This window comes from Trichomycterus rosablanca, chromosome 7, assembly GCF_030014385.1.
Source record: "Trichomycterus rosablanca isolate fTriRos1 chromosome 7, fTriRos1.hap1, whole genome shotgun sequence".
Classification (NCBI taxonomy): domain Eukaryota; kingdom Metazoa; phylum Chordata; class Actinopteri; order Siluriformes; family Trichomycteridae; genus Trichomycterus; species Trichomycterus rosablanca.
In genome coordinates, this window is record NC_085994.1 from 38,679,480 (window position 1) to 38,816,700 (window position 137,221).

Sequence of the window (137,221 nt, forward strand, 5' to 3'; positions counted from 1 at the left end):
TAATTACTTTTAAATGAGTAAAAAAACTGTTGGCCACATTTTCTAATTGGATTGACCAATTTTACCATAATTACTGTTTACAATCTGTCCAGATCTCTCTACGCTGAAAACAATAACATAAAAATCACAAACAACACAAAATAATCTCATGCCCAGGTAATATACATTGGTTACCTGTAACCTGATGACTACAAAGCACAAGTTTCTTATTTTTCAAGTTCAGAGAAGCAAAATGAGCTTAAAGGATTTCAGGTGGGTGTCATGACATCCAGTACAAGCCCCTACATTGGAGAGTCATTTTCAAATAGCACACTGCATTATGGGTACATCATCCAAATGATAGGCATTTTTCTATTTTCTATTAATACAAACACTTAGATCTCAGTAAACAGAGAACGAATGTTTATGGACACATACAAGATCCATTTCTCTTAACAAATGTCTACGTACATTATTCAACCCCCAGCTTCAGTACTTGTGGAAGGTAGAACTTGTGCATTGATAACCTCTAATGAGCAATAATAAGTTAAGTGCTATCAAGCTTCTGCCACCTATTTTGTGAAATCTTTGCCCATTCTACTTATGTAAAAGCCTCCAGCTCATTGAGGTGTTCATGCTGCAACTGCTTTAAGTCCCTCCAAAGACTTTCTATGGCATTTAAATCTGAGATGCTCCACTCCAGGATATTTCAAGACTGATTCCATAACCAAGCTTGGATAACCCGGTTGACCTGGCATTGTGCTTGAGATTATCGTCTTTCTGGAAAGTCAAAGATTCATTTTCAGTACAGAGGGCAGAACATTCCTTGGTATTTCTGTAAATGCCAGTCAAAGAGTCAAGACTGCTTGAAAAAATGCTGATTCATATACTGAAACACTTTCAGTTCTGAGACTCCCAGTGGAGTCTCTAGGATTATTCAAGGTCTTGGAAATCTTTTATACCCGTTGCCCATTCTGTGAAATGAAATGACCTCATCTCATAGCTTTTATGACAGCTTCTTAGTTTTTTACTGTGGCTGCAGCACACCTTGAGCAGTTGAATCTCTGTGTGAATACAAAAATTCATTTATAGATTTTTTTTTTTACATTATTGGTGCACATTTCTCTATAGCTACATACAACACATCATGGATCTGAAATAATACACATAATTAATTTTATAGAATTTGTAAAGAAACATTTTGTTACTGAATGTCACTACAGATTGCATCTAAGTGTAGGGAAGGGCGGCACGGTGGCTCGGTGGGTAGCACTGTCGCCTCACAGCAAGAAGGTCCTGGGTTCAATCCCCAGGTGGGGAGGGCCAAGTCCTTTCTGTGTGGAGTTTGCATGTTCTCCCCATGTCTGTGTGGGTTTCCTCCCACAGTCCAAAAACCTGCAAGTGAGGTGGATTGGAGATACAAAATTGTCCATGACTGTGTTTGACATTAAACTTGAACTGATTAATCTTGTGTAACCAGTAACTACCTGTCCTGTCATTAATGTAACCGAAGTGTTTAAAACACTCATTCACTCACTCACTTTCTTAACCGCTTATCCAATTAGGGTTGCAGGGGGGTGCTGGAGCCTATCCCAGCTTTTCAATGGACGCAAGGCACACAGTAACACCCTGGACGGGGCGCCAGTCCATCGCAGGGCAGACACACACACACACACACACACAAACCCATTCACCTATAGGGCAATTCAGTGTTTCCAATTAACCTGACTGCATGTTTTTGGACTGTGGGAGGAAACCAAAGCTTTTGGAGGAAACCCACGCAGGCACAGGAGAACACGCAAACTCTGTACAGACTGGGGATCGAACTCAGGACCTTCTTGCAGTGAGGCGACAGTGCTACCCACCGAGCCACTGTGCCGCCCACGTTAAAATCCTAATAAATAAATAAATAAATAAATAAATAAATAAGTGTAGGAAAGGCCGCTCAGGTGGCGCAGCGGTAAAGTACGCTAGCTCACCAGAGTTGGGGTTTCGAATACATCGTGTCAAATCTCAGCTCTGCCTCTCCGACTGGGTTGGGCGGCCGCATGAACAACGATCGGCTGTTGTTCAGGGTTAGAGGGTAAAGAAAGTCGGATCATAGGTGCTCATAACTGGTGCGACTGCGGCCCCTGCTGGCTGACTGATGGCGCCTGCACAGGGCTGAGGAATAACGCTGGTGGGGGTGTGGCCCTCCGTACACAGTGCCCGTCAAGTGTATGAACTCGACTCATGCAGGTGAAAAATGCACAATCCGTACTGACTATGCGTGCCGGAGGGGGCGCATGTCAGGGGGGAGGCGTCCTCAGTCAGCGGTGAGGGGTCGAATCAGTATAGAGGACGCAGTCAGGGTAAACTGGACACGACTAGATTAGGGGAGAAAATTGGGGGAAAAAAGTGGGGACAATGGTAAATAAAAAAAATAAAATAAAATAAGTGTAGGAAAAACTAAACTCCACTGTGCATTTTAATTTGCTATAATTAATATATTTAACTTCATTAACAATAAAAAATAAAAACAGACTGTAAATAAAAAGGCAACATAGCCGAGAAAAGATTCATTTCCAATGCACTCGAATCGATTCACTCTGGTCGCGAGTCGATTCACTTTTGAAGAGTCAGTTTGGGAGAAATCCTTCGCTAGTCGCTGAACGCTCGAGCGGAGGAGGTGAGAGATGTTCGCTGCGCGTGCTGGAGGGAAAACCGTCTAGGCTGAGGGAAACGACAAAATGAAGAAGTACAGGGTTTAAAACAAAGCCAAACGTGATAAAATACATTAATAACAACAACAAAATCATAAAGAAAAGAAGATTTGAGCGGACAACTACCAGCGGACGCAATGTTTGTGGATATTCAGCGACTTATTTTTTACCTCAGATTTTCAAATATTGAAAAGTGTCGCGTGCACTAACGGTCATAACGGATTCTAACGGTCGTAACGGTCTTTAATTAAAAGTTATCAGCGAAGCGTCGGACAATCACTGGATAACAGCGAGTTTATTGTGATTAATGGTGTTAACAAATTGCTTTAGTGGTTATAAATTGTACATTTAGCTTTTATTTGGTGTTTGTGAAGGGTTTCAGGATTGAAGGATGGGAACTTTAATGGCGCTATACAGAGTTGAGCTGTGAGGATGCTGTAAGTGAAGCTGAAGCATCACTGGATCGCGTTTCACCCCCGTTTTTTATTTTATTTATTTTATTTATTCTTTCCTTCTTTCTTTTCTTTTTTTTCCTGACTCTGAGGGGAAGTTTTAGCCCGGGTTTTACCCACCATGGTGCGGCGGCTCTGGACTGTGCTTGTCATTCTTGGACTACTTAGAGGTAAGTCATGCTGATTATTGAAAATGTACAAGGTGTCTTCATTATTATGATTATTATTTTTTAGCCAGTTAATGTGTTTACTGATTTATGTGAGTCTCACATTCATGTTCGGAGTGAGTCAAATAATAGTGGAGAAATGACACAAATTAAAAATTAATCCAAAATTAATCTTATTAACATAATTGCACACTGTTTTATATTCTTTGATAGAAACACGTCAGAAGAATAGCTGATGGACACAGTGTTCCGTACACATTAATCAGAAATGCATACACATATAGTTTATGATATATTTTATCGAGTAGATTCGTTGTATAATTGTCACCCAAGCAAATAAAGTTTACATACATCTGTAAAGGACATGTATGCCATGGCCCCAGGCTTTACGGTATAACTGCAACTCGGTTATTAACAGTATATGCTGTTACGGTTACATCTTATTGTGGTTATAACCACCAATAATACATGTACCTTAATGCATAGATGTTGCAGTGTAAGAAGCTCCCACTTCAGCTCTTTACTATGTGATCAACAGCACACTTCAGTCGAGCTTCCAGGAAAGCAGAGGCTTCTTTGCTACATGGCAGCCTTAAATCCACAGGGATGTAAAGCTTTCCTGCTGTAGGCAATGTATTTATGAACACCAGTGATGTACCAGCAGCTTCTAGTTCATATCTGACCTGGTTTTGGTGGTTCAGGGATTCCTAGATTTTTTCTTCCAGGGTTTACTTCCTAGTCTTAGCCAAACGAGCTGTCCTGTGTACCTCAGTTACAGACACTTGTTGTACAGATGATTTTTAGACTTGAACTTGCTTGTAAAAATATATGATCTGCATTCGGAGATCTGTGCAGAGCTTCTAGGCTTTCCCTTGCTAATGCTTGTGGCTCAGTCTTCTAAGTTCAGTCACGCTAGCTATGTTCCTACAGATGAGAAGAGTATCTAAAAGGAGATTAGTTTGCATAATTTTGTGCTTTTTTTTTATCAGTCATATTAAAAATATAGCCCTTTATTTGCAGTGTCTGTCTGTCTGTGTAAAACACCAGCCATGTAACAGTAATCTGTAGCTAGATTCTGTTTCAAATGACCATGGAGTAGAATTTGGCTCAATGGGTAGCACTGTCGCCTCACAGCAAGAAGGTCCTGGGTTCAGATCCCCAGGCTGGGCGGTCCGGGTCCTTTCTGTGCGGGGTTTGCATGTTCTCTCCGTGTCTGCGTGGGTTTCCTCCGGGAGCTCCGGTTTCCTCCCACAGTCCAAAAACATGCAGTCAAGGTTAATTGGAGACACTGAATTGCCTGAAATCCCTGCGATGGACTGTGGTGTTACTGTGTGCCTTGCGCCCACTGAAAAGCTGGGATAGCCCCCCCCGCGACCCTAATTGAATAAGCGGTTAAAACAGTGAGTGAGTGAGTTTAAGTCAGCAGATTTGTTTTCCCTGCAACTAAAGAATCATGACATGCCAGCCATTTAGTAAGGATGCTATGTTTGAGTTTGTGGGCACAACACTATACATGGAAGTGAAGTAAACAGGTGTGTTTATTAGATGACGGACTGAAAGATAGAATATAAATAAGCCAGCTGAGCCCTGTGTTTTGTAAATGTGTAACAGGCTATGATACAACTGCATCCAGAGCATGGGTAGCTCAGCAGTTAATGTGTTGAACTAGTAATCAGAAGATCATTGGGTAAGGCCCCACCACTGTCAGGTCAACATTGTGGGCCTTTGAAGAAGTCCGATAACTGTTAATTGCTTGGAGTGTATTTGGTCATTTTTTTTGATAAAGGTATCTGCTAAATGCAAAAAAATGTCAATTTAAATATGAACAATCTGTGGCTAAGAAAAAAAGCTAGTGTTAGCTCAGTGGTTAAGGTACTAGACCAGTAATCAGAAGGCTGATTTAAGCCCCACCGCTGCCTGGTTGCCACTGTTGAGCCCTTGAGCAAAGCCCTTAATCTTCAGTTGCTTGGATTGTACATGGTCACAAATGTCAGTTGCTTTGGATAAAGGTTTCTGCTAATGCTGTAAATGTAAATTGCTGTAATCCCACAATCACAACAGTACAGCATCAAGGTTCCTGCTAGGTATAAGAACAATAAAATATCAACCACTGCACCATAGACATTTCCCCCATTTTACTCAGAGGTTAAGGTACTGGAACGGTGATCAGAAGCTCGCTGTTTAAGGCCCACCACGGCCAAGCTGTCATTGTTGTCCTTGAGCAAAACCTTCAAATCTCAACTGCTCGGACTGCACTGCCCTTAACAGTTCTTGGTATCTCCACATTTTAACTAGTCTAGCATCAATCAGACGGTCTACTTTCAGAGCTTGTAAAATCAGACCATTTAATTTAAAACATGATGATTCTAATGCTCTACTGTTTGAATGAATATAACATCTAAAAACTCAAACGCCAGCCATAGCATAATGACCACATCTCATCTGCTTGGTGTTTTACAGCCCAATAATTAAATCCATCTGAATTCCTCAGGTTAATGCATAGAAACATACAGAAGATCATCGCGGTTGATTTCCTTACCTCAATTTATCTTCCATCTGGTTTTGGTGAACAAGTCACTGTTATGTGTCATAATGGTGTCATGTTGTAGAATTTAGCCTGGTGTCCTTAATTTGTCTGCCATCTATTGAACATTGGTGTTGTGATTGCACTGCCACAATAGAAGTGTTTATATTTAATCATGTCGGTTCGCCGTACTTTAAACCTCATTTGTGCTGAAAGGTCGTTTATAAGCTCTGGATGTGATGTATGGATTTGTTAAATATTTCTTTATTCAGTGTGTCTGATACAGACTTAGAACTGTCATTCTCACAATATGAACATCTCTCTGGAAATGTATGTGTTTTGGGTTATAGCAGGATTTAGGAGGGTGCTACTGAATTCAAATTTGTTGTTCATTTGGGGGCTGTGTATCTCTTTCTGTTTATTGCTTACTTTCTTGTTTGTTCTGTCTTTGTCCTCGTCCCTCTCTTGTAGGTGGATTTAAAAAAAGGTAGTTTGGGACTATTTTTCTATTTACCTGGATTCATGTTTGGATGCATATAGCACAGACTGAGTGGCGCTGATTAGGAAGATGGGTGTGTTCATTGATGCCCCCATCGGTTCCTCTCATACACTTATTCTTTGGTAAATGTGATTGTGTTCATCACAGTTAGATAAAGTGGTGGTAGGACAGACAATGAATGAAGGAAGGAATGTGTGTGTGTGAGTCTTTCTTTAAGTCTCTTTTTTGTGTGTGTGTGTGTGTGTTTGTGTGTTTCTTTCTTTGTGTGTGTGGAATATCTGAAGTGAATCCTAATTCTCAGCTGCACAGACAGACTCAGCCTGTGTTCCTAATCTCTGCACGCCTCAGGAAATGCTGAGCAATGCTTTGAATTTCTTATTCCATTCACAATGTAAATAAATCAGATGAGTAACCAGTGAATTAAATAGTTATTCAAGTGTATTTCCACAACTGTCCAAAGTTAGTGGATTTTTTATTCCTTTTTCTACTCTCACCAGTAGGGGGACCGTGAGAGTTATAGATTGCTCAGTAGCATAAAACAGAACTGCCGTGTTGTATAGTGAGTGTAGCATGACAGTAAGAAGATTTAAGAAAACCAATCATGCGTAATAACTCTTGGTAAAATTGTGTCTTAAAATTTAATTGGACACAATTTTTTTTATAATTTAATTGGACACGAAATAGCTAAATCTGAAATCCGTAGTTGTTTTTTTATTGTTATAATATTTTGATTCCAAATTAATGTGTTTAATATTGCTGTTGTTCATTAATAGTGACTGTTTGTCACAAACGAAATCTGGCAGCTCTGATCATAAGTTGCCTTAATTTACTAAAAGTCTAAAAGTCTATCGTCAGCTTTTGATTTATTAAAAAAGTAAAAAAAACCTTTTTGGCATCAAAACACTTGATTATTTTTACAATTAATCAAACCATTCTAGAAAATAATTTAAGTACTTCTGTAGCCAACGAATGTAGTGGAGTAAAGTATAGAGCAATATGTAAGCTGTAGAATCAAGGGGGGCATTATGGATTTTGACCCTCTTACAGGTTAATGCAATAGGGCCCTCATCTCAGACATTTTTAAGAACATATTTTGTTCCCTAGAATCTAATTTGACTCTTGACTACACAGGGCCTTGGAATTATTTCCACCCCTGGCCTCTTTATGGCACCCCTGAAAGAAAGCTGAATAAGAAGTAAGCAATAACAGCACTTAATTTGACAGCATGTTTCTCATGCCTCCCTGCAGCAGACTGTTTACTTAGATTTATTTTAAATACATGACCAGGCTGAAATGGTTGTGTGTGCCAACACAATGATTCAATACAGCAAGCAAATCTCAAGCATTTGACTACATGCCATGTTTGTTATTGACTTAATGATTTCAGCTGTGAGCTGTCTGCCTAAAAATCTTCAGCTTGTGTGACAAAAACATTTAGCTAGAAAGAGTTTTGGCCAGCATGGCATGAGTGCTGATAAGATTAAGACTAGATTAGGTACAGTAAACATGTCTGGATGAATAACAATGTTTTTTAACATAGTTCACAAATCACCATGAAGTAGCTTTGCCTTCTGTGTTTTGTATTACAGTGGTGCGGGCCACAGATCTAAATGCTTCTGTTCATAGGCAGAATTTTTGATAGTGATAGCAAGAAGGTAATGGAAGTAATGGAATTAAACTAATAAATATTTTAAAGAATTGTTTTTACTATTCCTCTCACTTAGTTCTTTTCCACTTAGTATATATATATGTATTAGGGATGCATCAATACCATTTTTTCCCAACCGAGTACAAGTACATGTATTTTTGTACTTGCCGATACTGATACCAATACCTATTGGATCAGATATCTGACATGCTAGAAAACTCGATCCGGTCGCCGAGCGCTCGGCGAGCCGGTCGGATCGAGTTGTTGGATACTTCACACTTAGCGATCGAGAGCCGAGTTTTGATCACTGAGCGAACGCTGAGTTGCTCCCAAGCCGGCAAATCTAGCGCCGACCAGCCGCCGAGTGAAAATCAGGGCAAAAATCGTGTAGTGTGAACCAGGCTTAACGCAGCAACGTGCACTAGGCACACGCTATCGGATGTTTAGTATCGGAGCCGCGTTTGCGAGTACGAGTACAAGTTAATGAGCGCGGTATCGGGCAAATACCCGACACCAGTATCGGTACTCATGCATCTCTAATATATATATATATATATATATATGTGGATAGCAAAACTGACAGATGTTAGTCATCACCTGAAGTACAGATTGAGGACCCAGTAGTTGAGGATATTCTGGATATTTTCTCCTTCTTGCTGACCACTGTTGTTATTATATATCTATTGTTAAACACCTTCTTTTGGTTCGTTACCATGACAAACATCAAAACCTGCTTGGAAACCTCAGATGCTACCACAGAATTATTAGGAAAAGAGCTTTAATTTAAAAGGTGTGAAACTGGATGTATAAGGTAAGAGAGGATGTGATTAATCACTGATAAGAGGAGTATGTGTTCTATCTTTAAAAGGATGGTTTTTAAGATTTAAAAGGATTTGATCAATCCTATATATAGCACTAGATCAGCATCAGTAACACAGTGGGCATGAGTAGTATATGTTCTACGTTATATGATCTGCCAATATATTTGGATTATTTTTTATCTTGGCATATGCTCAAAAATGGACAGTGTGACTTGGACCACAACAGTGATTTGTAACCTTCTAACATGAGTCTGACTCGGGCCACATAAGAAAAACTGCCCTGCCACCAATTGCTTCCTCATTATGCTGACTGTGCTCTTGGCCATGGTGTAAGTACTGCAGTCTAATGTAGATCAGTGAACCGTTATTACATCTGCCCCTCAATCCAGGCTCGTTAAGACACCTCCAAAATTTCAACCCCAGCTTTATTGTTAGGAATCAATTCGGTGTGAGCCGGTGGGAGTTCCTGTGTTGGATTTGTGAGTAACTGAAGTGTGTGATGTCTGCAGACCTAAGCAACTGCTGGAACCAATCCTATTACTGTATTACAGCACAATTCTTTTTTTCATTTTATTTTCTGTTGTCCTTCTGACAGCTTAGATGACAAAACCTTTCTATAAGCAGAATAATAAAGTAAAGGGGAGACAAGTAATTAATTTAAATTCTTAATTAAACTTTCCCTAATTTGGGTTGGTACGAGCACATTTAAATAATTTTCTTATTTCATAAAACTATTCTAAACTTACCTGTAAATGTCATTCTGCTCTGTAATTGACCGCACTTAAAGTTTTATGCCTTAAATTCACTTAGCAGTTTGATCTTTAAAATCTTTGTCAAGATTTCTGTCCTCACTGACCCGTCATGCAAACATCAAACCTAGTTTTTGTTAAAGGACAGAATGTCTTGAACATATTAAATAGGCTATTAATAGAATTAATAATTAAGGACACTTCATTATAGAACAGCTCAGTCTGAACTTTCCACACATCTATGAATTTACAGAACCAGACCTGACTTTCAGTCTACTAAATTAACATTGAAATCTGGATTATTTGTGTTGTATAGCATGTGTAATTTAATACCGAGCATACAGAGAAAATAAATGACCAAGTCACAAAATCAATGTGAACGAAGTATGAAGGAAATAAATAGATCAGAATTTTACAGTGCCTCTGTTGTGCTAACACTTTAGAACTACAACACACTTAATCTTTTACACTTTTTACATCTCACTGACTTTCACTGTGAACATATTGACCAAACTCCACAAGGGTTACTGTTCGAGACAAAGCAAGTCTGGGTCATCTGCAGCAACCTATAAAAATAATAAGCTTGTGTGAGTCACTGCTCTGGTGCTGTTTGTGTGTGTGTCTGTGTGTGTGTGTGTGTGTGTGTGTACATATATATGGGTGTCACGGTAGGCAAATTATTCATAATGTATAGGATACAAAATAGGAGGCTTGTTAGTGACTTTATGTTCTGCTTATGTGTGTGTGTTGGTGTGCATGTGTGTGCTTTGGTTGTATTAGCCTTGCTATCATGAGGGAACATTTAATGACTCATTACATGTCCACTTAAGGCTGATTTGACTCTGGGGGTTGTAATCATTTGGAGAGAGTTTTTTAAAGCTTGTATCAGTCCTGTTTTTTCAGTCAAGTATTCCTGTAATAACATCTTCTTAAACTCATTCTTTAGTTATTAAAAAGTGTTTTTGCTAGCTTTAAATAAAAGTACTGCTCAAATTGCTGAGCATCTGTTCCATGAAACAGTGTGGCATAAATATTTTAGTAAAGTAGACTAAAAATAAAATGTCTAAATGAACGAATGAATCAGCGGGTCGAGAACCTTGGCCTAGAGAGACGTTTTTTAAAACACAAAACCTAAGATAAATGTCTGCTGTGTGATTCAGTTATAATATAAGATGCTGATTTTAACGCAAAGGCAAACTCTTTGTTTTGGTTTAGTAAGTCAGACCTGTTGTTTCAGCTAGACCTTATCCTGAAAGTACTAGGCTTATATTCTGGGTGATTCAGTTTCATCTCACCTTTCCAAAACTGTCCCAGTAGGTGGGTTGACTAATCTTCATTGTGTAAGTGAGTGAGTAAATGACCAGGCTGTATTGTTGCTCAGTGCCCACTGTAAGTACTCTAAGTATCTCTAGAGACCCAGATCAGGATAAACCAGTTACTGAAGGTGGAAGATTAAATCAGTGAATGTGTCTTTAAGGACATTACTATCAAATATTACATTGGTCTTTTAGCAGTCAGACAGGACAGCGTGGTCACTGTAAGGATGTCAGTATCAGATCAGTATTGATAGTCAAAGCTTTAATACATTTATAAATGTAAGTATTTAGATCAGGGTGCCTTCAAACTAAAAGAAACATGCAGAGCACCATCAGATAATAAGTATGCTTTCTTTAAGGACTAAGGTGTTTAAGGTTTGTGATTCTGTGTGCGTGACGTTTGAGTAAGGATGTAACGTCAGGAACAGTAATATTAGTAGCCCAGCACCCAGCACCCAGATGTTGTGTTTGTGCGTTCTGCTTTTTATTCATGCTTTACAGATGACTTAGTGTGTTTTGCTCATTGTCAGGTATTTGGCTAAAACTAGTCTGCTAGCATCACCCAGTTTTGACTTGATGTGTGTTCATTTTGATGATGATGGAGTAATATCATATCTGTGTACCTCACAACTTAGACTCTCTTGTACTTTGCATAGTTTCCATGTCAACATAAATCTGAAGCCACAGGGGGTTGATCATCATATGGAGTTTGACAATTGCTTTTGCTGGCTTGGATTTATAGCTTGTTTGTATTATTGCAGTTAGAACTGCAATACAAGAAGCTTAATTTTCAATCCCCACCCTCCTCACATTTCCTTCCTCCATCAAGATTAATTTAACGGTTGCCATTGACAGGTCAGTATAAATGTAAGAGGGCCTGAGCTTCTGGAAATGAGTATAAATCTTAAAAACTGCAACTCTAATTAGGTAACAAATCTATTATAAGTTTGGATAAAATTATCTTGCCTTTTTACTCGTTAATTATGTGGGTAACAAAATCCTTGAACTGGAAAAGCATTAAATGTTTTTCTGTGTCTAGTACCTATTAAAATGTTACTATTCCATTTTATAACCAGCAAAGAGCTAAAAAACCTTCAAGAGTTTTGTAAAGGCTTTCAGAATGATTTTACTGAAGCATTTTCGGGCATCTGATGTGTGTATTTGTACAGGAATAAGGTTGTGGGTTTTTAATCGATTAGTATACAAAATGAAAGTGTGTGAAATTAACTTTGAGTCATGTTTCTTTTTGGCTTCTAATGTTTATGAATTTCTCATATACTTTTAGCAGACGTGAATAAACGTAATGCTTCTTAAAGTCAAAGCAACAAACAAACACCGGGTTGGAATGTCTGAATTCATCTCAGAGAAAATGTAAACATTGAGCTCCGCTGCCTAAACGAGTGGCTATGTACATGTTCACCGAGCGGATTCTAGTAGAACAGATTTATCTGTTAAACTCTGTAAAGCTGTAAACTGCTCTCTCTGGGCTCGTTACACACAGTTTGCTGAAGAGCATCAGAAGCAAATATTGCTGCATTAATTATTTAGTGGGCTGCGTTGGTATAGGCTAATTTAATCAGGTCACAGGTTCAGGTCAGTCTCTGAACTGACCGTTGTTTACACATCATACATTATTAAGAGACTCAGTTGCTTTACAACAGGTGACTTTAAACAAATGTATTTTTTTTCTAACAACTCAGTTTCTTCCAGTTTTTAAACTATTAGGCTGGATGTGGTTGGTCAGTTTAAATTGTCCTCTGCAGATATGAGCCAGAAATAGTTATGTTATATTAGAAGATTTAGATATGTGTTTTAAAAGATTCACTCCACCACCTAGGGGTGTAGAGGTTTGTGTCTAATCTGACTTTTTATTACTGCTTTTAAAGTAAAATAAGCTTCATTCTACCACTAGAACAGCTAATGTACCATCTCAAGAGAATGCAGGTACATGTTTTTTCTCTTCTTTATGGTTTTGTGTTAAATCGAAATCCCCCTTCCATTCATTGTATTTGTATGTTGGAATTTCATGTAGCTGTACTTCAGTAGGAATTAAACTGCCAGAAAAGTGAAGATAAAATAAATTACACAAATAAAGCAGACAGGCCAGTTTGCTCTTGGTCTTACAAAAGCCGACATCTGTCACGGTGACTTGTGTATGTGTGACGGTACCATTGATGCATATGTTAGGATGTTAGAGAGACGTGCTGCCGTCACGGTGACGTTTTTACTGGGAAGTCTGTGGTTATTTCAGCGAAATGATGCCAGGCCTAGTTGAAACCCAGGTGAATTTGTAGTTTTATTGACTAAATTAACATTAATGCAGTCTTAGCAATGTACTGTATGTAATAGTACATTGAAACATTTTAAAATGTTTCATTAAAATTGTGTTTATATGGTGATTATAGGGTGAACTAGCTAAACTGTGTGTGTGTGTGTGTGTGGGGGGGGGGGTGTTTATTTACTAATCATCAAACCATTAAATCACCTGGTAAGGTTATGCTAAGCCTCAGTGTGTGATGTATTTACATGGTCTTGCATGTCTTGTTACAAAAATCAATCCTAATTTTCTAAGCTGTCTGGTCCTTTTTGTCTCTTGTATATTCGCTCGCTGATGATATTGGATGATAATGTTGGATGCGCCTCTGATTTTTCTGATTTCTCTGCTGGTTTGTGCTCACCTGCCAATAATAGTGTTGTACAGATTTTGCTCCCTGAAGTTACAGTGCAAGGCAGTGCACAGTAGATTTCTCAAGTATTGATGCCACTACCAACTATTCACATGAAGGTTTATTTACATATAAACTACTTGCCATTAAAATCTTCTATCTGACCTAAACACAACCCTAAATCAGAAGTTGGGATCATATGGAAAATGCAAATAAAAAATGCAGTGTTTCTTACATTTACTTTGACTTATTTTATTGCCGACAGTATGAACCCAAGATATTTCACTCTGTGCTTTATTTGCACTAGATTGTGTTCATAAAGGAAAGTAAATAGTTTCATAATATTAAATAGAGCAGCTTTTTTTTGCTGTGATGCTGATGCAGTAAATTATGCTAGCTCACTCCTGCTGGTATCCAGAGCTCAAATCCCCATTTGTGCTGTCGGCTGGTCACATTTCTACATACAGGCATTACTGCATTATGCCTAGTGATTCTGGGGAAGCTGGGCAAGCCACATTTCTGACCAGGATAAAGAGGTGGTAAAAGAACTACAGCAATAGTAAATACTACATGCTGATGAATGTATTAATGACCATATTTATTAATATATAGTCTAAAACAGCTATATGCACCTCATAATTAATGGATAAACAGGTTTTTCAAAATGCACCTAGTCCACTCAATTGCTCAGACCTTTAGTGATGTGCATTTCAGTAAATCTAACATGCAGACTAATGTATTGTTGATCTGTTGATTGATTATAAAAGAACTGCACACAGTTTCCAATATTGATCCATCTAAGTGTTCGCTCTCTGATATGCACTGGAGTTGAGCTTGTGTGAGGAAATAAAATGTATACATAATAGAATCATTCTAATAACTTAAAAGTCAACTATAATGTGTACTATATGACAAAAAGTACATGGACACCTATTGCAAAACAATGTGAAGCTACAACAGCCTTTAATTTTACAAAGTTTTGAAGTGTGCCTGCAGGAATCGGCACTGATGTTGGATGAGAAGCCTGCCTTGTAATTGACATTTCAATTAATCCTTAAGGTGTGTAGTGGTGTTGAGGTCAGGACTCCTGACTCCTTCACTTCAAACTCATTAAACCATGTCTTATTAGACACCTTCATGCTGCAAAAGTTTAGGCCCTTCCCCTAACTTTTGGCACAAAACTGAAAGCATATACTTTTATATTTCATATTATTAGGGTGGCACGATGACGCAGTGGAAAGTGCTGTCGCCTTAAAACAAGAGGGTCCTGGGTTCGATTACCCAGCTGGGCAGCCAAGTTCCTTTCTGTGTGGGGTCTGCATGCCCTTCCTGTGTCAGTGTGGGTTTCCAAAAACATGCAGCCAGGCCAATTGGAGCTCCTAAAATTGCTCTAACAGTGTGTGTGTCTGGGGAGTTTCCTGCCTTTCGCCTTATGAATCAGGCCCACTGTGACCCTGACCAGGATAAAGCGGTGGTGAAACAGACATTGAGTAAATGAAAGAATAAATGAATTAATTAATCGCGAGTTATTAATGAATTAATAATTTTACACACCTGTGTGTAGGTGTGTACACACAATAGGTGCAGCTGAAACACCAGAACTAATCATTCAGAGTGGCGTCCACCCACGTTTGGCTGTATTTATTTACAGGAATTAGTGTCGTGTACACATCACAATACAGCCACTGTCTTACAATTTGTAAAACACAAGTGAAGTGAAGAGCTGCACTGTTGGAAGTCCATCCTCACTCTATGTAGTCTAAGTACAAGACTTGTCAAAATGACCAGAATGTCTTAAGCCACAGGTTGAGTATCACTGGCTTTTTGGAAAATGGTCAATTACCATAGTTTCAGAAGTTAGTAATACTTGGACTGATTTGAACCCTTGGTGGTTTTTGCTCTGTGCGCGCAAGTCATAACCCTATCGTCTTTTATATTTTAATATGTGCTGTTGCTAAGAACATTGAAATGTAAATCATGCAGGAATAAATGAATAAATCTATAGAGGCAGAATCCTGACTGACAGCTTAATCGAATATGAAAAGATCCAGCAGACAAGGCCAGCACAGGTCAGCCATCTCTGAAAAGTTCTGATGTTCTCACTGTGTTTTAGCACTTGGTAGTGTAATTATGTGTGCTTTAATTACACACACAACGCGAACACACACACACTCACTCACACACTATGCAACACCCCCGGCGCATTGTTAAAACACCGGCACATCTGTCACTGTTTACGCCCAGCATGGCAATGAGCCGACTGTTTTCTGCCTCCGCTGTTCTGAATGTGATGGAAATGCCAGATGTTATCACTTAAACTAAAGCATATATTTGAACAGGGAAGCGTGGTTGTGTCTTAATTATGACCCTCACTCCGCTCTGCAAATTTGCTTGGGAAATTCAGTTAAAATCTTAAATTTACTTCTGAAGAAATGTTCAAACATTCTTACACTTAAATTGATGAATAATGTGTAACCTGTAAAACATGACATTAAAATCTTAACATACAAACAAATATAAAGGAGCACAAAGCAAAGTAAGACGTAAAGCTTGGTTTAAAGAAATCTGGCCTCAGCCCTACTGAACAACTTTGGAATCAACTGGAACATCAACTGAGGCTTTCTTGACAACAATGCCCAGCCATACAAAATGAATGGGCAAATATTTTGTAGGTGTATCTATGAACATTTGTAGCTGTACAAAGGTAATTGCTGCCAATGACTACAATGTACTAAATAAGGCTCTGAGTACTATAGTGAATTCTAAACAATTAGAATTAAATCCAAACACAGAGTGTGCAAGGGGTTTTACCAGAAGCAAGAATGAAACCCAGGTTTGTTTGTGAGTGTGTTTGTGTGAGTGTGTGTGTGTATTTATGTTTCTGTGAAACAGGGATGCTGCGGTGTGCAGAATTACTGTTTTATTTAGAGTGACAGCCCACAAACTGCATCAGTGCAGAGCGCTGCTGAGTGTGACACTGCTCGTTTGTCAGAGTAACTTTTCTAGCCTGATGGTGGGAGTTGATAATCTGTGTAAGAGGAAAAACATACGTCTGTGAGGAGAAGTGTGTGTCTGTGGGCATGACACCTATAAAAGGTGCATTTAGACCTAAACACACCCACTTTCTTTACTGGCACGTTCTGTTTTTAGAACGTATTTTTTACAATTAAAAATTACTTATATTTTTACATTTCTCTTTTTATGTTGACTTTTTTTAATAAAACAAACCTCAAAAAATTAATAATACGGAAAGATAATTTCTTTAGATATTAACTGACGGTCATAAGTTGGTGGTTCACTGTTAACAGACATGCAATGCAACCCATCGAAGTCGTTGTTTAGCAAATCATTGTTGATGCATGTTTAAGGTAAAGAATGAGTTGTTTTTCATGGACTTTGAATTTGAATTAAGCTGATGCACAGAGACTTTAATGCTAAAGTAAAACTTTAAACTCAGTAATGGAAGTTTCTTTATTTGCTGTGAGGATAAACTGTTGTACAGATTCTGCTCAGACACTTAGGAGAAGCTAAATTAATTCTAAAATATTTTTAGGGTTCAGGTGTCGGGTGACTTTGAGCAAGATAGGTTGGGGTTCCTGTAGCATTAGATCAAAATGAATATACAACAATTGCAATATTAATAAAGAATTGGATCTTTTTAAAATAGGAACTGTGCCCGTATGGTCTGCACTAATGTTAGATAACTAACTCGAGGAGAAATGTGTTAATGTATTAGTTAGTGTTACATAATTGTGTGCATGATCAGAAGACAACGTGGTCAGTCTACTGTCATTTAACAAATTTTGGCCTTTTGTTTCATGTGAATACTTTTCACACCCCTGCACACAATAGAGGTGGGTATTACTGTGTAACCGAATCCTTTATATTATATTAGCACAGATGTTATCACAACTGTGTTTTGTGCTTTTTTATGGTTGGTACCGAGATGTGTTCAGTCAGAATGGCAAATGATCATCGGTTATATTGGTGGCTATTTTTGGAGAGGTGGTTAAATTTTTCTGGTCCTAATATTAGATTTTTTGGCATGTTTAAATTTTCACACAATTATCTGCCGTGCTCATGTCAAGGTTCACAGTGTTCTGCCTTTTTGTGGATTGAATTTTTTAAATGCTTTTAATGTGACTAATGTGACAGTATTTTTTCTAAGTGAGGAATCTTTGTGTGTGTGTGTGTGTGTACACATGCATGGATCGGACCTACACCTATACCTACTTATGTTGGTATATGTTTAGTATTCAGGCTGCTAAACGTTTGTGTTGCAGATGTCAAAACAAGTTTCACTTTTTGAATTTACATAATAATTCCACTTTTATATGTTGAAATGATTGTTTAAAAGTGGCTCACCACAGAGATGAGGAGTTATATGAAATGACATGAGTGTATGTGTGTGTGCCCAGTGTGTGTAGATGTGCAATGTGCTAAGCATTTTTTACTTTGACTTTTTTACACAGTGTCTGAAGTTAGACAGCTTATGTTTGAGTCTTTTGTCCCTAGGTGTGATATGAGTTTTCTTTTTTCACTCCTTTTTCATTTTCATCAACTGTTTTATCCTGGACAGGGTCATGGCGGGCCCAGTTCCACCGGGAAGCCCTCGGCGCAAGGCAGGAATAACCCAGACAGGGTAGTTCATTGATTTTTGAGGAGCTCAGAAAGCTTGTTTTCACATTGTTATTATGAGTGATTCAATATTAAAATGATAATTAGTTTGAGTAGTTTGAATACTTTTTGAATCCACTGTATACATTGGATCACCACAAGCACCATAAGAGCTTTAATGCAACATTGCATGTATTTTAAACTTTAACCCTTTCTGCCTGCTGTTTGGACCCTGCTGTCATTCAACTTTATACTGACCACTAAGGGGGAAAAGAAAAATCGAGGCCACGTCCTGGCTGTGTGCTGGCTATTTGGTTTTGGGTGGGGGGTGCATGGTGGTGTGAAAACACAGAAAGTCTTAGATAATTTATATTATATTAGTTTTGTGCAACATAGTTTGTTTTATTTCCTGGTAAATTGGTTTGGGGACATTTGGAGATGCCAATATGATCTTGAAAATCAGCTTGAAATCTGGTATGGTGATAGTAAACTTGTGCCACAGGAAACCTAACTGCACACACTCCTACCTGTACTGACTGAAATCTACTTTTAAAAGTAATGTTTTTAAAAACGAATCTCTAGTTATTGGTACCATCAAAGCCTGGTGGTTGTTCCTGCAACTTTCAGGTTTTTTCTGTAACATTAAGCTGTAAGATTTTCTTCTTTCTTCTATCGTTTGTACTTAAAAAAAAACCCAAAAGGTAATAATGTTGGAGGGCACATGCCTGTCCATAATCGGATAATTAAAAGCATTACAGACTACCTTACTATGAAGGTGAGGCTTTTAGGCCTTTACCTTTCTCTTGGTGTAAGCCTTGCATCACCCTGTAAAACAGTATTTGTGATTGAATCTCCTGTTTTTGTGCTTGAGTAATGAAACATCTTTCAATAATTTAGATTTAAAAGATTTTATTCATATACTTAAAAATAAAAACTTCAATACTTCACAAGGTCTTATGCACATGTTGCTTTGAGACAATGTCTATTGTAAAAAGCACAATAGCCTGTGTTACCACCAGGCTTTACCTGGAGCAACTATTAAAAAATGATGGTAAATAAAAAAGAAGTTCAGAACGTCTGTTCTCTCTCTGCTTTCCTGGGTCCACTTTCACACGGTCGATACAATTCAACACACCACAATGAGCTTGGCTGCTCTCTTCATCCTCTCTTCATGCCCCTCTTCCTGTTTGAGAGGAGCACAGACAGGAGAAAATGGAGATAAATGTGCTGTCACTGAGAGCGAGGGTTAAACGAGGGAGAAGTTAAAGGGTGGGAGAGGAGCAGCCAGATGAAGGTGTTCACTCTTTACTCAGCTGGATGTGGAGGAGCTGGAGAAGGCTGATATGCACACAGTAACTAGACTGCATTAGTGTGGTACCTTGTTTGTAGGTGGGAATTATGCAGGTTCATGTGTGCAGTATATCAGTACAAACATGATTTACACGACTCGAGCACAGAAAGCCAGGGATGGAGATTAGATGTGGGTGCTATGATGATATATACGATTCCACAATGACTAGCAGTGGAATTTACAGTACTTTATTCCACAGTATAGAAGATATATTGAGATATAAAGATGATATTAGAGATTAGAGAAGAGTGACATTTCCTAAATACAGCACTGAATGTGATTAGTGTTTAACAGATCCATCATGTAACTGTTTTGGTTTAAAAAAAAAAAATGCAAGCAATGCATGTAAGCACTTGACCATGTGTTTCAATGTTGTGTATTCAGTTCCAAAACCGTGACATTAATGCAGAATTCACCCCCCCCCCCTCGCCAAACTACATGACTTGACTCTCTAAGAATTTGTGACCATTCTGTCAAAAAGAAACAATTGTGAAGTCAGGCGAGCAGGTCTGGCTCCCAGGTGGTGTTTGAATTGATCCAAGAGGTGTTCAACAAGGTTCAGGAGTCTATGGAGACCACAGGTGGACCTCCACACCAAATCCATCAAGACATGCCTTCGTGTTTCATGCTGGAACAGAAACGGGCCTTTCGGAACTGTTGCCATGACATTGGAAACATATCTGATTTTCCTGAAACACATTAACTCAATCAATAACGTCGTTAAGGTCATATAGTGTATTTTAGACTGAGTGAGAAGAAAAAAAGTATTGGCACCAATCTTAACCGAAGTATTTTCTTTGAACAGCTGTTGTAAATAAATCAAATTACCCTCACTACACACATTCCAAACTATATTAGCTTACGTGAGATCTTTGCATTGCCTACTTTCCTTTTAACTACGAGATTTCATTTACCTGTGGACGTCTGTTTCCTTGTGTTTGACTGTTTTCTGTTTAATCTGTGTTTTTTTCCATCAGCTTCAATTGAAGCTCTAAAGCGTTGCATGAATGTACTTCTCCATCACTGAAGTGTGCCACTCTCAAAGTACATTAACAATGTGAGCTGCTGTTAAATGAAAGCCGCTTTCTCCATCAGCAGTGTCACACTCGCATTATTAGATCCGCTCTTCATGCAGCATTGCCTCGACTTGCCTGAATATCTGACTGCTGCATCTAATTTGCTATGCTATTAGATGTATAAAAAAAGTCGAGCCCCATACTTATCATTTCCCGCTCTTTCCTGCACCCAGCACAGGTAAAATGGATCATTAACAATTGTGCTTTAATGTGCTTGCAATCTATCTGAAATGTTTGCACAATGTACTAGGGCTAGCAAACATTATAAACGCCTGCTGTGCTCTGCTTAAGAGAAACATTTACAAATCTGTTGCTGGAAGTAAGAACATTTTTGCCAGCTCCTCTGTTGGCAACCTGCTTTTTATTAAAACCGTGATACCAAGCTCAATCAAGTCCAGTTTTCTACTAGCACACTTTGACTTTTTTGAAAACGTAGCCGGTGTGACAACTCTTTTCGAGCATCACGAGTGAACCCCATCACACTTTGGACCCATGCTATGCATGGGCTGCATCAGTGGGTGGGGTGGGGTGCAGCTTCCTCAGCTTGTACTGGCTTTCCTTTCTTTTCTCTTTTTGGGCTCCGGGCAAACAGCAGATTGTGTTGCGGCTGTGGATGTTAATGTGTCTTGTATTTGTTTTTTTGTTTCTCTTGTTTTGGCCACCTCTTTTTTTCCCAATACCCTTGATGTTTTTGGCTTTTTAGCAATAGTATCTTTCTGTCTTGGTTGGGCACTTGGTTTATTTTTAATTCTTGTAGGTATGGATTCAAACCTGAGATCCTCCCTGTTATGCAACATTATTAAATTTTTTATAAATTACCACTTTAAATTTACAACGGCAGAGAGATTGTAGCTGCCCACTATAGTAGGTGATATAGAGCAGGCTGAGTGTAGGAATGAATGTTGTAATCTTATTTTAAATTTTTCCTCGCAGACTTTTAACCCTAGAAGTAGTTTTATTTGTTGGATGTTGAAACATATTTGGAGAAGGCTGAAGGTGCTTGAAACTTGCCCTGATTCCCTTTCTCCCTCACTTTACCTGAAGTACCTGCCATAGATAAGGAATTTGTTTATATAAGGTGAAAGGCAGGCTTAGTTTGTTGAATAATGAATAATCCCACCTGTACTCCCAGAAGACCTGCACTTCCTACAGCTTCTGTTCCTCTATCCTCTGGATGACCTGAGCGCTCCTACATTGTAATTTATCACCGGCTTAATATCAGTATCTCCCAGAGGAGGACTGGCTTCCCCTTCAGTGTCTGATTCCTCACAGGGTTTTTTTCTTCATGCAGTTTCAGAAAGGTGTTCTTGGCAACATAGAAATTTAAGTTAAAGTTCAAAAGTTGGTGTTAAGCACAACAAACTGAACATTGTCTAACCCTTGTCCTGGACCCCATTGTTTTAGATCTGAAAGGAGGGCTTCAGATTTTTTCTTTTCCATTTGATCAGAACAAGCTTCAGTACACAGCATCACTCACTTTCCAGTAGCTTTGTCATTTGTGCCAGACTGACATCACATTTCTGTCCAACACACACTATATGGTCAAAAGTATTTGGACATCAGATCAGGAGCTTGTTGGACGTCTCATTTCAAAAACAAATGGCATTAAACTACAGTAATCTCTAAGTAATATTATCAGCTATGAACAACAGCCACCCTTCTGAAAAGGCCTCTCACAAGGCTTTGAAGTATCTCTTTTATGTCTATGGGAATTTGTGGCCATTTAGTCAAAAAAGCATTTGTATGGCTGGGCACTGATGTTGGTTAAGAAAACTATAATTGATGTTCTGAGTCATTCCAAAGCTGCTGAGTGGCGCTGAGGTCAGGGCTCTGTGCAGGACACTGGAGTTTTCTTAAAACGAGCTTTTCTTCATGTCTTTATAGAGCTCGCTTTGTGCACAGGGGCACAGTCATGCTGGAACAGGAAAGGGCCTTCCCTAAATGCTGTGATGATTAACATCACAACGTGGATTGCATTATCAGGTTCTAGTCTGCCACAAGTGACATGAGACAGAGGTCATTGGAGAAAGCGGATCTATCTGTGCAGCAAACCCTCACAAAGCCATGACACGGCGTGAAACCATCTATTCACATCAGATAGAGCAAAGCTGAACATTTATAAAATATTACATATATTCACTTCCTCCCTAACTCACCTCATCAAACATTTTAAAGCACTTTTGCTTTTATGCATAAAATCAAATGGAATCAAATGGAAACGTGTCTAATGCTGCACCGCGCTCTGTACTGTCCATTATTGATCTACTTGTATCCTCTTATCCCCTCTAAAATGCTGACTGGTGGGTGTTTTCATGATTGTTACTAAAGCTGTTTGAGTACACACTGCCAGCTCTCGGCTCCATAAAGAAGAGAAAGTGAAGCGGCTGATGTGGCTGCTCATTCAAAAGCAGTATCTATCAACCCTGTTCCTGACAGGGAACTTTAAAGATTCAGTTCTAACTCTAATCCCACAAAGCTGATGTGGCTCGAGCAGACTGATGATCTGAATAAATCTGAGTTTAATTAGAGTGGAACTAAAACTCTGCAAGGTGGTAGATCTCAGGAAAGGCGTTAAGCGTTAACTTATTGCTCCTTTAAAGTGAGCTACTGTTATTAGTAACTGTCCATTTAATGAGTACCATAATGTATTCCTGAACTACTGATAATAAAAAATGACTTTAATATGGGTTTGTTCTACGCCAGATCTTTACTCAAATTACTTCTAACCACTAAAATATAATTCATAAAGCACTTTTATTTTATCTTTTAAACATTGTAGATTCTTCTTGCAATGTTATGTGCTTATCTGTAACATTTAATTCATAAGAATTGATTACTTGTGTTTCATATGAAATATAATAATATGTTGGGACTTTGGGAGGTATAAACATTAATGTATTAGGCTTTTAATTGCTCTACAATTAAACAGCACAGCATGGATGGGATTCCAACTAATCATATTCTATCTTGTTCCTCAGCCTTTGTCTTGTTCAGTTACGGGGTCGGCATTTCCGGCTTCTTCCCGTAAGGGGTCGTTGGCGGGATTTTGCACAGTTTTTACGCCGGATGCCCTTTCTGACACGACCCTCCCTATTTATCCGGGCTTGGGACCGGTACTACAATGCACTGGTCTCTGCATCCCAGTGGCTAGGTAACAATGGGACAATTCAGTGTCTCCAATTAGCCTAGCGGCATGTCTTTGGACTGTGGGAGGAAACCGGAGCACCCGGAGGAAACCCACGCAGACACGGGGAGAACATGCACCCGGGGATCGAACCCAGGACCGCAAGGACGGATTAAGGATAGTCTGGGCCCCTGGGCAAAGAGTTGCCCAGGGCCCCCCCCCCGCGCCCCCCTCCAAAAACATAAATAAATTAATACATTAAACAACCTGTCAATAACTAACCCTAACACAAGAATCTATTTTATATAAGTTTCTTTCTACTCTTCTTTCTTGCAAAGTCATCCACTAATTCATCAAAATTAAGCTGTCTGACCAAATCTGATTCAATGGCCAGAAGTGACAGTGAGTTCAGGCGGTCTTGGCGCATCCTAATCCTGAGTTTATTCTTAATACGAGCCAGTTTGGAGAATAAACGCTCCCCTTCACAATTTGTGATAGGCACAGTCAAAAAAAGTCTAAGTGCTATGTAGACATTTGGAAAGGTTGACTGTAAATTCAAATTTATCATGGTTTTGAGCATTTTACTAGGACATTTTTCTTTTTCTGTTATGAATGATTTGTATTGTATCAATTCATCTGCCTGAAGGATATGCTGCAGCGAGTGAGTTAGCCTTTAAAGTGAGCTCACTGTTGGACATATTGTCAGGCATGAAAAGAACATCAAATAGCTCAGTTAAGTGTATGTATGCATTCAAACTGCTTGAAATTGCTTGTCTTAAATTTAATTAATTGCAAAATTGCTAAATTAATTTGTGCCTCTGCGCTTAAAAGAAATTGAACATAATAATTTTGAAACAATACAAATTCAGAAACATTAAGTAAGGGCCTGAATCGCATATTTGCAACAAAACGTCTGTTATGAAATATGGTAGCTTGCCTGGCAATTTGTAGGTCCCTAGAAAGTCAAGGAGCCATGGTAAACGACTTCTATGGAAGTCAAGGGCCCCATAGCAGGGGCCCTCGTGATCAAGGGCCCTCTAATGGTATGCCCTGCTCTTCTCTAGGGCCTCCTGGTAGGGGCTCTCATAACCAGGGCCCTCTAAAAATATGCCCCCCTCTTTCCTAGGACCCCTAATAGCCAGAAGTCGAAGTCAGAGCAGTGCCACAACGCCTCATCCTTTTTCATAAGGGGCCCAAAAGCATGGCTAGGACCCAAAAGCATGGCTAGGGCCCAAAAGCATGGCTAGGGGCCCCAAAAGCATGGCTAGGGCCCCCAAGAGGCCCTGGGGTCAAAGTCCCTAATAGTCAGAGGATCCTTAAAATGGAGGGCCCTCGGAAATAAAAATATATTGTATCATAAATGTTGATAGGCATCGCAAAATGTTTTGGGCCAGGGCCCCCCCGGGGCCCCCTGACCTCAAGGGCCCCTGGGCGCTGGCCCCACTGGCCCGGTCAGTAATCCAGCCATGCAGGACCGTCTCGCTGTGAGGCGACAGTGCTACCCACTAAGCCACTTTGCCACCAACTAATCATATTCTATAAACATGTTAAACCAAAATGCACCATAAACCAAAATGTAACTGAAATGTACACTTGACTGTCTTGTTGGGATGTCAGATAAAAGAGTTTGATAGTGCTGCTGGATTCCAGCAGTAGTGGGCTAGTGTAATTCTCTATTGTGCCACCTAAGCTCCTGGTTGTGTAGATCAGTGATATTATCACATAATTATTATTATATCTTTTATTTAATGGATGTGTAACACTACATGCGTGGTCTTATATCCACTAACACACACACACACACAAGCACACAATTAAATAAAGCTAAATAAAAACTGTTTAGTTTATTGGGTTGAATGAAATCCCAGCAGATGCAGTTGGCTGTGTTTGTTTATTTGTTAGGTGTAGATCGAAGCTTTAATAAACTTCTGGAATGGATGTTGAAACAGAATTAGTTTTTAATTTCGTGTTGTGGCAGTATATTGTTACAGGATATAGATTTGTTCTTACTAGCTTTACTTGTGTGCTGTTAGATTAAGATTCTCTGGGTGTTTGTTTTTGATTAATGGCAGTGGAAGTGCTGTTTGTCGATGAGAAGTTTTTACCCTGTCGATATGGTGTTGTAGCAGATTCAGGCAGTGTTACTCTACATCTTCTGCAGCAAGCAAAAATCTGACAGCCTTTCATTTATTTTCAGTGGCAGGGCATGACTCCGAGCTGGCAATGGTGACAAGTGAAAAATCAAACAGATCTTTCTAATATTATGCAAATGAATCAGGATGCAGTAAAGCGACAAATCTAAATTTTAGATTTTTTTGGACAAATTGATCATATTTCTCAGATTACAGATAGTCTCGGATTCTACTCTCCTTATTTCTAGTTCCAGCCTGTGCTTGATGTGGTGTCGAGGTAGGAGCTACATCTTGAGTGTGTGTGTGTGAGTGTCTGCATACATAGATATACCCACAATGGTTTTGTCTATGACTGGTCGGGCATCTGTGAATGATACACTTCTGTCTCACCAAATGTAAAATATAAACAACACAAAAAAAGATCATAAAAACATAGACATTTGTGGTAATTAAATTTAGGGAAACACTCATCTAATGTTCAGGTCTCCTAAAATTCAATACATGGTCATATCATTTTGGCTATTTTCTTAATTATTTGTCTGCTTAGTAATATAATACTTAAGTTCTGTGCATCTCTGATTTTACTGTCATCATGAGTTACTCCAGCCACTAGGGGCACTGGTAGTTATCAGCTAGTAAGTAGCATGAAGGAAGCAGGATATCAAGGGGGTTATTCCATTGAGAATATTAATGATGTGTGCGTAAAGAGAAACTCCAGTTTCAGGTGGGAGTTCCCAGTTTCTTTACTGTGAAGATTAAACTCAGTTCAACTTTAAAAATATAGAATTGTTACACTGGTTCACAAAAGTGAACCCACTGGTTGGAAGCAGGGTTTGATTATAAGCGTGTTATCTACAATGATATTCTGTCCTGGATGATTCCAGTTTTTGAATCGTAAAACATAAAATTTCACTGATAATCATTTGTGCTACTGATCTGGGTAAAGGAAGTCCTGAGATTCATTGCTTTGACTCTCTGTTCATCTGATTTAACTTAGTGAGCTTTGAAACGTTGGCACGGGTCTGCATTATAGACACCAGGTTTCCTCATTAAGGAATCACTTGTCTTGACTTTGTAGCTCCTCAGTATAATTTAATTTAAACTTGAATAATTGAATATTGGGGATTGTTCTCAGACTTGGCGCTCAGTGGTACAGCCAGCAGAATGCGATTTTGCCAAGTAGTATTTGCCTTTTTTTGTATTGAATGAAGCACAAATCACTTATCATGTGAAAGCCTCCTGATTCTATAGGGAAACATGCTTTTGCCAACATTTTACACTGCTTGACTGCCAGGGTTATTAGGGTACTTTGCAGAAGCAACCAACTTGTTATGAGCGCTGTTTTGGCTGGGTTTTTTAGAACAAATAAAGTGCAACAAGCAATGTTTGTCCAGGGTCTGAATCCCCAGCGGTGCTATTGGCTGGTCGGGCGTCTACATACAGACAGTCTATTTCACCCCACTTTATCCTGGTCAGGGTGGCGATGGGTCTGATTAATTGGGAAAAAGGCAGGAATCACCCGTAACACATCGCCAGTCCATCACAGGGTACACACACACACACACACACACACACACACACAATTTGTAGTAGTTTCATGTCTCATGCAGACACAGGGAGAACATGCAAAGTTCACATGGAAAAGACCCTGGCCACCCAGCTGAAACCCAGGCCCTTCTTGCTGTGAGATGACTTGTTTAATATTGAACATGTTTTTACCACTATAAACAGAAATGTTTGATTGATGGAGAAAGTTAGTATTCACATACTAACAGATCAGGTTTTGAAATGGAATCAGAACATGGCTATTAAAATCTATTATTTAGCTCAACCACTCATTATTTATTTTCTTTGAACATCACACACATGCTTTATTTCTTAGAAATTTGTATGATCACCACAAAGAGAGGTTGAGTTTTGAGTGCAGGATGCAATCTGGCTTTCAGAATCCTTTAAAACTTCCTATCGTTGCTGCTCACAGGTCTTTCTCTGTTCTCACGTCTTGTTCTACCTGACTGTCAGGACTACAGGTACATTTGTCTGTCCGTCCCTTACTCCTGCACTGTTAGTGCACCGGCAGAGAGTGGGAGAGTAAAGAGAAGAGAGAGTTAGCTGGCCTAGCATGGTTCCTGCTGCTGAAACATGAGCTACAGATTTACACAGTGCTACACGGTGTGTGCTCGCATTATTTTTAGGTTCTGTTTTATTTCTGTGAGAGGGGAGGTGTTGGGATGTGTAGGTGTTAACTGCAGCGTACTCAAGGGAGGCATCTGAGAAGAAGAGACAGACAAATTAGAGAATAAGTGAGCAGGTCAGCACTAAACATCATCCAGATTAATGAGGGTTAATCAGCAGGGGGAGGAGAAAATGAGAGGAGAATGAGGATGAGAGAGAGAAAGAAATGAGAAAAGGTGAGACGAGAAACAGTGGCGCAGCGTAAGGAACGAGCTAATAGAGATTTTTTTAATCGTAAGTAATTGAGCTTATAAGCCAAAACTATAAATGACTTGAAGCGACTCTCTGCACAGTAGAATAAAATATATGCAATCATTTATTACCTCTGGGTCGTGGTTTATAAGTCAGTGGTTAAAGTACTGGACTAGTCATCAGAAGGTTGATCGTTCAAACTCCACCAGTACCAAGCTGCTACTGTTGGGCTCCTATACATGGCCCCCAAACCTTCAAGCATTTAAAGATGTGTTTTGGTATTTCACTGATTTCTGCAACTGGTTTATTAGTTTAATTTGACTAAATGATTGGAATGAAGGACAATACAAAAAGTATTAAACAATTAAAGACATAAGTTAATTGTTAAATTTTTAAAAATCTGCTATGTTAAAAAGTTCTCATTGCTCATTAGTTATTATAATAAACTTTAGGTGCTGATTCTTCAGTGTCTATGTAAAAAAAGCTTAGTATTAATGCATATATTAAAAACTACATGGTTAAAGTTAACGAAAGTTAACAAACGTATTTTAACCCCAATCCAGAAACTCTGATCAGTTAAAAAAATAATGTGTATGACTTGTTTAATTACATCTAAGCTCTAAAGCACATTTTTTAAATCTAATATTATATATTACCTTATTAACTGTAATTACCATTTAAGTGTTGTTAAGTCCCCTAAGGTCTCCCTAGGTTTACCTGACATTAATTAGCCTTTTGAATCAGACATCAGGGTGTCTTAAATGCCTTACTTAATTTGACTTTCTTATCCTCACAAAATGATTTAGTCCATTATTAAAATATAACCCATGAAACTGGCAACAGACGTTGTATAAAAAGATAAAATAAAGACCAAGACCCTCTGTTACTGTCAGCGGACAAATGTCATCCTCAAGTGTGCCTTCTGTGGGCGAGGTTTAATTAAGTGCATTGGTAAGAGCCACACTGCTGGTAGCAGTACCTAAGTTCTGAGGGTTCGAGTCCCAGGCTGGGCTCACAAATACATGTCGTTATTAAAACCTTACCATTGGAGGGGCACACACAAAGTGCTGGCCTGGATAACTGGGACGACTGCATCAGGAAGGGCAGCTGCATATAACGGGATTGCGTATTGGGTATCCAAACTGCACCATTAGCCCGGCACCATATCTTGAACTTGAAATGTGGACTTGTAGTGTACAGTTCTGATTGGCACGAGAGTGCAAAAGCTTTGCTCAGGATCAGACCCTCATCACTGCCTGTGAGGTTCAGTAATTGCTCTTTTTTCTGTTGATTAAATGTCAGAATGTGTACTACATGTAAAAACCAGATAACCATCAACAGTCTGTTAGATCACTTGTCCACTGGGCAAATAGGAATAAAAAACTCAAAATCAACTTGTTCCGGTGACCGAGCTAGTGATCTGTTAGTCTTGTTCTTTATCCCTGTATTTGGCCACAGTAAAGTTTGGTAGCATTCTTCTTTACTCTGTCCAGCCAACATGGCTTCTGACACGCTCTATTTTTCTCTCTCAATCTGTTTAGAGTTGCCAGTAAAACAGCCTTTGAGGTTAACCACAGATTTAGAGACTCCATCTGGTGTTTCCATAAAAGCTTATTTAAACCACACACACACACACACACACACACACACACACACACAAAATAAGCTGAAAGCACTTTTCTCTGTAATGATTAAAGGCCGGTGGTCAAATCTCAAACCGGCAGCGCTCTGGCCCTGGCTTTCAGAAGCGTGTGATTTCCACTTGTTTGTGTTTTATAATAACTGTGCCGCTTCAGCAGACTCCAGATGCACCGTGCTTGCAATTTCAGCTTGTAAAGTTAATTTCAGCTTCTGTTGGTTCTGGTTTTTGGTCTTTTTTATAATTCTGAACACATCTGGAGCCTATTCGACAAAAAATATATCAGGCTTACAGTTCTGGTTTTCAGAGGAAATGGGTTTTTGCTCAATGTTCAGGCCACCACTGGGACCTCAATAAGCAATTCTGATCCTTTATTTGAGAGAAGTGAAAAGAAAAAAGAGATTGATTAGCTCTCCTGTAGTAGAAAGGATTTACATTTATGACATTTGTGCATGCATGTGAGCCGTTAAGATTGGGTTTTCTGCTTGTCTTTAAATAAGCAGATGGATGCTGGCTGTGTTTACATGCAAAGATTCCTCCCAGTCAGTTTACGTGCACGCTTCAAGTAATCTAATCCAAAGTGATGCGCATGTGTAGAGTACCGCTTAGTGTACGTTACCATGACATCAAGCATCATGTGAGTCCAGTCAGAGGAGCAGCGGTACGTTTTATTCAGTCGGTGTGTTTGTTTTTTTATTGCTTTTAAATTATGGCAGACTCAGTAAAATGTACCTCACATGCGCAGAACGTACTTAATCTTTTTGATTAGGAATGTAATGGGATACAGGTGTTTACATGGCTATTATTTTTCTATTTCATGGACTGTTTGAAGAAAAACCCACCATGTTCAATAGAATGAAAAGTGTATTCAGTATTGCTTCAATCAAACTAGTCTATTCCAACCGAGGTGCGAAGTAATGGATTACTAGGCTGGTGTAAATGTACCCATTGTTTCATGGATCCATCTGTACAAGAAACTCAAGTAAATTTGGAGCTGTTGTATAAATAAATGTCACTTCTACAGTTGATTAAGTTACAGTGTATGATGTGATTGAAGGCCGTTTGAAACACAATGCCAGAACAAAAGGGTTCTGCTGATTAAATGTGCATAAATAAGTGCCGTGGAGGAATGCAGCTGCTAAGCCAAATCTTTCCAGAATAGAACACAGCATGTCTTTAGGCTCCAGTTCCCTCGGTGCGCAGCTCAGAAACGGGACTGTTGACACAAAGTAAAATTTATTATACCTCCTACCGATGACCTTGAACAAAGTTTACCAATATCTGAAAGCTTGAGAGTTTCGGTGTGTGGACGGGGGGTTCAGAAAATATTAAGACTTCTTTTGACTTTGTGCACACTGCGCTGTCGAAAAATGAATGTAATGGCCTTTTTTGCCAGCAATCTGCCCTTAATCACTGTAATGACAAAATAAAAACATGTTTTTACCATTTTTTTGGTTGAATAAAAAAACAAAACAAAACATTATTTACACCTTTATTCAGTACTTTGTAGAAGCCACTTTGGCAGCAATTGCAGTTGCAAGTCTTTTTGGATACATCTGTACAAACTTTGCACACCTGGATTTGGGCAGTTAATCTCATCTATCATGGCCCATATAGATCCAGCTGTGTGCCTTCCCTTGACCAGTCAGCAGCACTGAGGAACCTTATTGACCGTCCTCCCTCTGGCCCAGCCTGTAGTGCCTGTTGGACTCCAGGTAGATAGCACAGGTCCAGCCTAACACTCCTGTGTGTGTGTATATGTATTTGCAGTAGGATACAGTATTTTAGAGTGGAACATGAGTTTTATTGTGTCTCTCTAAATTAAACAGTGAGGAAGAGAAACAGGAGTTGTTTTTCCTCTCAGCACCAGTGTAGCTCTCAGAGGTAATTACACACCGCTCTCCTACCATCGTCCCTCTCCACTCCTCCAGCTGGACTGTAATTCAGCCAACACATTATTAACCAGGACTCGTTATTTTTAACTTTAACCCCATTCAACGAAGCATCTCCCCCTGGCATTGCAAAAGCAAATCACGATGCTTTCTTAGCAGCCAGAAAATGAATGAATTTAAGTGAGAAGTCCATGAGTTCTTTTCTGTTTATATTAGAAACTTGTGCTATTAGTGGTCTATTTTCTGTGCACAATTTAAAAGTGATTCCCCACACTTATCTGTAGGTCTTTTAGTTGATAACACATAAAGCCTGTACAAACCCCTTATCCGTCCCAAAATGACCTGAAAATATATATTTTACAGCGACATTATATAATGTACAGTGCTTCAGACAGTAATGGCCTCTGCTGTTGCATATTTCTCACAGTTATTTCTAAACATGACATGGCAACCAAAGCAAAACAAATGATATTATTTGTAAAAGTTTTTTTCTCTGCTGCTCGTGTATTTAGGAATCACCACTGTTGATCTTTCTGGTCTGCACACGCGACTTGGGACCCGTACTGATAGCTCACTGACAAGTTCTCCTCCTAATGACTAGGCTGTTTACTCCCACTCCTAGACTAAGCCAATAATGTCTGAGTAATCGGTGTAGCACTACTGAGGTTTGAACCCTGGATCTTAGTGGTAGTTTGCTAGAATATTTACCATAATTTAATAAGGAATACATTTTATTATTCACCATCTTATTATATCATCCTTGTAAAAATGTTATTTACTTATTAATTACTTAATCAACCAGTTCACCAAATTTAATTGGTAGGCCAGTTGATCTAATTAAACACAGCTAAGCTTGCTTTGCTCAGACCTGTCAAGCATAATTATCCAACTTTATTTTTCAACCATTACAGACAAGCAGTCACCCTAAAGATTCTGTAGGGAAACGGTGCCACAATCTAGAGACGATCCTAAAGAACTATGAAAAAAGAACCACCTGAGTGCCAGGTCACATTATGTTAGCTAGTTAAATGCAGTCATGTTTTTGTTACCCATCTGTTGAGTGATCCAGTATTTTATTGTTTATGATAGTCACAATATATCATAGAACGATGATCAGCCCATGCCTGGTAAGCACACAGGTTTCAGGTTGTGTATAAAGATGTGGTTTATGCCACCAAATCATGATATGAAGTTAAAAAAGCAGGCTGATGTGTTTCTGTGTGTATGCCCGGGTGTGTGTGCGTGCATGGTGTGTGTTTGCGGGCGAGTCAGTGCTGTTATCTCGTTGCTTCAGTTGGGTGAACGAGGGGGCCTCGGGAGTGTGTGCAGGTGTTTGAACTGCATAGCGTTTGTATAGAGGTTGCGCCCCAGGGTTCAGTATAGTAAAAGACTTCTGCCACATTCAATCTCTGCCTCTCTGTAACCCGCAGCTAGACACCATTCCACACGGCAATCAGAACACACACGCGCGCACACACACACACACGCAAACACATTGTGTTGTACGCTCTCATTTATTCTTTTCATGCATATATATCAACTCAAGGGTGTATCAGTCCCTCTCCAATTCGGTTTAATACCAGGCAGCGCTGGTAGTGATGTCTGTCTGTCTGACTTTTTGTGTCATTCTGCCTCAGTTTTTCTGTCTTTCTCTATGTCTGTCTCTGTCTTTCTCCCTGTCTTTCTGTCTATCTTTCTCTATGTCTGTCTCTGTCTTTCTCCCTGTCTTTCTGTCTGTCTTTCTCTGCCCATCATTTTGTATTTGTCCCTCTGTCTCTCTGTCTGTAATTCTGTATCTGTGTTTCTGTCTCTCTGTATGTCTGTCTCTTTTTATCTTTCTTTCTGTCTGTCTCTGTCAATCTGTCTTTTTAAATGTGTCTGTCTGTCTTTCAGTCTGTCCATCTTTGTGTATGTCTGTTTCTGTCTCTTAGTCTTTCTGTTTGTCTGTTTTTGTCTCTCTGTATGTCTCTGTTTTTTTCTCTGTATGTAATTATTTCTTTCCCTTAGTATGTCTCTTTGTCAATCTGTCTTTAAATGTCTCTGTCTGTCTTTCAGTCTGTCTATCTTTCTGTATGTCTGTCTCTGTCTCTTAGTCTTTTTGTTTGTCTGTATTTCTCTGTCTTTTTTCTGTATGTAATTATTTGTCTTTTACCTCAGTATGTCTGTCATTGTCATTCCGTCTCTGCCTCTGTATGTCTGTCTCTGCCTGTCTGTATCTCCTACTGTCTGTCTTTCTGGATGTTGCACACACACACACACACACACACACACACACACACACACACACACACACACACACACACACATCAATACCACACGTATAAATGAAGGATTTAAAGCCTGGAACACAAATAGCTGACATTGGTATAAATTAAATACATTATGCAGTATAATTTCCTGCACAGTGAAAAGCTGGGAAAAACAAAACTGCATTATAAAATGAAAGCTGTTTGAGACGATTCTTACATTAAATGTTTCTTATTAATGCATATTTATGTATGGTATAAGGTTTTCGGACACCATGATGTCAAATCCAAATCCATCCATTGTCTGTCTCTGACATTTGTCTCAAAAATGTCTTTAAGGGAAGTATTATAACATTTTCCACTACTAGAAAACTACAACAATAATGGTTCTCTCTTATGCTCAAAAATATTTGTTTAATATTGTATATTACAAAGCCTATTGTGTTATCCCCAGATCTTGGTTTGCATCTCAGTGGTGCGGTCTGCCAGCCAGACGTCTATACAGACATGATTAATTATATCTGAGGGGGTGGCCAAAGCCCTACGATAGATTGGCATCTGGTCCAGGGTGTTCCTGCCCTGCGCCCAGTGTTTTCCTTTGAAATTGGACCCAGCACGACCCTGACCAGGATAAAGCACTGGTGAAAATGAAATGAAGGCAAAAAAAAGCGAGTTGTTTTTAAACTGTGTTTTTAAATGGTTGACAGAATTAGCTTGTAGTCATTTATTCCTTCAGTTGTTCACACTTTATCAGCCTGGCAAAATAGCTTCCTTTTAAATAAGAGGCGATTTGTAATTTATGCTCAGCGAAAATAGCATTTCGCCAACAAAATCTTTATTAATGTGCCCATTTAAACTTTATTAGGCTAAAAGATGTTGTGAGAGAAGAAGAACTGTGGGCACAACACTTCACCACAGAACATTTGTGTGGATTTATACTGCACTCAGCAGGTGTTTGCCAGATTGCTTCTTGTGATAGGAAAGGGTTTTTATTGCATCTGTGGCATTAAGCATCGTTAGCACCAACCCAACTAAAATACTAAATGATTTGTTCTCTGCATTTTTACTACGTCATGTAGGCCAACTGCGTGTAGGCCAACTGCTCTTAAGTTGTTTTGTAAGAGTGTTAGGAAGCTACGCACTGGTTTTCTTAGCACGGGGGGTTCAGACAGAGACAGCATTTTTATTGGTTCACTTAACTAAGAACTATTTCTATTGAACCAAGTCGTTTTGAGATTTATTACAATTTAACTAAACGCTCTTACACTATTAAACTAACAATGTTTGCTTAGACTACATTGCTGGGGTTTGGAAACATTACTGAGGCTTTAAATAAATATTGTATCATTTAATCTACATGTGTTCAGAGTTTATTATAATTTATGCAGTCTGTCTGCAGCTACACGCTGATCCATTATTCTTTCATGATTTAAATGCACAATAGTTTCTCCATTCAATCTGAAGCGTACTCATTTCTGAGGTAATGTATCCTGACACAGCTGCATGACATTGGTGTTACGGTAAATACATTCTGCCAAGGTTTTCTCTACATGGCCCTGATGTGTGTGAAATCCACAGCCTTGCTCATAATACTAACATCAAATTGAAAATAAATGTAAGGAATGTTCATTATACCCAACAGCTTGATCAACATTTTTGGAATTTCCATGTTCTAGAACATTATTCACATTTTATAGAAATGATTAGTTCTCAAAATTGCTCTCTGTGCTAATTTGACATCAGTAGTCATGGGGGAGTGTCGTGTGCTAGTCGGGAATGAGCGCAGGTCTCTGTGTTGGCGCTGATTTATGATGTCATGCGGCCATAAAGGGCAATGACAAGCAGGAAGACATTCATTAGAGGCCTGTGCAGCTTTTTAGTGAAGTCCAGCACAAGCCTGCAGAATACTGATGACCACACAAATCTGCAGTTGTCTGGTCCATACACACTCTCAATTTCTCGCGCTTTCATTCACACACTCGTGCGCTCTCACAGTCGTATCTGCACAAATCTTCACATCCTAAAGTGACTCACGTTATTCATATTTACTTCTTCACTCTCACATGCTGGCTCACTTTCTCACTCACTAACAAAAATCAAAGGTTTTGGGTTTTCTTTGTGGCCTCAGTTGTGTGATGTTCGCCCTCAGATACCCAAACAGCTTGAAGCTCAGTGACTCACCCTCTCAAAGTCCAGCTAACCTCCGTCAGAGCCAATTAACATCTGATAAAAAAAGGCTGTAGTGCTGGCAGCCTCATGTCAGGAATACATTTATAGCATTTTCACCTGTTAGTCTGGATTTCTTCCAGATTCTTTTATTTTAAATCTCTAAAATGTGAGTTTATAAAGAGATAGTGGACTGCACACATCAGCAAATACATGCAGAATTAAATCCCAATACATGATTACTAATTTCAGTGAGAGGCCAAGGCTCTTTCAGGGCTCTAGACTAACTTTTTGCACTGGTTGCACTGGTGCGCCTAACTTTTTTTCTTAGGTGCACCAGCACAAAAGTTAGGTGCACCCAAATTTTCGACCGCATCGCATTTAACACCGCAGTTTTACAGGTTCACTTTTTTTTAAATCGTTGTCCATATAGGCAATATCGACTTGTAAATGATTAACAATTTGGTCAACATGGCCTCATTTGATGATCTGTTTGCTGCTGCCTGCCGCTGAAAGGCAGCAGAGAGAGGGGACACTTGGGCAGTACATTTATCCCGGCATGTAATGGGTTTTATAGATGCATTGTGCTTTTTCAGCATTTCAATTCGAAATGTATTACAACCAGTCACAAATGCACTATTGCTCTTCCTACACTCTTTACAGTCAATGATAGTATTATAGTAGACTATAATACAAATTATAAAAATAATAATAGAGTAAATGTGTGTATGTATGTGTGTATATCTGTTTATATGTGTGTGTATGTGTGTATATCTGTTTATATGTGTGTGTATGTGTGTATATCTGTTTATATGTGTGTATGTGTGTACATCTGTTTATATATATGTGTGTGTATGTGTGTATATCTGTTTATATGTGTGTGTATATTTGTGTGTGTGTGTGTGTATATCTGTTTATATATATGTGTGTGTATATTTGTGTGTGTGTATGGGGCTCTAGAGTGTAATCTTAAATGCAGTGCATTATATTATCGGCTTTACTGTATCGTTTACACAGAGTCCCAAAATCGCTTGCGGTGCACTCACTGTGTGATTACATGTATACTGATATTTCATTGTCTTTTAGTTATTTTTATATTTTACTTAACGAAAATATTGTCGTGTTTTTACTTTCATTATCGCCGCACTTTACCGCTAGCATTAGCCACTTGCTACTGTAGAGGGTCGGCTCACTTAGCCGCTGTGCGGTGGGGATGCTACAGGTCTTTTGCTGTGCGGTGGTGGAGGTGTGGGAATAAAAGCACACGACATAGTAGAGTCACTTTAACTGTTTAGTCAGGACTTCCAAGAGCGTTCCAGCACCCGAACTTCCATCCTGGGGCTATACGGCGAGTCTCATATACGAAACTAAACAAACTGCACATAACCAGGTGCTGCATTCTGATTGGCTGAGCTGAATGTCACATACCGCCGCTACAATATTGTCCCGCCCTTCACTATCTCTGATTGTGTGTTTGTTGTTGAACCACAGGGAGACTTTCAGAGTCGCGGAGACTTTTTTTCCCCCTCGAACGGCTGGTCGCACCGGTGCGACCTAAGATTTTTTTTAGTCACACCATTGAGAAATTAGGTCGCATGTGCGACCAAATTGGTCGCACACTAGAGCCCTGTCTTTCATTTAGACCACCAGACCACAAAGGCCTGTTTCAAAGGAATGGACCGATACAGAGACAATGTGGTGAAAAGCTTCATTTCAAACAAACAGCGGTTTACTGGATCAGTTGATGGTCTGATGGTGGACCTGCCTCAGTCTCAGTCATCCAGCCTCCTGAATAAGAAGAAAGTGTAATAACATTAGAGAACTTTCTACTCGAAATGATTCATCTAAGTTACCTTACAAATTGTAATAATCCACAAAACCTTAGAAAAGGTTAAACAAGTTTGCAAAAGTTAATTTTTTTATTATCTTGACAAAGTTTGTGTTCTAAACAATCATAATAGAAACAGTATTTAAAAATATCAAATATTATATTATAATATATTTAAATTATATATATATATATATATATATATATATATACACACGTAATATAAAAATTCTTTGCTTTTTTTAAATTTGCTTTAATTCAGTTTTTAATTCAGTCTTTCCAACATATTCATAAGTATTAAAGAAACAATGGCAGCTCCATTAAGTCTTTCTGAGTTAAAACACAATGACAGTTTATCTTTGTACAGTGGATTTGGTGAGATGAATGAACAGTAGAAATGAGGAAGGGTTTATTTATTTATTTATTTTATTAGGATTGGGTGTAAATCACACCAAGGCTATGAGCAGTGACAAATGGCCATATAACTTTCTGATTAATGAACAGAACTCATTTCCTAAATGTCAATAAACTTTCACTGCAATATATTTCGCTTGCTGCAGTTCTTGTGTGAGCACATGCACGTGAGTGTGTGTGTTTGCGTGTGGTTGTGGGTGTCGTACTGCCCTTGGACTAATATTATACTAAGGTGATAAAAGGACCATATTTCTAACATGACTTGGTGACTACTGCTATTAGTCGTCTTATTTTAGAGCTAACATTAGTCGGGATGACCTTAGAGTTGAGAACTACCAAATCATAAAGCTTCTCACCGTAAATAAACAATCACAACACTGTGACTCACCAAAAATGACTTCATAAGGTTGGTTTTGGTGTTTTACTGTACAAATAGGAATCAATTTCCATCCACCTGTTTAATATGGCATTGCTAAGTTTAGCCTTTTAACCGACACAAAATTACCCAGGCTCTAATTAAGCTGCATATTAGTACAGCTGGTAGTGTGGACGGCATACAACAACGTGTCCTGCAGACTTGTGTTTAGTCCCTGCTTTCTGTCCCTGTCTAAAGAGATTCCCATGTTTTCACTGTGGTTTTTTTTTCAGGTCTTTTTGTTTCCTCACGTTTCCTAAAATGTGTATTGGCTGCTTATCTAATGTATTTTGAAGTAAGCAAATGAGTGAGTGAGTTGTTCCCAGCAACTGATTGGCCACCTTTCCAATGTGTATTCCTTCCTTCCTCCAAGTGTAGCAAGCTTGACAGGCTTTAAACCTCTTTCCTGGCCAGAGAAGATGGATTGGCTCCTCTAAATATACCCTTACGGGACAGATTGGCTTTGGTCTGCACATCTTACACCCTGCTGGTGAAAGCAGGAATCACAGGTTAACTCGTTACAGAACTCCCACCCCTAGGGAGGGCTCATGACATTCCTATTCCTTCTCCCTGATTAGGTCTGGATTCAGGACATGGCGCGCTCAGGACACAAAATCGCTTCTCAGGACCACATTAATCCCAGTCGACCAGGTACTGGGTATATGGGAACCTAGTTTCATTGACTGACAGCCAAACATGTTGCTCTGGCTGAAAAAGGTTATAAGGGACAGCAAACCCCTGAGGACAGGGAAGCAAATAGGTGGTCAAAAAAGCTTCACCATCGATAAAAGTGACACCATGGGTGGAAGTAACACGCCAGCATCATTCAGAGACTCAGGGGTGAGCTGAACTCTGAGCATACCTGTATAGTGTTGGGTTCAGCTGCAGTTCATTTTATAATGAGAAATAATATATAATAAAAACTATAGTTTGCCAGGAGCGAATGCAGTTCTCACTTAGATGAACGAAGTCGGTCTGTTAGTGGAAGCTGATACTGCAGCTCGACTCATTACAGATTTGATGTTTGACTCGTTACCATCCAGATGTTTTCATAAGCATAGTAACAAAACTAAATGATTAAAAATGATGTGTCGCATCCCTCTTTGGAATTTTGCCCCCTGATTTTCTGTCCTTTTATGTATATTGACAGCTAAAAGAAACCTGCCGTGTAAATCGTTATGGCTGAGATGTCTGTGTCGACGAGCACCCTCATTCTTCAGGACCATTCATTTTCATGAAATGGTCACTGCCATAATGTCGGACTGCGTATTGATCGTCTGCATCTATGTCTAACTGTGTCCAGTGCTGTTGCGTAGGTGAACTCTCATACATCACTGTGCAGATGATGCTCATGAAAGTAAAAAGCTTAATATATTATTTGTGACAGCAGAGCCCCGAGTCAATAAGGCTTATTAATTACACCTGATGTAAAAATATGTCCAGAGTAATGTGATGAGACTGAGAACAATGCCGCAGTCCTCTTTCTGTCATTGGGCTGGGGACCAGGAGCAACTCGTTAGGATAAGCAAAAAGCAGTGTCCTTAGAGGCAAAAAAGCAATGCATTGTGGGATATCTGAATTCTCAAAAATTTATCAAGAGAGCCTTCACTTCTCCTCTTCACTAAACACTGACAGAATGACAGTCCTCTCTCTCTCTCTCTCTCTCTCTCTCTCTCTCTCTCTCTCTCTCGGTCTCTGTCTTTCTTCTTCTCATTGCGTTTATTAATTCATTTATCTTTAACAAACCAATTCATCCCAGTGACGCCTGATGTGTGTTAGTCATCACCAAAAAACACTGGGTGCAGAATTAAACCATGAGCACAATGAATGTCACACTCACCCATTCATTTACTCACTCACATTTAGGTTCAGTTTAGAATTGCTCCACCCTCTGTATGGTTATACTCTTCATTCAGCTGCTTCAAAAGCCAAAAAAGAGGCTCAAACTCAATACACAGACCCCTCCTCTATATCCAAACATGCACAGAACAGGTTCACCACATGAAACACAAAGTAAAACTTGAAAACGGTAACTTGACATAAAAACCAACACAAAATGCCCTATGAACAATTTCAGCTGAAGTCAGTTAGAATGATATTAGTTGATGTAACATGGAGAGCAGAGTCCATTATTTAAATAAATTCCTTCTGATGAGAAATAATGTTTCACACCCACGTGTGCTGTTTTTTTTTAAAATAATTACTACATGCCAGCTGTTTACGCGTAGCGCCATACTGACGCATAATAGATTCTTAGTTTATTATCTAAATAAATCAATTTTCCTCGTTATTGTAAACACCTTTTGTTTCATGTTAAATCGGAGCACTACTACAGCCAAGTATGTGCAAGTTTAAACAAGAGTGTACAAGGAATACGCCAGCTGATACGATCTAATACTGACATCCTCACGTCCTCTGTTTGTAAGCAGGTTATGTGCATGGTGGTGTGATTTAGAAGAACCTGTGACCTGTGTTTGCATCAATGATCTATATAGTTTTAGTTACCACCACACTAATCAATGCTATAAAATGGTGCATTGAACAGAAATGTCAAATGAGGCCCCGATATCATATTCATTAACAAATTGATGCCTTCCTTTTATGCACCGACAATAATTGACATGGCATTTGCAATATTTACCCATACATATGTTGCATTCTGCACAATGACATGCATAATGCAATGAGTTTCCAATCATCAGTCAATAAAAACAAATATGAGCGATAATAACAGACTGTGATGTTTTTTTTTTACACCGTTCCATCACAGTGACAGGTAATGATTTATTGTAGCTCAACCCTTGTTTAAAATGTGCTTTAGACAGGTTGTCTTCATACATATCACTTCACATATCAGTAAGAGCCGCTCAGCTCGTCCTTCATATACACAAAGAAGAAAATCTTCCAAGAGTAACTAGAAGTGTTTTTATCAAAATTACAGCATGTGTGAACAAATTATGAGGACGGTTCTTCAGAAATATGTAACTGCAAAACATACATTCAACAAATCCTTGCTATATTTACTCAGTGAACGTGTAGGTCAGTCAGAAGTGCTTCACACTTATTGCAAAGATGATACCAAGTGCCCAATCATGGATATCACAGATAGTTTATTGTTTACAGGTAATTTAATTATATAATGTTTAAATTCTTTTCAATTGTATCACAAACATGCAGGGCTACATTAAATTACTGAAATATTCTCAGCCTACCATAAATCCCTTATTTTCTATTGTTGTTCTATTTATGCATATTTTCCTTTTTCTCCCAATCTTGTCCTATCCAATCCCCCAGTTCTATCTCCTCCACTACAGCAGACCCTGACCGAGGAGGGTCGTACCTAACACACGCCTCCTTAGACATGTGTGTAGTAGCCAACTGCTTCCTTTCACCAGCATGAGGCGGGTTCACAATATGGGGGATCAGTATCAGCATCACGATCTCTGTGCAGAAGCTGCAACTGTAGCAGCAAAGAGGAATCCCTTCAGTCAATCATGTCTGTGTGGGCACCCGACTGGCTGATAGCTGAGCTCATGTTAATCAGAACCGTTTCCTGGTGGTTAAATTAAAAGTATGTGAGTAGTCTCACTGACTATCTTACAGTGCAAGGTTTATGAGACGAGCGATCTGCACTTTTCAGTCATTAATGTAAGAGCATCCTCGCTAATTTTTATTTCATTCACATAAATATGACAAGAAATAGGAGAACGGCTTTTGTAGTAAATGATTGGAGACAAAAGAAAACAGGTAATGTCCTAAATGATCGTGAGTTCTAATGATTTACGCCAAACAGTGAACAGACTGGTGATCTTCTAATGCACAATAAATATCCAAATCCCCATAAAGGCTCCAATTTATACCCTAATAAAGGCACTGTGATTTCATGTGTGTGTGTGTGCCAGACTCAACAGGCCCGTCAGCAGTGTGTGAGTGAAGTGAGATCGATGTTGGTGCTATGATAGTGCCTGATAGCCTTCAGCAGGGGAGATTAGACTCGATGAACTGCTGTTGGCTGCTCTGAGAGCCGATCCACATTTTAAGGTTTAAACCAGAGCAACAGAACTTTAAAGCAGACAACAGGTGCAGCATTGTTGTTTGGATTTTTAAATACTGTCCCTGGCTTATTTATCAGAAACACTCTTAGTACTGGTTGCAGGTGTACAGTTAGAGATTAGAGCAGACCTGGGCATTGTACGGCCCAGGGAGACATCCCTAACCGGCCCGCATGAGGTTCGAGGCAATTAAAAATTAGATGTAAATAAATGTACATCAAACATGCAATACAACAGGATTGATTTTGACGGGAGTGCTGTGTCTTTAAATATCCGTAAGTTTCGTTTTTGTGTGTGCGAGTGTATCCAGCTTCACCGTAATGCAAACAGAACTGAGTGTGACTGACGGTGGAGTTTTTAACAAGACATGAACTTCCGAAGTATTTATTAACTGAAGTCAGGTGTAAAGCTGTTTAACGATCACAATTTAGGCTTTAAATCGCGGTACTAAACAGAGAAATACAAGAACATGAACGATGCAGAGCATCACACCTGAAGCTTCACTAACTAAACTGCAAAAGCAACAAGGACTTTTTATAAAGTTTAACACATCCAGAACTGAAGCAGTTAGGACCAGCTTTGTGATTTTAAAAAGAATATCCAACAATAACAAAGGACTGAAAAACAAATGTGGTAATTAGACTCAAAACAAAATAGTTTAAAAACTTGCACATTTGTTCACATTTGTTTTTTTTTTGCTTTTTATTTGTTTAAAAAGTAAAATAATGTTAATGTTTTTTCTCTGCCTACTTCTAATTTTCTGATTGTAACATCTAAACATTAACAGCTCATTAGAACTGTACAATTTACTGCTTCTCATAAAAAGTGGGCAGTTGTAGCCTGGTGCTTAAGGTACTGGACTAGTAAATACAAGGTCGCTGGTTCAAACCCCTCCACTGCCAGGTTGCTGCTTTTGGGCCCTTGAGCAAGGCCCTTAACCCTCAATTGCTCAGACTGTATAGTGTAACTGTAATGTAAGTCGCTTTGGATAAAGACGTCAACGCTAAATGCTGTAAATGTAAATAAAGAAGAGATAAAATTAATATTGAGCAGAATTAAGTTCACCTTATTGGTCCGGCCCTCCACAACAGTCCCAGTTTCTTATGTGGCCCCTTGGAAAATTTAATTGCCCACCCCTGGATTAGAGCGATTTTCCCAACAACACTGCTGCACCTGATACATTAATTCCAGTACCAGAACTCTAAAGGAGGTGTACACAGCCAGGACTTACTCCAACAGTGGCAACGTGTTGGGGGTTGAACCAAAAAAGTTCTGATTGTTAATCCAGTACCTTAACCACTAGGCTACAACTGCCCATATGTCTGCTGAAATCCCCATAATAATGGTTTTATGTCAGGTGACTATGTCAGCTTCACTCTAGTGTTTTTATGTGTGATGTGTTCTGTCACCGCACACACACACACACACACACACACACACACACACCTCCCATCCTGTCTACACCCCTTGTTTTTTGACTTGTCAGATGCCACTGTTTTGCTGATTCGTTTGTATATATGCACCTCTATTTGTCTCTTTGTTCTGGACTGAGTATTATTGTTGGTTCTGATTTTACATTTGCTTTCTTTTTATAATTCTAGACATAGTTCATGTTCCGAGCCCGTGTTCTCATTTTCCTGCTCTTGTTCCCATGTCCTGTTTCTTTGTTCTTTTGTTTAGATCTCCCAGTCTCATCCCTTGCATTTTATGGGCATTGATTAGGTATTTTACCCCTTATAAAGTGTTCGGTGATTGCCTGCGTGTGTCCTCCCAGAGTCACACAACAACACGTGGTCCCGACCACAAGGTTGAAACAGTTCTTATTAAAAAGCTTTTCTGTATGCTCATGTAAACATGTGCCTTGAAACTTGCAGCTCAACCTACAACCGTTTCCCTTTCGATTATAGACTTCCTCTCTGTCTAATAAGTGTAGAAACATTATTGACATATAGTTGGCAAGTTTCAAAGCTGTGCTCAAGTGGCGCAGAGGTAAATCACGCTGGTCCACAACCGCTGACATCCAGGGTTTGTGTCTCAGCCATGCTATTAGCTGGTTGGGCATCTACACAGACATGATTGGCTATTTTTGGTTTGGGAAGGTGGGTGCATCTGTCAGTAAGCTCTCAGCGCTGGTCCCAAGTCTGAATACAAATAAGGTGGGATGCATGAGGAAGGACATCTAGCATAAAACCTGAGCCCAGAGTGACCCTCTGTAGTGACCCCAAATACAGGAGCAGCCAAAAGAAAAACAACAGTTTGACAGCTTCCAACTGAGCAATAATGACTGAGAGAATAATACATAGTATTTTTATTATTTTTAGAGTTAACTGACTTGTTTAATACATATCCATGAACAAATTAAGGCTTTATGAAAAATATATTCAGACTTTAATTGTTCTAATTGATAATAATTATAATAGCAGGATGTATTGCTGCTATATTCATAATAAAAGTAAATCAATGAAAAGTTGATGGCTGAAACAGTGGTATGCTTTTTAAACTCTGCCTCAGTCTGTGTACGTGACATAATTAAATAAGTAAACAATTTAGACATGCGTAATGCGATGAGGTTCCAATCATTGGTCAATAAAAAACAGATACTGTGTCCATCACAGTGACAGGTAATGATTTATTGTAGTTCAGTCCTTGTTTAAAATGTGCTTTACACAGCTTGTCATCATACATATCACTTCACATATCAGTAAGAGCCGCTCAGCGTGAACACGTCTCAGCTCGTCCTTCACAGATACACAGAAATAAAGCTTTTATATAAAATATTTGACTAGTCTTTGGAGCTTAATATAATTTAAGCATTTTGTATGTATACTGATGCTTATGTCTCTTCTGTTAGTTACAGAGAGCCGAATCCCAGAGAGTCTCCAGCGTTACTCATTTTCACCCACGTACCTGCCTGTTCAATACCAGCTCATCAACACAGAGTCCTCATTCTTCCTTAAGGAGGCCACCCAGGACTTCATGCGCAACTCAAGCTTTCTCTCCCGTACCGAGCCGCTGTTTATCCAACAGGCGAGGAAACCCCCGAGCCTCCGAGCCAGCTACGGTGCGCTCTTTGTGGAGCAGCCCGTTCCTCTGGAGCTCCTTCAGCCTTCAGGCTCCATGATGGCCTCCTCAACGCTCTTTACCTTCAACTGGAAAGTCCAAACATTCATCCTCAGAGAGAAAATCCACCTGGACAAGCCCAACATCCAGGTCCTGTTCTACATAGCCGGGAGGGACTGGGACGACTACAGCATTGTGGATAAACTGCCCTGCCTGCGCATGTTCGCCTTCCACGAAACGCAGGAAGTACGTGCAATCTGCAGGTTGCAAGGAGAGCTGGGAGCTTGCGTGGCCGAGCTGGAACCTCCTGCGTCATGGTTCGCTCCACCCAGCGTGGTTCCGGGCCGCCAGAAAAGCTCGGATCTTACAGAAGGAAACCAAGTGGCTCTGTATTACTCTCTAACGTCTGCACAGAACAGCCAGTGCCTCGGCAAGGATTCAGCATCCAGGAATCCAGGACAGCCGGGCCAGGAGGAATCGTTCGGATCTGCAGCGTCCACGCCAATGAGAAGAATCGGAAGTGTGAGGTTGTTTCGGACTCCGGCCGTTCCGGAATTAGCAGAACAGAGAATGGATGGAAATTTTGCAGTGCTCGTGCCGTCAGCACCGGTTCGGCCGAGAGAAAGTGTGTCGGCTTTTGTCGCTGCTGCTCCGTACTCACCTGTGGAAATGTTCACGCTCAGGTAAGAGGGGTTTCTTTCCTAAACCTAATTGGCTTGGCTGCATGTTGTCAGTGTGCCTATGAGGTTTATTTAGAATGAAAACTAAAATAGGATCAAGGTAAAATGTGTTATGTATCTATTAGAGATGGACCGATCGGGGTTTTTGGCACCGATTCCGATCTCCTTTCAGGGACATCGGCCGATTCCGATCAGGGGGGGGGGGGGGTTTAGCAGTAAATAAACTTAAAAAGAGCCTCACAGTAAAGATAAACCGGAGCAGCGCGTGTGTGTGTGTGTGTGTTTGTGTGTTTGTGCCTTTAGAAGAGACGCAGTTACAGAGACGCTTTGTTCACAGTATCGCTATAAGTGATTCATTGATTCATGAGTTGATTCGTTTTTATGTGAAGCGTAAGTTTCTCTTCTCGGTTATCTCTCCGTGTTTACTGTTATTAATTAAATGTCGTGGTTTTAAATAAACACCAACTACTACAGAACATTTTGTGTGACTCTCTTACATTAAAAAGCTTCATTACACTGTTATTACCACAGATCTGTAACCGAGTCAGACTCGTTCCGTCTAAGCAGCTAAAAGTTTTCTAAAAGTTCAGCAGATGATCCTGAACTAACGAATTTGGTAATGAATAAACTTTTGCCTCTGATTGGCTCTGTAACGTTTTCTGTTCTCATCTACATCACAAGTAAGAACCGCTTACGATTTACCAAAGTGAACCAGGAGTTTATATAACGTGCTGATAGAATCGACTCAGATGTGACCGGGTTGAATTATCTTTTTAAAGTAAATATTACAATCAGCAAAATTACATCGTAAGAGCTTTCACGATGGTTTCTGTACGATGGTTGATGAATGGTGATGTGATGGTTGGTGCTTCGTAGCTCAAAGTCTGGATCAATCCACTGAGCTGTTAACTTAACATGGTCTTTATATATCACACGATCGGATCGGCTACTTTTAGGAAATATCGCCGATCGCCGATAGCATATTTTGATTAAAAATCGGCCGATACCGATTCGTAGCCGATCGATCGTCCCATCTCTAGTATCTATTAATTATGATGATTTAGTATTTTTTTTTCCCTGCACATGGTGTAAGAAGGGGGGTTTTCACGGGTTGTGAAGATTTTGACCGCTAAAATTAAGTCTCTGGCCAGTAAAGGCAGGGAAAGTGTGCCGCAGCTTTTTGTTGTGTACCTCAGGATTAAGAGGAAATATCCAGGCTTACGGATGCAGCTAAGTGGTTCGGGTAATTAACACACAATGCTAATAAGGATGTCATCAATTAGCATGCGCCTCCATTAGTGTAATGACTGCTATCACAATCCCAGTGGGTAAGAACATTCATAAACCATAAGAGATGTGCTCTGACTAGAGGTCAAGCCAATTTGTCAGCGTGTGTTAGTGAAATTATGCTGAAACAGATTGTGCTGCTTATTTACACGCCAAACTTCTGGGGAACTGAGTTCAGACGATGATTAGTGGAAAAAATACAATAAAAACAACGATTGCAATTATTTGTATGACATTTCTTAGTTAAAATTCCAAAATGATGGAAGGAATCTTCTCACTAAGGTGGTGCTGTCTGAATTTTACAGGAAGTGATATATTGTGTATCCTTCACCCATTAAAGGTACATAAAGCTCTGTTATACCTAAAATGACGTGTGACATGATCTCATGTGACATGATATATGCTAAAACCACTACAGGTTTGCTCCTCGGGGTCCCAGCAACAAGTTTGTTTGTTTGTTTATTAGGATTTTAACGTCATTTTTTACACTTTGGTTACATTCATGACAGGAACGGTTAGTTACTCATTACACAAGATTCATCAGTTCACAAGTTTATATCAAACACAGTCATGGACAATTTTGTGTCTTTAATTCACCTCACTTGCATGTTTTTGAACTGTGGGAGGAAACCCACGCAGACACGGGGAGAACATGCAAACTCCACACAGAAAGGACCCGGAGCGATCCACCTGGGGATCGAACCCAGGACCTTCTTGCTGTGAGGCGACAGTGCTGCCCACCGAGCCACCGTGCTGCCCCCCAGCAACAAGTAAAAGCACATTTCACTCATTTTCCAGTATGTTTCAATGTCTCTAAACTCCCAAAATCATGCAGAAGGTGGATTGACTGCTGACCCTGTGAGCCGTTAGCTGTGTTAGTGAACAGATTAGTATTAGCACATTGAAAGCTGTTACATGAGACTGAGCTCCGACCCCAATGCTTTATTAGTGTGTTAAATTCTCTATTTAAAAGTTACTTATAGATCTAAACTGTAATAATATTTTTATCTAATATCTGTGTGTGTGTGTGTGTGTGTGTGTGTGTGTGTGTGTGTGTGGTGGGGGTGTCAAGATTTAAGTGCTTATGTGTTTGTAAAATCATTTTTGATTATAATCCAAACTCTATTTCATTACCAGTATCACAGCTGAGAGATGCAGATAGCTCTTAGCGGAAGGGTTTGTGTCACAAATACCGTCTGGTGTGTGTGTGTGTGTGTGTGTGTGTTTGTGTGTGTGTTATGGTATAAAAAGCCCATGTGGTGATCTTTTCAGGTGTAATATCTTTATCTTTAGTTAAACAGTGTAGGTTTGTAGAGTAAATGGCTTCACAGATCAACCCAGTTTAATGATAGTCGTTTTTATTGTGCAGCATTCACATGATCCGCTTTCACACTGCTGTAACATTGTTTCCTAATTACTTTGCCACCGCACCACCTTTAGTGCCCGGTGTTTATCAAATTTACCGCTTTGTTGCTCGATTTTGCTGACCTCTTTTACCCAGTTTGCCGCTGACCTTTTCAAAGCTCCACCAATTAGACTAATTGTTTAAATGATGTCGTCAGAAGTAAAGCACAAACAAAGTGAAGAGAAATTGAGAAACTCATTGTTTCTAACATGGAATTGTGAAAAAAATCCAGCACAGTAATCAGTCAGCTGTGAAACAGTAAGCTTGCATTTTAGATAGCAAGTTTCCTCATTCTGGGTGGCACGGTGGCTCGGTGGGTAGCACTGTCGCCTCACAGCAAGAAGGTCCTGGGTTCGATCCCAAACCGGGGCGGTCCGGGTCCTTTCTGTGTGGGGTTTGCATGTTCTCCCCGTGTCTGCGTGGGTTTCCTGCGGGAGCTCCGGTTTCCTCCCACAGTCCAAGAAGATGCAGTCAGGTTAACTGGAGACACTGAATTGCCCTATAGGAGAGTGTGTGTGTGTATGTGTGTCTGCCCTGCGATGGACTGTTGCCCCATCCAGGGTGTTACTGTGTGCCTTGCGCCTATTGAAAAGCTGGGATAGAAAGTGAGTGAGTGAGTTTCCTAATTTTAGAATTGCTTGTCGTGGCTTCGTGGCTCTTCAGTATGATTTAATTCACCTTTAAATAAAAAAAAAATATATATATAATACTTTTTATGAGGCCACTGTATTTTTTAGTTTTTTTAATATTGTCAGTAGAATTGATTATTTCAGGCTCGGCACTCAGTGGCACAGCCAGCAGAAAGCGGTTTTGCCGCGTATCATGTGAGCAGAAAGCAGCACAATGCGCCCAGCCTTGCTTAAAGTCGCTTTAGTCATCATTACAAATGCTTTAATCAGTTACTGCAATTAAAAGTTCATTCATTAACATTTTCATGTATCAAGTCCAGTATAAAATATTTGAGAAAAAAAATATGATGCAAGCATGTCACCATAAATCTGATTCAGGTTACAAGGTGAATAATGGTTATACGTTTTACTGTAAGTTTCTATGGAAATGATCTGGAATCTCTGCATGAACACTAACAGGGCAGAGCTGCTGCATTAACCAGAAAAATGATGCACTATATGGCCAAACAATGTAGGAACCTGACCCCTAAAACCATGTGCATTAATATTGAGTACCCCCTTCCCTCCTCCCCACTTTCTGCAGCTTTGACAGCTTTAGCTCTTTTTAAAGGTTGTGGAGGCCCCAGATCTTGGCCGTGTCTTTGGGAGCATTTCTAAGATTTCTAAGGACACTCACAATCAACAATGCAGTTTATTCCAAAGTTATCTCAGGCTGACACAACTGAACTCAAAAATAAAAAGGCCATGCAGCATATGTATTGATAAAATGCAATGTATTAAATGTCCAGGAATTGATATTTCAGTCTGAGAACTCAAGATATCCATCAAGAGAATGCATGAGTTACACCGCCTCTCTTAGTCATCCAATAAATCATTCAGGAGTACAGAGAACAGAAAGAACAGGACAAATTACACTGAGAAAAGATCAATTAAATACAAACTCCATTTCCAGAAAAGTTTGTTTTGAAAAATGCAGTGAAAAGAAGAGGATGTGACTTAAATATATCCACATCAGAAAATCAGGAGAACATCAGAAAACCATTGTCACTTAACACAGTCCCCCGCTGCATTAGGAAATCCAAACTGAAACTCTATTACACAAAGAGAAAGCAAGACATCAGTTCTATGCAGAAATACTGCAGAGTTCTCTGGGCCCAAGCCAATTCAGATGACCCGAAAGACAGTGGAAATGTGTACTGTGGTCAGATGTGTCCATGTTTCAGCTTGTTCTTGGGAAAAACAGACACAGAATTCATGTCAAAGCTGAAACGTACCATCCAGACTCTTAGCATTAAAACGTGCAAAAGGAGAAATCTTTCATGGTATGGGGGTGCATCATTTCCCATGACATGCATGACTTACATACAGTATGTGTGAGGGTAGCATGTGTAATTTAAGATTTAAGATTTTAGAGAGACATGCAGTATTCTGCCATCAAAGTGACGTTTTTGCCGTTTAGATCATAGGTAGAAGTCATCAGTGCTTAAGTAAAATTTCATTACCGGTTGCATCACCAGTCTGCATCTATTATTTTGTTGTGTGGTGTGGAAAAGCATTTCAGAGCTCTGGATTAAGTCAAGCATGTAAAACATGTCCTGTGACGTACTTCAAAACCAGCAATCACACAGTGCCTGGAGAAAACATTGAGATTAAAGTGCCCGTCTGAGCTGCTTATCTACACATGCACACAAACCCTCACGTTTCATCATGATTCGCCTGCCAGGTCCAACTTATTTCAATGCACATGACCTGCATGGTGACAGTCAGGTTAAAACGTATGGATCGTGTTTCCTTTTTTCTACCTACACCTTTAAAGAACAGTCAGGAAGTTTACTGGTTTTAAAAGCAAACTATTATGACATCAGAATGCACGCTGCCCTGAAAGGTTTTACTAAATAACGATAACTCCAGCATGCAGCCTATAAGTACATACGTATATCCAAAAGTATGTGGACCCCCATCCTATTTCCTGTTTCTGCATAACATATAAGTGAAATCCATAAAGACGGGGTTTGATGAGGCCTACGCAGAGCTCTGACCTCTGCTCCACTAAATAACTTTGGGATTAATTAGAATGTTAAGTGTTCTCACAAATTCTTAACAGAATGGTGATTAAAATAGATTGTGCTCTGTACTGCACCCTACCCTAGTGAATAGTATCATGTGCATGCAGTGCAGTTCGGGATGCAGACAGAAAATCACCTGTGTGTGTCGTGTAAACAATGGCCGTCTGTCATAATCATGGATGCAAGTTGTTAAAAAATTTTGACATAAACGTTTGCAAAGACCTTTTGCATAGTCAGTTGTGTCTTTTTGTAATATTTTTACACTTACATTTTCAACACATCTTGAAGCTAGTCCACCTACTTGCATGATTTATTTCATTAAAACAAACATACTAGCATAAAACAATCATTTAGTTAAACTACATGATGATTTAACTTGCTGCTGTTGGTGAGTGGTGGTTTTATGATGCTAAATATTACAATGACACCACAGTGTGTGTGTGTGTTTGTGTGTGTGTGTGTGTGTGTGTGTGTGTTTGTTTGCGTACCCTTGCTTATCAAGAAATACACAGCTTGAAAGAGCAAATATAAAATAAGGTTGTTATTAGGTGAAGCTCAAAGGAATGATGATAAAATGTTTTTTTAACCACATCTTACAATACTAAATAATGTGTTTAATTAGTTCATTACCAGTGGCTTTATGAGCCTGTATGTGATGCATAAAATAGGATTTGGGTCACTGCCAGGAAATAATGTCCACCTGTCCTAATAATGGATGTCATCTCTAACAGATGAAACATGACACGAGCGAAGTGTGATGGACTGCCACCCTGTCCCGGGTGTACTTATATTTGTGCCTCATGTTCAGTGTTCCTGAGGTGCTTTAGCTTTAGCTCAGCTGTAATCTGTCCCGCGGTCACACAGAACAGATTTTTAAAGGCAGAAATCCGTTCCTTTGTGGTGAAAAAGTGTGGACGTGTAGAGTTTAGTAGCAGGTCTGTAAGTGGCTCCATGCTGGTACCAACATATTTGCTGTGTCCTTTTGTTGTCGACGTTATAGACTTTTGTCCAAATCTCCACCCCAACTCTTACTTTTATTACAGGCTCTTCAGTAATGGAACGACCCCACTTTTTTCTCCTCTGTAACTGATCATTATGAGTCTGCACTTCCAAGCCATGATGATAGGCATGGTATCGACTCAGCCATTTGTAATTTTGCTCCTATTGGGCAGAGGAAAGTTGTTTTGCTTTCATGTTTTCATGCTCTAATGGTGATTATATTCTCTAAAGGTGCAGCATAAGAGGGGTGCATTAGGCACTGGGCATTTTTCCTTAAGCATGGATCAATAGCTAAATCTTCATAACCCACGCTCTGATTGTTCTGTAGTAAAGGGGACAGAAAACTGGGAAGAAGCTTCACTTTTAGTTTAGTTTACTTAATAATGAAGAATGAATTACTAGTTACTAAAGAACTACTGCTGTGTTAATAATTGGTTATACACCATATACCGACCAGGCATAACATTATGAGCACTGACAGGTGAATTGAATAACACTGATTATCTCTTCATCACGGCACCTGTTAGTGGGGGGGGGATGTGAACATTTTATCCTCAAAGTTGATGTTAGAAGCAGGAAAAATGGACGAGCGTGAGGATTTGAGCGAGTTTGATGAGGGCCAAATTGTGATGGCTTGACGACTGGGTCAGAGCATGGTAAACAGTGGTAAACCTGTGATAATGGTCATGGGCGACCAGGGCTTATTGATGCACGTGGGGAGCGAAGGCTGGCCCGTGTGGTCCATTCCAACAGACGTGCTCCTGTAGCTCAAACTGCTGAAGAAGTTCATGCTGGTTCTGATAGAAAGGTGTCAGAATACACAGTGCAGCACAGTTGCAGGGGACCAACACAATATTAGAAATGTGGTCATAATGTTATGCTTGATCTGTGTATAGGAATGTACAGTTGAATTCAAAATATGCATGGCATGGAAGTAGCTTGTGAGTAGCTGCAACTTTTCTTTTACTATGACTGGCACAAGCCCACTTGCCATTAAGACTGGCAGCGTGGCTCGGTTTAGGAATAATTTACAGAATAATGTCCTTCTGTTCCAGTTTGGTTTTCTGCTGGGTTAGAGGCGGTGTGATAGCCCTTTTCCGGAGCAGGCTCTAGTTTAATGTTTATTTTCTAAACATCTGCTGGGTCTAAACTTTACATACATTTAAACTAAACATAAATCAACACTGATCAAGTTACATTTGACCACAGCTGATGACTTTTCTGTACATATATTAATAGATATAGTTTATAAATGGAACAGTGGCCTGTAGGGTTAGGAAAAAACTGACACTTATGCTAAGCAAAAATGTCTCAAAAAAATAATCCAACTAGTCACCTAGCCATGAGTATAATCTTGGTGCTGGAAAACCTGCGATGGGTGACACGTCCACAGTAAAGCAGCTCTTATATTGCCACGGGTTTACAGGCTGTCGCATAAGATAATCGGGACTGAAGTTTGTTTGCTCATGACCAAAAAAGCTAAAGCAAGGGGCTTTTTTGCAGAGTTGGGGATGTAAAAATGTCCTCTCAGGATAAGCTTTCTTTCTTTAATGTCCCTTTTTAATGGTGCTGTCAAACTACTCCAGTTTATATGGGTATAGAAGAGCCACCAGCTCTAGTCACTCAAAGTCACCAACAAAGCATTACATTTGATTCCATCCAGCCACGGCACGGGTGTGGGGAAGCACAGTGGTGGATTATCTCGGCTGGTGGGCTCGCTGTGAAATTAGTTTTGTGCTGAATCCTGCTTAATGATTCAGTTTAACATCCCACACATCTCTGAGTTGACCTTCAGCGCTTTGTTCTTCATACAGAATGATTTTAATGGAACTGCATGTAGAGATGGGCAGGACTATTTAGGCAATTGAGCACTGATTTAGAAATACATTTTGCACAACGGTAGCTGAACCTGTAGGTCCTCACGTGTTAGCTAAAACAGCTTTGCATCTTCATCCAACATTGATTCAGCTGATGGAGTACATCTGGAATGGGAAATCTGTCCAAATGTCATTTATGGTTGAACTGTTGCTTTTAGTGGAACACTATTCTGCTGCTCAGACTACAGAGAGAAGAGGAAATAACTTGCATGCAGAAGTGAAACTAATCTACACGGATTAGCATAATTTGTTTCCGGCAGTCTTTGTGGTGCTGTAATTAGGCCGGTTACGAGGCATTTGTGATTCAGTACACAGCTGAATTTAGCTGGGTGGGATGCAAATGAAATCATGGGCCAAAGATATAAATTTGATTGAGAAGCTTACTGTCCCCCGGACATTGTCTACGAGATAAGAGAGAGAAAGCGAAAGAGAAATTATGTTAAATAGAACATTACCCTTTACTCCTTTTACTGGAATCAGGAACCACAGACAGTCTGTAATTATAAATCGAGAGAGCACCAGCGTCTCCATTTAGATCAATAGAATTGGACTTAGTGTGGGTGGCTGTTTAAATACACACTTTGCTTTACACAATTTGTCTGACAGAGACTCCAGAAAAACGTTGGACTGAACTGGACTGAAATTTCCCGTCTCTTTGTCTGGAGCTTTGTCTTTATTCAGTTTGATTTTGTGGTCCAGCAGAAAGTGAAAGTTCTGAAAAAGCAAAAGAAGCATTTTAATAACAGCACGAGATGTCAATTGAAAAAGTCAAACCAGTATAAACTGATTACTGGAGACTGTTTTTGTTCTTCTGCATGGTGAGGTTATGGAACACTGAAGAAAACCCAGCTTCTTCTCTTCATGCTCGGCTTCTTTTGTTCACATCTTTTGAAAGATGGAATTTGTGGATGGAACCTGCAGAGTAGCAAGTTTTACATTCTGAAGTGGAAATAAAAGGGCCAGGGGTTCAGAAAAGTGTGTTGTTTAGTGTGAGTTCACAACATATGAACTCCAGCGTTCTTTATTCTTGTTTGTTTTGTGGGTGCATGTGTGTGTGTGTGTGTGTGTTTGCATACTGTGTATAAGAACAAATGTTTATTTTCTGTTTCATTCAAACTGATTTTTCTCAATACTTTGTGCAAATTTCAAGTGAACTTTCACTGCAGTGGGATTTTTTTTTTACTGCCACTTCTGAAACCCAGGTGAAAAACAACGAACACCCAGCAAAATGCTAAATGATCAATGTTTCATTATATACTGCATCAGATTTGCCTCAGTGCATTTCTCCCTGTTATATAGTCATGCCTAAAAATACTACAACCCCTGCACTTCTTTCAGATAAGGCACAACTTCTCCCAGAAAACTGTTGGAATTACAAACGTGTTGGTGTTCATGTTTCTTTTCTTTAAATTGGAAAAACACAAAAAGCTGAAAAAAAGTCAAATCTGATATAGTATGTACAGCTCATGATGACATTGAATCTGACCTCCCTAGTTGTGAACTGAAGAGAACAATTGATGAACGATTGCAACAGAAGATTATTTAAATGTTGAATAAAAACCTCAATCAAGTTTCAGACATATGAACCTGCAACCACAGGGTGCAACAGTGTCAGCTTGTACTGTCCATCGAGGCTGTGGAGGAAGACCCAGGAGGACCCTGCAGCTGACACAGAGACTAGAGTTTGCCAGAACTTACATAAGGAAGGTACAATCCTTTTTGGAGAACATTCTGTGGACAGCTTGACAGTAAATTAGAGCATTTTGGTAAAACACATTATTGTATCTGTAGGGGCAAAACCTGTTGTTCAGGTGTGGCGATGGTTTACTCGTGCCATGTCGTTCCCTTTGACGATTATCCACACATTTAGACGTTTTAAAGAGAAACCAAACTTTAATTCCACATTAAACAATTACAATTATCAAACAAAACGCTGGACACGAGTAAACCATCGCCACACCTGAACAACAGGTTTTGCCCCTACAAAAGTAAGAAAACCGTGTGCTTCTACACCTTACTTTGGCTTTCCCCCGCTTCCTCCTATCCTCCCCGTCCTATGGAATAGCGTTTCTCTTAAAGAGACCCATTTATACTGATAGGAATTTACAACTATGGAAAAGCACAAAAACAGAAAACATTTATCTAGAATTAACTTAATTGCTACACAAACTATAAGCTATATTAATCCAATCTGAAATATTAAACCAATGGCCAAAAACCTAAATTGCTAGTAAACCAATCAAAATTACAAGATACATCAGTTTTAAAGTACTTGGCTCATACACAGTTCTTGGCCCCTGCAGTATCATTTACAGACATGGTGTGACGTTCAAAGATGTTTTGGGGTCGTTTTGTTGCTTCTGGTGCTGAATGTCTAGACTTTGTGCATGACATCATGAAATCTGAAAACTACCAAAGGAATTTTGGGGCACAATGTAGGACCCAGTGCCAAAAAGATGAGGCTCTGTCAGGGGTCATGGGTCTTCCAGCAGGACAATGACTTAAAACATGTTCCAAAATGCACCCAGAAATAAATGAAAACAAAGTGCTGGAGAGTTTGGAGGTGGCCAGCGATAAGTCCTGACCAAAACGTTATCAAACACCAGTTGAGCGGTATTAGAGCAGGTGGGATAAGGCTTAAAGTTTGGTCCAAAATTCAGTAATTGTATCCAAAGTGTGTGCTATCACATACTAAGTTGAATAAAGTGTGGAATGATATCAGGTCTGACCTTTTACTCAGCTTTTTTGGGTTGTTCCAGATCGAACAATAATTAAATAAACACGTGAAGACAACAGCATTTGTAACTCTGGAAGTTTTCTGGTAGAAGTTATGCATTATCTGAACAGCAGAACAGCAGGGGGGGGCAACATTTTAGGTCATGACTGTATATGCACTACCTGTAGACCTCCCAAAGTGGCAGATGATGATTTGACATGCTGCTGTTGATGAGTGGAGGTTTTAGGATGGTAAATATTACAATGACACCAGAGTGTGTTTGTGTGTGTGTGTGTGTGTGTGTGTGTGTGTGTGTACACTTGCTTATCAAGAAATACACAGCTCATGTAGAATGAGACAATCCTCTGAGAACCGTTGCTTCATCACTAAAATGCAAAGCATGACTGAACTCGTGATGAGAGTCTGCGTCTGGTTCTGCACACTGCTGAAGAGTCACAGTGCAGGAAAAAGACGTCCTGATAGTGAAAATCTACAAGAAACTCATTTTGAACAAGGCAGGGCTTTATGTGCTTACAGTTTTTGGAGCATTTGTGCCCCCGTACTTAAAAAGTGGTTGGGTACAGGAAAAAAACGAGGGGCACGACGATTTATTTTATTATTATTTTTTAATATTTTGTTTATGCATTTTCTCCACTTTTTCTCCCTTTTAGCGCGTCTAATTGCGTCATGCTTCCTCTCCACCAATGCTGATCCCTGCTCTGATTAAAGAGAACGAAGCTAACCCACGCCCCCTCCGACACGTGGGCAGCAGCCGTGTGCATTTTGTCTTACACTTTGACGAGTGCAATGCGGATCAGCACTGTGTACGGAGAGACACACCCTGAAAGCACTCTTTTCTCATCTCTGTGCAGGCGCCATCAGTCGGCCAGCATAGGACATAACTGTATTAGTTATGAGAGAGGCCCTATCTGGCTTTTTTTTTTAATATCCCACCCCTATCTGAACAGGCAGAGCTGTAACTCGATATGATGTATTCAAGATCCCAGCTCTGGAGTTCCAGTGTGTGTTTTTACCGCTGAGCCTCCTGAGCAGCCTTACTTTTCAAATAATAAGGTAAATCACAATGCGTCAATATTTAACAATTAAATTTACATTTTTACAACTGACTGCACAAAAACATGTTTAGTCATTTGATTTGCTTATGGTGCTACTGCTTTGAATATCCAGCAGTGCTATCGGCCAGTAGGGCATCTACGTACAGACATGATTGGCATACAAATCAGACCGAACCTTAAGGGGTGCTCTGGGAAGAGCAGTGGCAGAAGTAAGCAGCACCGAAAGAAAAAAATTTTCAGTATCATGTGAATGTAACCTTGGACTGGTGTTTTAGTGAGTAAATACAGTAATATTCCTGGTGAGTGAGGGGAAATAACCCTTCTTTTACTTCTGATCTTTACACGTAATCTCATTTCACTTTAGAGTGCGTTTATGTCGTGCGTTATTACATTCAGGATAAAATAGCTGGTTTTTAGTGTTTGCTGTGAGGAAGAGCTGTACGGGTCAGTGATCTTTTACATTATTAACAACTCACTGCACTTAAAGATTATAGTGAATGATGACATTGGCAAATTTACGCTGAGAATTTATGACCTGCAGACGTTGGAATAGGTGACACAAACCCTCCCCTCTGTAACTCATGAGAGGAAAGATGTCGCTGGCATGGTGTGAAATAGCTGTATTAATCAACACGCTCACTGTTTTTAACTTACGGCTTTGTTAAGGCATGATGCCAACACGCAGATGAATGTGCCACACTGATCTTTCTCTTTTCTTTGGGGATTTCTGCTTTTTCTGGCCTGTGCCGGCTTTCCTGGCATGTCAGATGCATTCACGTTGCCAGTATGGGCACCAGACTAAGCCAATGCCTACAGATTTCGGTGCAGCTATTTACTCTCTGGCATACTGACTGTTCTCTCATGCCAGTACATCGCTGGGTTTGTTCTCAGAGACTTTAATCTGCATCAGAATCTCCGTCTGATTAAAGCACTGTAGGTTTAGCTGAAGGATCCACAGGCTGGTTCAGCTGGTGCAGGTCTGGGTTGCTGGACAACAAAGGCTTTTCTGTTTTTGATCCATGATGTCTGAACTGTAGAATAATTTAGTTTATCTGCTTTGTAAGGGATGAAGTGTCTCAGACCTTCCCTTAAGTGTTCACTGATGTTTGAATCTAGTGATTGTGCAGAACATGGAAGGTGCTTGACTTGGTGCTTGATTTTAACCCAGGAATCAGGAAATGCTGAATGTATCTGAGCCGTGCGGTTCTCTAAATGTGTGTTTCTTCAATATGTTAAATTCAGCAAATAACACAGTGCATTAAATCTGTAGTTTGTTTTGTTTGTTTACTAGGATTTTAACGTCATGTTTTACACTTTGGTTACATTCATGACAGGAACGGTAGTTACTCATTACACAAGATTCATCAGGTCACAAGGTTATATCGAACACAGTCATGGACAATTTAGTATCTCCAATTCACCTCACTTGCATGTCTTTGGACTGTGGGAGGAAACCGGAGCACCTGGAGTAAACCCACACAGACACGGGAGAACATGCAAACTCCACACAGAATGGACAGAATGCCCACCTGGGGACCGAACCCTTGCTGTGAGGCGACAGTGCTACCCACTTAGCCACCGTGCCGCCCTCTTAATCTGTTAAAAAAATTAAGTATTTTAATGTGATTTTACTGTCGTTTGTCTTTTAACTCTTTTTATTTTGTTTTATCTATTAAGACTGGATAAAAGCTGTCTGGGTTTTGACCCTGTATCTCAATGTCAACCCTTAATTAATGTGATTACATTCTGACCCCGAATCTGTGTTTGATTCCCGTCTGAATCCCTGTAATCCCATTTGAATAGATTTCCAGGCAGCTCATGGAAAGATGGACACCCTTAAATTCATGAAAGTTTATTATACAATGAGCACATTTTCATTCATATTCATGTAATCATTTTAAATCCTTTTAATTACTGCAAATCAAGTGGGAGCTGCGAGAGGATTAGAGCTCTATTGTTACGAGAACAAATTATATTTACTAATATGAGCCTAAATCTAAGGACAGCGACTCGTTTTTCCTCTCATTCATTTTATTATTTTTACTAAAGGCTGGTCAGGGCCGAGGTGTGACCCCTGAAATTCTGGACACACTCACCACTGTACTTACTGTTTGTCAGTACCAACAGGAAGATCATGCACAGTTCCTCACAGACAGTGATTGGTGACAAGGTTCAAACCCAGGTTTTAGGAACCCTGTTACTGTGCACCAACATGATGCTGTTCACACGATGTTTATATAAATACTGAGAAAATGATTCAGCTGTTGAATTAATACACAGATTCAGATTCCTGCAGAGTAACGATGCATTGTTTGTGGTGTGAAAAGCTTAGAATTAAGATGAATTTAACACACTGAACAGATGATTACAGATGTTTGTCTTTGTAACATCTGTTCACAGGCAGAGCATGTGTGTAAGTGATAAATGACAGAGAGAAAGACAAAAGAAACATTAGCATATCACTGATTACAGAATTAAACCTACATTATTGACAAACATTTCCAGTTACTGTGTGAGTCAGTGAGCATCTGCTATTAAGTCTGATCTATTCATCAGTCTATTCCTTTTATCATGGCCAGGGTCACAGTGGGTCCAGCACCACCTGGAAACAATAGGTGTAAGGTTAAAGCACATTCTGGACAGAGCTTCGGTTCATTGCAGGGCATCACACACTGACCCATACCACATTTGGAAGATGGGAGCAAACTAGAGTATCTGGAAGAAATGTATGAAAACATATGGAGAATATGCAAAACTCCTCACAGACAGTAACAGGAGGTGAGAATCGAAACCAAATCCCATGTTTCTGTTTAGCACCAACTCTGCCAGGTGAAACGGTATGAAACAGTTACTAAAATGAATAAATAAATACATTTACAAATAATACAAACCTTTTTTCATTTCATGTTTACCACCGTTTTATCCTGGTCAGGGTCACAGTGGGTCCTCTTTCCCAGGAATCACCGATCACAATGCAGTAAAATACCCTGGAAAAAATGCCAATCCACAACCCCACCAGAGAGAGCCAGTTATGTCTTTATATAGATGCCCAACTGGCTGGATTTGAACCCTGTATCCCAGTGAGGATGGGCTAGCGTAATTTACCGCTGTGCCACCCAAGGGCCCAGGTGCCCAAATATTAAGAATTATAACTATATATATATATATATATATATATATAACTATATAAGAGTTATATTAAGACTGTTAGACTGTTCACCCATCAATCAGACCGGTCAGTCATTCCTTTGTGTGAATCTGTTTATTGTGATATCTTACACATTTGCAGGTTTGTAGTCACACATGACTTCAGTTTACACTTAACCAGGACTCAATCCTTCCATCAGGACGTTGACCCTCATTCTCCTCACGTAACCAATAACATGTTGGCTTTAGGCGGAGTCAGAAGGTCAAAGCAGGCCGCAGCATTTTAATGTTGAGATTGCCTGTTGGACGTTAGCCTAATAAGTGCTTACAGTTTTATTAGCAGACAGATTGGAGAACACCAGGCCTCTGTCTGTTCCTGAGCCAATGGCTCTCTAGTCTCTTGTTATCGGATCCCCCCGCCAAACCTCCTGCCAAGGCTCGCAGACTTCTGTCAGGTTCAAGTGTGGCATTTTTTATGCCCGTGTTTCAGTGACCTTCTGGCTATGGTTTAAAACCAGTTGGCTCAAAAGTGGCTACAATAAAAGAATAAAATCCACAGAGGAAGCAGTTAGTTACAAAGCGGGTGGAGAGGCTGAAGCGGGGCATGCTGGGGGCTGGAGAGGAACTTTCTAGTACAAAGAACTTGAAAGGAATCATGATAATCTCAAGCATAAACTTTACTATTAGAAGTTCACCAGTTTGCAGTTTGATTTTTTGTTGCTGTTTTATTGATTTATTTGATCATTTATATTACATTTATTACATTATTATTTGAAATAAATAGTTTATAATTTTTATTTTAATTGGGCGAACATAGCAAAACAACACTCCAGTTCTTCAGCCTCGTCTCTGATTAGGAATTAAAGTTTTTGTCGAATTTAAATTATTGATAAATATATCCATTATTGTTGTTCATTATACATGTTCAGCTTCTCTTGCTACACTATATGGGCCAAAGTATTGGGACACCCCTTCTAATTCAGCCACAACAATTACTAACAGGTGTCATAAAATTATATAAAGGAGATATGTGACAGTTTAGTGCTCCTGTGCACAAAGCAAGCTCTATAAAGACATGAAGAACAGCTCAGTGGCCTGCACAGAGCCCTGACCTCAGCTTCACTGACCAGCTTTGGACTTGCTTGACCAACATCAATATAAATACTCTTTTGACTGAATAGACACACACTTCCACAGACATACTTCACCATTGTTCTATCTGAAAAGATCACAGAGGTCACTCTGCTTCAATCGCATTTGTTTTTGAAATGGGACGTCCAACAAACTCATAATTAGGTGTCCAAATACTTTCGGTCATATAGTGTAACTGGAGGAAATCACTTCATTAACAGATCTGCTGTGCTGCAGCATTGGTCACCAAATCAGGCCTGTAACAGCCACAGTTTCAGACATTAATCTCCTATATCACAATCAGAACGTAATGCTGATTCACCTTCTTTATTATAATCCATTCAGGCAGATAAGAATGATTCAGCTCATCTGAGAGCACTGATAGCTTTCTGCAGTCATTTAGGCCAATTATGATAAATGATCTAGATATATGGCTTACATTCGCACTATAATAGCAAACATGTTTATTATTGAGACTAATGAGGGCACTTTAAAACAAACAAAGCAAAGAAAAGTGAAGGGCGGGAGTCATAAACACTAAATTGAACTGAAGTAATTATTCCACATACTAATTAGGCTTAGCTGCCGCTGTTAGAGGAAAAGCTTCTTACAGATCCATCATTCGACGGTTACACTGAACTCTCAGCACTCTTTACCGTATTTCCTCTTTAGCTGCTGTTAGGTCTGAGCCTCAGGTTACTGGAACAGAGCGCGTGATTGTAATTCAGACGTGGGCTGTGATTATGTGCACGCTTTTTAACGGCTCTAAATGTTTTAATGTTTTACGCTGTGCTTCTGCACCTAATCACGTTTCTAAAAAAAACAAAGAAGAATGAAAAAGCAGAAGATATAAAGAAGGAGAGAATAAGCATGGAATTGTCAAAAGTTCATATAGCAACAGTAATTACTGCTCTGACTTCAGACATATTTGTCACTGTCATCCAACGGTGCAATAATAAATCTCCAAATGTCTGGACTCATGCTTTCTGTCTTCTCTCTCCTAATACATTATACCACTGATATCTGGTTTGCTTTTTTTTCCCTTTATATTAGGTCATAAATCTATTTTCAGAATGAGACCCGTCTCTACATGCTTTGGCTCACAGCATCTTCTTATTTAGTGTGTTATTCATTCTGTTAGATGCTGAATGTATTCTCTCAGTGAAACAGATTCAGGACAGAACGGAGGAACACCAGGGGAGACATGCCATATTGTAATCCCCCAAATAAAAGGAATGAATCACCGTGTGTGCAAAAATGCACACCAGGACAAAATGTGCTCTGTTGGTGCTTCCAAATTCAGCTGCTTCTTCTGTGTTTTTGATCAGCCTATTAATGTTTGGTTCATTTCTAATCACTGAATAATGATCAGTCTGAATAAAAGGCTGATAAACACCTCAGGGGAAATAAAAATAAATATCCACACACACTGAGCAAAGACAAAATAATTAAATACATTCACAGTAGTGAGCTGTTAGGAAGGCGGCCATCAGCTGGGATTGAATCCAGCTTTAATCCTTCATGCTTTGGAATGATTTTCTACAAACCCTGAATGTTTTGGAGTGGGAATTTCTGCAACATCTTCCAGTTCCAGAATCTTCCAGTTATTTGAGGTGTGTAGAAGGTGGAGATTTACATCATGTAAGGTTCATCAGAAGGTTCTTCAGGAGAATGTTTAATTTTTTTTGTAAAATAATTTGAGCAGTATATCTGGGGTACTGATAGGGTGGCCACATTCATAGTCACAAAAAGGAGGACATTACACCCCAAAAGGAGGACGTCATACCAGGAACAGGTGGACATGATACTGCAACACACAGAATGAAACCAGAACCCATATAACAGAGTTTTTGACCAATTTAAGCAAGAATTTTTTCTGTAACAAATTACTGTTTTACTCTCTAATTGTTGTGTCTACTTTTGTTATTTAAGTCTGTTCCTCGCTGCCTCCAAAAGTTTACTTTTTGGCATCTTCACAGCGTTCCTGAGCATGAGAGCTGATTAACTGACTCAGGTAGAGGTGTATACAGAACAGAGCGGGCGGGCGAAATTCAACCACCCAATCACAGACTAACATTTAGAGGGCGGACCTTCTGCGATTGACCAGTGGTAGCACTATAAGCAGTCAAATGAGGCTGTTAAACCAATGAAATACAAAGCATTTGTTTTGACATGTACCTGAGCCAATGACAGATAATATTGACCAATACCAGTTCACTCCAAAAAAAGGATTTTTAAGTGTCCGTCCTAGCGTTTTGTGTTTGGAGGACTGGCATCTGAAAAGCCGGACTGTCCGACCTAAAGCCGGACGGCTGGCCACCCTAGGTACTGATGATCCTAGCATATAGGAACATCACCAGGAAAGTATATCTGCCATATATAAATAAATAATAATAATAATAAATAAATAAAAATTTTATTTGAAAAGCGCCTTTCATGACACCCAAGGACACTGTACAATAAAAATATAGAAAAGCTAAGCAAAATAAATAAAATACACATTTACTAAGCAAAAATAAATAAAATACACATTTACAAACATAGGAAACACCAAACATGTGGCACAGTTCTGAGTCAGCTGGAAAAGATGCTTTGAGGGTTTTGAACACTGCTGCAGATGAGATTTCCGTACTTCTGGTGGGAGGAGCCTAGCATCACCTTGACAACCTCACGGCGTTGCAGTGACCAGAGTGAGGGAATGTTGCTGTTAGCATGCTGTTGGTAAACAAAAGTCCGAACTGAGGCTCGGTGGGAATATTTAGGCCTTTGCAAAATACCAAGGTCGCGGTGGAGCAGTAAAGATGTTGGAGGTTTATACCGTGAATGTCCCAGAGCATAGAGTTCCACTGAAAGAGCACTCCATCGTCATGATGAGACCGCAGACGTTGTCTAGACCAGAAAAGTTGCAGAGACTGCAAGCCATCCAATTCCAGCAGCCAAAGGAGCAATTCAAAACAATCCACATTGACAGAGAAAGGAGTTATCCGCTAACTCTCACTGCTCCGGATACACCGCTCCACATCATAGAAGCATCAGCAACACAAGCACAGTAAAAAAGATCCCAAATCCAATGCATAAAATCCAGTAAAATGTTTCGTGCAATGTTTCCGTTCCGTTCAAACCGTTTCACTGGGGGAGAAGCGGCATCCAAACACACCAGCGTAACTCTAACGACCCAAAAATGCACGAATGGCTAGTGACCACAGGAGTGTGCGAAAAGATGAAAATGAAAGAAAATTACGATAAAAATAAAATACAATAAAATAAAATACCAGCAACGGTAGCGGCAGCCAAATGCGCCAGCGTTCACCATCACCATGACAACACCAATCATATATATATGATTGTTGGCCACCATAAGGTGCAAATAATTGGACCTTGGATCCATCTCAACTAAACAGTTGGCTTTCTTTTCCACCTGTAGAAAATTTGACTCAGCAGTCCAGGTTTTGTGCTTTTTACACCAGGTTCTATATTTTTGCACACTTGTCGTGGATTGAAAAGATATCCATATAGCCGCCTTGCTATCAGCTTGTAGAACTCATGATGTGTATGTTTTGTTGAGGCTTATAGAGGAGCTTTGTTCCTGAAGCCACTGTTTCTGGCTGAGCCGGTTTGCTTGTTTGATATGAATGTGAGACTCGTTATAGCTCACACATGCTGTTTATCTGGATCGCTCTTACAGAACTCACTGTGCAGCTGTGTTTGTGATTGGGATTTGGGGGTGTTTTCGTGCATCTGGCACCTCTGTTTTGGACCTGAGTTTATTTGGCCCATGTGCTTGGTATGTTTTGGCATGTGTGGAAGGAGTTTTTGTTCTTGGGTGCGGTCTGGGTGATCGATCTATAGCTGGACCGGAAACAGGCCACCGCAATTCTCTCATATCAAAGCTGTCAAACCAGGTATTTATGGGCCTCACTTTAGGCTCCGTGCTCAGTCGTACTGGAACATGAAAGGGTTCCAAACTCTTTGAAGTGGTTCATTTATTTCATATTGATTTCATATACCTGTTAGCAATTAGCCATACAGTTTACTTGTCTGCCTGATAACAAACCTGTTATATGAGCGCTCTTCCTCTGAACAGGCTCAGAATCAATACTGGGTACAGACACAAAGGTCACCATGCTGATCTCCCAGCCGTGGACATTTTTCTGGACAGTGTTTGCTCCACCAGGGCAGTGGTAGCTCAGCGGTTAAGGTACTGGACTAGTAAACAGAAGGTTGCTGGTTCAATTCCCACCATGTTGGGCCCCTGAGCATGACCCTTAACCCTTGATTACTTGAAATGTATTCAGTCACACTTGTAAGTTTCTGGATGATGCTGGTTTTGAGTTTCTACAGACCAGGCTGGTTTCCTGATGTTCTGCTAAGTATATGAAAGGTCTCATAATCTGTTGTTTGAACTAATTATTCATCCTCATGCTCTCATTATCCCTCCATCCTCATCCTCCGTTTCTAATCCCTGTCTGATTCAGTCTAGCAGCTTATTCAGGACTGATCCGGCTCCTCTTCACCTTTGCTCTCATCAGGTCTTACAGCAGCTTTATAGCACTTGACTCTGTTCAGTGTCACATCTCATACACTTCATCTCAGGTCGTTGTCATGGCAGCGTCTGTATTCACATGTCACTCTGAGCCACAAAAGCGAGATTCACTTCCATCGTTCTCATCTCGACCCTTATAGAGAAATATTGAGCTTCAACATGAAGAATAAAATCAGTTACATACCAGGTATTACCTTCGTTTTTACTCCCTTTCCTTCTTTTCTTTCCTCTTCAACCAGCTGCCAATAGATTTTTTATTCAGCAGATTTGACTTTACAATGAAATGTCACAGTGACAAATTTCTCCACTTTTTCCTTCATTCAATTATAAAAAGCAGCTTTTGTGCAGGAAAGCTAAACTGATTTTTCCTCCAAATGCAGCACATGGCTTCTGCTAACTGAGCTTCTCTGTACAGCCAAAAGTATGTGGACACTGCTGGACCTAGTTCTGTGTTTCAGCTGTACAAAATCACTTACTTTAATAGAAAAGATTTCATCTTTGTGTCAACAACTGGAATATGACGGTCCAGTCCAGCATGACCGTGTCCAATTGACCTCAAATCGAGGTCCATAAAGACGTGGTTTTATTTGATTTTATGTAATTTGAGTTTGGTGTTAAGAAACTCCCCTGGAAAACACTATTAGGATGAATTAGATTTACAATTGTGATGATTCTGTAATAACACAGGTGATTCAGTAATTAACACAGGTGATTCCATAATTAACACAGGTGATTATGTAATAAGACAGGTTATTCTGTAATAACAGTTGATTCAGTAATTAACAAATGATTCAGTAATTAACACAGCTGATTCAGTAATTAACACAGTTGATTAACTCTGGTTATTCTGTAATAACACAGGTGATTCAGTAATTAACACAGGTGAGTTGATTCAGTAATTAACACAGTTGGTTCTGTAATTAACTCTGGTTATTCTGTATTAACACAGGTGATTCAGTAATTAACACAGGTGATTCAGTAATTAACACAGGTGATTCAGTAATTAACACAGTTGATTCAGTAATTAACACAGTTGATTCAGTAATTAACACAGGTCATTCTGTAATAACACAGTTGATTCAGTAATTGACACAGATGATTCTGTAATAACACAGTTGATTCAGTAATTAACACAGGTCATTCTGTAATAACACAGATGATTCAGTAATTAACACAGATGATTCTGTAATAACACAGTTGATTCAGTAATTAACACAGATGATTCAGTAATTAACACAGTTGATTCAGTAATTAACACAGTTGATTCAGTAATTAACACAGATGATTCTGTAATAACACAGTTGATTCTGTAATTAACACAGGTCATTCTGTAATAACACAGATGATTCAGTAATTAACACAGTTGATTCAGTAATTAACACAGACGATTCTGTAATAACACAGACGATTCTGTAATAACACAGTTGATTCAGTAATTAACACAGATGATTCAGTAATTAACACAGTTGATTTAGTAATTAACACAGATGATTCTGTAATAACACAGTTGATTCAGTAATTAACACAAGTCATTCTATAATAACACAGATGATTCAGTAATTAACACAGATAATTCCATGTTAACTTAGTTGATTCTGTAAAATTCTGTAAGAGGTCATTCTGTAATAACACAGTTGATTCAGTAATTAACACAGATGATTCTGTAATAACACAGATGATTCAGTAATTAACACAGATGATTCTGTAATAACACAGTTGATTCAGTAATTAACACAGATGATTCAGTAATTAACACAGATGATTCTGTAATAACACAGATTATTTTGTAATAACACAGTTGATTCAGTAATTAACACAGTTGATTCAGTAATTAACACAGCTGATTCTGTAATAACATAGTTGATTCAGTAATTAACACAGGTCATTCTGTAATAACACTGCTGATTCAGTAATTAACACAGTTGATTCAGTAACTAACACAGATGATTCAGTAATTAACACAGGTCATTCTGTAATAACACAGATGATTCAGTAATTAACACAGATGATTCTGTAATAACACAGTTGATTCAGTAATTAACACAGATGATTCTGTAATAACATAGTTGATTCAGTAATTAACACAGATGATTCAGTAATTAACACAGATTATTTTGTAATAACACAGTTGATTCAGTAATTAACACAGATGATTCTGTAATAACATAGTTGATTCAGTAATTAACACAGGTCATTCTGTAATAACACTGCTGATTCAGTAATTAACACAGTTGATTCAGTAACTAACACAGATGATTCAGTAATTAACACAGATGATTCTGTAATAACACAGTTGATTCAGTAATTAACACAGATGATTCTGTAATAACACAGTTGATTCAGTAATTAACACAGATGATTCTGTAATAACACAGTTGATTCAGTAATTAACACAGGTCATTCTGTAATAACACAGATGATTCAGTAATTAACACAGATGATTCTGTAATAACACAGTTGATTCAGTAATTAACACAGAGGATTCTGTAATAACACAGTTGATTCAGTAATTAACACAGATGATTCTGTAATAACACAGTTGATTCAGTAATTAACACAGATGATTCTGTAATAACACAGATGATTCTGTAATAACACAGTTGATTTAATAATTAATACAGATGATTCAGTAATTAACACAGTTGATTCAGTAATTAACACAGATGATTCTGTAATAACACATATGATTCAGTAATTAACACAGTTGATTCAGTAACTAACACAGATGATTCAGTAATTAACACAGATGATTCAGTAATTAACACAGATGATTCAGTAATTAACACAGTTGATTCAGTAATTAACACAGATGATTCAGTAATTAACACAGTTGATTCAGTAATTAACACAGATGATTCTGTAATAACACATATGATTCAGTAATTAACACAGTTGATTCAGTAACTAACACAGATGATTCAGTAATTAACACAGTTGATTCAGTAATTAACACAGTTGATTCTGTAATAACACAGATGATTCAGTAATTAACACAGTTGATTCAGTAACTAACACAGATGATTCAGTAATTAACACAGATGATTCAGTAATTAACACAGATGATTCAGTAATTAACACAGATGATTCAGTAACTAACACAGATGATTCAGTAATTAACACAGATGATTCAGTAATTAACACAGATGATTCAGTAACTAACACAGATGATTCAGTAATTAACACAGATGATTCAGTAACTAACACAGATGATTCAGTAATTAACACAGGTGATTTTGTAACTGATGAGTGATTCAGTTGGATGAAGACCGGAGGTGCTGCTGCTGCTGCTGCTGCTGCTGGAGCTCTTGATCGTGTTACTGCACTTATTTGTATTTGTACTTATTACCTCCTTATATTTTCTCTGATTGATTTTAAAGCGACCTTGGGGGTTTTAAAAGGAGTTCTTAAAAAGAAAAACTAAATTGAAACGGGACTGAACATTTTCTGTGTCCTTTTTTTACTGTTTTATTTTTCCTCTGGGTCTTTTTTACCCTGTTCTGCAGTATAAAGCAGATTTCGATTGTTCATTCAGCTCATGTTCTGCTGTCTCGTGACGCCTGGCTTCTGAAGCTCAGTTTGATTAGACTGATATCTGATTTGGTTTTAAACATTAACCTTGCTCCAAATGAGTTTTCTTTCTCTATTTATTCACTACATTCGTAGTGAGCACCAAATGAACTGTTTTGAGTGAACTTACTACCACTTAATTCATACTGTCTATTAGGGATGCATCAATACCATTTTTTCCCAACCGAGTACAAGTACAAGTACATGTATTTTTGTACTTGCCGATACCGATACGATACCAATACCTATTGGATCAGATATCTGACATGCTAGAAAACTCGATCCGGTCGCCGAGCGCTCGGCGAGCCGGTCGGATCGAGTTGTTGGATAGTTCACACTTAGCGATCGAGAGCCGAGATTTGATCGCCGAGCAAACGCTGAGTTGCTCCCGAGCCGGCAAATCTACCAGCCGCCGAGTGAAAATCAGGGCAAAAATTGTGTAGTGTGAACCAGGCTTAACGCAGCAACGTGCACTAGGCACACGCTATCGGATGTTTAGTATCGGAGCCTCGTTTGCGAGTACGAGTACGAGTTAATGAGCGCGGTATCGGGTATTTGCCCATGAGTATCGGTACTCATGCATCTCTACTGTCTATACTCTTCTACTAAAGTAAATAAAAAGTAAACATAATGACTCCAGCAGTACATAATAAAATATTACTGTTGCTTGTAATTAAGTAATGAATTCTAGTTTAATCACATTTTATTTACTTCTCAGCAAACTCGTAAGCAAATACGCTTTTCATCTACTGTGGACAATATCAGTGACGTGCATTTAAAAGGATGCTTTTCTATTCTTTAGGGCCTCAGTGCAGTGGGATTTTGGGAATGAATGGAATTCTTTTTACCAGGCTGCAGCAGAAATTGGCTGCTTGGTTTCTGCTAGATTAGCTGTTTAAGTAGCTCAGTCTCGTTTCCCTACATTGTTTATAAATCTGAAAATATACGAAAGCAGAATTACAAAACAGAAATTGAAATTAAATTGATTTTATAGAGCTCCAGCTCCAGCTTCAAACTCACATCCCTGAGTTGGTTTAGATTTGTGTGGCTTTTGGTGAGTAACTTGAAAGTAATGCGTGCTGCACAGCCTGGCTTTGATTCTCTTCTCCAGTCAATGTTTTGGTGGAGTAAGAGTACTCTGGCTTTCTGTTACTTTTTAAAACCATGCGTAAGGTAGATTGGCTGCTCTAAATACCCCCTGGTGTGAGTGGGTAGGTAACTGTGTAATGCCTTGGGTTTCCATCTTGCTCCCAGTGTTTTAAGGTGGTGCTGAACGCCCCATGATCTGAACCAGGATTTAGCTGTTAGTGAAAACACATCCAGTGAGTTCTTTTTTTATGGTTACTAACTATTTGCCATTTCATGCCAGCTTGCTTCAACGTTCTTCACACAAAATCTTTTCCCTTTTATCAGACGTGCAGCTGCGGTGTCGTAGCATCCAAACTTCATGTGAAGAAATATCAGATGCTGATCATTTTCTCTGCTGAAGACCCCCCAGGTTCTGCTGATGACTGAATAAAGACTATGTTTGGTTTTTCATCAGTTGTGATCCATTTGGAGTCTGGATCATTTCACTGCCTGCTAGCACATAACAGCCACACATGCTGTTTCTGAATTTAAATGAAAAAAAATGTAAGAAGGCTTGAGAAATCGATGGTATAATCCATATCTTAATCCACTCATGGTTATAAATGAAATTCTCATGATGTATCCCTTTGTAAAATGTTCATGGCGGATTCTGCTGCACCTTGGATGAACATCAGGGTTCCTCAGGGTGCCACAGCAGTACAGGCGTTTCATGTGCAGCTGATAAGTAGAACAGCTCAAGTTCAGGAACTGTAGAGCTCTGTTAGAAGATTCATGGTTTCACTTTTAGATCCGGTGCTCTGGATTCTCTGGAGTTTGCGTCTCATGTTCCCACCTTTGCACAGACATGAAGCGAGCGGTGAAAATGGAAGCACTTCTTTATTTTTAGAAACCGAGTGTTAACTTTTAATTAGAGCCACGTTTCCGCCATGAGGAAAATAATGCCTAGAGATCCATGTTGTACAACACCGTGGCATTTTACATACACGCTCAAATTTCGCTAGGTTATTTAATAGGCTGACATTTTGGAAAAGGTCATGGCCTTTCTGGATTGGTTTGCAAGCTACCATGTCAATTTCTCAGCTGCTAAAGGCCAGTTTGCAGATGGGGAGGTCGAAGGCTGTGCTGAGCCGGGGACGCTTTTGTCTGAAGCAACTAATTCACGTGAAAAGCGCTCTGATCTCCTTCATCTGATGCCCTTCAGCAGTGGAGTATTATGATGTTTGCACCTGTGTGGATCCTGATCCTGGAGAACCTGTGGAAGTGGAGAGCTGTTTCTAATGTGTGTTTACCTCGGGAATTTTAAAGAGATTTTTAAGGAACTATTTTTGAATGCTTTACTTTAATAGCAGCCTCTTTATTTCCTCATTCATTTATGTTCAGTAAATGCTTCATCCTGATCAGGATCACTGAGCCTACCCAGAAACGCACACACTAGACATGATGGCACTTCATCACAGAGCATGTGATGTTTAACAGAAGTGTTGTGTATGTTTATTATCATTTTTATTATTAGTCCTTGTATATTCATGCATTCATTCATTCATTCATTGTTGTTGTTGCCTTTGTACAGCATCTTTTTGCAGCTTAGCATTTGTATATACACTATATGGCCAAAAGTATTTGGACACCTGACCATGAGCCTCTTGGATATCCTCTTTTTAAAACATTAGAGTGACGTCTATGTGATCTTTTCAACTCGAACAGCAGCCACACCTCTGTGAAGGCTTCTCACAAGATTTTGAAGTATGTATGTGGGAGTTTATTTCTTATTCAGTCAAAAGATCATTTGTATGGCTGGACACTGATGTTGCAAACACAAGATGATGCCTCAGTTGATCCTCCAGTTCATTCCAAAGCTGTTAAGTGGGGCTGAGGTCAGAACTGGAGTTTCCATATATTGTAACTTCTATATCTAGGAGTGGAAGTATTTGTCTGTTGTTTTATTTATGCATTTTCTCTCATTTTTTCTCCCAGTTTAGCGTAGTCAATTTGTCTTATGCTGCTGGGGGTCCCTGATTGCAGTCTGCGTTTGAAGACCCTGTCCACATAGTCCGGTCATCCCTCCCTAGCAGAACCGTGTCTGCTGCAGGCACTGCCAATTATGCCCGACCGGTGGCAATGCCGAGTTTGAACCGATGAGTTCAGAATCTCGACGCTGGTGTGCTAGTGGAATATCCCGCTGCGCCATCTGGGCGCCCTAGGAGTGGCACTATTTATTACAGGGAATGTTTTATGTACATGGTATTTACGTGTGAATAAAAAATACTGAATGAAAAAACTCTTTTTCCCTCTATGTGAATGTAGCTGGATGTTTCCTTTCAGGTGAATTTGAACTTGGTGATTAATTGATTTTGCTTTTCAGTTTGACCCGGGTGATCGACAAATTTGCCGCAGTTACAACAATCCACTCCTGTGTAATTTAGTGTAGAACAGATTCAGTGGCTGAGCAGCCGTCGCAGTGAAAAAGCCTGAAGTGCTTCTGATCCTTACAGAAAGTGGAATATTGAATTCCTGACCATTGGCTGGCTGATCTTTCAGCACAGAGCAGAAATATTGATTTGCCTGTTATTTCTCTAATCTTCATTCTGTACTTACCATGTCCTGCAGGTCACACTGAGAGTGTTTTACTGAAAGAGTTTTACTCGCCACAGGATTCATCAGATTCAGCTTAGCAAAACTGTATCAGAGGCCAGCAGGGGTAACTCCAACCAGTGCAACACCAATGCTGTTTCTCTCTCTCTCTCTTCTCTCTCTCTCTCTCTCTCTCTCTCTCTCTCACACACACTCTCTCTGTTTTTTCCCATCAAAGTTGTAAAGTTGGTTAGAAATGTTGGCATAATTTAACTGGGTAAAATAAACAAATGTGTTCTTCCCCTCATACATGCGCAAATGAGGAAGGACTGCTGCAGAAATCTTCTCAAGACAATGCAGATACTAGTAATGCAGCTCCTTACATAATCTAAACCGTTCCTTTTCAAACATTTTATAACAAATATGTGGTGCTTGGGTGGTGCAGCAGTCGATTATCGCGTTTGCCACCACCGCTGAGATCTGGGTTCGACTGGCTGGACGTCTACACAGACGTGATTGGTTATGTGATAGGACTGATTGCCGCCCGTCCAGGATATTCCTGCCTTACGTCCAGTGTTACCAGGATCAAGCGGTTGATAAAAATGAAAACTAAACAAATCTGAATATTTATTTCAGAATTCACAACAGGATCTGTTTCACACTCTTGCACAACAGTGAGTCCATTAGGTTGTAAAGCTCACTTGACTGTAAACAGTGATTCAAATGTTACTGCAACTATGAATTTATAGTAAACCTGTTTTTAAATGGATCTTGGATTACACCTGACAATCTTATAAAAAAATTTCCTAGCATAAGGTGACAGTTTGAGTTTACGTTCTGACCTTGACATGAGGGCCACTGTTCCATTAACTTTGTACCTACAGACAAAACCCAGCACTGCTTAGAAATGGCTCTGAGTGGACACACCTGCCTGGGTAATATTTATAACCTGCTTTCTAAGTTCTGCACTCATTAGACTCTCCAATCACCAGACTTGTAGCAGTGAAACTAGCCCTATTTATATGGGCAAAGAGAAGTCACCAACTGTGATCAATCATAATGTGGCATCAAGTGAAATGACTGTACATTAAGTTGCTGTGTGTATGCTTGGCAAAGCAGATTTTATTATATTAAAAACTTCATTCTTTTAACTCTGAAGGTTTTTTTTCCTTGACCTCAGCTGAAGTGCAGGTGTATAATTGGTGTTTTCATAAGAAATGTGAGCTAACAGGAGTTTGATTTAATTGAAGTTTACTGAAGATTTAAGATTCATTTATTTACCCAGAACGATGAACATTAATCAACACTAAGTAAATGTAGCAGTGTTAGCCAACTGGCTAATGTTCAACTGTAGATGCTGAAGCCAAACACAAAAACAATTGACATCCAGACAAGACAAGCATTATAAAACAGAGATTACTGTACAGCAGCGCTGTGCAAATGTGCAAAAATAAAATTTCACGGACCAGCGGGGGCGGGGGGATTTATAAAACACTAATTGTACTACTCACAAATGAGCTTTTTTGCTGCAACGAGACGCTGCTTCCACCTGGGGGTGATATGAGATGATAAACACCCGTGTGTTGGAAATGGAAGCGGTGTTTTTATTGCTGATGTAGCGACCTCTAATTATTTATTCTTTCTGTGCGGCCTGGTAATAAATGACCCGGTGGTTGGGGACCACTGCTGTACAGAATAAACCTGACAGCGGGTGAAAGTCTAAGATCAGCGTCCACCTTCCTGTTTCATATTCATCTACTTTAGCTATGCTTAAACATATTCTAGGTTGGCGCTCAATTGGTGCAGCGTTCTATTACACTAGCGTACTATTGTTGACATTGAGGGTTGAATTTCAGTTGTGCTATTGGCCAGCCAGGCATCTACACAGACAGGAATAGCTATGTCTGAGGGATGTGGCCAAAAGAGTAAAAAATTAAGAGTAAAAATTACAACACACATGGTAATTCACCTCTGTGTATCAGACCATCTCATGAGAACGTATATACAGTAAACCTGGTAAACCTGGTATATCCACCGGCCCCGGGGGGAAATAGCTAATGTAATAGCCATGCTCGACAGCCTGCCGTCCATCACACCAAACTCACACTGCTGACCTACCAGGCCTTTCTGTGACTGTTGATGATCCAGTAGTGATGCAAACCACCGTACTATTACTGACATTTTGTTGTGGGGGGAAAGTTTTTGGAAAAGCTGGCTATCGGAATCAAGCTCGGCGTTCCTGGTGTAATCCACAACACATCCAGAACATCTGAAACGTCTGTAAACAACCCAGAAACAGACTTCATGTTTTATCTTTTTCATGTGTAACAGAACATTGTTGAGCTCCGCTGCACCTCCAGATTTCTTTTAATGCCTCAGTACACTCAGATTTTATACCTTACAAAATTGTTTCCTTTAATTTTCATCACTGCTTTATTCTGGTCAGGGTGACAGTGGGTCCAGTTCCACCAGAAAACACTGAGGATGAAGACTGTCAGCAGTTTAGGGTCTCTCAGGTTGTTTGTTTGTTTATTAGGATTTTAACGTCATGTTTTACACTTTCATGACAGGAACGGTAGTTACTCATTACACAAGATTCATCAGTTCACAAGGTTATATCAAACACAGTCATGGACAATTTAGTGTCTCCAATTCACCTCACTTGCACGTCTTTGGACTGTGGGAGGAAACCGGAGGAAACCCACGCAGACACGGGGGAGAACCCGGACCGCCCAACCTGGGGATCGAACCCATGACCTTCTTGCTGTGAGGCGACAGTGCTACCCACTTAGCCACCGTGCTGCCGGTTTCTCAGGTTGCAGATGACAATGACTTCACATGGACGACTCACACCCGGAAGGTCATAGGGCACTTCTCTGGGATTCAGGACGCTCCCTCAGTCAGGCATTGTAATGTGAGCCTTAGCTGACTGCTTCTTTTCACCTGCGCAAGGTGGGTTTATATAGAGATCCTCAATGATCTGCATCATCCCTGTCTTTGTGCAGGAGCCATCGATCAGCCAGCAGAAATCGTAACTGCAGCAGTTATGTAGAATCTCTACGGTCCCTCCCCCCTCAGACCTGCCAATCATCACCGCATTGGCGCCCGGCCTGCCAGTAGCAGAGCTGAGATTTGTACTCTAGCTGCAGTTCTTAAAAATGTGCAAAAAGTCATCATTAAATTTTAAACAACAGACCGGCATGTTATTGCCCCCCAGGTGCTCATGTACAGACATGCTAACCAATAACCGCGTATCTCAAGGCTCATGGTTGCGTTCTCCTGTACAGCTTTTCTCCTGTACCTGCAGCTCTCAGAATTTAATATCACGATGTGCGTCTGCGTACTTTAAATAAGACTTTGTTCTTACACATTTTATTGAGGGTCTGAGAAACATGAAACAATACAGAGTGAATATGATATTATATCCACCGGGTCTCTGTTCCCCCGGGTCTTCTCCCCCGGGTCTCTGCAGCTATACGATGCAATAAGATCTAATTAAAAGAGTAGAGCGGGAGGAAAGTGCTGCAGCACTCAGGGAATGTTTGTAACCACTAGAACCTAATAAAATAAAATAAAATAAACATTTAGTTGAACAGATTGGGTTTTATTTTAATTGAACTTTCCTTTAATTCACCGCAGATTCACCACAATCCCTGAGATTATGCGTGTGTGTGTGTGTGTGTGTATGTGTATCATTTTTTCCATTTCATTTCCATTTCAATTTTAATTCTTTAACACCACTTTATCCTGGTCAGGGTTGTGGTGGATCCAGTTTCCTTATAATCACTAGGCACAATTAAGTAACACATCTCAGACAGAGACAATTAATCAGTTATTCAAAGGAAATTCTTCTAACTTTGCAGCAACAGTTTAGGGAAGGCCCTTTACTATTTCAGTATGACCTTGTCCCTGTGCACAAAGAAAGCTCTATTAATACATAAAGAAAAGCTCGGTTTGAAGAAACTACACTCCCAGGTCACTGTGTGATATGTTTTCTTTCTGTGTGTGTGTGTGTGTGTTTGAGGTACCTTAGCTTTCTTCCACCCCCATGCATAGGTGAATTGGTCCCTCTCTGAAGGGAAATAGGTACAAAAGTTGCACTGTGATGGATTTTTCTCGTTTTTGATGTATTTCTCTGCTTCCACTGTTTCCAGGTAGGACCGGACTCACTGCACCCCTGACCAGGGTGAACCAGCTATACCAGCCATGCTAGTATTGATTATGAGTTTCACTAGCCGTGCTGTGTTGTGCTCTTGTGTTTAAACGCTGGTGGATGTTGCTGTTTTCGCTCACTGAGATAATTGGATTGCTCTGTTTCTCCTTCGTGACTCACGCTGAAGATTTAAAAGAAATAAATGTTAACATGCATTCTTAACCCAGAGGTTTCTTCTTGTGTAGGGCGAGGGGGGGGTGGGTCGGGGGGTGGGGGGGTTCTTTTGAGGCCTGAGACTGGCAGTGACAGGTTGTTCTTTATAGAAATGCGAGGGAGGAATCAAGTCTCGCTCTGACAAGTGTTGGCTGTAAATGCGATTGCACAGAGATTGCTTATAAAACACACACACACACACACACACACACACACACACACACACACACACACACACACACACTATATGGCCAAAAGTATGTGGACACATAACCATGAGCTTGTTAAATATCTCATTCTTAATCCATGGGTTTAGGTACTGTATAGTGTAGACCTCCACTCAACATTTGTAGTGTGTCTGTAGGAATCTGTATACACATGTACATACACACATATACACACAGACATATACACAGTGTTGTTTAAAAATGCACATATATACACAGACACCATGTTTTTTGAAGTAAACAGTACTTACACTTCAGTAAAGTAACGATACCTTTCTGATAAACGACTCAAGTAAAAGTGACCCATGAGGAATCTGCTCAGTGTTCACTGCTCTTAAATTATGTGTTTAATTTGAGAACATCAGAGCATCACAACAAAGAACACAATAAGAAAATACTACAGAAAAATCTTTAAATGGAAGATTCTCTCATCCCTCAGTTAGGAAGTATTTTAATAAGGCATTATGGGAAATGTAGCCTAGACTGCAATAACATCTTCACCACTGCTAGTGCACTAGTTACTACCTACACCATATGACCAAAAGTTTGTTTGTTTGTTTGTTTATTAGGATTTTAACGTCATGTTTTACACTTTGGTTACATTCATGACAGGAACGGTAGTTACTCATTACACAAGATTCATCAGTTCACAAGTTTATATCAAACACAGTCATGGACAATTTAGTGTCTCCAGTTCACCTCACTTGCACGTCTTTGGACTGTGGGAGGAAACCGGAGCACCTGGAGGAAACCCACGCGGACACGGGGAGAACATGCAATCTCCACACAGAAAGGACCCCACCTGGGGATCGAACCCAGGACCTTCTTGCTGTGAGGCGACAGTGCTACCCACTTAGCCACCGTGCCGCCCATGACCAAAAGTATGTGACCACTTGACCAAGAGCTTTTAATTCTAACATTTTATTCCATAACCACAGGCAGCCATATAGAGCCACCCGTAGGAAGGCTTTCTATAAGATTTGGAGTTTATCTGTGGAAGTTTGCGCCCACTCAGTCAAAGGTACATTTGTGAGGTCAAGCATTAAAGGCTTGTTCATACCAAACTGAGGTCAAGCCTTCCTGTAGGCCAGCTGAGATCATCCACATCAAACTTGTTACACATCACTGCCTCGCTTCACTTCTAGTTTATATAACATTGAAGTCCCACCAGCAGTGACCACTGGACCTCCACTCAAAATCACCTTGCTGTAATTAAAAATGAATGTCTTTGTGAACACATGGTAAATCTGTCTGGATTAATGAGCCATGAAGTTAGACATTTATACAGATGATGGGATTTGATACTGTAATTGGATTCATTATCATCCAGTTATTAGTTCCAGGAGAAAATCTCATATTTCAATTAGAAGCAAATAAAACTTTTGGAATCATTGTTGAGCAGCTAAACGAGTAGTTTGCTGCACACAGCATTGATCCTGGGGACGTGGGTTCAGTCCTCACATCAGGATTACTGTTTAGTGTCATCTGTACGTTGATCTCGTGTCCACAGGGGTTTTATTTACATTCTACAGTAGTGATGGAGTGGTTAGTGTAGATTCCAGTTAGGTTTGAGTGAGTGGGTGAGTGGGTCATGCCAGGGTGTATTTCTGCCCTGTGGCTAGTGTTTCTGGGTGGCACTGACACCACTGTGACCCTCACCAGGATTAAGCAGTAAGTACATATGAATAAATAGAAAAATACTATACTGTATATATACTGTATATACTGTATATATACTGTATATACACACACACACAGACACAAATACTAATGGAAACTCTGAGCTAAAGGGAAGATGCCTGACCAGTTGACCAAGCACCACTTGAGCACTACAAAATAGTAGTTTTTCACGTGTTATAAGATAAGCCTGACGTTAACCCAATTAAACACATTTAGAACAAAATAGGATGTTGATTATAAACTAGGCTTCTCATTCAACATCAGTGCCTGAATTACACAAATTCCCACTGACACAGTCAAAATGTTCTATAATTAAATCTTCCCAGAAGAGTGGAGGCTGTTATAGATGCAGGAGGAGGAGGCGTTGGGCTATACAGTGTAAGTCAGTGATGTCCCTGTATCATCAGCAGTATCATCAGCAGCTCAGTGCTGGACAGAGAAATCGGAGCAGAGAAAGAAAACAGTTGGTTTTAGGGAACAGAACAAGATTTTGTGTGTGCAATATTCTTCATGCAGAGGCTCCCTGGGGGGTTGAGGAGACTTTATCAGCTGGACTGACAGCTCAGTGTCAGCTAACCCACACAGTGCAAGGACGGAGGCAGAGCTGCTGTCATTCCTCTGTCCACCCATCATTAGATCATTCAAACCGTCCAGAGTGGGCTACCCACAAGGACCTCTGCACATGACGTTAGTGTCGGTGTCCATCTGAGAATCTGTCAAAAGCACCACTGCTGCATGCCATTCATGGGCTTGTGTGTGTGTGTGTGTGTGTGTGTGTGTGACTCAGTGGTTTTAAGTTTCTGTGCACCCGTGATTGATTATACAAAATACTGCATTCAACACAAGTAATGTTCTTATTGTGTCCAAAAATGTCATGAGCAGGTAATAAATCACAGGTTCACCTTATACTCAGATTTTAAGTTTGTCCAGCCGGTAAAACTGCTGCTTCTCTCTGGGTGGAGGAGATTTCATTTCCCACTCACCATCAGTCATCACCGGCCATGTAAGCCAATCACAGGCGTCTGAAAGCTTACATACCATAACATTAAAACCACCTCCTTGTTTCTACACTCACTGTCCATTTATCAGCTCCACTTACCATATAGAAGCACTTTGTAGTTCTACAATTACTGACTGTAGTCCATCTGTTTCTCTAAATACTTTTTTAACCTGCTTTCACCCTGTTCTTAAATGGTCAGGACCCCCACAGGACCCCCACAGAGCAGGTATTATTTAGGTGGTGGATCATTCTCAGTACTGCAGTGACACTGACATGGTGGTGGTGTGTTAGTGTGTGTTGTGCTGGTATGAGTGGATCAGACACAGCAGTGCCGCTGGAGTTTTTAAACACCTCACTGTCACTGCTGGATTGAGAATAGTCCACCAACCTAAAACATCCAGCCAACAGCGCCCCGTGGCAGCATCCTGTGACCACTGATGAAGGTCTAGAAGATGACCAACTCAAACAGCAGCAATAGATGAGCGATCGTCTCTGACTTTACATCTACAAGGTGGACCAACAGGGTAGGAGTGTCTAATAGAGTGGACAGTGAGTGGACATGGTAATTAAAAACTCCAGCAGCGCTGCTGTGTCTGATCCGCTCATACCAGCACAACACACACTAACACATCACCACCATGTCAGTGTCACTGCAGTGCTGAGAATGATCCACCACCTAAATAATACCTGCTCTGTGGTGGTCCTGACCATAAAAGCAGGTTAAAAAAAGCATGTAGAGAAACAGATGGATTACAGTCAGTAATTGTAGAACTACAAAGTGCTTCTATGTGGTAAGTGGAGCTGATAAAATGGACAGCGAGTGTAGAAACAAGGAGGTGGTTTTAATGTTATGCCTGATCGGTGTATACAGAAGGGCCAGCAAGAGGTCTAGATGTCAAATGACCGGTCGTTACTTTCATCCCTCAAGGTAAGAACAAGGTAATTCACTTGAAAAATTGGTTATCATTTGAGAAGAGGCCACATAGGCAGGAGATTTGGGGCAGTCGTGCATCTAAGACCAACCATATGGACAGAACTTTTATATGGACAGAACTTCTAATGGAGCATTGCAAGTATTTTCATCACACATGAGAATCCCATAAATTCATAAATCCGTTTTGTCAGATATTTGATGAAACCATTTTCAAAATGATCATAATTTCACCAACCCATAATCTGTTAAAAATTCATAATGCTAGAAGCTAGAGCTCCCGTAGTGCTGAACTGTATGAAGTTGAAGAAGAACAAAAGTATTTGTCCAACATTAGATGAGGTGAGGGTGAACAGATCCTCTCACTCTCGCTCTGTTCACTGAAATAAAAGTTTCATGAAAAAGCCTTTCTGACAGAGCAATCCCTCTGACTGAGTTCACAATAAAGAGCCTGGCATGCTTGATTTTCCATGAAATTGCTGCACAGTCATACAGACCAGGCACTGCCAAGATAAATGCCGGTCCATTTAGAAAACTGCTGCCCAAAAGTGGACAAAATTCTGGATTGCATTAGATATTCTTTTTGGTAGAGCAGTTGGATTGTTGGCAGACCGATATCACTCAGCTGGCAGTCATCTCCGCTCATATCTACAGCTAAATTACTTTTCCGTGGCTTTCCTGATCAGGGTTGTAGTGAGCCTGGTGCCACCTGGAAACACACCCTGGGCAGGGCATTAACACCCCCCCCCCCCCCTATTTACAGACTCACACTGAGGGACAATTTAGAGCAGCAGGTCTACCTTTCACATATTTTTGGAATGTGGGGAAAACCTGGAGCTGCACAAACTGGCTCTCAGGAGGCATCAGACAGGTCATGTTGTGTAGAGCGAGCAGATCAGTGCTGCATCATTCCAATCAGGGCACGCTGGGAATCAGCTACTCAAACCTATCTCATTAGGATGAATACAGGCATGGCTAAATGTTAATCTCATCAAGTTGAAATGAGGATGGGGTGGAGTGTGACGACCCGAGGTTTTCTGCTGTACCTTCAGAAAAAGGAAAGCCAGAGAAATGAATCCAGCTGGGAGCTTTTAATGCTAATTTTCTTCAACCACTTTTATTTTGATTGCAGTAAAATTTCTCCATCATTGAGCAGTTTGTGTGGATTCACCTCACAGGGTTTAGAGCTGTTCACAGAATGGGGGCTTCAGTCGAGTACCAAACTCAGTATGTAGACAGATACGCTGAGAAAGTGACTCCCGTTCACAACTGAGATGTTCATCAGTGTAGAGGCTGGACCAGTTATTTTATTTTCATGTTTTACCAGGGGGCGGTATGGTGGCGCACTGTCGCCTCACAGCAAGAAGGTCCTGAGTTCGATTCCCAGGTCCCGGGTCCTTTCTGCGTGGGTTTCCTCCGGGTGCTCCGGTTTCCTCCCACAGTACAAAGACATGCAAGTGAGGTGAACTAGAGACACGAAACTGTTTAACAATAAAATCTTAAAGTGGTGAATCTTGTGTAACCAGTATCGACCTGTTCTGTCATGAATGTAACCAAAGTGTGTAAAACATGACGTTAAAATCCTAATAAATAAATCAATCATGTTTTACCACAGATTTATCCTGTTCAGGATCATTGTGGGTCCATCTTTCTTGTAATCATTAGGTGCAATGTAACGCAGCCCAGAAAGGATGCCAGTTCATTTTACATTTTACATTTTCAGCATTTAGCAGATGCTTTTATCCAAAGCGACTTACATTACAGTTACAGTATACAGTCTGAGCAATTGAGGGTTAAGGGCCTTGCTCAAGGGCCCAACAGTGGTGGGGCTTGAACCAACAACCTTTCGATTACTAGTCCAGTACCTTAACCACTAGGCTACAACTGCCCTCATCACAGGGCCTCGACCAACCCCCCCTTAACAGACATAGCCAATCATGTCTGGAATTAGATGCCTGACCGTCTGACAGCATCGCTGGGGATTCAAACCCTGGATCCCAGCAGTATTGGACTAGCGCAATTTACTTCTGTGCCACCTGAGCACCTTTGGACCAATCAGATTAAGCAATTTACCTGCACGCAGTTTTCACATTGAGTGTCACCCTCGTAAAAAACTCCTTTCGTTGGGCCTTACATTTCATTAATAACACAGACATTCACCTTCAATCCAGTGTATTATATTCCATACCTGCAGGACATATTGCTAACATGAGTATGGCTAGCTGGAGTTTTAAACGACATCACTCATCACTCATCGTTCATCTAAATGTCTGACACGAAACTGCTATTGACCTCCTTGAGATTCAGCCCAAATCCAGAGACGGTCCGCTTGCATAAGTTCCTACAGAAACGACGTCGCCGTGCACATTCTGCTCATACGTGGACCTGTAGCGACTGGAAGTGCCATGCTAATGCGATTGACCTTAACAGTTCGGTGTAATCAGTTTCACCCGGTGGCCTCGAACAGGGAGGTTTCAAATCTAAATCTGTTTATAGTAATAGGATGGGGAGCAGTGGCTGTTTCATTTTCTCCCAGGTTCTCTCACAGGAGATTATAAATTCACACTTTCAGGCTCAGAGAGTGAGTTTCTCATTTGGCGTTTTCTTCGTGCCACTAAATCAATCCGGGTTCTGGGCTGAAAGGTGGCGGAGTCTCACTTCCTTCATCTAGATTTGACTTCCTCACTTCTGTCTCCTGCTGCGATCATCGAGTCTTTCTCTCCTGCGCTTTGTGTGCTCTTATTTTGTCATCTCGCTTTTTCTCATATTTGACCTCTAGTGTGAGATTGTGCTTCTGTGTGTGTGTGTGTGTGTGTGTGTTGTCATTGTCTTTGTTGCACTTATTTAAAAGGTCAGTGTAGACATTTAAAGTTGTATGTCATGTCCACGAGAGAAAAGCTGTGTTAGTGTGTTAGTGTGTGTGTGTTAGTGTGTGTGTGTAGAGGTGATTACAGTTATTTCCATACCGAGGTCCCTCACAGCTTCACCCTACACACTGTAACTAAGTGCTGTATGAATATGAAATGCTGGTATTTTCCCGCCCTTAAACCCACCAGGTTTTCTGTTCCTGCTGTTCTGAAGGACCTTGAAGGTTTAAAGCTGTGAAATAGATGCACAAATCAACACACTTAATAAAGACAGTGTGAAGCCGGACTGCATTTTCTTCAGTATCATTATGTACAGCATATAGAGCTCAGGATAAGATACAATAGCCTTTATTATCCCACAGGGGGAAATTTGTAACGTTACAGCAGCTTTCAAATATACACAGATATAAAAACTTTTGTACATATATTAACAGGAGAAATGTAAGCATATATAAAATATATAAAATATTACAAGGGGTATATAAAAAAGATACAAATTACAAAAGTAACACAGTCTTTGAAAAGCAGAAGACAAATATTAAGATAAGAGATAAGATAAGACTTTATTGATCCCCTTGGGGAAATTAACCTGATACAGCAGTATGAAAACAGGAAAATACAACTAAGTGAAAATATTGCACACAGTGTGTAGTTATTTACTCTAAAAAATATCTAATCGCAAGTAAGTTACATATTGCACCTCTTATTCACCATGAACATGAACATGTAAGAATAGGTATGAGTGACATTATTACATGTTATTACTTCTGTAAGCCCTGATGGCTGCTGGAATATTGCACTGTTTTATAAAGTGAACTGCACATAGTCTTACACATGATTAGAAAATGTATTGCACATGGAATAGTACAGAGTATGACAAGTATTGCACATAATTCAAAAATTGTATCGCACGTTGTTGGAATGGATGTGGCCATTAAAAATATCTTAAATACAACAAAACAACAAAAATATATAGTGTCCTCATTTATCTTAGGAAAAACTGAAATGTGAAAGGTAACAGATTGAAACAGCAAATTCACATAGAGCTGATGAAAGGCAGGGATTTGGTTTTATCCAGTACAAGTTAATTGACTTGTAATTGTAAATAATAAGGCTACAGAACTAGCGTGCTACCATTTGCCACCAAATTTGGCTCAGAGCCCAGAGAGTTTGAAGTCGTTGTGTATAATATAAACCTCAGAGCCTCATGTAGCAGGATAATGAGCTCTACACATGCTACACGAGAAAGCAGAGCAGAGAAAGAAAACTACTGTCCTGGTTTGTGACTAAATATCTGTGAATAAACAATGTAATCAATATAAATAAATATGATCACATGGTTTATTCACATGTTGTTTGGTATCAGTAGTCGGACCAGGTGTGAGGGGAGACCCAGCTCAGACACGGTTATCTGTAGTCGGTCATACTGTGCCATGTCAAATATCTTTGTGAAATCAATAACACTTATGTAGTGCCTCGGCCCTAGGGTGGCCAGTCGTCCGGCTTTAGGTCGGACAGTCCGGTTTTTCAGCTGACACTTAAAAATGGAACTGGTTTCATTTTTCATCAATATTATCTGTCATTGGCTCAGGTACATGTCAAAACAAATGCTTTGTATTTCATTGGTTTAACAGCCTCATTTGAATGCTTATAGTGCTACCTATCGTGGGCGGACCAGTGGTCTCTCTAAATGCTAGTCTGTGATTGGGTGGTTGAATTTCGCCCGCTCGCTCTGTTCTGCATACACCTCTACCTGAGTCAGTTAATCAGCTCTCATGCTCAGGAACGCTGTGAAAATGCCAATTATATCAAAAGTAGACACAACATTTAGAGAGTAAAACAGTAATTTGTCATAGAATTCTTGCTTAAATTGGTCAAAAACTCTTATATGTTATATGGGTTCTGGTTTCATTCTGTGTGTTGCAGTATCATGTCCCCCTGTTCCTGGTATGACGTCCTCCTTTTGGGGGTGTAATGTCCTTCTTTTTGTGATTATGAATGTGGCCACCCTACACCCCTGGTTTTGGACTGCTTTGGTTGGAGGAAGTAAGAAAATATAGGGGGGCAATGCCCACCCCAGCGCCCCCAAAGCACCGGCCCTGCTTGTGTTACTTTAGTTTCGCCCTAAGCCGGATTAGAACCTGGGGCGGAAAAATATGCACACTGCACTCTGCCCACTGCGCTACACAAACAGTGGAGTAATAAACAGGTTGTTATGCTGATACGCCTGCACACACACACGGTGTTGCTAACCAAACGCTTTGTAATTCCCCTGTTAGTGGCAGAAGCCGCTCGCCAGGTTCAGAGATCATTTAAAAAAAATAGCCTTTGCTTGCGTTGCGCTTGGCGGGGGCAGTGAGAAAATCCCCCAGCACCGGCCCTGTAGTGCCTAGTTCCTTTCTCTTGCTTTCTCCATGATGACCGGGGGGTTTGTGATCTGATCCCACATGCTTTTTCTTGGCCTAAACCCAGCGTGTTCCTGGGCAAACTCTTCTACGAGCTTGGCGTACATTCATTTCAGGATTACTTGCTCTCACATTTGTTTTAAACATTGAAGCAAACATGTTTCTTAAACTCCAACAGTCCCTCCTGATCCAGATTGTTATTGTATTTTTACTTCTCTGTTAACCCCCCCCCAAAAAAAAGGAAACGTATCCCCACTGACTCTTAAATTCTGCATTGATTCCCTCTTACCCAACAATTAAGAGCAGTTAAGAATCAGTATTAGAGAAAGGCTAGCCTGCTCACTGCTCATTATTCCACTGTGTATGTATAAGTGTGTGTGTGTGTGTGTGTGTGTGTGTGTGTGTGTGTGTGTGGATGCATGTACGTTCCCATGATAAATCCTCAGCATAATTACATGTGTGTTTTTTTTCCAAAATAAGAAAGTTTAGTGATTCTCAGTTTCTGCAGTAACCTTTTACAGAAGCTTGTTTGTGGAATGTGGAATGTTAATATGAGGTTTTGCACATTGACCTTGAGGTCTGAGGCAGGTGTGAGGATTCAGGGTCTTCATTAGTGCTTTAAGATACACGCTAACAATCTACTGCAGCCAAATCCACAGCCTACACGCAAAACACTGTCAGACCTACTGTAGATACACCACACACACACAAGCCAAGATCAGTGTACACTTTCATTTTATTTTATTTACTGCTTCATCCTGGTCAGGGTCACAGCGGGTCTGGATGAGATGTCAGACCACTTTTTGTTTACGCCTCAACATTCACTAAGTGAATTATGGGTTGTGTGTTCTAAATGTCCAGTTATCATGTTGCAGTAAAATTCTTTTTATTTAGCGGTGTTTTGTGTTTTTGTGGGTTCATGTGGGTTCTTTTTTTTTACGTTTTACTTGTACGTGGCACCGCAGCACCATTCTGCTGTATTTGTTTTTTAAATAAGAGAAAAACCTTCATATTTTGGTGTGTTGGGGAGAGCTGATGTTTGATGTGGTCCTTGGGTATTGTAGCCTCAAGGTTTTATGCATAAAACAGAATGTGAAGCGGACCTGGACTGACTTGTTTTCACAATTTAAATCAAGTGGACCATGAAATGACCCAAAACAAACTGAACCGAGACTTTTTTCAGGATGAAGTCTCAGTTTGGTTAGTTTTTGGGGTTATTTAGAAGAGACTGAGTTGGTTCGACGTGTTCACACGTGCAAAAGGAGCCACGACTCCGACGCTAAAACTTTCCAAGTGTAAAAACGTCCTTACATCAATAATAAACATTATCCTGCGTTAAGCTTTTAGACATCATGTTATTACATGTTAGTACATGATTAGATGTCAAGTTAAAGTTGAATGTATAATGTACACAGACTCGGTACATTGATCGAATCGTCACTTCTCTTTCATGCTCTGTATATTCTATATTTTATTCAGGAAAGGCTTAGCGTTAAGAACCACAGCAGAAAAAAGCATAAAGTCAAAAAGCAATATTTGAACTAGTATAGATATTCTCAGAAAGGCAAGAGACATGATGTGATTTCCCACAGAGATCCATTTCTTTCTTTTGGCACTTCAGAAATCTATTTTCTATTTTTCTCTTTTTCATTTCTTGCCTATACAAAGTCCTTCTGTATGTCTGTGTCTCACAGTCTGCTTGTATGTCTTTCTGTTTGTCCACCCATCTGTCTGTCTGTGTCTGTTTGTGTCTGTCTGCCTTTCTGTGTGTTTTTTTCTGTCCTGTTTTATGACTAAATATCTGTGAATAAACAAATAAATAAATATGATCACATGGTTTATTCACATGTTGTTTGGTATCAGTAGTCGGACCAGGTGTGAGGGGAGACCCAGCTCAGACACGGTTATCTGTAGTCGGTCATACTGTGCCATGTCAAATATCTTTGTGAAATCAATAACACTTATATTGTGCCTCGGCCCCGGTTCTGGACTGCTTTGCTTGGGGTGGACAGTAAGAAAATCTGGGGGATCAATGCCCACCCCAGCGCCCTCATAGCGCCGGCCCCGCTTGTGTTACTTTAGTTTCGCCCTAAGCCGGATTCGAACCTAGGGCGGAAAAATATGCTTTCTGCGCTCTGCCCACTGCGCTACACAAACAGCGGAGTAATAAACAGGTTGTTATGCTGATACGCCTGCACACACACACGGTGTTACTAAAACTAAAAGTGAACACTACTTAAAACAATAACCAAACGCTTTATAATTCCCCCGGTAGCAGCAGAAGCCGCTCGCCGTTACAGGTTCAGAGATCATTTTTAAAAAAATAGCCTTTGCTTGCATTACGCTTTTGCTCTTGCTCTTTTTCATTTCTTGCCTATACAATGTCCTTCTGTTTGTCTGTCTTTCTGTCTCACAGTCTGCTAGTATGTCTTTCTGTTTGTCCACTCATCTGTCTGTGATTGTTTGTCTGCCTTTCTGTGTGTTTTTTCTGTCTGCCAAACGAAATTACCCATTACTATTTCCAGCAGAATCTCTCCAGGTCGTGTTCTAGGAACTAGATGAGGTTGAAATGAATTCTTAATGCCTCTTCTTTGTCTCTCTGCTCTTCCTTCAGCCCTCCTCTGTGTTTACACTGACAGAGGGCTGTAATTGGCAAACATGGGGCCGCACAGAGCCATTTTTCTTTCTTCATTATGGATCAGACACTTGGATTAACAATACGAAGGCGAGATCTGCCTGTGGTGCTTCCGGATTCAGAGGGGCTCACCTTGACTAGGCGGATTTGTTAGTGATTGATAATTCACCCTTCATTCAGTCTCTATGGTGACTTTGAGGCTTATTTGAACAAAGTATAAGAAAATAACTTCATCAGAAACACTTCTCTGTCATCCTGTATGTTTGGACGCACCATCTGAGCACACGTTGACTTTAGAGGCATTTCAGAGTGGACGAACCACCAACACTACCTGCTACGCCACCTTATTAATTACATACATATAATCATTGTAAGCACTCTTGTGCTAGTTATACCACCCTAGTGTTGGATATATATTTTACCCATCAATATTTCATCACTCATAGAAATAGTTCAAATAAATACTTTGGAGGAAGTGACTTCTTGAATACAGTTTGGCCAGTTTATTTAATTCTTTATGGCAGATCCTCTCAAGCTCAGTCAGATTGAAGACAAACCTTTATTAACTGCTATCTTTACCTCCCTACACAAATGTTTAATAGAGTTTATGTCTGGGATTTGTCTGGGCCACTCAATGACATTTATTCTCTTGTAATTGGCTGCATTTATCCGTACCTCAGTTCTTATTAGTCTTTTGTCCCTGCTTCTAATACACATCTACATAACATGATGCTACCACCACCAGGTTTCACTGTAGGGATGTCATAACCAGCTGATGTGCAGTGCTTATTTTTGCCAGACATAGTGCTTGACAGAAGAGTTACATTTTTATCTCATCCGGAAAGAGGATCTTTTTCCTCATTTTTTCCTTTTTCATGCCCTTTAGCAAACTTCAGGCAGGCTGTCATATGTCTTTTACTCAACAGTCGATTCTGTCTGGCCATTCTGCCCTAAAGGCCTGATTTATGGAGGCTGCAGAGCTGATTGCCTGTCCAACACACTCTCCCATCTCTGCACAGGACGTTTGAGTTCTTTTAGAGTGAATGTTGGGTTCTTTGTTTCTCAGCTTCGGGTGTCCACATTATTCTGGCCTCAGAGTCTCCATGAACAAACAGAACATGAGTGAAGCGAAAGAAAAACACTACAAATGTTACGTTATGTTGAACAAAGAGGAAACAGAAAGCGAACCTACCTCTCTTCCCAATGGTGCAATGAGCTCGCCCCGGGCTGACTGAGCTCAGACACTCGTGTGTCAATTTAGCAAAAATAATAGAACAAATATGAATGAAATGGTTGGAAAGAGAGAAATATTGACTAAGCGTTACACTCTGAGAATTGCTATTGCTTTCAGATAATCACTGTTGAAAAAGGAATTGAATTATTCATTGTTTTAAGGGTGGTGGTTTATGGGGGTGCTGCAATTTTGTGTGGAAAGATTTTAAATCTTTCTCTTAACCTAAGTTAATATTCTGCAAAATCATTTCATGTAAGATACAAGGATCCTCCTGATGATTGAATATTTAAATATTTAATGTGAACATTTTCTTATTTCTCTTTAAGAAGAGAAAAGAGCTCTGAACAAAAAACTGTTCTGTACCGTAGCTGCCTGCATTCAATACATAACAATGAAGCTTCCTGACAAAGCTAAAATACTCAAGACCAGGCAGACAGGCATTAATGCTCCTCTTCTACCAGCTGCTGGAATAAACCTTCCCTGTTTTGTTCGAGTCTTTGTTCAGTTAAAGATCTTCATCACCTGTTGACTTCATACTTAAGTGAAAACTGACCTTCCACCTACTGATTTTATTTCTTCATAAAAATAGAACACATGCTTTGTTTATCTTCCTGTATTTTCTTTTTCTTTTGATTTGAGGTTCCAGACTGTTTGTACCAGAATAAGAAAATTTTCACTAAGAAAAAAGAGCTTCTGCTAAACGCTGTAACCGTAAACGTGTCAGTGAACACGAGCAAATCACAGACAGTGAACTGAGACGGAGCCAGTAGGTACTATAATCATGTAATTGCTACAGAAATAACGGAGGTGTGTACGTACGTGTATGGGGGGGGGGGGGGGGACGGGACAAATTGACTTAACAGTGGATTTGCAAAGCAGACTGTGAAGTCAAGTGCTGTGATCCCTCCCCACACTCACAATCCTCATGTGAGGCCTCACCAGGAGGTAAATCCGATCCAAAACGCCTCAGTAACATACTATGCTCTCGCTCCAAAGATTTACAGCCAAACTGGGCTGGCACTGAGGACACGCCAGACTGGGCACAGCGGTGCTCTGACCCCCCTAATGTGACTCAGTCGCTTCTTTTTAACCTCCAGCTCTCACACTGGTGTTCTTCATAAAGTCAGACTAAATGAAGCTCCGCGTCCAAAAGCCTGACGGCTAATTGAGTTAAAGCCACGCTGTCTGAAAACAGAGCGTCGTTTAATCAGCAGCATTCTTTTATGATTACTGCGTGTGCTAACGATGTTTGTGTATTAACGAGACATTAGTACCACACGCTGCAATCAGTGCAGTAATTGATAGAAGAGTTTGTAATGAAAAAATGAGCTCATCAGATCTGGTTAATGTTATCTCATGAGTCTGAGCCTCAGGCCTAAAATATTTCATTTGGAGTCTCTTAAGTGACCTACTGGATGTGGTTAAACACACACACACACCCACACCATAGACAAACACACAAACACACACACACACACACACACACACACACACACTATTAATATTTGTACACGCAACAAAAGGAGAAATTCAATTTAAATGTTGAAAGAGTAAACAATAATTTATTATTTATATGGCTGGTTGGATGATGGATGGACGGATGATAGATAAGTGGATGAATGATGAATGCATGGATGAATGGGTGGATGTATGAATAAATGAATAAATAAATGGATGGATGAATAAATGGATGGATGGATGGATGGATGAATAAATGGATGGATGGATGGATGAATAAATGGATGAATAAATGGATGGATGAATAAATGGATGGATGGATGGATGAATAAATGGATGGATGGATGGATACATGGAAGGATGGATGGATGAATAAATGGATGAATAAATGGATGGATGGATGGATGAATAAATGGATGGATGAATAAATGGATGGATGGATGGATGAATAAATGGATGAATAAATGGATGGATGGATGGATGAATAAATGGATGGATGGATGAATAAATGGATGAATAAATGGATGGATGAATAAATGGATGGATGGATGGATGAATAAATGGATGGATGAATAAATGGATGGATGGATGGATAAATGGAAGGATGGATGGATGAATAAATGGATGGATGGATGGATGAATAAATGGATGGATGGATGGATGAATAAATGGATGGATGGATGGATGAATAAATGGATGGATGGATGGATGGATGAATAAATGGATGGATGGATGGATGAATAAATGGGCGGATGGATGAATAAATGGATGGATGGATAAATGGATGGATGGAAGGATGGATGGATGAATAAATGGATGGATGGATGAATAAATGGATGGATAAATAAATGGATGGATGGATGAATAAATGGATGGATAAATAAATGGATGGATGGATGAATAAATGGATGGATGGATGGATGAATAAATGGATGGATGGATGGATGAATAAATGGATGGAAGGATGGATGAATAAATGGATGGAAGGATGGATGGATGAATAAATGGATGGATGAATAAATGGATGAATAAATGGATGGATGGATGGATGGATGAATAAATGGATGGATAAATGGATGTATGATGTATGGATGAATGAATGGGTGGATGGATGATAGACACTTGAGTCGCACAGTACTCTATTATGCTGGGTTCAAATATCAGCAGTGCAATTAAGCCAAATGTCAGCGTGGTGGTGGGGGTGATAGACATAGCTGGATGTGTTAAAGACGTTCTTTGTTTTCTGAAATCAGAAGAACTGTTAGCAAACAGATGCATCATATTTACAATCTGTTAGGCCACTGAAATAAATGATTAGTTTTAGTTGTCATCTTGGTCAGTCAGGTCCTTGGTGAGAACGCCCACCTTAAGAACATTCAGGAAGAGCAAGCATCAGGAAAAGAACTGAGTGTGCAGTCAGTGACACATACAGTGATAAATGCAACAATAACAACATCAGCAGCAAATGTAATCAATAGAAAGTGATATGATGGATCAGAACTGTCCTCATGCCAGTCCCTGATCCCAAATAACAATGCGCAGCAGGTTCTTACAGATAAGGAGAAGCCGTTTGGATTTCTGAGAAAGACTCTTGTCACCTTGTACCTTCGGTTCCGTTCTGTTCCATTCAAAGCATTTGTGTAGAGCGTTTATTAATAGTCACAAAGCAGCTCTGACTAAAGCCCGAGTCTACAGCACTAATGAGCAAGTTTACGGCAACAATAAACCACCAAAGAACTGGAGGATCAAATGTTCGGAGGAACCAGGGCTCAGAACGGGTGGTCTTATGGGGCCACATGTCTTCTCTAACAAGATTTTCATTTTTAAAGAAGCTGGAGATTTTGGCTTAAAGGTGGGTGGGAACGAAGTGTCGTCAGGGCAGGACTGAACTTCACATGTTTCACACGTTTCCTGAAGGCACATCTCACTGCAGCAACACTTTGTTTTGTCATGGTCTCCAGATGTTTCCACCTCACTAACATAGATTATGGATGTAACAGCGCATGTCAAACACTAACACTAACATGTCAAACAGTGGCCATAATCACAGAAACAAACAAATAAATGATACAAATTATTCTTAAACATTTATGAGGATGACGATGATGTTGCTGATGGTCTGATTGCTCTGAGTATTTGTGTCTTTTAAGTTTGTTTGTGTTTGTTTTTAAATGCTAGAGTTGAGATACAGGGTGTCCAGTGGTCCTCATGTTCAAACGTCACCATTTTCTGGTGTTTCCTGGTAAAACCAGACCTGCCGTGACCCTGTCCTGGATAAAGCAAAGTTGATGGAACAAAAAGAAACACGTACAACACTGTGTGTTTATATGCAAGTGGTAGCTCAGTGGTTAAGGTTGGGCCCTTAGGAAAGGTCTCAGACCCTCATAAGGTCCTGGGTTCGATTCCCAGGCGGGGCGGTCCGGGTCCTTTCTGTGTGGAGTTTGCATGTTCTCCCCGTGTCCGCATGGGTTTACTCCGGGTGCTCCGGTTTCCTCCCACAGTCCAAAGACGTGCAAGTGAGGTGAACTGGAGATACAAAATTGTGACCTGATGAATCTTGTGTGATGAGTAACTACCGTTCCTGTCATGAATGGAACCAAAGTGTAAAACATGACGTTAAAATCCTAATAAACAAACAAACTCTGATCATCGTCATAATTTTAAGCATCTGCCAAATGTTATAAATGTAAGTGCTTAATATGTACATTTACTCTAGTGGTTTTAGACTCAGTAAGATGTTTTTAGCAGCTTGTTTTCCTGTATCACACTGAAAACATCAACATTTCATCAAAAGATCGTGATTGCACAGCATTAAAAGGTTTAAATCCCGACACAGGAAGGCTGGGTGTGAATACTCCCAGTTTGCCTGATTACTCACAGCATTGGTGTGCTAGTTCTCCACTTTAGTGCTTCATGCTTCTTTGTGTGTGCTGATGTTGAGGGGTTACAGCCCCGTTATGGTGTGCCCATTCTGTAATCAGCCATGATTGGCTTTGATGCCTTTTGTAGCTCGGCCACCTTTTATCATCTCACTGCAGTTGTCACATCGAAGCGCAGAGAATTTAGGTAACATGGCAACCGCGGCCATCAAAACGTACGAATAAATTCACATGCTTTTTGTGTGTGTTTGCTACTGTGTCACTTTGTGCCTCAACAGTTAAAATGTTCTAAATGACCTTGAATTTGAGAAGCAGCTTCATGAGAAACATGTACTATTAACTCCTGAAAAAAAAAAAAGAGTAAGCGCTGCTTTTCTCTTTCACCATTTTTCATCTGTGTTCAGTGTCAAACTAATGAGAAATGTAACAGAGAACTCAGTATAAAACTGCACACCGAGGTTAATAATACAAATCCCACAAGATATAGAGCTGCTATAAATTCTGTTCAGTTCCTGCAGCAGAAGCTCTGCATGATGTCTCAGAAAGTTTTGGTCATAAAAGAATGAAAAACTGTTGCTGCAATAAAAGTAAAAAAAAAAAAAAGGATCTGATCGAGTTGTTTATGGTTTGTGGTACTTTACTGTAAATGGTAACTTTAAATCCCTCCGCTGGAAACGAGTATTTCTCAGGTTAAATTGGGCTGGAATGAGAGTGTGGGTCCACTTTACCCGTTCTGGTCCTGGAGGAGACACAGGATAGCTCTCAGACACGAGTCTTATTGGATTTTAGCTGCTGCTGTTTTGATTTCCTCATATGGCCACCTGGGGAACACCTTCCTATTTCACTTATCTTCTGACTATTTATAGAGAAAACCGTGAGAGAAAGAGAGAGGAAGAGAGAGAGAGAGAGAGAGAGAGAGAGAGAGAGGGTAAGCTAGATGGATGGATGGATGGATGGATGGATAGATAGATAGATACTTTATTGATCCTTTGCAGGAAATTTCTTTGTTACAGCAGCTCATATCCGACAACAAACAACTTCTTACATACAACAACATTCACTAACAGTATAAAAACAAGCAATAAAAATTCACATTAAGATTCCATATACATGTAAACATTAGTCTTATGGTGCATGCATAGCATACAATAATGTAGGTGTTTATTATAAATTATTATGAATTATTTTGAATTATTATGAGTTGTTGAAGAGAGAAACAGAGAGGAAGAGAGAGAGACAGAGAGAGAGAGGGAGAGAGAGGGGGTAAGAGAGAAATGAGAGAAGCTCCATGTATTTATTTTAATATTTATTATGAAAATGTAAAAGTTTCCACACTGTGCTGTTCTTACTGTTCTTTTATGCTCTACACTTGAGGATGTTTTGGCAGAACTGTTTTGTCCAGCCATGACCTTACTGTCTCTGATCATTTGACAATCATCATGGACATTGAGGTCACTAGGCCCATCACTAGAGCTAAACGTAAAATATCCTTCAGGAATCTTCAATATATCTCTCCCTCTGCTTTCTCAGATTCTCTTGTTAAAAAGATGTCTGTCTGTCCTGTACTGTCTAGTAATTCATCTGACCTTGTCGATTACTATAATGACATACTCGCCTCATGTCTTGATGAGCTGGCTCCTTTGAGAACCAAATTTGTTTCATTTAGTCATTCTGCACCATGGTACACAATTGAGCTTCACCAAATGAAATCCCGTAAACGCCAGCTTGAAAGACTTTATAAGAAAACCGGTCTAACAGTACATTATCAGATTTATTCTGATTATCTTCAACATTACAAAGACGCTCTTACGGCAGCCCGATCCACTTACTATTCCGAACTCATACATGCTGGATCAACAAATCCTAAGACTCTCTTTTCCACAATAAATAAACTTCTCAAACCAGTTGACAATACTACCAATTCCTTTACAGTTGACAAGTGTAACTCTTACCTCTCATTTTTTCAAACAAAAGTTGAGAATATCCACAATTTTCTGACAGTTTCCCCTGTCATCTCTGTTTCTCCGCCTATCTCATCTCAATTTATTACTCAGCCTCTGTCTCAGTTCTCACCTGTGTCTCATTTGGACCTATCTGAGATCTTAACAGGGATGCGAAGCTCCACTTGTGTTTTGGATCCTGCTCCATCAAAACTTGTTAAGGGTTGTTTTCCAGTTATCTCATCACTTATCACAGAGATAATCAATTCCTCTCTTAGTTCTGGCTCAGTCCCTCAATCACTCAAATTGGCTGCTGTTACTCCCATACTTAAAAAACCTGGACTTGACTCTAACATTATGAGTAACTTTCGGCCCATTTCCAATCTTCCATTTCTGTCGAAAATACTGGAACGTGTTGTTGCCTCACAGCTCAAAGATCACCTAAATTCCAATAATCTATTTGAATCATTTCAGTCTGGTTTCCGCCCCCAGCACAGCACTGAGTCAGCCCTCCTCAAAGTCACAAATGACCTTCTTCTTTCCTCAGACTCTGGACAAATTAATATTCTCGTCCTCCTTGATCTTACTGCAGCTTTTGACACCATTAATCACTCCATTCTTCTGTCCCGCCTTGAATCCTCTGTCAACATCACTGGTACTGCCCTTTTGTGGTTAAGGTCATATCTCATAAACAGACAACAGTTTGTTAATATCAACAATTGTAGTTCTGCCATTGCTCCACTGTCCCAAGGCGTTCCCCAAGGCTCAGTGTTAGGTCCCCTTTTGTTTATTCTTTATATGCTCCCCCTTGGTGACATCATACGTCGGCATGGTTTACATTTCCACTGCTATGCTGATGATATTCAGCTTTACATCTCCTCCAAATCCATTAATACTGAACTTCACTCCACTCTGACAAATTGCATCACTGAAATGAAATTGTGGATGAAAGCTAATTTCCTCAAATTAAACTGTGAAAAATCAGATATGATCATCGTAGGTCCTACAACCCTGGCAAAAACCACAAAAAATTTTCAAATTACCATTGATAATGACACTTTGTCTCCGTCTTCTAACATCCGAAATCTTGGTGTAATTTTTGATAGCAACCTCTCTTTTGACCGCCATGTAAATCACATCACCAAAACTGCTTTCTTTCATCTAAAAAACATAGCACGTCTACGTCCATCACTCTCCTTTTCTGCCGCCGAAACCTTGATTCATGCTTTTATTACATCCAGAATTGATTATTGCAATAGCATCCTTTATGGTACATCTAACAAAATCCTAAAAAAACTTCAGTATATCCAGAATTCAGCTGCTCGCCTCCTTACTCATACTCGCTCCCGTGATCATATTACACCTGTTCTACAAAAACTTCATTGGCTTCCCGTTGCTCAACGCATTCAATTCAAAATTCTTCTATTCACTCACAAAGCTCTCCATAATCAGGCCCCATCCTACCTCACCGACCTGCTCCATCAGCACATTCCCTCCCGTAGCCTTCGCTCTTCTGAGGCTAACCTACTGTCCATACCCTCTAGGACCAAGCACCGGACCTGGGGTGACAGGGCCTTTTCCATAGCTGCTCCATCTTTATGGAATGCTCTCCCCAAACACCTACGAGATTGTCCTGACCTGTCCAAATTCAAGTCACTTCTCAAAACTCATCTATTCAGAGTGGCATTTAACTTGTAACAACACAAAATAAATGCTTTTATTTTTGCTATTCTTTTTAATAGTTTTTATACTTAGATCACGACAGAAATGTGAAGTCCTAGATCCTAAAACTTGTAAAGTTTTCAGTTTCCTGATTGCATGTAAATCTGTCCTGCTTCTGTCTAATTTTAAGAAATTGTTCTATATTTGTTGTTCTCTCTCATAATTTAGCTAATTTTTAATGAACTGTCTTATGCTGCTCTCTTTGTTTTTATCTTAATTATTCTTGATGTTGATGTACTATTTTGATTTTGTACTATGATTTGTATGGTGTATGTACGTATTTGTTTTGATTATTTGTCTTATGTAAAGCGTCTTTGAGTATCTTGAAAAGCGCTATATAAATAAAATGTATTATTATTATTATTATTATAACTGTAACTGAATCTGATCGTGCCAATAAAGCTTATTGGATTAAATTAAAATATTGAGAGAGAGAGAGACAGGGAGCGACAGAGAGAGACTGACAGGCCTGTTTCCTTTTTCAACCAACGTGGAACAAGCTTCGCTCCAGTTCACATACCTCATTTTGAATTGTTCAGCTCATATTCACCAAAAATAATGAGGTTCTGAACCGGGAATGTTTGTTCCCAGCTGGAACCAAAGAGCAGAAGGTTTTTCAGCACGAGGCACGTCAAGTTGTAGAGGAAAGTGAAAGCAACAATGATGACACCCTGGGAGAGCGTGTAAAGTTCTGCTGAAGAAACCCAGCATTTGCGATGTATTTGGTGCTCTCCAGAGTCTCCAGTAAAACTGGAGAGCAGCTTCAAAAGCACTTGTTTACATTTATTTTGTGTTGTTGGTGATGCTTCCATGGTTCTAATAAAAAATGGTGCGAACCGGTTCTCTGAAAAGCACCAAGGTTCTAGGAAGAATGTGTTTAGGGTCGTTGTCGTGCTCATTCTCAGCTCTCTAGCAGAGGGCTGCACGTTATCTTCAAGATTTTGGGTGTACTTGGAACCAACTGTTCTTAACAAATTGGCCAGAAATACCCTGACATCATTATGTTGCCTCCACCATGTTTCACAGAAGGTGTGTGTTTTATGTGTGTGTGGTTTTTGAGGCTGCTTTTCACTCTTGAATTTCAGTTTTAAAGATCTTGGGCTCATTTAACCATAAAACTTATATTACATGGTAATAAAGACTTTTAGGTCATTTAAAGTTGCCAACTGCCTCTTGATAGCTTTCCTGATCAGGGTTCCTCATGGCTTTGTCATTCATTTTGGAGAAATGGCCTGAGCTAGACAATTTGTTGGTGGTGCCATACACTTCGTTCTTCACAATAATGCTCTGAACGGTACTTAAATAGGAAAACATCTGGAATTTTGATCCATCGTTTAAGTTGTAACTTTTATTTTGCAACTTTATTTTGAAAGTACCTTTCCAATTCTGTCTAACAACTGGTGGTGAATGCTCAAGGAACAGCCAAATTTTTTCTGAGGTTAGGTTGCCTATAATACTATATACTCAATTCTAATTCTACTAAATTCTTAACTATATTTCCTTCTATAAATCTTTACAAATGATGTACTGCTGCATTAATGTGTGTCTTCATTAGTGGCAGCGTTGACCTCAGCAGAGGAGTCGGCAGCGTTTCTCTTCGTTACTGAAGCATTTGCTTCCTGCCACAACATGCAACAAGAAAAGCTGGACAAAGTAAAAGCACTCGAAACTGAATTCAATTAAGACACACATTTGCTGACCAGCAAATCCTCAAGCTCCACAAAATCCTGAGAGCTTTTTAATTAAAACCAATCTTTGGTAAATTGGACAATAAAACCCCCTCTGTTCGTCTGCAGGACACAGAATACATTGGACACTACTGAACGCTTCCTGGTTTCTTTCTTCCTTTTTAAACTTTTTGTTTCCTTCACTTAATGTTACAAGTCTGAGAGCATTACTGAATGATTAATTACTGTGAACGTTTTATTTAATAGTCGTTTAACAACTTTCTGTCGTTCTGCATGTAAAGTTATGAAAATATGGACATTATAGGATATAAAGTTACAAAATCTGATGTGAAATGATGAATGTGACTCTGTCCGAACAGCCTAGCCGGTCCTGAGCCCAGATCAAATAAGAAGGGTTGTGTCAGGACGGGCATCTGGTGTACAAACTGTGCCAAACCAGGCAGACGAACCAGAATCATTCACTCTGGCGACTCCTTAATACAAGGCTAGCCAAAAAATTACATTTTACCCACAGAGTGTGTTTTCAAGATCATGCTGGAGCCTTCATTAAGAAACAGACATTTTAAAGCCTTAGATAGATAGATAGATAGATAGATAGATAGATAGATAGATAGATAGATAGATAGATAGACAGACAGACAGACAGACAGACAGACAGACAGACAAATACTTCATTGATCCTCTGTAGGAAATTTCTGAGTTACAACAGCTCACTTCAGACAAACAACTTGTCACATACATACAACATCCACTGACAGTATAAAAACAAGCTGAAAATTAACAGGAATATCTATATACATGATATCATTAGACATTGGACATAACGTGGAACAGTGGTCTCTTGCCAAGGCTGGGAGCAAAACCCAAACAGTCACCTAGTGCTGAGAGAAAATTTGTTCGCATGTAGTTCAAAACATTTTTTTATTTAGAATTCAGTGAAGTTAAAGCTGCTGGAACACAGGTGCCACTGTCCACAGTCAAGCAAGCAGACTGGCTAACTGTACAATAGAATCTGAAGTTAAAAATAACAACTAACAGCGGTATCTGCTAATTCAGGATCAGCTTCCTGTTTCCTTGTTCTTTCTTCACCTCTTTAATCACACCAGCATGTTGCAGCATGAAACCACTGAACCAGTGAAATGTGCCCTGTGTGTGTGTGTGTGTGTGTGTGTGTGTGTGTGGCTCAACTGAGGCCAGCGAAGAAGCAGATTCACAACCTGGCCAAATATTTCTCACCTTTAGACTCCATATGTTACCCCCCACAAGATCAACAGCACCCCATTACATGCTAGTAATGTCTTTAAGGGTCGCTGCCCTTTGTTCCCCTGCAGACGGAGGAAAGAAAGAATTTTTTCACCTGGTTGGTTTTCTGTACATCAGACTAAAAATAAAAAAGGATTTGGCAAAAAAAATGTGCCTCAGGGCATTTACAGCAGAAAACACTGTGGTGGGCTTGTGTGATAAACTGCTGTGCCACCCGAGCGTCCCTGATTTAATTTACGGTTGTTAATTATTTTTATTTTAATTACCTACAGTCGAACTTCTCTCCAATGTTCCCTACTTATTTTATTCTATTTTTGTTTTATTTCCTTATTTATTTTGTTGCTCTTTTGCTGTAATACTCCTCGGATTTTGAAGGCATAAGTTGCAAACAAAGGTTTATTAGTGCACTGAAGAAGAGAGGTGTTAAAGAGGTGTTATTTTAAAATAAAGTAAAAAAATGAACATACAGCAGGAAGTGAGAGGCTCAGGAGCTCAGAGACTGCAGTAGGTCGTGTGGAACGTGTTAGAGGGAAGTTTGTATTACTCTCATTTATTTCTTATTATCTGCGTTAAACATCAATTTCATTCAGTTATAGAGCAGCAGGGGAAATTGGTCCCGGGGTTCCAGAATGAAAAATAAATAAAGAAAGAAAGAAATAAATCTGTAGCTGCTTGTTTATGCAGTGTAATTGGGGACAAATAAACAAAAGATTCAAATTAGTGTTTCAATATTTGCAATCCAGTAAAAGCTGTGAGGCGATTGTGACTCTGTACCTGTCAGTCCCAGTAAAGGAGGTGTGGTCTCTGTACCTGTCAGTCCCAGTAAAGGAGGTGTGTCCTCTGTACCTGTCAGTCCCAGTAAAGGAGGTGTGACCTCTGTACCTGTCAGTCCCAGTAAAGGAGGTGTGGTCTCTGTACCTGTCAGTCCCAGTAAAGGAGGTGTGTCCTCTGTACCTGTCAGTCCCAGTAAAGGAGGTGTGGTCTCTGTACCTGTCAGTCCCAGTAAAGGAGGTGTGACCTCTGTACCTGTCAGTCCCAGTAAAGGAGGTGTGACCTCTGTACCTGTCAGTCCCAGTAAAGGAGGTGTGACCTCTGTACCTGTCAGTCCCAGTAAAGGAGGTGTGACCTCTGTACCTGTCAGTCCCAGTAAAGGAGGTGTGACCTCTGTACCTGTCAGTCCCAGTAAAGGAGGTGTGGCCTCTGTACATGTCAGTCCCAGTAAAGCAGGTGTGGCCTCTGTACCTGTCAGTCCCAGTAAAGGAGGTGTGGCCTCTGTACATGTCAGTCCCAGTAAAGGAGGTGTGGTCTCTGTACCTGTCAGTCCCAGTAAAGCAGGTGTGACCTCTGTACCTGTCAGTCCCAGTAAAGCAGGTGTGACCTCTGTACCTGTCAGTCACAGTAAAGGAGGTGTGTACTCTGTACCTGTCAGTCCCAGTAAAGGAGGTGTGGCCTCTGTACATGTCAGTCCCAGTAAAGCAGGTGTGGCCTCTGTACCTGTCAGTCCCAGTAAAGGAGGTGTGGCCTCTGTACCTGTCAGTCCCAGTAAAGCAGGTGTGGCCTCTGTACCTGTCAGTCCCAGTAAAGGAGGTGTGGCCTCTGTACCTGTCAGTCCCAGTAAAGCAGGTGTGACCTCTGTACCTGTCAGTCCCAGTAAAGCAGGTGTGGCCTCTGTACCTGTCAGTCACAGTAAAGGAGGTGTGTACTCTGTACCTGTCAGTCCCAGTAAAGGAGGTGTGGCCTCTGTACCTGTCAGTCCCAGTAAAGCAGGTGTGGCCTCTGTACCTGTCAGTCCCAGTAAAGGAGGTGTGGCCTCTGTACCTGTCAGTCCCAGTAAAGCAGGTGTAGCCTCTGTACCTGTCAGTCCCAGTAAAGGAGGTGTGGCCTCTGTACCTGTCAGTCCCAGTAAAGCAGGTGTGACCTCTGTACCTGTCAGTCCCAGTAAAGCAGGTGTGACCTCTGTACCTGTCAGTCCCAGTAAAGGAGGTGTGTCCTCTGTACCTGTCAGTCCCAGTAAAGGAGGTGTGGCCTCTGTACCTGTCAGTCCCAGTAAAGCAGGTGTGGCCTCTGTACCTGTCAGTCCCAGTAAAGCAGGTGTAGCCTCTGTACCTGTCAGTCCCAGTAAAGGAGGTGTGGCCTCTGTACCTGTCAGTCCCAGTAAAGCAGGTGTAGCCTCTGTACCTGTCAGTCCCAGTAAAGGAGGTGTGGCCTCTGTACCTGTCAGTCCCAGTAAAGCAGGTGTGACCTCTGTACCTGTCAGTCCCAGTAAAGCAGGTGTGACCTCTGTACCTGTCAGTCCCAGTAAAGGAGGTGTGTCCTCTGTACCTGTCAGTCCCAGTAAAGGAGGTGTGGCCTCTGTACCTGTCAGTCCCAGTAAAGCAGGTGTGACCTCTGTACCTGTCAGTCCCAGTAAAGCAGGTGTGACCTCTGTACCTGTCAGTCACAGTAAAGGAGGTGTGGCCTCTGTACCTGTCAGTCCCAGTAAAGGAGGTGTGGCCTCTGTACCTGTCAGTCCCAGTAAAGGAGGTGTGGCCTCTGTACCTGTCAGTCCCAGTAAAGCAGGTGTGACCTCTGTACCTGTCAGTCCCAGTAAAGCAGGTGTGACCTCTGTACCTGTCAGTCCCAGTAAAGGAGGTGTGTCCTCTGTACCTGTCAGTCCCAGTAAAGGAGGTGTGACCTCTGTACCTGTCAGTCCCAGTAAAGGAGGTGTGGCCTCTGTACCTGTCAGTCCCAGTAAAGGAGGTGTGTACTCTGTACCTGTCAGTCCCAGTAAAGGAGGTGTCTCCTCTGTACCTGTCAGTCCCAGTAAAGGAGGTGTGTCCTCTGTACCTGTCAGTCCCAGTAAAGGAGGTGTGACCTCTGTACCTGTCAGTCCCAGTAAAGCAGGTGTGACCTCTGTACCTGTCAGTCCCAGTAAAGGAGGTGTGTACTCTGTACCTGTCAGTCCCAGTAAAGGAGGTGTCTCCTCTGTACCTGTCAGTCCCAGTAAAGGAGGTGTGACCTCTGTACCTGTCAGTCCCAGTAAAGGAGGTGTGGCCTCTGTACCTGTCAGTCCCAGTAAAGGAGGTGTGTACTCTGTACCTGTCAGTCCCAGTAAAGGAGGTGTCTCCTCTGTACCTGTCAGTCCCAGTAAAGCAGGTGTGACCTCTGTACCTGTCAGTCCCAGTAAAGGAGGTGTGGCCTCTGTACCTGTCAGTCCCAGTAAAGCAGGTGTGACCTCTGTACCTGTCAGTCCCAGTAAAGGAGGTGTGGTCTCTGTACCTGTCAGTCACAGTAAAGGAGGTGTGTCCTCTGTACCTGTCAGTCCCAGTAAAGGAGGTGTGTCCTCTGTACCTGTCAGTCCCAGTAAAGGAGGTGTGTCCTCTGTACCTGTCAGTCCCAGTAAAGGAGGTGTGTCCTCTGTACCTGTCAGTCCCAGTAAAGGAGGTGTCTCCTCTGTACCTGTCAGTCCCAGTAAAGGAGGTGTGTCCTCTGTACCTGTCAGTCCCAGTAAAGGAGGTGTGGTCTCTGTACCTGTCAGTCCCAGTAAAGGAGGTGTGTCCTCTGTACCTGTCAGTCCCAGTAAAGGAGGTGTGTCCTCTGTACCTGTCAGTCCCAGTAAAGGAGGTGTCTCCTCTGTACCTGTCAGTCCCAGTAAAGGAGGTGTGATAAATGAAATAAATGATAAACGTAGAAGAATAAACTATTATTGCAAAACCATGAATAAAAGGATCATGTGACATAACTTCTCTTCCATCCAGTCACCCACCACCTTCAGAATTTCCTTTGATACTAAACAGCTGGAGCAGGTAGGAATGTTTGGAAGGACGGAGTCAGTAACAGATTGCAGGAGTAAATGGAGCAGAAAATATTAGGACCATAATGAATGTTAAGTGTGTTTAACTGAGCTGAAATTCAGTGAATGTCGTTCACACCTTAAATGAGTATTGATGGATCTGAACCACACATGCAAAATAAAAAGGTTAAATAGCACTAAAAGCATACTGATCATTTATTCCACTATTACATTTATAAACCAGCCCACCTCTAGCATGAATGTGTTATCACTAACACACACACACACACACACACACCATTGTTTCTAGTGGAATTGTTTGTGTGATGTCGACACTTTTGTGGGTCATTCCTACAATTCGGTGCCTTTCGTGTCCCCAGTACTGATCATTGTATTTATGAAGTACATTTTAAACAATACAATTTCTAAACATCTTACTGAAATAATGAACACTTTCAAATACTAAACACAGTGTTTTCTACCCCCCCAAAATAAAATGACTGTATACATACTGTTATTATCTGTTAGATAGCAGAGGTTTTCCCATGATCCCCAGTGCTGTATGTTCTGATTTAGTGATGATATATGAGGTTTAATCATGAAAATATCTCAGTCTTTCAATACTGTATAAAAGCTTTTGATTAAGTCCCTCTAAACCAGTGTTTCTCAAAGTGTGGGGCGCGCCCCCCCTGGGGGGCGCAGAGGCATCACAAGGGGGGGCACACCCGACTGAAATTAAGTGCGGAACCAATGTTCTAGCGTCGGAATATTTTTTACGGTGGACTATAAACAAACCGTGTTTTCAGGTGTGTCAGTATTCATTCCAACAGAGAGTCTAGATCAGGAGCGCTCGATCACACACAGTACACGCTGGTACAGTACAGCGCTCCTCATACACACAGCTCAGCGGGACTGACATGAAATGTGGCCACTGTTTATTTTGTTTGCGGTTTGTTACCATGACTACACCTCAGCCCACCTAAAGCAGCGCTAATCTACAGGGTGGGTCATACGTTTCCATACATAAAAAAAATATATATATATTTATAAAAAACATTTTTATTTATATAATATGCTCTACATGACTGCCATCGCTTTGAAAACACATTTCAATTCGTTGCTCTCTATTCAAACGCATTTTTTAGGGTATCTGAAATATAAAAAATAAAATGTTTTAAAAAAAAAAAGCATATGTATGGAAACTTATGGCCCACCCTGTATTTCAGATACCCTAAAAATGAGTTTAAATAAAGAGCAACGAATTGAAATGTGTTTTCAAAACAATGGCAGTCATGTAGAGCACATTATATAAATGAAAATGTTTATATATATATATATATATATTAGGGCTGTCGAAGTTAACGCGATAATAACGCATTAACGCGATCTCAATTTAACGCGATTTAAAAAAATAGTGCCGTTAACGCAAATTCTAGTTCATGTTGAGACTTGACTGGTAGAACAAACGTTTTAATGTCGGACTTGCCACCGTTGTTCATTTGCGGTTTGTTAAAATAATATAACTGAGCGTCGTAGGGATGCACTTGCATAATAAAGAAATAAATACACGCTATATTCACAAGTTGTCGGGAGCAAAACACTTCATTAACTTAATCTGTTACGGCACTGAATACCGGAGTCAAGCACGCTAGTCCATGAACTATGGAAGCCCCAAAAGGGTCAAAACACACTCACTTCGTGTAGAAACGTCCACTTTTCACATTTCACTTAAAAAACCTTGTTTTCTATAACATTTACACAGATTTTATTTAATGCGATTAATCGCGATTAACTATATGAAATTCTGAGATTAATCGCGATTAAAATTTTTAATCGTTTGACAGCCCTAATATATATATATATAACAATGTTTATTTTTTCTATGTATGGAAACTTATGGCCCACCCTGTTCAACGTTTTCTGATGGAGAAATTTTAACCTTTATTCATATGAAGTCAAGGGTCCCTGCTGGACAATTTGGAACTTCCACATATTTGACTGCCACATATTTGACAGCTTTTTCGCATCAACCTACTTCCCACATGAAAATAATGAAGTCTAAATATGGGTCCATCCTTACTGATGAACACCTGAAAAACTGCTTGAGCATCAGCGGCTCCTGAGCAAATCATCAGAATAAGGTCAGTGTGATTCAGTCACTTGCTCTGTAAAGCTGAATATCAATACAGGAACTGAAGCGCATTTAAAAAGCTTCAAAGCTTTTTTTTTTTTAAATAATGAGTCCGACCTTAAAAAGTAGATCATGATGACCTGTAGACTGAAACAGTAGATCTCAAGCCATGAAAGTGTGTAAACCCCTGATCTAGATTTACAGAACAGAGAGGTATTTGACAGGGATAAAAAGAAAAACAGCCACTAATACACTGATAAGACTTAAACTCTCACAAATTAGTTTTTTGGCACATATTCAACTTTATCTTTTTTTGTAAAGTGTTTGCAAATTTTATTTAATTTTTGAAATAGCAGACTGATTGAAGGAGCAGTTCAGTGATATGTCAAACGTGGTTTGAAGTTATTTCAACACAGTTAAAATCAGCCTATTTTTTTTTTTTTTGAAGGGGGGGGGGGGCATGACAGATTTTCATCTTCCAAAGGGGGGCGTGACAGAAAAAGTTTGAGAACCACTGCTGTAAACGTTGGATTTATTTTCTTTATGAGTTTGTTTTTATTTCTGATTATGAGGGTTTTTCACACGTCCCTCAGGTTTCTGTTCCACCCTGTTATTTCTTACTACTGTCTCTTAAAATGAAGAGCTGTTTTACATACTGACATCATTTCCTGGAGCTCACATGATCTTTTTGGAGGGAAAACAACTGTGGAAGATGAACGGCTCATTAAACTCCTCATTTTAATGTTTTTTTTTTACCACATTTTATCCTAAAAGTCTTATATGGTCAATCATAACATGTCCACCCTGTTACGGGATATATGAGAAAAAGCAAAACGATTTGATCATTTTAAAAATAATCATTCTTTGTCTGAATTCACTTTTATGCTAGCATGGTTTTGCTCACTCGCTAGCTAATGACAAATTTTATGTCAGAATGTCCACCCTGTTACGACCTAATACGTAACAGGCTGGACGTCACAGTGTATATGAGGTGCGTGTGTGATTTATAAAGCTTTATTATTCAGTTTGGTTATAATAATAACAGAAATATTGATATTACGTGTTGCATCCTTTAAAGAACGGGTTTAAGTGCAGCTGAAGGACAGAAACACAACAGTTATGCGTTCGTTCGTAACAGTGTGAACATCCTGGGTCAGAGACTGCATAAAAATGTTTTACATAAATTAACTAGGTCCAACATGGAGGGAATTTGACCTGAAAATAACAATGAGATACTTCAATACATCTTCTGTTACATTAAAATCTAGTAATGCATCTGAGCTATGTTGGAGGAACTGTGGACAAGTGGGGGACTTGACCCATACATTTTGGGACTGCCCTAAATGATCAGAATTTTGAGATGAATCGAATTTTAGGAATCAGATTTACATTAGATCCTGCACTGTATATATTCGGTATACCACCTGATAACGTGACCGACGGCGACTTGATATATTTATTGAGAATTTTGCTTTAAGTAGCAAAGAAAACATTAACAGTGTGTTGGTTAAACCCCTTCCCCCCCCCAACATTGTGCAATGGAAAGATTTGGTTAAAAAAGTTTTTATTATGGAGAGAATTACAGCAAGATCAGATACGTTTAACAACAAATGTTTACCAATAATGCTTGAAATGCAAGAACTGTAACGACCTCTTTTCTTAATTATTTTTACCACTTTTGTTTCTTTTGTGATTATGAATGCATCTCATACATGTTGGAAGTTTGTATGTATTGTTTTGTGTGATGAATAAAAAAATGTTTTAATAAAAGCTACAGTTTGTGTGCTTGAGCTGGACCAATATTAGTTTGTAAAGTGTAACACGTCCTTTTCATAATAAAACATGAAATACAAAATGTTTTAAGGTCCAAAAGGCACCCAATCCCAGGAATGACCCTTATGCTACTCTGTTTTGGGGGGTTGAATATTTGCACCTTGCTAATCATTAGGTATCAATATTCTGCACCTCTGAATGTCCGGAGTTCTATTTTATCACCTCACTCTCAGCTGTAACGCAGTTTATTCTTACTCTACTTTCTCTCCTTTACAGGGTGAAGCTCAAAGAAGGAGTAACATTTTTAGGGGCACGACCCTGTAACCCCATGCTGTGGATGATCAGTCAGGACGTGAGGATTGAAGGTCACAGGGTCGTGACCCTGCACTGTCGAAGGAAAGAGTCCAGCTACACTCAAAGGTCAGTCTTTCATTTTCCTGTTACATGTTTCTCTAAGGAGGGCAGTGCAGTAAGGGCAGTGATGGCTCATTAAGAAATGTACTGGACTGTTGAGCAGAATGTTGAGCCCTTGAGCCCGCGCGGCCATTAACGTCTAGTTGTTTGGCTTCTAATTGTGAGTGACTTTGATTAAAGTCAAATCCCTAAATGTTCATGGTGAACATGTTCTGGTCTCCACACACATTTAAGATCAGGGTAACAAGATGAAGAACGGGCTTTGAGGGTCAGTGTCCTTCAGATTAAATTCTGTTAATAATCAGATGAGCTTTATTTAGATGAGATTAGTGACCGAATCATTTCAGGTTTATTTTATAGTGATTTTTTATCCTGGTGAGGGTCACGGCGAGAATTATTATTATTATTATTATTATTATTATTATTGTTATTATTATTATTTTTATTATTATTATTATTATTATTATTATTATTATTGTTGTTGTTGTTGTTGTTGTTGCTGCTTTTAATATAATTTACTACCATTCATTATTTTATAGTTTATATATAATATATACACCGATCATCCATAACATTATGACCACTGTCCATTTTATCAGCTCCACTTACCATATAGAAGCACTTTGTAGTTCTACAATTACTGACTGTAGTCCATCTGTTTCTCTGCATGCTTTGTTACCCCCTTTCATGCTGTTCTTCAATGGTCAGGACCCCCACAGGACCACCACAGAGCAGGTATTATTTAGGTGGTGGATCATTCTCAGCACTGCAGTGACACTGACATGGTGGTGGTGTGTTAGTGTGTGTTGTGCTGGTATGACTGGATCAGACACAGCAGCGCTGCTGGAGTTTTTAAACACCTCACTGTCACTGCTGGACTGAGAATCGTCCACCAACCAAATATATCCAGCCAACAGCACCCCGTGGGCAGCGTCCTGTGACCACTGATGAAGGTCTAGAAGATGACCGACTCAAACAGCAGCAATAGATGAGCGATCGTCTCTGACTTTACATCTACAAGGTGGACCAACTAGGTAGGAGTGTCTAATAGAGTGGACAGTGAGTGGACACGGTATTTAAACACTCATACCAGCACAACACACACTAACACACCACCACCATGTCAGTGTCACTGCAGTGCTGAGAATGATCCACCACCTAAATAATACCTGCTCTGTGGTGGTCCTGTGGGGGTCCTGACCATTGAAGAACAGCATGAAAGGGGGCTAACAAAGCATGCAGAGAAACAGATGGACTACAGTCAGTAATTGTAGAACTACAAAGTGCTTCTATATGGTAAGTGGAGCCGATAAAATGGACAGTGAGTGTTGAAACAAGGAGGTGGTTTTAATGTTATGACTGATCAGTGTACATATAATATAAATAGAAAATATGTAAAATCAAGTAATTAACTGTAAATTATGTTAATTACTGTAAGAATGAGGTATTAGAGAGATGAGAATGTTTGATAAGCTGTGAGTATCCAGAGGATTAAAAAAATAATCAAATCAGTGAATAAACATATTAGTATAGGAATGAAATTAGATGACCTGGGTCAGTGGAGCAGAATTAATCTGTTAGCAGGTTTTCACTGTGTTTTTTAAACAGATGATGTGTAGCAGAGAGCGCAGCGTTGAATGAGCAGACGTGTAACTGAGCTAGCAGAGGTCAGCAGTCATGGCGTACTGAATAAAAGTACCGCTCCCATTAAAATTCTCAGTCTCGTGTTTGTTCTGCTTCGTATCTTTGTACGTCTGCTCTTGTAGGTCATCAAATCTATTTTACAATATTTTAGTCTGAATTTAGTTTAGTTAAAAGAAGAGCATCAGCCATGGGAATTCTGACCCTCGGGTCAAGTGAGGTCAGTTCAGCTCAGGTCAGATCGGTTCAGATCGCTTCAGCTGTATGAATTTGTATAATGAACATTTAAAATCTTGAGTCAAATCTGTGAGATTGTTGAGTACGAAGCTGAGAGCGATTAAACAGGACCATAAAAGACCCTGAAACTTCTAGACGCACAATTTTCTCATTTTCTGTGAAAGATTTTAATGGTAATTCTGCAGATCCAGGTGGTTGTCGTGATTAAAAACGGGCTGTAAATATAATTGACAGGTTTAATGTGATGTGACAGCTTCTTCATGGTGAACTCAGAACCCTCGAGCAGACCCTTACATATAGATGAGACTTCTTACCTGAGCTGGAGGTTTGTTAGGACGGTATTTTATTGGGTTTGTACAGAGCAGTTTGTAATGAAACATGAAAGCATGTCCATCTGCAAATTGTCTAAATCCTGTTTAGTTTGGTGAAGCTTCTGCCTGACAGATGCTGCGCTGCAAATTCTATTTCAGCTTTATGCTAATCAGATGAGAGCGCTGCGTTTAGCCAGTTGTGCCCGAGTAGATTGGTGTTTGAATAACTAATGACATTTATTCATTAAATTATTCATAATATTCACTGTGAGTTCATTTATTCATCCTCTATCATACACCTCTCTTCTGGTCAGGGTCCTAGTAAGTCCAGGGACACTGTTGTCTTCATTTACATTCACCTAGACTCAACAATCCACCTGCTGAAATATCCCTACCAGATCACATGTAGACACATTAGCAGATATACTCTAGAAGAGAGATTCTCTTATGCTAGCCACCCAACCGTGCCCTTTGACCTCCAGTTCCTGCAGTGTCCACACACTGTAAGTGTGTGTGTGGTGCATGCACAATAATTATGTGCAAGGGTTGACAGCAAACACACACACACACACGCACACTTTCTGTTCATACTGTATCTAAGGTCTTATTAGCTGGTGGTTGTTCTCAGCAGAAGTGTTTTCTTGATCCATCGAGGTGGGTGAAGCCTGATTGATTGGCACCCTGTCCAGGGAATTCTTGCTTTTTGCCCACTGCTTCCTTTTGAAACCAGATCCTCTGCAACCTTGACCAGGATAAGACAGTGGTAAAAAACGAAATGAAATAAATGAGTAAAAAATAATGATTAATGTTATCATGGCACAGGTAGCACAGCGGTGCAGTGGGTAGCGTAGTCGCCTCACATCGAAAGGGGCCTGGGTTCGATTCCTTGGCTGGGTGGGCTGGAGTTTGCATGTTCTCCCTGCACAGTCAGGCCAATTGGAGCTACAAAAATTACTCAAGTGTGTGTGTGTGTGTGTGTGTGTGTGTTTGTTCTGTGATGGACTGGTGACCTCTCCTCACCTGTTTTCTGCATTTGCCCAGTGAATCAGACTCACTGCAACCCTGACCAGGATACAGCGGTGGTAAAACAGACAATGAATGAATTATAACGGCATCTACATGCTGACATTGGTCATTTCATGTACCATCAAGAAATAGGATGTCCAACAAGCTGATGGTCAGGTGTCCAAATACTTCTGACCATAGAGTGTAAAGTGTATCAGAAAAGTTGAGTGTAAGAAAGGATTAGATGATTCTTTAAGTCTCTTGCGGACCGATCGTCTCCACGCTGCTCTGCATCTCAGCAGCTTTGCTTTGAGAGAAGTTTATATTTCCGCTGCACTTACATTAGCATATTTCTGCTCAGATCTGAGAGCGGCTCAGAAGAAGCGCCGCCGCTTCTTATCTGTGTTTACAAGCTTTTATTAATCTCATAAATAAGAAACACGTTTCCCTGATGAGAGCGGAAAGCTCTTTTTAAAGTAATTAAGTGCAAAGCCCGGGTCTTTGTGTACTATGTGATTTTAATGGCATATTTGCACGGGTCAGAAAGTAGCATTAATGAATTGGGCTAGCCTCTGACAGGTGTAATTTTATGCATTAGGAGCAGATTGTCGGAGGCTGCTAAACTGGAAAGATTAAGCCAGACGCCATAAAGCTGCTTAGCTCACGGGTTCGGATATGTGAAATGTGAATAAATATATCGCCGAGCTGCGCACGTGCACCCATTCATCAGGAATGAAGTAATAAAGGCGGCGGTTTGTTTCGACTCAAGCTGCCACATTTCATTTAACGCTAATGTATTTTATTAAGGGAAAATTAGCATGATCTGCTAGAGGCTCATTTCTTTTGTGAAGGTAAAGCTAGCACGACTGAAAACTTTTTAAAAGAATCAAACTTTTAATATTTTGTGACCTTGGCTTCTTATTAGTACAAACATTAGTAGAATTTTTCATTTATTTAACTGTTTTACCATCGCTTTATACTGGTCAGGGTCGCGGTGGCTTTGGTATCACTGTATGTAAGGCAGTAACAGACTCCGGACAGGACACCAACCCTATTTGTTCTAGGCGCCGTCGCAAACAATGTGTATTATTGCTTCTATCGAATATATTCATACTAATAACATACACCGATCAGCCATAACATTAAAACCACCTCCTTGTTTCTACACTCACTGTCCATTTTATCAGCTCCACTTACCATATAGAAGCACTTTGTAGTTCTACAATTACTGACTGTTGTGCATCTATTTCTCTACATACTGTTTTAACCTGCTTTCACCCTGTTCTTCAATGGTCAGGACCCCCACAGAGCAGGTATTATTTAGGTGGTGGATCATTCTCAGCACTGCAGTGACACTGACATGGTGGTGGTGTGTTAGTGTGTGTTGTGCTGGTATGAGTGAATCAGACACAGCAGCGCTGCTGGAGTTTTTAAATACCGTGTCCACTCACTGTCCACTCTATTAGACACTCCTACCTAGTCGGTCCACCTTGTAGATGTAAAGTCAGAGACGATCACTCATCTATTGCTGCTGTTTGAGTCGGTCATCTTCTAGACCTTCATCAGTGGTCACAGGACGCTGCCCACATGGCGCTGTTGGCTGGATATTTTTGGTTGGTGGACTATTCTCAGTCCAGCAGTGACAGTGATGTGTTTAAAAACTCCAGCAGCGCTGCTGTGTCTGATCCACTCATACCAGCACAACACACACTAACACACCACCACCATGTCAGTGTCACTGCAGTGCTGAGAATGATCCACCACCTAAATAATACCTGCTCTGTGGTGGTCCTGTGGGGGTCCTGACCATTGAAGAACAGCATGAAAGGGGGCTAAAAAGGTATGTAGATGGACTACAGTCAGTAATTGTAGAACTACAAAGTGCTTCTATATGGTAAGTGGAGCTGATAAAATGGACAGTGAGTGTAGAAATGTTATGGCTGATCGGGGTATATACCTATAACTATATCTTTATTTCTATATTTATACTTATGTATCTGTATGAATTGTTTATAGGAATGGATGCACTACTGCTCCTGTTATTATTATTATTATTATTATGCACAATTTGCATAATTTTTGCATGCCGTATAGCGTATATATGCACATTGCACATTCGCTACCCCCTACTTCTTTATTTGTATTAGTTCTTCTTCTTTTACTTGTTTTAACTACTGGAGGCCAATAATATCTATTTGTCTGTCTGTCTGTCTGTCGATCTATTTATCAACCCATCTCTCCCCTGCTCAGATCTAGCCAGTCATGTCTGTATGCCCAACCCGTCGATAACACCGCTAGGGATTTAAACCCTGGATCCCAGCGGTAGTGAGCTGGCGTAATTTACCACTGCACCACCCAAGCGCTAACATTTTTATGTGAATGAGAAACATTATTATGTATTTGTGAGCATTTTTACAGGGTTGGGCAAGGAAAACACACTTCCAGCTGTACAGCCTTGATTTATAGGCATTACTGCTTTCCAAAATGTGTCAGGACGCAGTTCATAATGCAACACAAGCACACGCTGCATTCTGAGCACTGCAGCAGTGAGTTCTGGATCTGCTGCTGTTTGTTTATTTCAGCTCCGATATGGACGAGCAGTTTATTAACACTGACAGTAAAAACAGGCTGCTTTGTAACTTCAGCACTTTCTAAATGTTTCTAATATTGGTAGTGTTGTACATGTCTAATGAATACAGACCCACCGCAACCCTGACCAGGATTGAGTGATGGTTAAACAGACAGTGAATGAATGAATATTATCGTGCGTATAAAAATGAGGTGTTTCGATCCCTCTCTCACAGTGACCAGTACAGTCCCACTAAACCAGTTGGGTAGATTGTACAGTGACAGGAGGAACCGTGTGAGATTGGACATCGGCTCTGGAACCGGCACTGATACTGTGTGGGCGGGAGGGGTCATTTAGGAAAAAAAGAGTGAAAGGGGCAATAAAAAGTCTTCATTTTCAACCCCTATTTCCAATTTAGTCATTTCCATTGCTGCTTGAACTGCACCCACACTGTAGTCTAGCACTCGCCCACTCCAACTCATGAAGTTAGCAGCCACTTTTACACCAGACAGAATCATGTACAGAATCATGTTATGCTTTATTTATTTATTTATTATTTATTTATTGCAGTTCTACTTTTTGTCTTCTCCTATTCAATTCCTCAATTATAACTTTCTCCCACCCAACAGGGACAGACTCACACAAAGAGCAGTATAGCGTACAGAGTCACACACGATCGTCCCTTATTCCTTCATCTGTTATGCATGCTCAACGACCAGCCAGCAGTGGCCACAATAACAGAGAAAATTAGGAACCATTCCTTAGACATAGCCAGTTGTGTCTGTGTGGCAGGTCGATAGCACAGCTGAGACTCAAATTCCAGCTCCAGATTTCAGCAGTGGTTCATGCTCGGCTTTATGTGTTCGTCCACTAATGTGCTGGTGCCTTGACCAGACAGCTGGAGTTGCTGTTGCTGCAGCAATGAGAAGAAATCATTTCAGCAACACGAATGTATGTTTAGTTTTAAATAATACGTAAATAATATGGTGCAGCATTAAATCACGCTAACCCACTACTGCTGAGATCTAGGTTCAAATCTCAGCCAGTCAGGCATCTGTGGTCTATGAAGTGTGCCTGAACAGCCTAGCCACTGAGAGGTGAATCTGTCAGTGTGCTCTCAGTGACAGTCCCCAGTCCAAATAAATAAGGAGGGTTGCATCAGAAAAAGTCATCTGGCATAAAAATGTCAGGTACCAGACCAGGATGATCCACTGTAGTGACCCCTAAAATATGGGAACAGCTAAAAACAAGGCAGAGCTGTGATTGTGAAACATTTGGATTCATTTATACTTTGACATGAATGTAAATGAGTGCATCCTTATATCAACATTAAAAACACGTTACATTGGTTAGTTTTTAAACCCCTAATGAATTGTCAACATATTGGTCACATTCCATGTAAATAAAAACAAGTTGAGGAGCTTCAGTACGTCTGTTTTATTCCCATCATGCTCTTGCTGGCATGTCTCCAGCTGCAAAAGTAAAGCACAAAATTACACCTGCCAGAGGGGTGAAACCGAATCAACGACTTATAGTACAGCATAAACCGAAGCAGGCTGATGTAGCTATAAAAATAAAATAATCAGACCTCACCGCTAAATTAGGAACATCTCTGACAGATCTGTGTGTAATTATAAAAATCTGATCATGTGTGTCTGATCAGGTGAAATAATCAAAATGATTAAAACAAATTAGAACAGACTGCATGTGTTTGTTCAACTCCTACACACTGCTGCTGACTGTCAGCGGGTCGCACTCGCTGTTCTTTCTGAGATTTACGAAGCTAAAAGATGTTTTTTAACCCTTAAAAACTTGAATCATTTAAACTTGCTGCATTTGAACAGTTTCTGTCTGAAATTGTATTATAAAATGCTGAAGCTATACAGTAATACAGAAAATAAAATAAAAGCAGGTTTATTATAAAGTGTTTTAAAGAACTTGCGTGATACAATCATTTAGAAATGTTCAATTAATGTTTAAACAATGATAAAAACTGGAAGCTGTTGTTCCCCACCTCCAAACCTGCACAAATCTCTTTAAAACGATCTCTGTGTGTTTTACACTGTATAGTGTAATGAGCCCACCTGCTGTGGAGATTGCCGCTGAGCCCCACATTCGAACCCACACTGGGCTCAGGCTGTGCCAGACGGTGAGGTGGGAGCACGCTCGTTTTTTGCAGCCCTCCTCTTTTTCCAGAAACTTGGTTGTCGCAGGCGCTCTGAGCAGCTTTCATTTGTTACGGTGCCTCAGTTATCTTCTCTGCTGCTTTTATTTGCCTGTTACCCTTCATAGCCACATTGTTGTTCTACCTTGGTGAAGCGTTCTGCATATCGGGGTTGTTTTTAGTTCCGCTTCAGTGACGAGGTGCGACCCACCAGTGATAATAGTAACACTGTATAAAGATATAACACTATATAAATATGTACAGATTTCTTTATGCATGCTTAATAATCCAGGTACACAAATCCACAAAGTTAAATCAGTTCATCTGGACACAAAGTTTGGTGTCGCCACTCATCCAGGAGGTCATCCTTTCTTCTCTCTGATGTTTCTTCCATTCCTTTCATTCCACTCTTCAGTACGTGTACTTCCTGTGAAGATCAGTTTGCAAAAAAACAAAAGATCACCTGAATACTTCATAGTAACAGCAATGAACGGTTATGGAAAGACATTCAATGAATTCTTCTTTAACCTTGTAACTTCATCAAACACAGTTAGCAGTGATTGAAGTCGCGACACGCTATAATTTAGTGGACTGAAACTAAAGTTGTTGATTAATGTGCATGTAATTTTATTAAGAAACCTCAGTTCCAAAAACACAGTCAATAATCAGGCAGTGATCAGGCAGCAACAATGACTAAGCAATATTCCAGGGAGAATCCAATTACAAGGTCAAGGTACCTGGCAGGGTTCAGTACACAGTACAACATGCACTGAATATTAATGATACAGATCAGATACTGCAGGGAGGACGTGATCGTTTCAACATAGTGTAAATCACCAGGGTCATCTAACAACATGGACATTTACCTTACCCCAACCTTAGACCTAATCCCAAAACTAGACCTTATCTCAAAACTAGACCTTATTCCAACCTTAGACCTAATCCCAAAACTAGACCTTATCTCAAAACTAGACCTTATCTCAAAACTAGACCTTATCCCAAAACTAGACCTTATCCCAAAACTAGACCTTATCCCAACCCTAGACCTAATCTCAAAACTAGACCTTATCCCAAAACTAGACCTTATCCCAAAACTAGACCTTATCCCAAAACTAAACTAGACCTTATCTCAAAACTAGACCTTATCTCAAAACTAGACCTTATCTCAAAACTAGACCTTATCCCAAAACTAGACCTTATCCCAACCCTAGACCTAATCTCAAAACTAGACCTTATCCCAAAACTAGACCTTATCTCAAAACTAGACCTAATCTCAAAACTAGACCTTATCCCAAAACTAGACCTTATCTCAAAACTAGACCTTATCCCAACCCTAGACCTAATCTCAAAACTAGACCTTATCCCAAAACTAGACCTTAACCCAAAACTAGACCTTAACCCAACCCTAGCCTTTATCCTGGCCCTAAAGCTTATCATGTTAAAGTCTGAAACTGTAGTCTGAGTCTTTCTTATCTTTATAACATGAGTCTGAGCTTGTAATAAATGTGATTATTACCTGAAGAACATGTGAGTCTGAGCTTGTAATAAATGTGATTAAACAACAGTTCTTCTTTTATTTAAGTCTTGTAAATAACAGACGCTGTAAACGCTGTAAACGCCCTCGTCCGGTGTGTTATTTGACTTATTGCTCCCCTCTGAACGGTCTGTAGCTGCAGCTCAGATGAAATGCAGCAGTTGGACATCATGCGCTGCCCTGTTAGAGTGTTTAACAGAGTGTGTAGCTCATCTAACAGCAGCAGATCAAAACTAAATGGAGCATGTGTGCTTTAATCCAGGTCCACCGGGACGTCCCTCACAGTAATCTGACCAACTGCTCCCCAAGCTTAATAGAAAGATATGAACTAAAGTATTGGGACACCCCTTCTCATGTTTTCTCTTTGATCCACAGCAATTGCTACCAGATGTAATAACTCGATTATATAGGAAATGATGTGCTTCTAACTTTGCAGTAACACTTTAGGGAAGGCCTTTTTCTGTTCCAGCATGAGTGTACCCCTGTGCACAGAGCAAGCTCTATAACGGCATGAAGGAAAGCTCGGTTTAAAGAAACTCCAGTAGCCTGCATGGACACACATTCCCAGAGACATACTTCAAAGAAGACTTCTCAGAAGAGCGGCAGCTTTCTAGCAGAAAAGATCACATAGAAATCACTCTATTTTAATAGCATTTTTTTGCCCTACAAACTCACAGTCGAGTGTCCAAATACTTTGGTCCTGTAGTGAATATTCTCCCAGTGTCTCCCAGTGTCTCCCAGTGTTACCTTTTTGTCTTTCTCTCTTTGTTTCTGCTGTTGTTGTTTTTGCTTCCCTGTGTAGTTCTTTTTCATGGGGCTTTTTCTTTATTTTCTCAGTTTTCTTGTTATTATCTTGGCTCAACACCTTACTAAGACCAGGATTATATCTGTTTTGTGTGACTTTCATGCAGCTTTGATTTAAGAGGTCATACTGCGGGAAGTTCAGCTCCAAAATCTACTTAATACTTGCAGAAAAGAACCTAAGACTGTTCAATGTGCCTGATATTAGATAATAATGAGTTTAAATATCAGTACTTTTATTACCATACGGAGTAAACAAACATAGTAGTAGGTGCTTTGGGATGTAGCGGAAAGTGGCACAAAGATTCACACAAATGCAAATACGTTTTTCTTTAAGTTGATTTAGACTTTCTCCTGTTATACACAATATTTAACTGCTGATGTCTGAGCTCGATATACATCGATCAGCCATAACATTAAAACCACCTCCTTGTTTCTACACTCACTGTCCATTTTATCAGCTCCACTTACCATATAGAAGCACTTTGTAGTTCTACAATTACTGACTGTAGTCCATCTGTTTCTCTGCATGCTTTGTTACCCCCCTTTCACTCTGTTCTTCAATGGTCAGGACCACCACAGAGCAGGTATTATTTAGGTGGTGGATGATTCTCAGCACTGCAGTGACACTGACATGGTGGTGGTGTGTTAGTGTGTGTTGTGCTGGTATAGGTGGATCAGACACAGCAGCGCTGCTGGAGTGTTTAAACACCTCACTGTCACTGCTGGACTGAGAGTAGTCCACCAACCAAAAATATATCTGGCCAACAGCATCCTGTGACCACTGATGAAGGTCTAGAAGATGACCGACTCAAACAGCAGCAATAGATGAGCGATTGTCTCTGACTTTACATCTACAAGGTGGACCAACTAGGTAGGAGTGTCTAATAGAGTGGACAGTGAGTGGACACGGTATTTAAATTCAGCGTCACTGCAGTGCTGAGAATGATCCACCACCTAAATAATACCTGCTCTGTGGTGGTCCTGTGGGGGCCCTGACCATTAAAGAACAGCATGAAAGCAGGTTAAAAAGTATTTAGAGAAACAGATGGACTACAGTCAGTAATTGTAGAACTACAAAGTGCTTCTATATGGTAAGTGGAGCTGATAAAATGGACAGTGAGTGTTTTAATGTTATGGCTGATCAGTGTATATACGTGTACACGTCCTTTATTTCTGTAAACATGTAAAAACAATGAACTAAATGACACATGCAGCAGCTCTATTACCAATATGTGTGTTCAGTTAGGAATTAGGAATCTGTGTCCACCTCCACAAGGGAACCACTCTGGATGAGCAGGCTGCCCCGGAGATAATGTGACAGTGCTTTTCCGGAACAGCCCCCACATTTGGACTCATGCTGGGCACGAACTGCACTAATCATGCTCGTGGGGTGGGCCACCACTTATTTGTCTTATCTTTCCTCTTTTTCCGAGGTGGCTGGAGCAGGTTGCCACGTTGTGACAACCAGTTCTCGCTTCTGCTTCTTCCCTGTTGTGGCTGCAGATGTTTTTGTGTCTTTCATTTATGTGGTTTCTGTTATTTTGGCCACTGCTTTTATTTTCTGGTTGCATTTTTTGTTAATGGCTTCTTAGGCACAGTGTTGTTCTACCTTGGTTAAGCATCCTGCATACTGGGTTCAGTTTTATTTCAGGTCTGGGTCTACACCTGGCGTATCAGTGATGACACCTAATTTCCCCCCTCACATCAGCATGTCATCAGAGTTAGATTTCAGTTCCTATCAAAATTCCACCCTGAGATTCATTTCCCATGATGAAAATAAGTCAGTAAGGACAAACTGAATAAAATCAGGATTGACATTCGGGTTATATTACTGGGTTATCCGCTGACCTGCATCCAAACTCTCCTCTCCTGCGTCTCCGTGCTTTGGTGTGAACGGAGAAATGAAGTGTGGAGTGTGGACGGATGGAGGATCGGTGCTCCCGCTCTCACCTCCTCCAGTTTATTATGCTTTCTCTGCCATTTCTCAGCAGGGGAAATTTGATTAGGTATGCTATTACCTGTGGCACTGCCTCTCACCCACCGTGTTAGAGATGAGTCTGGGGCACAGTGAGAGAGAGAGAGAGAGCGAGAGAGAGAGAGAATAGCACAGAGCACAGGCAATATACATGAAAGATGAGAAATATTGAGGAGAATCAGGAAACCCTAATCAGTCCCTCCAGGAATTATCTTTGCAAGTTCACGCGTATTCAGCCAGTCCTTGCAGCGCTTTAGAAAATGTTGATTAAACAAAGATTACAGTTCTGCCCTGTTGGCGCAATATTTCCATACAAAAATATTTGATTCAGCCACTTTTTTAGAATTAGTGTAAGTGTGCAGAACATTATAAATAATGCAGAACAGAGATCAGATTTGCTAGCAAATATTTCAGGGCAAAGTAGTTGTAAAATGTTTACTTGAGCGTAGGGCTGTGAGGTAAATCATAAATATCGATATATTCGATTACACTTTTTACACGATGTTGAAAATCACAAAACTGACTCAATGAGTCAAACTGAATCAATGAGTCAATAAGTAAGAAATGACTCTTTTCAGACGAATTATTGATTGGAATCGAATCAGAAAACTGTGCTCAAAACAACTCCGGTTCAAGAGATTCAGCTTCAGAATTCAAATTTTGGGCGAAATCTCTCTCTCTTCATTGGTTGCTGTATAATTGACAGATAAGTGAAGGAATGACCAGTTTCAGCTTTGAACCGCGACAGCCGAGAGAATAAATTAAGTTAAATGATCAACTACTGTTTACCAGTGCTGCTGTTTACCAGTTCTGCTGTTTACCAGTTCTGCTGTTTACTGTGTGATTTTATTTCACAATGATAGCAAAGCATTATTAAATATTAAACGTTTCAGGGGTTTTTCGATGCTCATTTATTTGAAGTAAAACAGACAGTATAAATGTGAGATTCTGCTGCTTTGTTTAATATAAATGTTGTCAATATTAATACAAATACAGCCTGTAATAATACAAAATATAAACACTGTGATCAGTCAGAATTGATCAGAACTACAACGTTTTGTGTTTTTAAGATAACTTATAAACAATATAAGGTAAAATACGGGCGGTGGCCTGCCATTGTACTTTACGTTTACATTATGTCGTATCGTATATCGCCACTTCTCAAAAGTATATCGAGATATGAGTTTTTTAGCCATATCTCCCAACCCTACTTGAGCGTGTGGAAATAATGTTCTACACAGTTCAGCTTTGTTGTGAAGCGCAAAGGAAAGTCGACACCATAAAGGACAGAATCATTATAATCTTATTTTCCTCTTTTCTCAGTTTATCTGTTGAATAAAATTGGGTAGAATAACGTGATGGAAGAAACACAAGCTTCACTCGTCCACACACACAAACTCACAGATGCTGATAATTGACTGGCGTTACATGACAGAAGTTTCTTCTCTTTTAACCAGAGAGACGGACCGGCTGTGATGTGGCTTGTGGCAGCGCTGCAGTACTAAAGAGTTCAGCTTTGTACCTTATTAAATACTAGTTCAGTGCTTCAGCTGAAGATGATTTAGCCTGGTTCTGTTCTCCTAATAGAGGGAAAAGTCCGTCCCCATGCTGATGGCATCGTTGGAGATTACATTTAATAATAATAATAATAATACATTTTATTTATATAGCGCTTTTCAAGATACTCAAAGACGCTTTACATAAGACAAATAATCAAAACAAATACGTACATACACCATACAAATCATAGTACAAAATCAAAATAGTACATCAACATCAAGAATAATTAAGATAAAAACAAAGAGAGCAGCATAAGACAGTTCATTAAAAATTAGCTAAATTATGAGAGAGAACAACAAATATAGAACAATTTCTTAAAATTAGACAGAAACAGGACAGATTTACATGCAATCAGGAAACTGAAAACTTTACAAGTTTTAGGATCTAGGACTTCACATTTCTGTCGTGATCTAAGTATAAAAACTATTAAAAAGAATAGCAAAAATAAAAGCATTTATTTCGTGTTGTTACAAGTTAAATGCCATATTGAATAGATGAGTTTTGAGAAGTGACTTGAATTTGGACAGGTCAGGACAATCTCGTAGGTGTTTGGGGAGAGCATTCCATAAAGATGGAGCAGCTATGGAAAAGGCCCTGTCACCCCAGGTCCGGTGCTTGGTCCTAGAGGGTATGGACAGTAGGTTAGCCTCAGAAGAGCGAAGGCTACGGGAGGGAATGTGCTGATGGAGCAGGTCGGTGAGGTAGGATGGGGCCTGATTATGGAGAGCTTTGTGAGTGAATAGAAGAATTTTGAATTGAATGCGTTGAGCAACGGGAAGCCAATGAAGTTTTTGTAGAACAGGTGTAATATGATCACGGGAGCGAGTATGAGTAAGGAGGCGAGCAGCTGAATTCTGGATATACTGAAGTTTTTTTAGGATTTTGTTAGATGTACCATAAAGGATGCTATTGCAATAATCAATTCTGGATGTAATAAAAGCATGAATCAAGGTTTCGGCGGCAGAAAAGGAGAGTGATGGACGTAGACGTGCTATGTTTTTTAGATGAAAGAAAGCAGTTTTGGTGATGTGATTTACATGGCGGTCAAAAGAGAGGTTGCTATCAAAAATTACACCAAGATTTCGGATGTTAGAAGACGGAGACAAAGTGTCATTATCAATGGTAATTTGAAAATTTTTTGTGGTTTTTGCCAGGGTTGTAGGACCTACGATGATCATATCTGATTTTTCACAGTTTAATTTGAGGAAATTAGCTTTCATCCACAATTTCATTTCAGTGATGCAATTTGTCAGAGTGGAGTGAAGTTCAGTATTAATGGATTTGGAGGAGATGTAAAGCTGAATATCATCAGCATAGCAGTGGAAATGTAAACCATGCCGACGTATGATGTCACCAAGGGGGAGCATATAAAGAATAAACAAAAGGGGACCTAACACTGAGCCTTGGGGAACGCCTTGGGACAGTGGAGCAATGGCAGAACTACAATTGTTGATATTAACAAACTGTTGTCTGTTTACGAGATATGACCTTAACCACAAAAGGGCAGTACCAGTGATGTTGACAGAGGATTCAAGGCGGGACAGAAGAATGGAGTGATTAATGGTGTCAAAAGCTGCAGTAAGATCAAGGAGGACGAGAATATTAATTTGTCCAGAGTCTGAGGAAAGAAGAAGGTCATTTGTGACTTTGAGGAGGGCTGACTCAGTGCTGTGCTGGGGGCGGAAACCAGACTGAAATGATTCAAATAGATTATTGGAATTTAGGTGATCTTTGAGCTGTGAGGCAACAACACGTTCCAGTATTTTCGACAGAAATGGAAGATTGGAAATGGGCCGAAAGTTACTCATAATGTTAGAGTCAAGTCCAGGTTTTTTAAGTATGGGAGTAACAGCAGCCAATTTGAGTGATTGAGGGACTGAGCCAGAACTAAGAGAGGAATTGATTATCTCTGTGATAAGTGATGAGATAACTGGAAAACAACCCTTAACAAGTTTTGATGGAGCAGGATCCAAAACACAAGTGGAGCTTCGCATCCCTGTTAAGATCTCAGATAGGTCCAAATGAGACACAGGTGAGAACTGAGACAGAGGCTGGGTAATAAATTGAGGTGAGATAGGCGGAGAAACAGAGATGACAGGGGAAACTGTCAGAAAATTGTGGATATTCTCAACTTTTGTTTGAAAAAATGAGAGGTAAGAGTTACACTTGTCAACTGTAAAGGAATTGGTAGTATTGTCAACTGGTTTGAGAAGTTTATTTATTGTGGAAAAGAGAGTCTTAGGATTTGTTGATCCAGCATGTATGAGTTCGGAATAGTAAGTGGATCGGGCTGCCGTAAGAGCGTCTTTGTAATGTTGAAGATAATCAGAATAAATCTGATAATGTACTGTTAGACCGGTTTTCTTATAAAGTCTTTCAAGCTGGCGTTTACGGGATTTCATTTGGTGAAGCTCAATTGTGTACCATGGTGCAGAATGACTAAATGAAACAAATTTGGTTCTCAAAGGAGCCAGCTCATCAAGACATGAGGCGAGTATGTCATTATAGTAATTGACAAGGTCAGATGAATTACTAGACAGTACAGGACAGACAGACATCTTTTTAACAAGAGAATCTGAGAAAGCAGAGGGAGAGATATATTGAAGATTCCTGAAGGATATTTTACGTTTAGCTCTAGTGATGGGCCTAGTGACCTCAATGTCCATGATGATTGTCAAATGATCAGAGACAGTAAGGTCATGGCTGGACGGCTGATGAACTAGGACACCAGTAGAGCAGACAAGGTCAAGAGTATGACCTTTTTTATGAGTTGGAAAATGTATATGTTGTGTGAAATTAAAACACTGTAACAATTCCAAAAATTCCCTGGCAAATTTACAGTTGTTGTCATCAATATGGATGTTAAAATCACCCATAAGCAGTACAGAGGATGAGAGGGCACTAAGCTGGGTTAAAAAATCTGAAAAGTCAGAGAGAAAGGAAGCGTTTGGCTTTGGCGGACGATAAACTACAGCAGTGACCAGAGGAGTAGGCCCTGACAACTTGAAAGCCAGGTGTTCAAAAGAAAGAGCAGCAGGAAAAGACAAAGTGGTTATTTTAATATCATCCCTATAGACTGCAGCAACACCACCACCTCGCCCTTCCATACGAGGTTCATCAATATACGAGTATCCCATTGGCGTGGTCTGATTTAACATAAAATAATCCAAGGGTTTATGCCAAGTTTCAGTGAGACAGAAAAAGTCTAGTTCACTGTCAGATATAAATTCACTAAGTACAGTACTTTTTGTGTTGAGTGAACGAACATTAAGCAATGCCATTTTCAAGTGGTATTGTTGTGTAGTTGGCTGTGAGGAACGAGGAAGAGAACGGAGATTTGCTAAGTCCACTCCGCGTTTCCCATCCCACTCCGTGGACAGCGTTGTCATGGAGACTACACCGCTACTGGTGTGCAAGGCAGCAGCGCTCTGATGACGTGTTTGCGGAGCGACAGTTCGCACGGCTGACCAGAAGGATGGAATAGCGTTACCGTTTCGAAGATAAACAAGCTTTCTCCGGGAGCCCCTGTGAATATAACGAGGCCGGCGAAGGAGTCCAAGCTGTTTGATGACTGAAATACACGATGGAGTAGTGCAGTTGTTGAACTTCCTCAGCTGGTCAACGGAATAGTTCAACATCGTGCCGATCCCAGGAAAACTCATCCACCGTTCACCACCGGCCGCAGACGCGATGTACAGTAGAAAGAACAAAAAGTATCAAAAGCACAAATAAAAGTATCAAAAGTAACATAAAAGAAATAGATCCACAAGGTGTGTAAAAAAGATGAAAACGAAAAACGATAAAAATACAATAAAATACGGTAAAATACGTGCAATATTTGCATGTCAAACACTTTTCTTATGCAACAGCTGGAAGGTTTTATAACTGATTTGTACAATTCATGTTCATGTTCACGAGGCTTTATAATCATTTCAGCTTTACACACATATCAGCCATAACATTAAAACCATTTAAAACCAGCTCCTTTTACCATTTAGAAGCACCTTGTAGTTCTACAATTACTGACTGTAGTCCATCTGTTTCTCTGCATGGTTTGCTAGCCCCCTTTCATGCTGTTTCTCAGTGGTCAGGATTTAGGTGGTGGATGATTCTCAGCACTGCAGTGACACTGACATGGTGGTGGTGTGTTAGTGTGTGTTGTGCTGGTATGAGTGAATCAGACACAGCAGCGCTGCTGGAGTTTTTAAACACTGTGCCCACTCACTGTCCACTCTATTAGACACTCCTACCTAGTTGTACCACCTTTTAGACGTAAAGTCAGAGACGATCGCTCATCTATTGCTGCTGTTTGAGTCGGTCATCTTCTAGACCTTCATCAGTGGTCACAGGACGCTGCCCACGGGGCGCTGTTGGCTGGATTTTTTTTTTGGTTGGTGGACTATTCTCAGTCCAGCAGTGACAGTGAGGTGTTTAAAAACTCCAGCAGCGCTGCTGTGTCTGATTCACACAAGGGATCAGGACTAAAAATACACTAAGGGACCAAAAGACAAGTGTATTGTTGACCAGTACCGGTACTGAGTACATACATCGATATATAAGCAACAGTTTGGGGTTTGTATAGCAGCCAGTATATTAAAAAATGATGCACAAAAATTTAATATTGTGCAGAAATGAAAGTGAGAAATTGTAGTTGTATTTATTATTGTATTATTGTATTACATTGACCTAGAAATAAGGAGCGGCAACATCAGTCAGATAAGGGTAGTGAGATCCCAGTGGGACCAAAAAAAAAAGGTTTAGCTACATGTATCAGACAGGATCCCAGTTTAACTGTTTTATTAGTCACTTTATATCATTCACTTCCCCCTCAGTCTTCATTAATACAATCATAAGGTCGTGATGCCAAACGCACAATCATTTATTCTGCATCGAAATCACCCACTCAGTTCTTATTCCCTCACTTCTAATAAACTGTTGAAAGTTCAGTGGCCGTGGGCTTGAATAATTTTAAACATCTATAATGTAGATCTACATTGTAGAATCTTAGTATTCAACTCTTATGTTTGATATTTAAAAAATGCATGAAATTGGAAATAAAAATGAAAAGTATATATTATTTGAATGCATTTATTTAGGGTTTGAGGTTTTACTGTCAGTTCCTCAAAGCTGCACCTACAGCACTTACAACTACATGCAGCCAGAAAGGTTTTGTTATGTAGTGGATTCTTTATTCATTTATAGCCTGTGATCTCAGTAGGGGTTCTAATCTCAGTCGTGTTATTGGCCGGTCGTGTTTCTGGTTGCAAATAATTGGCTAATGTTTTTGATTCATCGTACAAAACCCTCATGATACCTAAAAGATTTATTTACAGGGTTGGGGTTGAAAACAAACCCTGGAAAGAGCAACACAGGGCAACACACACTTCCACTCTTTACCTACTCACACCGGGAGGCAATCGAGCAGCTCGGCCAACTTCTGCTCTTTATTCCAGCTTATTTATTCACACATTCATTTTCATTAAGCGCTTAATCCTGATCAGGCTTACAACACTTACTGCAGGGCAGCAACACACCCTGACCAGGCTGCTAGTCCATGACAGGTCGACACACACTCACACACTGACTTACATGCTCCTGATGGGGAAAAGAAAACTGTATTTGTATCTTTGTAGTTCTACAATTACTGACTGTAGTCCATCTCAAGTCAGAGTCGATCGCTCATCTATTGCTGCTGTTTGAGTCGGTCATCTTCTAGACCTTCATCAGCGGTCACAGGACGCTGCCCACGGGGCGCTGTTGGCTGAATGTTTTTGGTTGGTGGACTATTCTCAGTCCAGCAGTGACAGTGAGGTGTTTAAAAACTCTATTGGCGCTGCTGTCTGATCCACTCATACCAGCACAACACACACTAACACACCAGCACCATGTCAGTGTCACTGCAGTACTGAGAATGATCCACCACCTAAATAATACCTGCTCTGTGGTGGTCCTGTGAGGGTCCTGACCATTGAAGAACAGGGTGAAAGGGGGTAACAAAGCATGCAGTGAAACAGATGGACTACAGTCAGTAATTGTAGAACTACAAAGTGCTTCTATATGGTAAGTGGAGCTGATAAAATGGACAGTGAGTGTAGAAACAAGTCTCTTTTAGCTGATTTGATAATTATCTGTACAGCTGAATTTATAAATTGTCACTTAATCATTTAGTCAGAAAAAATCTGTTATTTTTTAATTATTTTTTCAGAGTTTATAGAATGAAATAAAAAAAATCATTTTACTCAAACACACACACACATTAATAGTAAAACCAGAACCTGAGGAACTGATCTGATTAATGAATCGTTTTCCCTTATTGTGAATTATTGTAAGAATTGATGATTACTAAAAATAATTCCAAATAACACCATGATGAGTTCAGATGTCAGAGACAGGAGGCTGTTACAAAGCTGAAGGAGGAACGAGTAATAAAGACTGAGGATGTTCCACACTCACTAAATCAGAAAACAAAATCAAATCAGAGCACATAACAGTCAGTCTGTGTCAAGTGAAGCATTTTTTCCGCTTTTGATGGCAAATGTTCTGTTCTAATGTAAAGACTTGTATTTATTAGGGTGGAATAAATAACAAGACTGGAAAACATGGTACAGGCGAGACAGGACCTGTGATATTTTTACATTGTTTTGGTTCATGACATGTTGACAGTTTAATGTGAACTGTACATAAGAGTGTGCGGTTGTTCTTCTGGAAATGACTTCAATCTGTTTGCTTCAGTATTTCTTTGGCTGAAATGCCTCAGAACTCAGAAAGTTTTATAAACACTCAGAATTCTAAAGTCTCAGAATGGACGTGTCAGTTTGGTGATTTAAAAATGTTGTAGATTAAGAACTGTAGTTTTAATGCACTTCAGATAATTAAAACACAAAAATGTGCCAGATTCCGAAAATGAGAATGTAAATGCATTTCTGTTGGCAGAACCATTTCTTTGTAAGGTGGCTGTTTGGATGAGCTCTGTTTGATGCTTTCCATGCAGTCCTGAACCTTCTGCTCACCTAAATGCTTACAAAGAAATGTGCATTAAATATTAAACATCCAATAAAATCAAAGCCTGTACTGTTATCAGTCATGAGTGATATTTGTATGTGCAGGAATGAAGGTCAGACACACTGCACACTGTCCACAGTGGCTGCTCAGTGTGAGATTCATGACTGGATCAAACGGATGTGGATATTCTATTCCAAATCCACAAGTACAGTAGACCCTTGACTTATGAATTTAATTGGTTCCAAAGGGCTGTTCATAAGTCAAAATGTTCGAAATGGTCGCTAGTTTAACCTATTTTTCCCATAAGAAATCATGTAAATAGAATTCATCCGTGCCAGACCTCCCAAACCCCCCCCTTACCTAACCTCTCTAATGTCTTAAATGCTCTTTTTTGTTATAAATACAAGTATATTTTCCCTTAAATCTTAAATTATAGAATAGACATTCCTGTAATAAACTATAATAACCAACAAGACACAGTAGTACTGTACTGTACATAAACACATCACATTTCAGTACAGTACGTGTGCTGTACCATACACCATAATACATTTCCTTTTTATATAAAATGTATCTACCAGAAACAACAATAACTCTCATATTTCTCCATAATTTTTTCTCTTTATTTCAATAGTGTTGTATTTTGTAGGTGTATGTGCCGAATTCCTTCTTCTCTCTCACTCACAGGCGTTCGTAACCCAAAATGTTCGTATGGTAAACCGTTCGTAACTCAAGGGTCTACTGTATTAATTAAGTTGACTCCAGTGTCTTTGCAGCAAGAACACCTTCCACTTCTTGTGTTTATTTATTGATTGGTTTATTGGTTTATTGTGATTTGACATTTGTGGCCGTTTTATACATTTGTTAGGTCCAGGTACTCTCAGTTGGCTCTCAGTTGACATTCCAATTCATTTTAAAGATGTTCATTTGGTTTGAGGTCCGGGCTCTGTGTAGACTGATAGAATTCCTTCATACCAAACTTATCGGACCGTACCTTTATGGACCTTGTTTATTGCTCAGGGTCTCAGTCATACTGGAACAGGAGTGAATATTTCAGGAGTGCTGAAATGAGTTTAAAGCAAATAATTTAATATAATTGATTTTACGAATCTGTAAACAATGGGTGTAGCCAAAACACCTAAAGAGGACAAGCTTTCTCAGCTTTCTCAGCTTTCTCAACTTTTCCTGTAAACTTCTCGTTAATGTACCTGAGTAATTAGGTTTGAGTTGCTGACTGAACTGAATTTCAGGAAGAAACTGACAGCTGAATAAAGAACTGGTTTCTCTTCTGCTGTGTGGGTGCTGTTCTTAGTGCTGCACGGGGCTTCTGTCCATGGTACTGAAGCGCTGAAATTAGCTTCTTCTCCTCCCAGCATGTCCACCAGTCAGCAGGAGTCAGGGCTGCAGTGGAGAAAAAACCCACCTGATCTTTCCTCCATCAGCCACGACCATTTGTTTCTGTTAAACACACAATCACACCAGTAAAACCACTAACACCAGCATACATTCTTTTTTTCCATTTTTTAAAATTATTTTTCATGTCTTTTACCCTGGTCAGGGTTGTGGTGTGTCTGGCTCACATTAAATCACTGAGTACGATGCAGAACACCAGACTCTATACAGACCAACATACATTATTTGTATGAATATTTTTTCTATTTAAAGCAATGCACCGTAACCAGGAGACACTGTTTGCATCTGCACTGATAATATATAATATTATGCCATGATTACACATATTTTCTGCTGTATGAGATGCATCTTTACCCAACACTTAGCTACATTATCATATAGGAGCACAGTGCTAGTTAGGAGCTCTTAAAAATTAAGGACAGCTGATGTAAAGGGGCGGAATCCCGCAGCTGCAGTATTTAAAGATGAACTCAGTATGCAGGAAGCTTATGTAAAAAGTGAGGGTGGTCAAAATAATGGAAACTATTAGAACTATAGTGGACAGAGAAGGAGAATTGAATCAGAATGAAACTGTTTGTGTTGATTGCAGCCTCTCCATTGACTGATGCAGCCCACATCCACTGTGGAACCATGCAGATCCATCTGGGTTTGTTCTTGTTTTCTGAGTCTGAGCCTTTTGTTGGTCCTGAGCAATATTTTATAATGGGGGACCTTGTCTTCTCCATCACCACCACCAGAAACCTTGCCTAGGAATGTAACCAGAGCGCCACACTGTTCAGAAATAAAAGCATTTCCAACAGTTTATTATTATTATTATTATTATTATTGTTATTTGTTCTGTTCTTGTTATTTTTGTTATAAATTAATTAATTCATTTATTTATTTATTTTGAATTCCCCCCGGTGCTTGAGTGGTGTATTATACTTGTTATGATTTTCCTACGGGTGGACTCAATCGCGGAGCGTCGGCCCGGGAGAGGCGGAACCGACGCAATCTAAAGTCACCGTGAACCCAAATTAAGAAGAGTGGCTGGAAAAGAGGGCGGGGCCAGCCCAAGCCAACAGAAATAACGAACTGAAAACACTGAAGGTTTACGTGTGAAAATAAAACCCCAATAAATCAATAAACTGATCTGGAGTTAAGTACACGCTTGGTGCGCTAATAAATAATATATTCACGCGCTGCACTTATTCGTGCTGTGCAGCGAGTGAGTTTCGAACCGGGAACCTCGGGCACTATGACACAGTGACTTAAACAGGAGAGCTACAGCGTTACTGGTGTCAATGCCGACGGTTTGGGATATAAAGGGCAAACAAAAGAATCGCCTTCCTGCGAATTCAAACAAAAGGTGAGTTCGGAAAATTAGGGAAACTTAGATTACTCTCTTTCAATGAATTAATCAATCTTTTCTTTTCTGAATTATTAACATTCAACTAAAATTAAAGAGCAGGTTCACGCCCGGGAGCTGAGAAGTTAGAGGCGTGCTTTTGAACTTTAATCTCAGTACTCCCGAGAGTGGGCGTGACCACCTCAAAAGTTACAGAAAAGAAAGGATAACTACTTCGATCCCCGTAGGGAACGAGTAGAGAGCCAGGAAATGGCGAGAAACTCCCCGCTTCACTTGAAGGACGGGGAGAAGAAAGGTTTAAAGGCTCTACCTCTAGCAACGAGGCGGAGTGACAGAGAAAGAGTACTGCGGATCCTCTGGTCGAGGAGGAGGCGCATTTAAATGGAAAGAAAGGAAAAGCGTTTCTCCTAGTAAAATCAGGAGAACGCAAAGAAGTCACACACTGACTAAATCTTTCCCTATATTGCTTTTATTACCTCGGCCCCTGGGCCTACCGCAAACTCTCTATGAGACCTTGCGTTACCTGTGTCCCTGACAACTAATGTGCAAGAGAGCACGAGAGAGGGTGTGACGAGGAAGCCTGGCTGAGCGCTATCTTAAATACACGCTCAGCCAGGTGTTCCTCGTGAACGCTGATTGCCCGAGGGTGTTTCGGGAGTTGTAGTTCTCCTCCCTCGGGGCATGTTACGGACTGTATGCCCTCTGGTGGCAACTGACGGAATCTTGCGAAGTTGGCTCCCTCCGGTGGGCGCAGAGGGAGTCGATCGGCCTCCAGCCGCGCGGGCACCAGAAGCCGCAGGTTGAGCCACGGTCTGGCTCCCTCCAGTGGCCGCGGGGTGTGCAGGCCGACTCCTAACAATACTGTCTTATTTGGGACGGTATTTGCCCCATCCGATTGGTCACCTTAAACTGCCATGAGGTGTAAGTGAATCTGTGACACCCTGTGAAGGACACGATCCTTGTTCAGGATGCTCCTTGGATAGGATTTACATCCACCTCACCCTTCATCAAGATAAAGCAGTTATTGATGAATCAGTGACCTATAGCACATGTTATAGTCATCGTTCATTGCCCAAAGAGCAAGACGGAGCGCTTCAGACGTTCTTTTGTGCCAACTGCCATCAGACTGCATAACAATAGCAGAATACACAGGCTGTTCTCACACTGATGAGCCAGCTCCCCCCCTACAATAACTCAAGATCTCCCCCTACCCTGGACTCTATGTTTCATTATTATAGTGTTTTTATTATGTTGTTGTAATTACCATACTGATGTATAATAGTATTTTTTTTTTTATCATTTCCTTATTTTTAATTTTATTCTACTCTATTTTCATTTACTGTATTTACTGTACTTACACTGTACTGGAGCTGCTGTAACACTCAAATTTCCCCCATGGGGATCAATAAAGGAATCTTATCTTATCTTATCTTAGTAACTGATAAAACATACAAACCAGTCATGCTTTAAAGAAGTCAGAGAACAGCAGTTTCTCAGGAAGAAGACTGGAGCATGTCTAACTGGTACATTTACAGTAAACGTGTTTACAGACTCTGGATGTCAGCGTGTCTGCGTTTTGTCAAACTAAAATAAAACAAGGTATAATTTAAAATAAAAAATACACATTCTTTCAAGTATGTGACTTTATTATCACGCTGTAGTGACTGTGGTGACAGCTTGTACTGTTACAAAAGTGTTTTAAACCTGCAGGCCACATCTATCTGGGGAAATGTTTTAATAAAAGCTACATCTTTTATTTATTATGCATTTTTAAAAACTTAACTCACCCCACAGAGAAGAAGTGGGAGTCTGTCTGCTCCAGCACACGATTCGTTTGAAATTCTATAGCATGAGGGAGCACGGAGTCACCGTCTCCTCACTGTGTTAAACTCATTTTTAATAATGCCACAGATTCTTTCCTGCTAATGAATTTTCTTTTATTTAATTTAAATAATTATACCAGCTCTCATCCCAGTTCCACATGATTAACCAGTCTACCCACCATCTCCTGCGATTACTCCCGACCTGGTTAATTACTGGCACAGTTCCAGCGGGTTCCGCTTTGCTTGGTTCTGTGATGACAGGAGTCTGTGGTTTAACGTAGCGCTGATGGGCGGGGCGGGGGGGAGGGGTAACAGCTAATCTGTGCTGGAATGTGTTCTGCTTCACTTGTAAGTCGTTTTGGATGAAAACGTCTGCAAATGATTAAATGTAAATGTAACGCAGAGAAGCGTGTAATAAAATCATTATGGTTTAGCAGTGAGGTGTGTAACTGGAATAGTGACGTACTATCAGAGGGCTGCGCTCAGATATAAACTAACACCTAACATACAACCTAGCATCACCTACTAACCTACAACTCAACCTCCACTAACCTCCACTAACTTACACTAACTTACAACTCACCTTCTACTAACCTAACACTAACTTACAACTCACCTTCTACTAACCTACAACTCAACCTCCACTAACCTCCACTAACTTACACTAACTTACAACTCACCTTCTACTAACCTAACACTAACATA

General features: G+C 40.1%; 1 protein-coding gene across 4 annotated transcripts; it reads left to right on the forward strand.

Annotated features, from left to right (window-relative positions):
* The first annotated feature begins 2,657 nt into the window (after positions 1-2,657).
* On the forward strand, positions 2,658-112,843 carry LOC134318547 (transmembrane protein 132C-like). 4 transcript variants are annotated; one of them, XM_062999541.1, is made up of 4 exons: positions 2,664-3,303; positions 45,754-46,645; positions 110,993-111,136; positions 112,715-112,843. In XM_062999541.1, the coding sequence occupies exons 1-4, from the start codon at positions 3,255-3,257 to the stop codon at positions 112,740-112,742; spliced, it is 1,113 nt and encodes a 370-aa protein (XP_062855611.1). In that variant the 5' UTR covers positions 2,664-3,254; the 3' UTR covers positions 112,743-112,843. The 4 variants fall into 4 exon arrangements, with proteins under 4 accessions (XP_062855614.1, XP_062855613.1, XP_062855611.1 ...); XM_062999542.1 differs by having other exon boundaries at positions 2,671-3,303; positions 112,739-112,843; XM_062999544.1 differs by lacking the exons at positions 110,993-111,136; positions 112,715-112,843 and adding an exon at positions 78,900-79,120 and having other exon boundaries at positions 2,658-3,303.
* The last annotated feature ends 24,378 nt before the right edge of the window (positions 112,844-137,221 follow it).

Bases quoted from the DNA above. Each gene is read 5' to 3' on its own strand.
- LOC134318547 (XM_062999541.1), top strand. From the start codon at position 3,255: ATGGTGCGGCGGCTCTGGACTGTGCTTGTCATTCTTGGACTACTTAGA. The intron at 3,304-45,753 runs GTAAGTCATGCT...CTCTTCTGTTAG, and splicing joins CATTCTTGGACTACTTAGAG to TTACAGAGAGCCGAATCCCA. The intron at 111,137-112,714 runs GTCAGTCTTTCA...ATCTGTTAGCAG, and splicing joins GAGTCCAGCTACACTCAAAG to GTTTTCACTGTGTTTTTTAA.